This window comes from Oryctolagus cuniculus, chromosome 2 (genome assembly GCF_964237555.1).
Source record: "Oryctolagus cuniculus chromosome 2, mOryCun1.1, whole genome shotgun sequence".
Classification (NCBI taxonomy): domain Eukaryota; kingdom Metazoa; phylum Chordata; class Mammalia; order Lagomorpha; family Leporidae; genus Oryctolagus; species Oryctolagus cuniculus.
The window spans coordinates 139,084,245-139,228,423 of NC_091433.1; the positions used below are offsets into that span (position 1 = coordinate 139,084,245).

The window sequence follows — 144,179 nt, forward strand, 5'->3', positions numbered from 1 at the left end:
TTTTAAACCAGTAGATTTGTGGAAATTTGTAACAAAGAATAGAAAACTAATACAACTTTATGGAAATAAAAACCCACAAAGTACAGCTGCAGATATGAACATATATGAATCCTATAAACACAATGTTTATATGGGAAGCAAGTGATAAATAATATAGATGGTATGAGTTCACTGCTTGTTTTTTTTTGTCTTTCTCCTAATTTTTTTTTTATTTAATGAGCATAAATTTCCAAAGTACAGCTTATGGACCACAATAGCCTCCTCCCCTCCGTATCTACCCTCCCACCCACAACGCTCCCCTCTCCCACTCCCTCTCCCCTTCCCCTTCACATCATGATTAATTTTCAATTATCTTTATATACAGAAGATCAATTTAGCGTATGTTAAATAAAGATTACCACATTTTGCTCCCACACAGAAACACAAAGTGTAAAATACTATTTGAGTACTAGTTATAGCATTAATTAAACACCTAAGAGTAATTGTGTATTAATTACAGAGTTCAACCAATAGTTTTAAGTAGAATATAAAATGCATCTTTTGTATTGTTGTGGCTTCCCCCACGACCTCCCTCCCTCCCGTGGCCCTCCCCTCACCCACTTCCTCTCCCATCCAGCCCTTCATCACATTTCATTTTCAATTACCTTCATATAGTGAAGATCAACTTAGTATATACTAAGCAGGGATTTCAACAGGTTGCACTCACACAACTGAACCAGGTATAGGGTATTGTTCGACTAGTAGTGTTGTTTTTGAGTTTCATAGTTAAACATATTAAGGACAGAGATCCTGCGTGGGGAGCATGAACCCAGTGACTCCCGTTGTTGATTTAACAATTGGCACTCTTATTTATGATGTCAGCAATCACCCGAGACTCTTGCTATGAGCTGTCTAAGCTATGGAAGCCCCTTGAGTTCAGCAACTCTGAATTTTGTTTAGTCAAGGCAATATCACAGTGGAGGTTCCTTCCTCCCTTCAGAGAAAGGCGCCTCTCTCCTTGATGGCCTGATCCTTCTGCTGGGGTGTTGTTCACCAGGATCCTTTATTTAGATTTTTTTTTTTTTTGCCACCGTGTCATGGCTTTCTGTGCCTACAAGACTCTCATGGACCTTTTAGTCAGATCCGGAATGCTGTTTTGGGCATTTGCCATTCTATGAGTCTGCTGTGTGTTCTGCTTCCCCCGCAGGATCATTCTCTCCCTTTTGATTCTATCTTTCATTATTTGCTTACACTGGTCTTATTTGTGTAATCTCTTTGACACTTACCCTATCTTTTTGATCAGTTGTGTATTTATATTTGTCACTTTACCAAGTGTGCTGGCATTGGTACCTGCCTCCTTGGTAAGGTTGAGTTGAAATCCCCTGACACATTTCCGGTTCCACCATTGGATGTAGGTCTGAGTGAGTATGTGCCGTCCTATATATCTCCTCCCTCTCTTATTCCCACTCCCATGTTCCACAGAGATCAATTTTCTGTTAATTTTTAAATGCTTAAGAATAGTTGTGCATTGATTGCAGAGTTCAACCAGTGGTCTTGTGTAGAGCAAATCGAGCAACAACAACAACAAAAATACTAAAGGAACAAAATAGTAAGTTGTTCCTCAATAGTCTAGCCAAGGGCTGCTCATGTCATTGTCTCTCATAGTGTCCATTTCACTTCAATGAGTATCATTTTAGGTGCTCGTTTAGTTTCCATCGATCAGGGAGAACATGTGATATTTATCCCTTTTGGACTGGCTTATTTCACTCAGCATGATATTTTCCAGCTTCCTCCATTTTGTTGTAAGTGCCCAGATTTCATTGTTTTTTTAGTGCTGTATAGTGTTCCATAGAGTACATATCCCATAGTTTCTTTATCCAGTCATCTGTTGATGGACATTTAGGTTGATTCCATGTCTTAGCTATTGTGAATTGAGCTGCAACAAATATTGAGGTGCAAATGGCTTTTTTCACCCCTTTAATTCCATTTGGGTATATTCCAAGGAGTGGGATGGCTGGGTCCTGTGGTAGTGCTATATTCAGGTTTCTGAGGACTCTCCAGACTGTCTTCCATAGTGGCTTTAACAGTTTGCATTCCCACCAACAGTGGATTAGTGTCCCCTTTTCTCCACATCCTCGCCAGCATCTGTTGTTGGTTGATTTCTGTATGTAAGCCAATCTAACCGGAGTGAGGTGGTATCTCATTGTGGTTTTGATCTGCATTTCCCTGATGGCTAGGGATCCTGAGCATTTTTTCATGTGTCTGTTGGCCATTTGGATTTCCTCTTTTGAAAAATGTCTGTTAAGGTCCTTGGCCCATTTTTTTTATTGGGTTGTTTGTTTTGATTCTGTGGTGTTTTTTGATCATTGTGTAGATTCTAGTTGTTAATCCTTTATCTGTTGTGTGGTTTGCAAATAACGTCTCCCGTTCTGTTGGTTTCCTCTTCGCTTTCCTGACTGTTTCCTTTGCTGTAAAGAAACTCTTCAATTTGAGGTAATCCCATTTGTTTATTTTATCTTTGATTACCCGTGCCTCTGGGGTCTTCTCCAGGAATTCTTCGCCTATTCCAATATCTTGAAGGGTTTCCCCTATGATCTCAATTAGTTTCATGGTGTCGTGGTGCATCTCTAGTTCTTTGATCCATGTTGAGTGGATTTTTGTATAAGGTGTAAGGTAGGGGTCTTGCTTCATACTGCGACATGTGGACATCCAGTTTTCCCAGCACCATTTGTTGAGGCTGTCCTTGTTCCAGGGGTTGGTTTTAGGTCCTTTGTCGAATAAGAGTTGGTTATAGATGTTTGGATTGATCTCCGGTGTTTCTATTCTGTTCCATTGGTCTATCCATCTGTTTTTGTACCAGTACCAGGCTGTTTTGATTATAACTGCCCTGTAGTATGCCTTGAAGTCTGGAATTGTGATGCCTCCGGCCTTGTTTTTATTGTTAAGGATTGCTTTAGCTATTCTGGGTCTCCTGTTTCTCCATATGAATTTCAGCATCGTTTTTTCTAGGTCTTTGAAGAATGACTTTGGTATTTTGATTGGTATTGCATTGAACTTGTAAATTGCTTTTGGGAGAATGGACATTTTGATGATATTGATTCTTCCAATCCATGAACATGGCAGGTTTTTCCATTTTTTTGTGTTGTCTTCTATTTCTTTCTTTAGTGTTTTGTAATTTTCATCATAGAGGTCTTTGACCTCCTTGGTTAAATTTATTCCAAGGTACTTTATTTTTTCTGTGGCTATCGTGAATGGGATTGATATTAGTAGTTCTTCCTCGGCCCTGGCATTATCTGTGTATACAAAGGCTGTTGATTTCTGAGCGTTGATTTTGTATCCTGCTACTTTACCAAACTCTTCTATGAGTTCCAGTAGTCTCTTATATCTCTTATAGGAGTTTATTGGGTCCCCTATATATAGTATCATGTCATCTGCAAACAGGGATAGTTTAACTTCCTCCTTTCCCATTTGTATCCCTTTAATTTCTTTTTCTTGCCTGATGGCTCTGGCTAACACTTCTAGGACTATATTGAATAGCAATGGTGAGAGTGGGCATCCCTGTCTGGTGCCAGTTTTCAATGGAAATGCCTCCAACTTTTCCCCATTCAATATGATGCTGGCCTTTGGTTTATCATAGATTGCCTTAATTGTGTTGAGGAATGTTCCTTCTAACCCCAATTTGCTTAGGGTTTTCATCATGAAAGGGTGTTGTATTTTGTCAAATGCTTTCTCTGTGCTTGATGTTTAAAAACAGATAAAACTCAATATGTAATTTAGGGAGGCATGTATAAATGGTAGAGTTAGAAAGAAAAAAGTATTGTAAAAGATAAGGGAGTGGGTTACTTCTAGAATAGAGAACAGAGCCCACTCAGACCTTCTAAGACATTAAGAGATTCTAAGACACAAACATTGTTCTATTTCATGACCAAAGTTTATAATTATTCTATAATGTGTATTTGAGCAAGAAGTTAGATAAGTTGCTTTATGTATACTATATATTTCACAGTGAAGATAAAATTATAAATAACTTGATATATAAAATTTACAAAGAAGATTCCTATATTTAATGCCACCTTCTACTCCAACCCAGGCCCCATATGGTCCTTATGGTGGAGTGACTTGAGGTCAGATTAACCTGGATTTAAATGTTTATTCTAATATTTCACTGGATTTATAATCTTAGTCATAATGTAAAGCTATCAGATCAATATCCAAACTCTGTAGGTAAAAGGACTACAAATAAAACAGTAGTTGAAAATCATTACCTTGTCTAATAGAAAATAAATATACAGTCAACAATTATGAGTTCTAACCATGCACATAAGTAATATATATTTAAAATTTAAAAATGAGAGTAATCAACGGTATAGAGAAACAGTGTGGAGAAATTGGTGATCACATGCTCTATGATAACATATGGTAGAATTGCAAATTGGCTCAGGGTTATACTTTTGGAAATTTAAGGTTAAGAAAATAATTATTATAAGCTAGGATTGAGTCAATATATAAAATAATATTTAAGGGATAAATACTTATGAAAATAAAACTGAAATAATTCACATTCTTCATTCTTTATAAATTCTCAAAGTAGAGCACATTAATAATGAAAAAATGATAAATGTATACCTTATGTTGGTATATGGATATACTGAACCACCAGGACAAAATAACATTCCTAGATTGTTTCTCTGAATAAAAATATCTGCAGAAGCATTGACAATATCAGAGAAAGTTAAAGCTGTATAAATAGTTGTGTGAGGATAATGCTCAATGAAGTGATTGTGATTTTTGAAATAAGTGGGTGCCTATTTAATCTATAGGAATTTATTTAGTGATGGAATGTCAGGCAGTGTTATAGACAGATGATGAATCAGGAGGTGGGAGTAGGTAGGGGAAAGGGGTACCTCAAACCTTCGCCACATGGAAAATTTCCACCATCAGAGAGTATTCTTTGGGCTGTGCAGGCTGTGGAGCCAAAGGGGAGAACCACACAGAAGACTTCTCAAGGAGGGAAAAATCTGGAAGGGCAATAATTAGGAAGATGTGATTATAAATTAATTTCATTTTAGAATATAAGCTGATTTCTCTTTGTTTCTTTTGTTGATTTTTATAAAGCATAGCAACTTAATAATTCACTTTAATATATAAGAGAGGCTAATAGTTTTCCAGCGTGAGTCTGAGTTCTGGGCACTTTGGTCTGACCGGTTTGTTTGATTTCAACATCCAGAGAAGTGTGACAACTGTTCACAGTAGAAAACATTATCACTTATAGACTGATATGCAGTTACTTTGATGGCAGTGACATTAAAGTGGTTCTGTTCTCGGAGTCTTATCTCTCTGAAGCCCGAGATGCATCATTCTGAACCAAAGGCCTGCATAAAAGAAGGCCAGGGAGCAAGAGGAGAGGGCTGTATGGCTGTTGCAGCTTTCAGATTAGAACAGATTAAAAACAAGGAAGAAGGCACTACCTCGCTGTCTGAGTCTATAAAGTACCACATGTGTGCTTGCAGAGAAGCAGTGAAAATTGTGTCATGCCTTCAAGAACACCCAGGCCTCAACAGGTCACTTTATTTCAGTTTCTCCAGTTATAAAATAAAATAATAAATAAGTCCCTTCTTCCACCATTTCTTTGTACTGCTATCATTCATGCAGCTGAAACATGTTATGATTCTAGATAAGAGAAATTAGTAGTATTTTTTCAGAACATGATGCATGGAAGTTGCCTCTGTCACCAAGTGGCAGATTAAAGTGCCCTTTAATCAGGACTATCCTTTGTTCCTTACAATAAATTATATGATTTCTACCTACATATTTTTAAAGAGATTTTGAAATCACAGAATTATAAGCAGTGAATTAATTTTCTAGGGTATTAAAATGGTAAGAAATAGAAAAATATCACATAGACCACAATCAATTTTTACCTTTTGGCAGCTCCTGAATTTTTTTTTTAAGAAAAGCTTTTAGTATTATGAGATCTACAGTGTAATCTCAGTAATTAGTTCACTTGATATGAAGTTGCTCAACTGTGCACATGACCTTTCAAATAGAACTCCACCTCTTAATAGTGTAGACTGTCATGCCAGTATTCATTATGTGGGATTCAGTTTCATATACATTATCTGAGTACTCTACCTAATGCCAACAAAATAATTTTCTGAAAAAAATTATCTTGTGTCCAGATATATCTTGACATATTTTAAAAGCTATGGAATCAACAAGTTCTTTTAGAATCCATAAGGTACAAAACATATCACAAACTATTCAAAGGAATTAGTAAGTCTTTCCAGCAGCTGTTCTTCCATTTTCTCTGACAGCATCAGCTGACAAGGACAGGCAGTAACCAAAGCTGTCCAGTGTTAGGTGTGACTCTAAGATAACATTAATGACCTTCCCGCAAGAGTGAGGTCTGATGCTCTGTAGAATGATTAAATGTGGGAGTCACATAGCAGGCTGCACATACCATTGTGCCGCACCCATTTCTTATACAGTTTGAAACTTTGTTGGAATAACAACATGCAGGAAGGGAGAAGCGCGCAGGAAAAAAGGGCACAGGCATTAAATTAAATTTAACTCATCACTTACATCAACTCCTCAGTCCTGTTTACTTGTCTGCAACATGAAAATACAAACAAATCAACTCTGAGAGGTTATTGGGGGATCAAAAGAATGTCATCATCCTATTTAACATAAAAATAGAGGCTCAAAAATGTTAGTTCCCTTTCTCTTGTTTGCTTGGGTCATGTTGGCCCTTCTTATAAAAATTTTGAGTTCATTTTCAATAATAGCATCTTTAGACCCTTTACTGTTTAGTTAGCAAGATGCAGTTGATAACAATGGGCTCTGTGTTTTTGAGGCAAAGATAGGGTATGGAGTTTCCCTGGTGCTGCTTGGTATATTATGTGGCTGTACCACAAGGACATGGTCTGTGGCATTGTGCAGAGCATGCAGTAAATGATCCATTAACACACTAACACACTCATGTCATCTTGTGTCAGTCTGGTAGTTACTTCGGCTCTGGAGTTCTATGTTGATAATCTAAAGGTTATCTCATTAGAATTTTGTAGAAAATGAAAAATAAGTTTTATAGCTATTGTAGCCTACATAAAATAAATTGCAGAAGACTAGGCTTTTATTGTTACTTCTCTCATTAGTGAGGATATTGGTCAGTCAGGGCACCATAACCTCCAAAGTGACCATTCCACAGTGGGCCTTTGGACCTATTCCATGATGAAATAGGTAGGCCAAACTTTTATAACAAAAACACTAAATATCCCTAGAGAACTCAGTGAGTACCATCTACAAGTTACATAACATTTTAATTGAGGATCAGTAAAATGACAAACTGGAATATAAACGTTGAAATAGAAATTTTCTATATCCCTTCTTTCCTTCATTCCCTTCCTTGCTTCTTTCTTTCCATTTATCCTTTCACAAAAAGAATAATAGGCAACTGACAAAAACATACATACTGCAATAATTTGAACTCTTAGAAACTGAGGAGGCTGTGGCCGGCGCCGTGGCTCACTAGGCTAATCCTCTGCCTTGCGGCGCCAGCACACCGGGTTCTAGTCCCGGTCGGGGTGCCGGATTCTGTCCCGGTTGCCCCTCTTCCAGGCCAGCTCTCTGTTGTGGCCAGGGAGTGCAGTGGAGGATGGCCCAAGTGCTTGGGCCCTGCACCCCATGGGAGACCAGGAGAAGTACCTGGCTCCTGGCCAGCGCGGTGCGCCGGCCATAGCGCGCCGGCTGCGGCGGCCATTGGAGGGTGAACCAATGGCAAAGGAAGACCTTTCTCTCTCTCTCTCTCACTGTCCACTCTGCCTGTCAGAAAAAATGTTAAAAAAAAAAAAAAAGAAAGAAACTGAGTAGGCTAACATTGCTGGACGTGCAACCGAGAAAGTCCTCTAAAGTTAGAAATCAGGACTGAATCAAGCCAAACTATACATGATGGAAATCTCTAAAATATGCCTGAAATATGATAAGACATTTATCTAAAGCTATTCCATATCATTAACTTTTTCTTTTGTTAAATTAAAATTAAGTCCAATAGTTTTTATTAACCACCAGCTGTTGCATGATTCACCTGAAATAATATTATCTATTTATCTTCCTTTCTTTTTGTCTAGCCATCTGTAAACAGGGATAAAAATGTCTGGAATAGGAGTTGACATTGTGATATACTGGGTAGAGCTGCCATCCACAATGCCAGCATCCCATATGGGCATCAGGTTCATGTTCTGGCTGCTCCACTTCCTAACCAACTCCCTGCTAATGGCATTGGAAAAGCAGCAGAGGATGGCTTAAATGTTTGGGCCTCTGCTATCCACATGGGAGACCTGGATGAAGTTCCTGGCTTCACCGTGGCCCAGCCCTGGCCATTGCAGCATTTGTGGGGATAAACCAGTGGGTGGAAGATCTTTGTGCCTCTCTGCCTCTCTCTGTAACTCTGACTTCCAAAATAAAACTAAATCTAAATAAATAAATAAATAAATAAAAAGATGTCTGGAATAATAGCCACTTAAAGTTAGCAACTGTTATTTTCTGAATGGTAAATTTTTACTTTATTTGTTGAACTTTTCTTAATTGCTTGAATTCTTAAACCATTTTTAAAAATTTATTTATTTGAAAGTGATATATATATATATATATAAAGAGAGAGAATCTTCCATCCGCTTGTTCATTCCCCAGATGGCCACAACAGAGGCTGAATCAGGCTGAATGAAGTCAGGAACCTAGAACTCCAACCAGGTCTCCCATGTGGGTGACAGGGGCCCAAGTGCTTGGGCCATCGTTTGCTGCCTCATGGGAGCATCAGCAGGAATCAGAAACATGGAATAGCTGGGACTTGAGTCAGATACTCTGATATGGGATACAGGCATCCCAAGCAGCAACTTTATCTACTGTGCCACAACAGCCATCTCTTAACATTCTTTTTAAGATCAAAGTTGTTTGTTTGTTTTTTAAATCACCCAAAACAATGATTTTTCACTTACCAGTTTCTGGTTAAAAATGACAAATATGTAGTGAAAAATTATAGTGTTAAGCCATTAAGAGACAAATGGAAATTTGTAATTATCCAAGTAAATCAATATAATTTAAGATGCAATATATCAAAACCAGAAATTATTCAAAGTAGACAGGCAAAGAAAATTAAAAACATTAAGCAAATTAAATAGAAAAAAAAGACTTCAATTCTGCTAAGGCCATTTCCCTGAACAATTAAACAATTGAGCAAAATGTTTATTTATAACACCTGGTTACCATGGATGCCCAGAGTGCTAACTTTGTGAAAGTGAATGTATAAAGCAGATAAGTGAGTCTGAGAAACCCAGGAGCTGGCTCCCTGGCTTGCCCTTGGTGACACCACATAATGTATCCTTGTTAAATGCCTTGTGTCACTATTTTTTTTATAAAATGCCCTTCTTTTTCCTCTTCTTTTTAAAATTATTGTTATTATTATTTATTTGAGAGGTAGAGTTACAGACGGAGAGAGGGAGAGACAAGAGAAAGATCTTTTACCCACTGGTTCACTCCCGAGATGGCTGCAACAGCTGGAGCTGAGATGATCCGAAGTCAGAAACCAGGAGCTTCTTTCGGGTCTCTCACATGGGTGCAGGGATCCAAGGACTTGGGCCATCTTCCACTGCTTTCCCAGGCCATAGCAAAGAGCTGGATTGAAGGGGAGCATCCGGGGCTAGAACTGGTGCCCATATGGGATGCTGGCACTGCAGGGGGAGGATTAACCTACTGGGCCACAGTGCCGTCCCTTTGAAGGAACATCATAAGCAAAGTAAGAGAGGTTATATGATATCAGAAACTTGTTATTGTTCATCAGAGTCAACATTGGCCAGAAATACAACTTTCTTTCCTTTGGACAGACATTAGCCAGAAACTTCTAACTTACTAGATTTTCCAAGAATATAAAACTCAGCAATAGCTTTCCAAATACCAAAATTGTATCTGACACTCACCAGGACAGAATTTTACACAACAGATGTGCTAGGAATATACAGACAGAAGGAATCAGAAATAAAGCAATTATATATCTCTCACAAATGGAAGAAGGAACTATTTGCTTAGACCAAAAGAAAGAGCTTCTGATGTGTTTGGCATAGCTTGGGGTGGTAAGAACTAACTAGCAAGAGGAGGTGTACAAAATACTTTATTGTCCTGTAAGACCAGAGTGATGTCTTGGACTTCTTACTGCAACATGGAAAATGTTTTAAAGAAAAGTGTCACCTGTTGAGTTAATACAAACAGCTGCCAGTTATCAAATGCCAAGTAATGTTGGTCACAAATTTAAATCACAGCCATAAACACAGAGATTAACCATATCTTTCCGTACAGAATATACTTTGTGGCTTAAAAACAAACAGTTGATCCATGGCAGGAGGGAAATAGCGAATTCACAGACTGTTTTTTGCAAATTTGTTGTGGTACACAGTCATTTATCTTTAAGTTTTTAAATTATTTTATTTGAAAGACAGAGACAGAGATCTCCCATTTGTTGCTCCACTCTCCAAATGTCTGCCAAAACCAAAGCTAGGCAAGCCAAAGCGAGGAGCTAGGAACTTAATCTAAGACTCCCATGTATATGGCAGGGATCCAAGTATTTGAGCTGTCATCACCTATGTGGGAGACCCAGAGGAAACTAGGCTCCTGGCTTTGGTCTGGCCCAGCCCTATCTGTTTAGGGAGTGAACAAGCATATAGATTTCTCTCTTTCTGTGTCTCTTTATCTTTCACATAAAATGAAAATAAATAAATAAGAATTTTTTTTAAAAAGAAAGAATTATGCCTTGTTTGCTTGAAAGTTATAGAAGTTGTGTAGTGAACTTAAAGAGATATATGAAAATCAGATGAAGAACACTGATAACTTAGATTGAGGCAGGCCTATTTTTCTTCAATGTGTGAAATCCAAAGTGTTGGTGTCAATGTGAAGAAACTGAACTTTCAGAAAGAGTATAAATGGTTGCAACTACTTTGGAAAACTTCTTGACAACATTTCCTAAAGCAGAATATATACAGACCCAATGACCCAGCTATCCTACTCCTAGGTGCAAAATATATATACACGTATAATATATTTATAATATATAATATATTTATGCATATATACATGTATGTACATATGTGTACAGAAAAGACAGATATGGAAATGTTTATAGCAGCACTTTTTCACAATAGTCCCAAAATGTAGCAATTCAAGTGCCCATAAAAAATAGAACTGATATATTGTAGTATAATTACAATGGAATACTATAAAGCACTGAAAAGAAATAAATTAGAACCATATACAATAATGTGAAACTGGTAAGCATAATGTTGATCAATAGAAGCCAAACACCTCAGAGTACATTCTGTGTGAATCTGTTTGTATAAATTACAACTACAGGCAAAATTGATCGATAATGTTAGATGTGTACTGATATTTGAAAGCAGCATGGGGGACATTTCTGGGAACTGATGATGTTCTGTTTATTGCTCTTGGTGCTAGTTCCCAGAATGTGTTCAGTTAGTGAAAACTTAATACATTTATGATACATGTATTATTCTGTTTATCTGGTATACTTCAATAAAAAATTTAAAAAATAGTTCTGGCATCTCATATGTGTGCTGGTTGGAGTCTCAGCTGCTCCACTTCTGATCCAGCTCTCTGCTATGACCTGGGAAGGCAGTAGAAGAAGGCCCAAGTCCTTGGGTCCCTGCACCAGTGTGGGAGATCCAGAAGAAATTCTTAGCTCCTGGCTCTTGGATTCGGATCAGTGCAGCTCCAGCCATTGCAGCCATCAAGGAGTAAACCAGCTGATGGAAGACCTCTCTCTCTCTTTCTCTCTGCCTCTGCCTCTCTGTAACTCTGCCTTTCAGATAAATAAATAAATCTTAAAAAAAAAAAAACATAGGCACACAAGGACAGGCATTGTGGTGTGGTCCAGTGAATTAAACCATTGCTTGTTTTAATTCATATTGGAATATCTGAGATGAGTCCCACTTCCACTTTCTATCCAACTTTTCTGTTAATGCACCCAGGAGGCAGCAGATGATGGCCCAAGTACTTGGGTTCTTGTCACCCACATGGGAGATCCAGATAGAGTTCCTGGCTTCTGGTTTCACCCTGGCACAGCCCTGGCTCTTGCAGGCATTTGAGGAGTAAACTGGTAGATGGATGATCTCTCTCTTTCTGTGTGTGTGTGTGTCTCTCTCTCTGCCTCTCAAGTAAATAAAAATAAACAAATAGACTTTTTTTAAAAAGATAAGAAGAACCAGTTTTGATAGTACCCAGAATAAGAACTAAAAATATAATAAAAATACAAGTTACTGAACATTTTGTTGTGAGACAATAGGTAAATGAAGTATTACAGGTCAAATAAAGTGGAGAATACAGTTGTCCCCATAAATTTGGTTATAAATAGACATCAGAAACATTGAGACTTGCAGAACTTCCAAACTCAAAGGCCAGGTAGTCAATATAAATGATTAAAGCAGACCAGATGAAATACTGTGAAGACTGGTATTGGAGAACCTAAGCAGTGATTTTCTGTATGTCTGTCAATCAGCTGCATCAGGAACTAGATAGAAATGCAAATTATCTGGCCTCCAACTCAGATCTTAGTAGAAACTGGGAGTGGCATCTAACAATCAGAGTTATAAGTTAGATTTGAATGCATACTCAAGTATGAGAACCACTGATCATAATATATACTAATTCAGTTTTTTAAAACTCATATATGGGGCTGGTATTATGGTGTAGTGGGTGAGGCTGCAGCCTGTCATGCTGGCATCACATATGGGCCCCTGTTCAAGATCTGGCTGCTCCACTTCCTATCCAACTCCCTGGTAATGTGCCTGGGAAAACAGTAGAAGATGGTGCAAGTGCTTGGGCCCTGCACCCACTGTGGGAGACCCAGAAGAGGTTCCTAGCTTCAGGCCTGGCCCAACCCAGCTGTTTCAGCCATTTAGGGAGTGAACCAGCAGATGAAAGATTTCTCTCTCTCCCTCCCTCCTTCTCTCTCTCTCTCCCTCTCTCCTTTATCTCTCTCTCCCTCTCTCCTTCTCCCCCTCTCCTCTTCTTCCCCTCTACCCCTCTCCCTTCCTTTCTGCTTCCCTCCTTCCCTCCTTCTTGTCTCCATGTAGCTCTTTCTAACAAATAAATAAATCTTAAAAAAAAAAAAAGACTCATGTAGGCTTAAAAAAATTATCGGGCTAGATTTGGACTATAGGCTGCCAATCTATGACTTCTGATGAGAATCAAAGGACAAATAGAAACTTGAATTATTTATATAGCTATGTCAATCCCGTATTCCCTTTTCTAAGATGAAGTAAGATAGTATGTGGTTAAAGGTTGGGCTTAAGTTTCATCATCCCTAGGAGTCAGGCATATCTGAACATGCTTGGTATCTGCTGGGGTGGACCTTCTGGAATTCTGTTTATAAGACAACCCAAATAGCTTCCAGAAAAGAACTAACCCCAGTGGAAGAAGGAACCAAGGTACAGAGTTTTTATTTAGGACAGAAGAGGTTGAACACGTCAGGGTATATCATGATGTCTGACACTCAGTTTCCAGCCTAGTCCAGAGGACTAATTCCTTCTTTCAGCAAACAGGTATTGAACACCAAGCTAGTCTCTCCTGAGTCCTGTGACCCTAGGATGACTGTAATATAAAACCTAGCAGAAGCTAAAGGAGATTTTTTTGCTGTCTTCTTAGGATGTGGATGTGCTTCTTGTCAGGGGTGTGGATATTAGCATTGGGAGAGCAGCCTTGACTTCAAGACCATAAACATCTTGGAGGTACACTCTGGGCCTTGGAGGCCTCCTTTGCACATATCAGCAGCTACAATAATGGAAGCAGTGCTGGTGGGTAGTGGTAACATGGCATAGAGCACTGGCAACAATCAGGCAAGCAGAACTGTGAACCATGTGGCAGCCAGGATTCTCAGATCATACCTGGGATACCTCTGGACATTTCTAGGCTGCAGTGTAGACGTGAGAGCCGCCCGGGAGAGGTAGAGAAATGATATTTTAGTGCTGTGGTTGTTTTTAATCTGTAACTTGAGTTAAACCTACAATTTTTTTTAAAGGTAGAAGAACAAGAAGTTCTTGAATTTGAATCCCTCAGACAATCTATGGCTTTTTTTTTTTTTTGGCCTTAGCAACATTCAAATAAACTACATGTTGCTTCTTGTAATAAAGTAATTTAATATGCCTGCAGTGACTCAAAGATCATCAGAAACATTTGATTTTTTTTAGTAAAAAGCAGCAAGATTATTATAGGCATTGGGACATGAGAGTTAAAAAATTACAGCATGCATTCGTAATTTCTCTCTCTCCAAACATCTTTATAAAATGAAACAACATTGCTGATGAGCTGTTTTTTGGCACCAAAAAGCAGCTTATTGCAAAGGAAAAAGAACTTTGGAAACAGCTACTCCTTTCCTGCCAGAATTTTGAGAGATTGATGCCCTTTTCCTTCATTTCTGCAGTGCCTACATTCTGCAAGTTTTACTTGCTTCCTGAAATCCTAAATTGAATTCTATTGAAAACATATTTGTTGTTCTCAGTAAAAGAGTTTGGGAGTTTGGAAACCACAAGTTTCTGGAAGACCTAAGGAATTCCCCTAAGTAACCAGAATTTTCCACAAGGAGTCAAGTTGTTGTTACACTGTGTTTAACTCAGTGTTTTATGATACCTAATGAGCAAAGCATGCAGCATGCGAGTATTCCATCCAAACAGGGATACCTTGAAGATTTCCAGCTTTCTGGTGGAGACATATTATTCTTCTTGATTGCTATTTATTTGAAACAAACTTTTTAAGCTTGAGCAAACTAAAAGGGTCACTTTATTTAGATAACTCAGCTCTAATCAACTTGTAGTATCCACAGAGGAATGTAAGCTGGGGAGATGGTGAGAAAGATCAAGACTGAATTCTAACCCATCATGCTTTCCTGGACAAATCAGTTCCTCTACAGTGCTCAGTTTCATTATTGATAAAGTTGGGTGAGGGGCAAATTGGCCCAGAGCTCTGTGACTTGAGTATGGCATTTCTTAACCCCTAGATTATGAGAACTACCCAAGAAGAATCCTAATGATTAAGTGTTTGAAAGGGAAAATTCACCTTGAGAGAACTCTTTCACACGGTTGATTTCATAATGTTTTTTAGGGAGAACCGGCATAATTCTCTGTGTATCTTTGGGTGCAGGTAACTCATATTGTCACCAGTCAAAAGCTTGTTTCTATATTAAGGTAATAGAATTTAGGTTCCTGGAATATGAGTTAATAACAGGAACGTGAAATATTTGTTCAGTTCTGTTTTCCTAATATTTCTTTCATCCATGTCCTTCTTCTGACCCTGTCTCTCTCCAGGAGCATTGTAATAGCCTCTTAACTATTTTTCCATTCCTGTTTTTCCCCCAGCTCTTTTATTATTTATTTTTTAAAGATGTATTTTAGGGGCCAGCGCTGTGGTGTAGCGGGTAAAGCCTCCGCCTGCGGTGCTGGTCTTCCATATGGGTGCAGGTTCGAGTCCTGGCTGCTCCACTTCCGATCCAACTCTCTGCTATGGCCTGGGAGAGCAGTGGAAGACAGTCCAAGTCCTTGGGCTCCTGCACCCATGTGGGAGACCCGGAGGAAGCTCCTGGCTCCTGGCTTTGGATTGGCTCAGCTCCAGTCATTGTAGCCATCTGGGGAATGAACCAGTAGATGGAAGACTTTCTCTCTCTCTCTCCACCTCTCTGTAACTTTGCCTTTCAAATAAATAAAATAAATCTTAAAAAAAGATTTATTTGAAAGGCTGAGTTAAAGAAAGAGAGATCTTCTAACCACTTGTTCACTCCTCAAATGGCTGTAATGGCCAAGGCTGGGCCAGGCCGAAGCCAGGACCCAAGAATTTTATCTGGGTCTCCCATGTGGGTGCAGGGGCCCAAGCACTTGGGTCATCTTCTGCTGCTTTCCCAGGCACATCAACATGGAGCTGGATCAGAAGCGGAGCAGCTGGGACTTGAACTGGTGCCCATATGGGATGCTGGCTTTGCAGGTGGTGGTGGCTTACCCCACCAAACCACAATGCTGACTCCTCCCCCAACTCTTTTTACAGATGATTTTATACTGGAATTATCAAATTAATCTTTCCCAGGTATAGTGATTTTCACATTACTTTGCTACTCAGAAACCTTAGTAGCCCCTCTGTTGACCACAGTATAAAATATAAATTCCTTTTCATAGCAAGCAAGGCCCTGTAGTATCCGATCCAACTCAGCTTTCTAGTCTCGGGGACCATTACTCCTTTTACTATAAACTTCCAAGCTTCCTTCTCTTCCTTTACATATCTAGAAATGATCTGACTCTGTGCCATTGTACCAGTTGTTCTTGCTGTGTTTCTACTTGTTATGATTCTATCTAGTCTTGACGTTTAGTCCAGGTTTATCACCCCCACCCAATTTTTCTCTCTTAACAGTGGATGATTCATTTTTCTGAACTCCTGTGGCAATTTACCTATTTCTATTTTGTAGCAGTTACCACTTACTACTCTAAATTATAGATATTTATGTTCATGTCTTGTGCTCCTCGACAGATAATCAGTTTCACCAGATCAGAAGCAATATCATTCCATAATTGTACCCCTCAAGGCACCTGGCACAAAGTAGTTCCTCCACAGATGTTTGTTAAGTGAATAAATGACATCAGAATTGCTGTGCAAATCTGCATTTACCCAAACTCCTTCAAAAAATTTGGAGACGTACAAGACGCTTTTTCAAAATGAGAAATTCTCCCTTCTGTATCTCTCTGGCTGGATACCTACATATGTATCTTTCTATAACAGATTTTTTCAGCCTATGTCTGGTTTCAGTGAGGCAAGTTAGCAAAGAAATGTGAGAAATTCACAGTAACTTAAACTGCGTATTGAGTAAGTAATTGATATCCAATTCCTTTCATTTAAACATTGTGCTGCAGGAAGCCTTCCACAGTGGTTTAAGTTCACATTTGTTTGTGTACTGTGGTGTTCAAATGTTTGTTAAAGCTGATGCAACTGTGTGAGAAAGATCAACATTAACTCTGTAGAGGGAACATACAAGTATTAATCCAGTAAAGTAAATAATCACTTCACATGAAAAAAGTTATTGCCTTTGTTTTTGTTTTTCTCTTTTGTTTTAACAAAGAGTAGACTTTCTTTTTTTTTTAAATTTTATTAAGTTGTACAAGTTTGATGTGTTTCATATATACAGATATAGGAACATAGTGATACTTCCTACCCTACCCTCCCTCCCACCCATGCTCCAAACCTTCCTCCTCCCTTTCCCATTCTTACTCTTAATTTTTACAAAGACCTACTTTGAGTTTACTTAATGGCCATAAACTTAACTATACACTAAATAAAAGAGTTCAATAAATAGCATGAAGAAAAAAACACTGTTCCTCAACAGAAGAGACAAGGGCTCTAAGCAGTCATTGAATCTCAAGGATGGACTTTCAATGGAAAATGTACATTTAAATGGAAACAGTGAGATGTACATAAGTGGCCATAAGATAGGGCTCATTTTAAATATAAAAATAGAAATTTCAAAAAAAATTTTGCACCAAAATAAATGTATCTTTTTTTTTTTTTGACAGGCAAAGTGGACAGTGAGAGAGAGACAGCGAGAAAGGTCTTCCTTTACTGTTGGTTCACCCCCCAGTGGCTGCCGTGGCCAGCACGCTGAGGCCGGCGCACCACGCTGATCCGAAGGCAGGAGCCAGGTGCTTCTCCTGGTCTCCCATGCGGGTGCAGGGCCCAAGGACATGGGCCATCCTCCACTGCACTTCCAGGCCACAGCAGAGAGCTGGCCTGGAAGAGGAGCAACTGGGACCAGAACCCGGTGTGCCAGCGCCACAGGTGGAGGATTAGCCTATTGAGCTGCAGCGCCGGCCAATAAATGTAGCTTTTTTCCATGCTCCATGAACTTCTTGAAGTACATATATATACATATATATATACCTACATAAATATATATAAAGTAGTTATAGTTTTAAATATATAATAAAACTATTCATTTCCATACCTTTTGTGATATTTGCCAATTTTTATATAAATTGTTTATCTTAAAATTAATCTTAAGAACCTCACATTACTCACTTGGAATATATCTATGTTAATGTGAAACAATTTTCAAACTTGAAAAGAAGTAAATAAAACAAAATAATAATTGGAAATTTCCATCAACCTATGAATGGATAAACAAAGTGTGATCTGTCTATACAATGGGATCTTGTTTGGCCATAAAAAAATGAAGTACTGATACATAGTACAATATAAATGAACCTTGGAAACAAAAGTCACATCTAATATAATTACATTCATATGGAATTTCTAGAATAGGCATATTCACAGAGATAGAAAGATTCCTGGCTGAAAAGAAAGGGGAATCAGAGTGACTACTAATGGGTATAGTTTGTTTTGAAAGTTGCGTTAGAGAGTGGTGATGGTTGCATAATTATGTGAATATACAAAAAGATACTGAATTGCAGATTTTAAAGAGATGAATATTCTGGTTTGTTAATTGTATTTCAATTTGTGAAAATACCAATTGAAGGGACCAGCACTGTGGCTTAGTAGGTTAAGCCTTGGCCTGCATCACCGGCATCCCATATGGGTAGATTCATGTCCCGGGTGCTCCTCTTCTGATCCAGCTCCAGCTTATGGCTTGGGAAATCAGTGGAAGATGGCCCAAGTGCTTGGGTTTCTGCACCCATGTGGGAGACCTGGAGGAAACTTATGGTCACTGGTTTCAGACAGGCCCAGCTATGGCCATTGCGGACATTTGGAGAGTGAACCAGTAGATGGAAGACCTTTGTCTCTCCCTCTATTTGTCTGGACTCTACCTCTCAAATAAATACACTTTTAAAAAAAATTTTAAAAAAGAAAATACCAATTGAAGATTTTGTACAACAAAGAGGTTCTTTTTTTTCCAGACAGCACTGAAGTTTGAGAAGGTTATCATCATTGAGAAGCCCCCACTGACTGCTATGTTTTATGGGAACTGAGCAGAGCCAGTTAAATGCTTGTTTCCTCTCTGGGCTTGAGAAAGCCCATGACTGCTATGCTTCAGTTAAGTAAAGCCTTTTCTTTGTCTAACGGCCAATACTTTTTTAATATATGTAATGCCGAAGTGAGCACAGGCCAATACGTTTTAAAGCAATTTCATCTCCATTAACTCATTTGGTTTTCGTATGTTTTATTTCAAATATACTTATATTTTACATCTATTTATAACTGTCCATCCATCATGAAAACAGAAAAATTCCATTGATCATAAATTCAGTTTTTATGCTCATATATGCCCAGTTCTCCTGACTTCTTACATATCTACAGTTCTTCATATTTTTGCTTTCTGAGTCTATTTTCATGATGGTGATTTGTTCATCTTTCTTTCTTTCTGTAAATAAGACCTGTAAGCTCTTTCTTTAGAACTATGATTCACTTCTTTCCCTTAATTTTGATTAGTCACTGCAAAACACTTATTCACAACCCACGCAATGGTAGTTGCTTCCATATTCTGAACATCTTCATTACAGAATCATTATTTGTTAAACAAAACATTTTAAGATACTTATAGCTTGCATTATATTAATATAAACTAGTTGTGTTTATTCTTTTATTTCCTGTAGGCTCTTAAAGACTATTTCAATATTCAGGTTCATTATTTTATATTTATTATATATATATATATTAAAGATTTATTTATTTATTTGAAAGGCAGAATTACAGAGAGGCAGAGGCAAAGAGAGAGAGAGAGAGTCTTCCATCCTCTGGTTCATTCCTCAAGTGGCCACAACAGCTGGAACTGTGCAGATCTGACGCCAGGAGCCAGGAGCTTCCCCTGGGCCTCTCATGTGGGTGCAGGGGCCCAAGGACTTGGGCCATCTTCCACTGCTTTCCCAGGCTACAGCAGAGAGCTGGACCAGAAGTAGAACAGCTGGAACTTGAACTGGCACCCACATGGGATGCTGGCACTGCAGGCAGCAGCCCCACTGGCTATGCCACAGCACCGGCCGTGTATATATATATTCCTTTAAGAATTCTATGATAATTACATGTTATAATTTTTAGGCCTTCAAATGTTAACATTTATTTGATAATTTTTCTTTTTTAAGATTTATTTTATTTATTTGAAAGGTGAAGTTAGAGTTAGAGGTAGAGGGAGAGATAGAGAGATATTCCATCTACTGGTTTACTCCCCAAATGGCCGCAATGGCCAGAGCTGGTCTGGTCCAAAGCCAGGAACTAGCAGCTTCTTCCGGGTCTCCCATGTGGGTGCAGGGGCCCAAGCACTTGGGCCATCTTCCGCCGTGTTCCCAGGTTCATTAGCAGGAAACTAGATTGGTAGAGAAGCAGCTGGGAATCAAACCAACACCCATATGGGATGCTGGCACTGCAGGAGGCAGCTTTACCCCCTGTGCCACAATGCCGGCTCCCAATAATCTTTTTTTATGGTGAAAAAAACATACACTTAGAATTAGCCAGCAGGGCATTCAAAGAATCCTAATCAGGAGCCAGTAGAACTTAGGCCGCCTTCTCTCTGTCAGGCCTGATCAGGGTGTTGACTTTGGCCACATCAAGGTCACATTTCTTCACAGCCTGTTTGAACCGGTGCTTGTTGACCTTGACATCCACAATGAGCATGAGTGTGTTGTTGTCTTCTATCTTTTTCATGACTGACTCAGTGGTCAGGAGAAACTTGATGATGGCATAGTGGTCAAGCTTGTTTCTCCTGGGGGTACTCTGCTAAGGAGATTTGGGCTGCCGAAGTGTAGCATTTTGGATGGCTAGAATGTGGATGATATGCAGATTTCTTTATTTTTATTTTTTGTGGCAGTGGATGCCCTTCAGCACTGCCTTCCTGGTCTTTAAAGCCTTTGCCTCGGCTTGAGCTTTGGTAGGGGCAGGAGCTTCCTTCTTTGCCTTCAGTGCCATCTTGGTGAAAAGCTGATAACCTTCATCTAACTCTCTGGAAAGATATCTCTTCTATATTTACAAATCAACTATTTTTTAAAAAAAGATTTTTATATATTTATTTGAGAGGTAGAGTTACAGACAGTGAGAGGGAGAGACAGAAAGGTCTTCCTTCCGCTGGTTCATCCCCCAATGGCCGCAATGGCTGGAGATGGCACTGATCCAAAGCCAAGAGCCAGGTGCTTCTTCCCGGTCTCCCATGCAGGTGCAGGGACCCAAGCACTTAGACCATCTTCTACTGCTCTCCCAGGCCACAGCAGAGAGCTGGATTGGAAGAGGAGGGGCTGGGACTAGAACCAGCGCCCGTATGGGATGCCAGCGCCACAGACGGAGGATTAATCTACTGTGCCAGCCCCAAATCACGTTTCTTTAGCATGATTTGTTTTATCTTGGAGAGGTGGAATATGAAGCTTAATCTGCAGCTGTTACATTTTCTTCCCTTTCATAATGTATGCCTTTTCTATACATCGTATCTTCAGTGATGTTATACTGTTCTTTATGTCCCATTCTTATTTTATTGGTATCCATACCAACTTATCTTGCTCATTCTCTATATGCTTTTATTAAATGTAAGTAATTGATTAATTTGAAAGGCAGAGAGAAAGAGAGAGACAAATGGCTTCCATCTGCTGGTTCATTCTTCAGATGCCCATAACAAGCAAGGTCAAAGCCATCCAAAAACATGACCCGTACCATCCAGGTGAATGAGAGGAACCTGATTACTTGATTCACCATAGCTGCTTCCCAGGGACTGCAGTAGCACAAAGCTGGAGTTAGTGCTAGAGCTGGGAACTGAACCCGCGCACTTTCATATGGGATGTGGATGTATTAACTGTAGACCAAGTGCCTACACCGTCTTTAAACTTTTTTTTTTTTTTTGGACAGGCAGAGTGGATAGTGTGAGAGAGAGAGAGACAGAGAGAAAGGTCTTCCTTTGCCGTTGGTTCACCCTCCAATGGCTGCTGCGGCCGGCGTACCGCGCTGATCCAAAGGCAGGAGCCAGGTGCTTCTCCTGGTCTCCCATGGGGTGCAGGGCCCAAGCACCTGGGCCATCCTCCACTGTACTCCCTGGCCACAGCAGAGAGCTGGCCTGGAAGAGGGGCAACCGGGACAGAATCCGGCGCCCCGACCGGGACTAGAACCCAGTGTGCCGGCGCCGCAAGGCGGAGGATTAGCCTAGTGAGCCGCGGCGCCGGCCCCGTCTTTAAACTTTTTAAATGCTCACATTCCTTCTGTAGCTGAATGATGCTATTAAGCTTTAATAAAATAACTCCTCCTTTTTATACATTACCCTTGTGTCTCTTGGATTTGGCCTATACTGTTTTGTGAGAAAATCTGCATACCATAGCACAACAAAGACCTGTAGTAACATGAAACTTGAACTATCTCATTATTCACTCCTGGAGAGTGGGGATTCAGTTCATGGGCTCATGTAACATCCTCATCTATTTCAGCAGTTTATCTGGCTCCTCTTCATAGACTGAAAGGGCAAATCATCATTGGTCCAAGCACAAGACTTCTTGATCTAAACAACAAATAGATTTCCTGTCACCTTCTTTTGGTATCTTATCCCTTTTTCCTCTACACTCTTTTCTTTTGTTTGCTTTGTACCATTTTCTGACATCTCAATTCTTCATTAGATTGCAAGCTCCTGTAAAGACAAAAACCAGATTGTATTAATTTTTGCTACCTTCCACATCTTGGCCATACCACCACCGTATCCAATATTCAGCACAAGTACTTTTAAACTTTTTTTTTTAAAGATTTATTTATCTATTTGAAAGAGTTACACAGAGAGAGAAGGAGAGGCAGAGAGAGAGAGATAGGTCTTCCATCTGATGGTTTACTCCCCAATTGACCGCATTGACTAGAGCTGTGCCCATCAGAAGCCAGGATCCAGGAGCTTCTTCCAGGTCTCCCACACAGGTCCAGAGGCCCAAGGAGTTGGGCCATCTTCTACTGCTTTCCCAGGCCATAGCAGAGAGCTGGATCAAAAGTGGAGCAGCCAGGTCTTGAACTTGTATGGGATGCCGGCACTGCAGGCGGTGGCTTTACCCACTACGCCACATTGCCAGCCATTATAATCTTTTAACAAAATATTTGTTAATAAGATTTTTTTAAAAATATTTATTTATTTGAGGTAGAGTTATAGATAGAGGGAGAGACAGAGAGAAAGGTCTTTCCATCTGCTGATTCACTCCTCAAATGGCTGCAACAGCTTGAACTGGGCCAATCTGAAGCCAGGAGCCAAGAGGTTCTTCCAGGTCTCCTACTTGGTTGCAGGCTGCTTTCCCGGGACATAAACAGAGAGCTGAATCAGAAGAGGAGCAGCCAGGACATGAACCAGTGCCCATACGGGATGTTAGTGTCGCAGGTAGAGGCATAGCCTACTACACCACAGCACTGGCCCCTGTTAATAAGATTTTAAAAACATTTTGTTTCTCTTAAGTTCATGAATTAGTGACTTACAACTGCTAGCCATATCACTGGAAGTTTTTAATCTCTCATTCTTCTGTTTTTCTGGACTTACTAAGAGTATTTCTCCAGCACTGCATTAGTAGGGGTGTAGGATTGTCTTTTGGTGTTATGAAAGCTAATCTTGGAACTAGTGATGATAACTGTACAATATTATGGTAACTGTACAGTATAATGAATGCCATTGAACTGTTGATTTTAAAATGGTTCATTTGTGGCAGATATTGTGATGCAGTAGTTTAAGCCACCACTTGTGATGCCTGATTACTAAATTAGAGTGCCAATTTGATTTCCAGCTACTTTGCACTTCCAATCCAGCTTTCATTCCCTCCCTCCCTCCCTCTCTCTTTTTTTCTTTCTCTCTCTCTCTCTTTTTTTTTTTAATTTGACAGGTAGAGTTATAGACAGTGAGAGAGAGAGAGAGAGAGAGACAGAAAGAAAGGTCTTCCTTCTGTTGGTTCACTCCCCAAATGGCCGCTATGGCCGGTGCTGTGCCAATCTGAAGCCAGGAACCAGGGGCTTCTTCGTGGTCTCCCATGTGGGTGCAGGGGCCCAAGCACTTGGGCCATCCTCCACTGCCCTCCCAGGCCACAGCAGAGAGCTGGACTGGAAGAGGAGCAACTGGGCCTAGAACCCAGCGCCCATATGGATGCCAGCGCCGCGGGCAGAGGATTAACCAAGTGAGCCATGGCGCTGGCCCCCCTCTTTCTTTTTAAAAAGATTTATTTATTTATTTGAAAGACAGATCTACAGTGAGAGAAGGAGAGAGAGAGAGATCTTCCACCTGCTGGTTCACTCTCCAGGGGCCCAGGTACTTTAGCCATCTTCTGCTGCTCTCCCAGGCCTAATAGCAGGGAGCTGGATTGGAAATGGAACAATCGGGTCTTGAACCAGTGCCCACATGGGATGCTGGTGCTGCAACCCCCAGCCAATCCAGCTTTTTTCTAATGTACCTGGAAGGCAGCAGATGATGGAACAGGTACCTGGATTCCTGCTGCCCACTTGGGAGACCCATGTGAAGTTACTGGCTCCTGGTCTTGACCTGGCCTATCCTTGGTTGTTGCAGGCATTTGGGGAGTGAACCAGCAAATGGAAGATATCTCTCTCTCTCCCTTTCTCTCTTTCACTTTTTTTTTCCACAGGCAGAGTGGATAATGAGAGAGAGAGAGAGAGAGAGAGAGAGAGAAAGGTCTTCCTTTGCCGTTGGTTCACCCTTCAATGGCTGCTGTGGCCGGCGTACCGCGCCGATCCGAAGGCAGGAGCCAGGTGCTTCTCCTGGTCTCCCATGCGGATGCAGGGCCCAAGCACTTGGGCCATCCTCCACTGCACTCCCTGGCCACAGCAGAGAGCTGGCCTGGAAGAGGGGCAACCAGGACAGAATCTGGCGCCCCGACAGGGATTAGAATCCAGTGTGCTGGCGCTGCAGGTGGAGGATTAGCCTAGTGAGCCGCGGCGCCGGCCTCTTTCACTCTACTTTTAAAATAAATGATAAGAATAAAATAAAATAATGAAATTCTAAAGTGGTTAATAGTTAATTTATGTTAGGTGAATTGTACCTTGAACAAAAAATATTACATTACTATTGAACTAGTTATACAAAGAACCCTCAGTATGTAAAGTCTAATTTATAATGTATGTCTTAAAATGCTAATACTTTTCCTTTTGTGGACATTTTTTTTTTTTTTACAATTTATGCCATTGGAAATAACAGTTAAAGGTGGATCTAGAAAACTATCGGAAGGTTTTGTGGAACTCAGCAATGAGGCCATCAACATTTCATCACAATTTATTTTGTAGCTATTATTCCTACTAGTAAATAATTTTTTCTTTACCATTTTCATGATAATTGTTCTGTTAGTGTCCATTCTTTATCTTGCCTTTGCGTGGTACCTTTTCTTGCTCTTGAACTGAAATTTGCCTTCCAGCTGTGGTCACCTGTCTTGTGGAGGCTTTATGAAGACAGTATTTCTAGGGGACTTTAGTCATCATGGGATTATTTGTCCTTGATACAGACTTGACAATTCCTATTCCATTCTATTTTGATGGGGTAAAGTAGCAAAAGAACTTTCAGAAACAGAAGGGAGCAATTTTTTCTTCCTGTGGGTTTTTGGAGTTAGACAGCCTCAGTTCAGATTCTGGTTTTTGACATGTACTAGCTTTGTGATCTCAGTTCAGTCATTTGGCAAGTCATTTTCTGCATGTGAAAAATGGGAATAAGAAAAGTGCCTACCTCCCAAGGTCCTTGTGAAGATTGAATGACATAACGTACTAGGGCATTTCAAAAAGTTCATGAAGGGGTGGGTGTCTGGTACAGCAGAAGAGTCGCCACTTTGCTACTTGGAATGCCCACATCTCACATCAGCATGCCTGGTCCAAGTTCCACTACTCCACTCTGATCCAACTTCCTCCTAATGCACACCCTGGGAGACAGCAAATGATGGCTCAAGTACATGGATCTCTGACACACTTGTAGGAACTCAGATGGAGGTCCTGGCTTTTTTTCTCTCTCTCTTTCAATCTTTCTGTCTTAAAAATAAAATTAAAAGTAAGCTTATTTTGGTGCAAAGCACTTTTGAAATCCATCCTTACTTTTCCACCTGGTGCAACTTTGATGAATATCAGCATTGTGAGAAAAAAATACAGGAGGAGATATCAGACCAAGAAGAAAAAGTAACCTTAATGTGACAAAATCCCTAAGTCCTTTTTGTGATTTTTATGTTTCCACAGGAATTTTTTTTCACTGTACAAAGTAGCATAGGATACCCAACAATTACAGAGAAATGTGATTAAAGCTGCTGTATCTTTTTAATCTGGGGAAGGGAGAAGATTTGAATTGTAGATGAAAGTTATTCCACGTGTTTACTAAGAAAATAAAAATTGAATTGTGCAATATTTTTGACTTGTTTTCAGCATAAAGGTGAGATCACCTGATAACATTATCAGAAAGCAGCAGGGTTCAGGGATAGTGCTCTGAACTGGGGATCAGGAGATACAGGTCCTGTATCTGGTCATGACAGGCCACTTCTAGTTGGGTCACTTTGCTTACCTGAAAAAATCCAAATGCAGAACATACATTTCCTTCCCCCTTTTTCTTAAATTGAAAACCTCTTTTTCACAGAATTAATTCCACTCTCCAGGGATTTAAAAAAATTTTTTTTTATCATTTTGTGTTTCAAAAACCTTTTAGGTCAGTATTTTAATTAAACAAAAAAGATAATCTTAAAAAAACATTACTATGTAACCAAAATCTTATATTTCCTTTTGTGGCAAAACTTAGTTGGAAAACAATGAATTGTATTATCTCCAAATCAGTGTTTTATTTTGAACACGTTTTTCCACAGAAAATTTTTGTTTATTAAAATATGGCCCTATGATGGGCTGATTTTTATTTGGACCCTATGTTGAAGAGAATATAATACATTTGGATGACATGGAACAGACTCTGAGAGGTGTAATTAAGTCTTGTTCAAAAGCCACATGAAACATGTCAGTGTATGTTTTTACAAATGATGAGTTAAGAAATATTTTTGTTAGAAAGGTGTAATTGTTGGTGCAGATTGTTAATAGAGATTGGATGAATACTTAGGTGGAGAATAAGTTCATTGTAACTTCCAGAGTATTTTAGTTTGTGTTCATGAACCTGTATGCTGAACATTTCCATGGTGCCTAGTGGAGGACATCACTTTAGGATTTGACGAGAAGCTGTACGTGAGTGGCATAACAGCTAAGCACTGAGTGGAAGGATGCCAGTGCTAAAGGGAGGAGGCCTATGTTCATGTCTTGATACCCTATTTACTAATGGAATAACAGGACAAGTCATTAATTTTTTAGCCTCAGTTTCCCTGTCTGTAAAATTAAGGTGATTATGAATCTATTTCCTAGGGTTGTTGTAGACTTGAATAAGTACCACATGTTGTCCCACCCCCAGAAGGATGAGCTGAGTGAGGTGCCAGCTGAAGGCTCAGGACTTAAGGAGGCACTCACTCTCAGGGTCATGGAAGTGTAGGGCAGCCCTGAGAGTGGGTACCTCCTTAAATTCTGAACCAGTCTCCTCCTCACTCCTCTCATACTAGCTGCTCTGGAGTTTGGCCAACCAGCTCCTGTGAATGGGTGCCCTGCAGCTCCAAATGTGGTCTAGTTTCTGAAAGACTATCCTTTGTTCACATACACCTAAGGTAGGTCAGGAGTAACATTTTCTGCTAGTTTCAAGAAACCATAAAGCCACTAGGAGGATGAAATAGTTTTTCTCTACGGTTTCCTCAGCACCGCTACCCCATTTCCTCATTATGCTACTTGAAATTTCTGTGGGTAGCTAGATATTACAGGTACATGTATTTATCTAAATTCTTCTGGAGGTAGTGTTTCATTATGATGCATTGCTAAAGAATACTGTGTCTGCTGTTATTTTCCAGAATTTGCAGTACTAAGGAGAGGGTCTTTTAACTTTAGCTTCTTTAAAGTGCTTGCTTTCTGGGTAGAAGTCACTTATTAGCCAAATAGAAAGATGTCAAAATGTTATTAACAAAAAATGTTGAAGTTCCAAAGGAGAATAGGTCTGAAAGCTGTTCTTCCAGGCAGAGAGCCAGAGTTCTAGAACAAAAAAAGAGTTGTTCCTCTGCATAAACAGACTTTTCAAGAGCTGTTCATGTGCCCATGTGTGTCTGACTGAGGTGGGTTTTTCAGGGTAGCCGTACTGTGACAAACCTTTCATTGAGCTCTTCAAATAAGAGCTTTATGGAAACTTTTTACTGTTAGTATTTTAGAATTTGCTGCTTACTTTTCCATTTGGGCTTCCTCATGGTGCTGTTAAGAGTTTTGACTAATTCTTAAATTTTACTCCATACTTTTCTCCTAAATCTTTACAGATACTCAGGCTTTATTTTGCTGAATTTTTTTATTTGTTTCCCCTACAACTATATGCATTAATATTAACTTACTTAATGACATTTTGAAGCTAAATTTGTCAGAGAGGAATTGTGATTTTTTAAAAAAAATTTTAAAATTTATTTGACAGGTAGAGATATAGATAGTGAGAGAGAGAGAGAGAAAGGTCTTCCTTCTGTTAGTTCACCCCCCAAATGGCCACTGCAGCTGGCGCTGTGCCGATCGGAAGCCAGGAGCCAGGTGTTTCCTCCTGGTCTCCCACACGGGTGCAGGGCCCAAGCACTTGGGCCATCCTCCACTGCCCTCCCGGGCCACAGCAGAGAGCTGGACTGGAAGAGGAGCAGCCGGGCCTAGAACCCGGTGCCCATATGGGATGCCAGAGCTGTAGGCAGAGGATTAACCAAGTGAGCCACAGCACCGGCCACAGGAATTGTGATTTTTTTTTTTAAAAAAAAGGGTTGAAAAAATATAATCAGGTTTAGGTTCAATGACTAATAAAATGTGTATAGGCAAAAGAACTGGCAAAGAGATTCCTCAAGAAAAGTGATTCACAGGAGGAGGCAAGATGGCGGAATAGGAAGGGAGCACACTGATAGTCCGGGGAGAGACAGTTTAATAAAAGTGGAGATACTGCAGATTCAAGGAAGAGTAGGGGAGGAAACAGCAGAAGAAACTTCTGGAACGTGTGATTCACAGTGGACCTGCGTGGAGAGCGTGGGAGCCCACAGTTCGGGACACCAGTGGCAGACTCAACACACCAGCGCTGGAACGCGAGGTGAGCCGAACCTCAATAGCCCGAGACACTGGCAGGCAAGCGGAGAGAGGAGACTAGAGGGAACGACCCCCGGGGGGGAAAAGTTCACCAGGCTAACTGGAAGAGAGAGAGAGAGAGAAAAAAAAAAGGTGACTGGTACGGACACGGGTTTCTCTCTCTCCGCTCACCTCTCAAGGGCGAGCAAGACAAAGAGCAGGTGCCATCTTGGACATACGTCATAAGCAGAGCGACCTCAGGTCTGCACCGGCCCTGAGCCTAGCAGAAAAACCTGACTCTGGGCGGGGCGAATTAACAGGAGATTAGGACCTAGTAAATTTGTGGTGCTACTGAACTGAGACTGTGAAAAAAGAGACGGTGGGGGAGAGAACTCACAGAATTCACGTGAGTACTCTCCAGAGATGCTACAATTCTGTAACTTTGGCAACCCAGTGGGAGACTGAAGGAGAATCTGAGCCCACCCTGAGGGCAGAACAGATTCCCTGTGTGGTCCTTGGGAAAGAGCTTCCGATCTCTGGCTCCTGTGGGTGTATCATTTGCCTGCTAACTACCTCAAACTTCATTCAGCTGTGTGGAATTACTTCCCTTTTGAATCAAAAAAAGAAAGAGAGAGAGAGAGAGATCTACCACCTTTGGCACACCAAACAGAGCTCTCAGGCCACACCCATCTCAAGCCTCTAAGGCTCCATCAAAAACAGGCAGTCCACTTAATCTAGAGTCTTAGTATAACAAGAAAAAGCACCACAGTGAAGAAACCAAATATCTCCAATATGCCAAATAACAAACACAAAAACAGAGGTAATAAAAGCAAGGAAGTCACCATGATGCCCCCAAATGAAAATGACACCCCAATTCAAGATTATGAAGATGATGAGATAGAAGAAATACAAAAAGCAGATCTCAAAAAATTGATAAGAACATTAAGAAGTTCTCAAAAACAAATTCTTGAACTACAGAAATCCTTAATGGACAAGATAGAAAATCTCTCTCGTGAAAATGAAATATTAAGGAGGAATCAAAATGAAACGAAACAACTAGTACAACAGGAAACTGTGATAGTGACGAGAAATCATAATGAAGTGAAGAATTCCATAGATCAAATGAAAAATACAATAGAGAGCCTTACAAACAGAATGGGTGAAGCAGAAGAGAGAATTTCGGACTTAGAAGACAGAGAACAGGAAAGGATACAGTCAGACCAAAGAAAAGAAGAGGAAATTAGAAATCTAAAACATATTGTCAGGAATCTGCAGGATACTATTAAAAAAACCAACATTCGGGTTCTAGGAGTTCCTGAAGGCATGGAGAGGGAGAAAGGATTAGAAGGCCTTTTTAGTGAGATACTAGCAGAGAAATTCCAGGGTTTGGAGAAGGACAGAGACATCCTAGTACAGGAAACCCATAGAACCCCTAGTAAACATGACCAAAAGAGATCCTCACCAAAACACGTTGTAATCAAACTCACCACAGTGAAACATAAAGAAAAGATCCTAAAATGTGCAAGAGAGAAATGTCAGATTACTCTCAGAGGATCTCCAATCAGACTCACAGCAGACTTCTCATCAGAAACCCTACAAGCTAGGAGGGAATGGCGAGATATAGCCCAGGTACTAAGAGAGAAAAACTGCCAGCCCAGAATATTATATCCTGCAAAGCTCTCATTTGTGGATGAAGGTGAAATAAAGACTTTTCATAGCAAACAGAAATTGAAAGAATTTGTCGCCACTTGTCCAGCCCTGCAAAATATGCTTAAAGATGTGTTACACACGGAAACACAGAAACAACGGTCATCAATATGAAAGAAGGTAAAGGAAGGAAACCTCATAGCAAAAGATCACAGGGAATTCAAAGCATATATTAGAACTTATCTTTGGCAAATGGCAGGGCAAAGTTACCACTTATCATTAGTCACATTGAACATTAATGGCCTGAACTGTCCAGGTAAAAGACACCGATTGGCTGATTGGCTTAAGGAACAAAACCCATCTATTTACTGCTTACAAGAAACACATCTTTCCAATAAAGATCCATACAGACTGAAAGTGAAAGGCTGGGAAAAGATATACCATGCCAACAGAAATGAAAAAAGAGCAGGCGTAGCCATCTTAATATAGGACAAAATAAACTTTACCACAAAAACTGTTAAGAGAGACAAAGAGGGGCACTACATAATGATTAAGGGATCAAAAACAAGAAGATATAACAATTATCAATGTATATGCACCTAACTACAGAGCACCGGTTTATCTAAAAGATTTGTTAACGGACTTAAAGGGAGACTTAGACCCCAATACAATAGTACTGGGGGACTTCAATACTCCACTCTCAGAAATAGACAGATCAACAGGACAGAAGATGAACAAGGAAACAGTAGATTTAAACGACACTATAGCCCAAATGGATCTAACAGATATATACAGAACTTTCAATCCTACAGCTAATGATTATACATTCTTCTCAGCAGTACATGGAACCTTCTCTAGGATTGACCACATACTAGGCCATAAAGCAAGTCTCAGCAAATTCAAAAGAATTAGAATCATACCATGCAGCTTCTCAGACCATAAAGGAATAAAGTTGGAAATTAGCAACTCAGGAATCCCTAGAGCATACACAAAGACATGGAGATTGAACAACATGCTCCTGAATGAACAATGGGTCATCGAAGAAATTAAAAGAGAAATCAAAAATTTTCTGGAAGTAAATGAGGATAACAGCACAACATACCAAAACTTATGAGACGCAGCAAAAGCAGTGTTAAGAGGAAAGTTTATAGCAATAGGTGCCTACATCAAGAAATTGGAAAGGCACCAAATAAATGAGCTTTCAATGCATCTCAAGGATCTAGAAAAACTGCAGCAAACCAGACCCAAATCTAGTAGGAGAAGAGAAATAATTAAAATCAGAGAAGAAATCAACAGGATTGAATCCAAAAAAACATTACAAAAAATCAGCCAAGCGAAGAGCTGGTTTTTTGAAAAAAAAAAAAAATAAACAAAATTGACACCCCATTGGTCCAACTAACTAAAAACAGAAAAGACCCAAATCAATAAAATCAGAGATGAAACAGGAAACGTAACAACAGACACCACAGAAATAAAAAGAATCACCAGAAATTACTACAAGGACTTGTATGCCAGCAAACAGGGAAACCTATCAGAAATGGATAGATTCCTGGACACATGCAACCTACCTAAATTGAACCAGGAAGACATAGAAAACCTAAACAGAACCATAACTGAGACAGAAATTGAAACAGTAATAAAGGCCCTCTGAACAAAGAAAAACCCAGGACCAGATGGATTCACTGCTGAATTCTACCAGACATATAAAGAAGAACTAACTCCAATTCTTCTCAAACTATTTAGAACAATTGAAGAAGAGGGAATCCTCCCAAATTCTTTCTATGAAGCCAGCATCAGCTTAATTCCTAAGCCGGAAAAAGATGCAGCATTGAAAGAGAATTACAGACCAATATCCCTGATGAACATAGATGCAAAATTCCTCAATAAAATCCTGGCCAATAGAATGCAACAACACATCAGAAAGATCATCCACCCAGACCAAGTAGGATTTATCCCTGGTATACAGGGATGGTTCAACATTCACAAATCAATCAATGTGATACACCACATTAACAGATTGCAGAAGAAAAACCATATGATTATCTCAATAGATGCCGAGAAAGCATTTGATAAAATACAACACCCGTTCATGATGAAAACTCTAAGCAAATGTGGTTTGGAAGGAACATTCCTCAATACAATCAAAGCAGTCTATGAAAAACCCACAGCCAACATCCTATTGAATGGGGAAAAGCTGGAAGCATTTCCACTGAGATCTGGTACCAGACAGGGATGCCCACTCTCACCACTGCTATTTAATATTGTTCTGGAGGTTCTAGCCAGAGCTATTAGGCAAGAAAAAGAAATTGAAGGGATGCAAATTGGGAAGGAAGAAGTCAAACTATCCCTCTTGGCAGATTATATGATTCTTTACTTAGGGGACCCAAAGAACTCTACTAAGAGACTATTGGAACTCATAGAAGATTTTTGCAAAGTAGCAGGATATAAAATCAATGCACAAAAATCAACAGCTTTGTATACACAGACAATGCCATGGCTGAGGAAGAACTTCTAAGATCAATCCCATTCACAATAGCTACAAAAACAATCAAATACCTTGGAATAAACTTAACCAAGGACGTTAAAGATCTCTATGATGAAAATTACAAAACCTTAAAGAAAGAAATAGAAGAGGATACCAAAAAATGGAAAAATCTTCCATGCTCATGGATTGGAAGAAGCAATATCTTCAAAATGTCCATTCTCCCAAAAGCAATTTACAGATTCAATGCAATACCAATCAAGATACCAAAGATATTCTTCTCAGATCTAGAAAAAATGATGCTGAAATTTATATGGAGATGCAGGAGACCTCGAATAGCTAAAGCAATCTTGTACAACAAAAACGAAGCTGGAGGCATCACAATACCAGATTTCAGGACATACTACAGGGCAGTTGTAATCAAAGCAGCATGGTACTGGTACAGAAACAGATGGATAGACCAATGGAACAGAATAGAAACACCAGAAATCAACCCAAACATCTACAGCCAACTCATATTTGATCAAGGGTCCAAAACCAATCCCTGGAGAAAGGACAGTCTATTCAATAAATGGTGCTGGGAAAATTGGATTTCCACATGCAGAATCATGAAGCAAGACCCCTACCTTTCACCTTACACAAAAATCCACTCAACATGGATTAAAGACTTAAATCTACAACCTGACACCACCAAGTTACTAGAGAGCATTGGAAAAACCCTGCAAGATATAGGTACCGGCAATGACTTCTTGGAAACCACCCCAGAAGCATAGGCAGTCAAAGCCAAAATTAACATTTGGAATTGCATAAAATTGAGAAGTTTCTGTACTGCAAAAGAAACAGTCAGGAAAGTGAAGAGACAACCGACAGAATGGGAAAATATATTTGCAAACTATGCAACTGATAAAGGGTTGATAACCAGAACCTACAAAGAAATCAAGAAACTCCACAAGATCAAAACCAACAACCCACTTAAGAGATGGGCCAAGGACCTCAATACACATTTTCAAAAGAGGAAATCCAAATGGCGAACAGGCACATGAAAAAATGTTCAAGATCACTAGCAATCAGGGAAATGCAAATCAAAACCACAATGAGGTTCCACCTCACCCCAGTTAGAATGGCTCATGTTCAGAAATCTACCAACAACAGATGCTGGAGAGGATGTGGGGAAAAAGGGACACTAACCCACTGTTGGTGGGAATGCAAACTGGTTAAGCCACTATGGAAGTCAGTCTGGAGATTCCTCAGAAACCTGAAGATAACCCTACCATTCAACCCAGCCATTGCACTCCTTGGAATTTACCCAAAGGAAATTAAATTGGCAAACAAAAAAGCAGTCTGCACATTAATGTTTATTGCAGCTCAATTCACAATAGCTAATACCTGGAACCAACCCAAATGCCCATCAACAGTAGACTGGATAAAGAAATTATGGGACATATACTCTATAGAATACTATACAGCAGTCAAAAACAACAAAACCCAGTCATTTGCAACAGGATGGAGGAATTTGGAAAACATCATGCTGAGTGAATTAAGCCAGTCCCAAAGGGACAAATATCATATGTTCTCCCTGATTGGCGACAACTAACCAGCACCAAAGGGGAAACTTGTTGAAGTGAAATGGACACTGTGAGAAACAATGACTTGATCAGCTCTTGTCCTGACGGTTGATGTACAATGTAATACTTTATCCATTTTAGTAGTTTTTTTTATTCTAGTACCATTGGTTGAACTCTGTAATTAATGCACAATTATTCTTAGGTGTTTAAATTTTAACTGAAAAGTGATCCCTGTTAGGAATTTGGAAAACATTATGTTGAGTGAAATAAGCCAATCCCAATGGGACAAATACCACTTGTTCTCCTTGATAGGTGACAACTAACTGAGCACCAAAAAGGAAACCTGTTAAAGTGAAATGAACACTATGAGAAACGGTGACTTGATCAGCCCTCACCCTGACTGTTGATGAGCAGCTTAATATGTTATCCCTCTTAGTATTTTTTTTGTTTGTTCTACTTAATACTTTTGGTTGAATACTGTAATCAATACACAATTCTTCTTAAGTGCTGAAACTTAACTGAAAAGTGATCACTGTTAAATATAAGAGTGGGAATAAGAGAGGGAAGAGATGTGCAATTCGGGACATGCTCAAGCTGACTTACCTCAAACAGTAGAGTTAGAAACATACCAGGGGATTCGAATTCAGTCCCATAGAGGTGGCATGTACCAATGCCATCTCACTAGTCCCAGTGATCAATTTCTGTTCACAATTGATCGTAATGATAGGACTAAGAACCAAAGGGATCACATAAACAAGAATAGTGTCTGCAAATACTAGCTGATAGAATAAAAAAGGGAGAGAATGGTCCAACATGGGAAGTGAGATACACAGCAGACCCATAGAATGGCAAATGTCCTAACAGCACTCTGGCCTCATAATCAGCCCTTAAGGCATGCGGATCCGGCTGAAAAGCCCATGAGAGTATTTCAGGCATGGAAAGCCAAGACACTCTGGGGGAAAAAAAAAACCTAAATGAAAGATCTCCACGAGTGAGATCCCAGTGGAAAGAATGGGTCATCAAAGAAGGAGGTACCTTTCTCTGAAGGGAGGAGAGAACTTCCACTTTGACCATGGCCTTGTCTAAATATGATCAGAGTCAGTGAACCCAGGGGGCTTCCATAGCCTTGGCAGCTCATGACAAGAGCCTCGGGTGATTACTGATGCCATAAACAAGTGTGTCAATTTGTTAAGTCAACAACAGGAGTCACTGTGCACTTACTCCTCATGTAGGATCTCTGTCCTTAGTGTGCTGTACATTGAGATTTATTGCTATAACTAGTACTCAAACAGTATTTTTCACTTTATGTTTCTGTGTGGGAGCAAACTGTTGAAATCTTTACTTAATGTATGCTAAACTGATCTTCTGTATATAAAGAGAATCGAAAATGAATCTTGACATGAATGGAAGGGGAGAGGGAGTGGATAAGGGGAGGGTTGCAGGTTGGAGGGACGTTATGGGGTGGAAGTCATTGTAATCAATATTCTGTACTTTGGAAATTTATATTCATTAAATAAAAGTTAAAAAAAAAATAAAAGAAAAAAAAGAAAAGTGATTCACAGTGTGAGTTACAAAAAGTGTTTTAAAATTCTTTAGCAATTAATAATAAAAAGGCTTAAAACTTGAGTTTTTTTTTTTTTTTGACAGGCAGAGTGGACAGTGAGAGAGAGAGACAGAAAGGTCTTCCTTTGCCGTTGGTTCACCCTCCAATGGCCGCCGCACCGCGCTGATCCGATGGCAGGAGCCAGGTACTTCTCCTGGTCTCCCATGGGGTGCAGGGCCCAAGCACTTGGGCCATCCTCCACTGCACTCCCTGGCCACAGCAGAGAGCTGGCCTGGAAGAGGGGCAACCAGGACAGAATCCAGTGCCCCGACCGGGACTAGAACCTCGTGTGCCGGCGCTGCAGGCGGAGGATTAGCCTAGTGAGCCGCGGCGCCGGCCAAGACTTGAGTTTTTTAAATGAAAAGTTGAGAGTGTAGGTGAAATATATTTTTAGCTTTTTTTTCTATTGTAAAATGTAGATTCACTTATGGGCAAGATTTGCAGTATAGCAATGAACAACTATAGTAATCTAAATGCATCATTCAGTTACTTTTCCTCTATTACTTAGTTCTATAATTTATCTCTCATAGAAGTTCCTCAAACTGGGCAAGATACAATCAGATATGAACTTGCTTGTATGAAAGTTGTAAGTTAAAGATGAAGAAATCTGGGGCCAGCACTGTGGCGTAGTGGATAAAGCCACCACCTGCAGCATGTCAACTTCAAGAAACTGAAAGGCCATTGTGACCAGAGCCAGGAGATTGAGGGAGCTAGTAGTTGTGTGAGATTTTTTTTATTTTATTTTATTTTTTTATTTTTTTTATTTATTTATTTTTTTATGTTATTCTTTTTTTTTTTTGATTTTTTTAAAACTTTTATTTAATGCATATAAATTTCCAAAGTACGACTTATGGATTACAATGGCTTCCCCCCCATACCATCCCTCCCACCCACAACCCTCCCCTTTCCCACTCCCTCTCCCCTTCCATTCACATCAAGATTCATTTTCGATTATCTTAATATACAGAAGATCAGCTTAGTATACATTAAGTATGGATTTCAACAGTTTGCTCCCACACAGAAACATAAAGTGAAAAATAATAGATGATTTTTTTAAATGATGATGAAATCAGAGCAGACCTGTTGTCATGTTTAATCCCAGTGAGAGTCAAGTTGGGAATTGATAATTTCTTTTTTTTTTTTTTTACAGAGGATCAGTTTAGTATGCATTAAGTAAGGATTTCAACAGTTTGCACCCCCATAGAAACACAAAGTGAAATATATTGTTTGAGTACTCGTTATAGCATTAAATCTCAATGTACAGCACATTAAGGATAGAGATCCTACATGAGGAGTAAGTGCACAGTGACTCCTGTTGTTGACTTTACCAATTGACACTCCTGTCTATGGCATCAGTAATCTCCCTATGCTCCAGTCATGAGTTTCCAAGGCTATGGAAGCCCTCTGAGTTCTCCGACTCTTATCTTGTTTAGACAAGGTCATAGTCAAAGTGGAGGTTCTCTCCTCCCTTCAGAGAAAGGTACCTCCTTCTTTGATGACCTGTTCTTTCCACTGGGATCTCACTCGCAGAGATCTTTTGCCAGAGTGTCTTGGCTTTCCATGCCTGAAATACTCTCATGAGCTTTTCAGCCAGCTCCGAATGCCTTTAGGGCTGATTCTGAGGCCAGAGTGCTATTTAGGACATCTGCCATTCTATGAGTCTGCTGAGTATCTCACTTCTCATGTTGGATCACTCTCCCCTTTATTTACTCCATCAGTTAGCGTTAGCAGGTACTAGACTTGTCTATGTGCTCCCTTTGACTCCCAGTCCCTTCACCATGACCAACTGTGAACTGAAACTGATCACCTGGAACAGTGAGATGGCATTGGTACATGCCACCTCGATGGGATTGAATTGGAATCCCCTGGTATGCTTCCAACTCCACCACTTGGGGCAAGTCAGCCTGAGCATGTCCCAAATTATACATCTCTTCCCTCTCCCATTCTCACCACCATGTTCAACAGGGATCACATTTCAGTTAATTTTCAACACTTAAGAATAACTGTGCATCAATTACAGATCTAAACCAGTCATATTAAGTAGAACAGATAAAAAAACTACTAAGAGGGATAATGTATTTAGTTGTTCATTAACAGTCAAGGCTATGCTGATCAAGCCACCATTTCCCATAGTGTCCACCTCACTCCAACAGGTTTCCCTCTTGGTGTTCAGTCAGTCGTCACCGATCAGGGAGAACATATGGTATTTGTCCCTTTGGGACTGGCTTATTTCACTCAGCATGATGTGTTCCAGATTCCTCCATTTTGTTGCAAATGACTGGATTTCGTTGTTTCTTACTGCGGTATAGTATTCTAAAGAGTACATATCCCATAATTTCTTTATCCAGTCTATCGTTGATGGGCATTTAGGTTGGTTCCAGGTCTTAGCTATTGTGAATTGAGCTGCAATAAACATTAGAGTGCAGACTGCTTTTTTGTTTGCCAATTTAAATTCCTTTGGGTAAATTCCAAGGAGTGGGATGGCTGGGTCGAACGGTAGGGTTATCTTCAGGTTTCTGAGGCATCTCCAGACTGACTTCCATAGTGGCTTGACCAGTTTGCATTCCCACCAACAGTGGGTTAGTGTCCCTTTTTCCCCACATCCTCGCCAGCATCTGTTGTTGGTAGATTTCTGCATGTGAGCCATTCTAACCGGGGTGAGGTGAAACCTCATTGTGGTTTTGATTTGCATTTCCCTGATTGCTAATGACCTTGAACATTTTTTCATGTGCCTGTTGGCCATTTGGATTTCCTCTTTTGAAAAATGTCTATTGAGGTCCTTGGCCCATCTCTTAAGTGGGTTGTTGGTTTTGTTTTTGTGGAGTTTCTTGATCTCTTTGTAGATTCTGGTTATTAACCCTTTGTCTGTTGCATAGTTTGCAAATATTTTTTCCCATTCTGTCGGTTGTCTCTTCACTCTCCTGACTGTTTCTTTTGCAGTACAGAAAAGATTTACATTTTTCACCAGTGCTGTGGTGTAGCCGCCACCTGCAGCACCACCATCTCATATGAGCACTGGTTCAAGTCCGGCTGCTCCACTTCCAATCCAGCTTGCTGCTGTGGCCAGGGAAAGCAGTGGAAGATGTCTCAAGTCCTTGGGCCTCTACACCAGCATGGGAGACCTGGAGGAAGCTCCTGGCTTCTGTCTTTGGATCAGCTTAGCTCTGGCCATTGCCATTTGGGGAATGAACCGGCAGATGGAGGACCTCTCTCCCTCTCTCTCTCTCTGCCTCTGCCTCTCTGTAACTCTGCCTTTCAAATAAATAAATAAATACTTTTTATTTTATTTTATTTTATTTAACTTTTATTTAGTAAATATAAATTTCCAAAGTACAGTTTATGGATTACAATGGCTTCCCCCCATAAATTCCCTCCCACTCGCACCCCTCCCATCTCCCACTCCCTCTCCCATTCCATTCACATCAAGATTCATTTTCAATTATCTTTATATACAGAAGATCAATTTAGTATATATTAAGTAAAGATTTCATTAGTTTGCACCCACACAGAAACACAAAGTGTAAAATACTGTTTCAGTACTAGTTATAGCATTACTTCACATTGGACAACACATTAGGACAGATCCCACATGAGGAGTAAGTACACAGTGACTCCTGTTGTTGACTTAACAATTTGACACTCTTGTTTATGGCATAGTAATCTCCCTAGGCTCTAGTCATGAGTTGCCAAGGCTACCGAAGCCTTTTGAGTTCGCTGACTTCGATCTTATTCCGACAGGGTCATAGTCAAAGCACTAAAGGGGAAACCTGTTGAAGTGCAATGGACACTATGAGAAACAGTGACTTGATCAGCCCTTGTCCTGACTGTTGATATACAATTTAATACTTTATCCCTTTTAGTATTTTTTTTTGTTCTTGTACTATTGGTTGAACTCTGTAATTAACACACAATTATTCTTAGGTGTTGAAATTTAACTGAAAAGTGATCCCTGTTAAATATAAGAGTGGGAATAAGAGAGGGAGGAGATGTACAATTTGGGACATGCTCAATCGGGCTTGCCCCAAATGGTGGAGTTAGAAATGTGCCAGGGGATTCCAATACAATCCCATCAAGGTTGTATGTACCAATGCCATCTCACTAGTCCAAGTGATCAATTTCTGTTCACAATTGATCATACTGATAGGTCTAAGAGTCAAAGGGATCACATAAACAAGACTAGTGTCTGAAAATACTAACTGATAGAATAAAAAAGGGAGAGAATGATCCAACATGGGAAGCAGGATACACAGCAGACTCATAGAATGGCAGATGTCCTAAATAGCACTCTGGCCTCAGAGTCAGCCCTTAAGGCATTCGGCTCTGGCTGAAGAGCCCATGAGAGTATTTTAGGCATGGAAAGCCAAGAAACTCTGGCAAAAAAAGAAAGAAAAAAAAGAAGACCTAAATGAAAGATCCCTGCGAGTGAGATCCCAGTGGAAAGAATGGGCCATCAAAGAAGAAGGTACCTTTCTCTGAAGGGAGGTGAGAACTTACACTTTGTCTATGACCCTGTCTGAATAAATACTTTTTAAAAAAATTACATTTTTCTTTCTTTTTTATAATGATTATATTTATTTATTTTGAAAGGTAGAGTTACAGACAGAGGGAGAGACAGAGAGAAAGGTCTTCCTTCCACTAGTTCACTCACCAAATGGCCACAATTACCAGAGCTGGGTTTATTAGAAGCCAGGAACCAGGAGCTTCTTGGGTCTCCCATGTGGGTACAGGAGCCAAGGACTTGGGCCATCTTCTACTGCTTTCCCAGACCATTGCTGAGAGCTGTATCAGAAGAGGAGCAGCCAGGGCACAAATCAGTGCTGCTTATAGTGACTGTTTCAAGTCCTGGCTACTCTATGCTTCTGATCTAGCTTCCTGCTAATGTTCTTGAGAACACTGATGACCCAAGTACTTTAGTTCCTGCTAACCACATGGGAGACCCTGATGTAGTTCCTGGCTCTTAGCTTCCAACTGGCCTAACCGTGGCTGATGTAGGCATTTGAGGAGAGAACCAATAGATGAATGATTCTCTCTCTCTCTCTCTCTCTCTCTCTCTCTCTCTCTCTCCATCTCTCTGTCATTCTGCCTTTCAAATAAATACATAAGTCTTTAAAGAAAAAGAAAATAATCAAGGAATTAAGTGGCAGCTCCATTTTTTGCAATCATGCCAGTTCTCTTTGATAAATTTGAATCAGTGTTTGAATTATGCAAAGAGTGATTCTCAATGTAGATTGCTGCCTGTATGAGGAAGTGTGTAAAGAACTGTTGTTTACTGCAGGGTTTTCTATTCAAATGCTCTTATTAGCACTTGAAATGTCAGATGAGATATTATTTTACTATTGACATTTAAAGCTCCAAGTTAAGGACTGTCAGGTATGGTAACATATTCAGGGAATTTTAACTATTTCTGACCAAGGAGAATTCAGCTTAAAAATATGATAAGATTGTATTACATATATATATATATATATATATATATATATATATATATAAAAGATAATTTAGATGTTTCATTCTGGATAACCATTTCAGTGGGTAGTATTGATATTTAGTTTCTTTTTCTGAGAACTTTATTTGCCCTCTGGGTTCTTTATGTTTACTTGCTCTATAAATGACTGCCATTCCTAGCAAGAATCTCAAAGAACAGCAAAACATGTATATTCAAAAGTCCTAAGAATGTTGTTTATATTCAAGGGCTGAGCTTTTATTTTTTTCAGAGATCACCCACCTTAGGGGGTCAAAGGAAAGAGACACATTGGAATCATAATATTGTTTTCTATGTAGGAAAAATATCAGGGAGGAGAGTAAGTGGAAATTTGGCATAGCATCAGGTAAGCCATGGTAGCTGTTTCATCTTGTTTAAAATTTTTACAATCTGCCTTGATAATAGACTAAAAACACAGAGGATAGTATATCTCAATTTCAGTCAACACTTTTTAAAAAAGAGTTTCTTGTTGTTGTTGCTGTTGTATTTTAGGAATGCTAAAAATAGTATAAATTTCAGAATACCCCAGGCACAAAAAGATGTTACACTTTCACCCCAGAGATAACCACTGTTGATAGTTTTTTGAGTATATAGATAATTTCTGAGAAAGATTATTTTATACAAATATTAGCAGAATATAAATTACATTCCACCCCTGTTCTTTCCACTTAGAAAATATATTTTGAGGATCATTTTATGTAAATGAATCAGTACATGCAAGTCCATCTTGTAATGCTAATTTCTAATTGAATTACCATGTGCTTTATGACTATCATGTCTTTAGCACTTGATCCTCTTGTGACCTAGTACTTGTATATAGTAAACTTTTATAAATATCCCATTGTAAATATATATGCTCAGAAGTAATGTATATTCTCTCTCTGTTGAGGGCAGGCTCTCTTTCCATCTTTCTGTACACACAAATACCCAACATCCATCAAATTAAACTTGTATTGCAAAAGTCTACTGAACTATCTGACTAATTTTTGGTCACTTGACCTATAAGTTTCCTTTTTTTTTAAGATTGATTTATTTATTTGAAAGTCAGAGTAACACAGAGAGAGAGAGGAGAGGCAGAGAGAGAGAGGTCTTCCATCCAATGATTCACTCTCCAATTGGCCGCAACCACCAGAGCTATGCCGGTCTGAAGCCAGGAGCCAGGAGCTTCTTCCAGGTCTCCCAACTTAGCCAACCTGTCTTGTTCCTTTGACCCTGTACACGCCTCTGAAAACAGCCTGTTCATTAAATTCTCTCTGCTAAAACTTGTATGCATATGTTTCTTTGTCAAGACTGACTAAATTTCTATTTCTTCTTATAATCCAGTCTGGTTTTGTTTTTTAATTTTCAAGGCTGTATTGTCAAGTGCACACAAGCTTATGTTGATGTAGCTTCTTGGATAATTATTCCTTTTGCATATTAATGGATTTTTAAAATATTATTTTGTCTAATAATAAATAATAAACAAATATTCTTTTGGGTTACAGTTACCTGGCACAAATTTTTCTTTCCATCTCTTGTTTCAACCTTTTTATGTTGTTTTATTCTGAAGTGCACAACTTTTGGAAATATTACAATTTAATTTTCAAATAAAAACAACAAGTGAATTGTCTAATCACATTTATTATGATACTGTTATGTTTGAACCTATTTCTGTCATCTTAGTTTTTTTAATTAACTAATTTATTTTTATTTTCATCTACTTGGAGGCAAGAAAGAGAAAGAGAGAAAGAAATCTTTCATCTGCTGCTTCACTCCCCAAATGGCTGCAATAGCTTGGGCTGAACTAAGCAGAAGTCGGGAGCCCAGAACTCCATCCCAGTCTCCCCTGTGGGTGGCAAGAACCCAAGCACTTGAGCCATCATGTGCTTCCTCCCAGAATGCATTACCAGGAAGCTGGATCAGAAGCAGAGGAGCCAGGAATTGAACCAGAACCTTGCTATGGGATGTGGGCATTGCAAGCAGGAGCTTAATATTCTGTGCCACAACAGCTGCCCCACAGCCATTTTACTGTAACTTCAGTTTACTCCCTCTTTTAGTTTGGACATAGATTATGTTACAGAAAGAAGTAGATGCACTGCATGTTGATTCTCATCACACTCTATGATGCTGGTGTTTTGAGAGGAGAAAGATTTAATAATGGCCAAGAGGGGGCAAAAGAGATGACTCAAAATTGCGCCTCTGACCTTGGGGTTTGGAGAAAGGTTTATGGATTAAGTTGAGGGACCTGGTATGCAGAACCACTGGCAAGGCAGATTCTGATTGAAGGGGCTTGGAATCAATCAGACCAGTATAGTTACCATGTTTAGTAATTTTCCTGAGGCAGCAGGAACTTAAATGGGTAGTCAATATAAATTATATATCTAACCTTTAGGTTATAATATGCTAACTATGATTTTCTGTAAGGCATGAAATTATGTAATATCCCTGTCATTCTCCCTCACAAGAAATGGACTTTAGCACATTTTAATTCACTATTTTCTTTTGACAGGCAGAGTGGACAGTGAGAGAGAGAGAGACAGAGAGAAAGGTCTTCCCTTGCCGTTGGTTCACCTTCCAATGGCCACCGCGGCCGGCGCACTGCGGCCGGCGAACCGCGCTGATCCGATGGCAGGAGCCAGGTAGTTATCCTGGTCTCCCATGGGGTGCAGGGCCCAAGCACTTGGGCCATCCTCCACTGCACTCCCTGGCCACAGCAGAGAGCTGGCCTGGAAGAGGGGCAACCGGGACAGAATCCGGCGCCCCGACCAGGACTAGAACCCAGTGTGCCGGCGCCGCAAGGCAGAGGATTAGCCTAGTGAGCCGCGGCGCCGGCCTTAATTCACTATTAAATACACATCCCTTTATTCCATATGATTATAGAGGATTTTTTTTTAAAAATTTATTTATTTATTTAGAAGTCAAAGTTACAGAGACAGACAGAGACAGAGAGATCTTCCATCCATTGGTTCACTCCCCAAATGGCCACTGTCGCTCCCCCTCTTCATGGAGGAACGACACAGGACCCTGCGCTGTTCTTTCGTCTGCTCGGCCCTCCCCGGGTTTGCTGCTGGTTCTTCCCAGGTTGGCTACTGACCCTTCCACCTCCGTGGAAGGGCAGTTCCCCCTGGCCACATTCCCCACTTCCGCAGGGGAGCGGCACACCGCCGGCCGGCTCTCTCGGGGGCTGCACAGGTGTTCCCCTTAGGTGTTCCCCTTAGATGTTCCTGGTGCATGCCGTCTCTCTCCTCCTTTATAGTCCTCCTCCGCCAATCCCAACTCAGCTGCCCACACGCCGAGTACGCTGCTCTCCTCCAATCAGGAGCAAGTCCTACAGTTTATTGGCTGAACTGGAAGCAGCTGTGTAGAAGCTGTTTTCTTCTCTCCCAGCGCCATATTGTGGGAGAGCAGATGCATAGAATAAGTCTTAATTCCAGTAACTCAGTCCAGTCCGGGTTGCTCCCCACAGCCACAATGGCTGGGGCTGGGCCAGGCTGAAGCCAAGAGTCAGGAGCCTTTCCTAGGTCTTCCATGTGAGTGCAAGGGCCCAAGCACTTGGACTATCTGCTGCTTTTCCTAGGAGCATTATCAGGGAGATGGATCAGAAGTAGAGCAGCAGGAACATGAACCAGCACCCATAAGGGATGCCAACATCAAAGGCAGAGGCTTAACCTACTATATCAAAGCACCAGCCCCCTAGGGAGAATTTTCTAAAAGATTTATTCATTATTTGAAAGGCAGAGAGAGAGAGAGAGAGAGAGAGAGAGAGAATGAATCACTCCCCAAATGGCCACAGTTGCTGGGGTTGGCTAAGCCAGAGCCAGGAACTCCATTGGGGTCTCTCATGTGGCTGGCAGGAACATAAGTACTTGACTCAAGTACTTGAGCCATCATTTGTTACTTCCTAGAAGCATTAGCAGGGAGCTGGATTGGAAGCAGAGTAGCTGAAACTTGAACATGCACTCCAGTGTGGAATGTGGATATCCCAAGATGCAGCTTTATCCACTTAAGTCACACACCTGCCCCCATTTAAAAAAAAAAAAAGTTTTATTTTATTTATTTGAAAGTCAGAGTTACACACAGAGAGATGGAAGGGCAGAGAGAAAGAGAGAGGTCTTCCATCCGCTGGTTCACTCCCCAGTTGGCTGCAATGGCTGGAGCTGTGCCTATCCAAAGCCAGGAGCCAGGAGCTTCTTCACAGTTTCCCTTGTGGGTGCATGGGCCCAAGGACTTGGGCCATCTTCTACTGCTTTCCCAGGCAATAGCAGAGAGCTGGATTGAAAGTAGAGCAGCCAGGTCTCAAACTGGCGCCCATATGGGATGTCAGCACTACAGGTGATGGCTTTACCCACTATGCTACAGCACCGGCCCCACCTCCCCCCATTGTAGAGAATTTTGATTCTACCTCTTCTGGCATATCTGAGAGTAACACACTCTGTTTCTCTTACTCTTACACAGAACACATGTAATACCACATTGCAGATTTTCCCCATGCCAAACAATTCTGCAATTCTTTGGACACCTGTTGGGTATTCTGCAATTTAATTCTACTTGGAGTTAGTGTCAGATCCCACAGAGTTAAGGGCTTATTTTACAAGATTCTCCTCACTTCAGATACCAATCAAAAGTCTAGGACTCTGATATTTCTGACAGACCAGTTATAAATTTTGGTCCCCACGATCACATCAGATTTGATAATTTGCTTCAGTAACTAATGGAACTCAGAGGAAATTTTCATTTACATTTACTGGTTTATTATAAAGTATACAGATACAGGGGCCGGTGCTGTGGAGCAGCGGGTTAACACCCTGGCCTGAAGTGCCGGCTTCCCATATAGTCACCTGTTCGAGTCCTAGTTGCTCCACTTCCAATCCAGCTCTCTGCTATGGCCTGGGAAAGCAGTAGAGGATGGCCCAAGTCTTTGGGCCCCTGCACCCACGTGGGAGACTTGGAGGAAGCTCCTGGTTCCTGGCTTTGGATCGGCGCAGCTCTGGCCTTTGCAGCCAATTGGGGAGTGAACCATAGGATGGAAGATCTCTCTTTCTTTCTCTCTCTCTCCCTCTGCCTCTCCTCTCTCTGTAACTCTTTCAAATAAATAAATAAATCTTAAAAAATAAAGTATGCAGATAAGCAGCCAGATGAAGAAGAGGTGCATAATGCAAGGTGTGGGGGAAGGGATGCAGAGCTTCCCTACCTCTCTGGGTGTGCCAACCTCCAGGCACTTCCGCATGTTCAGTAACCAGGAAGCTCATCAAATCTGGTTCAAGCATTTCTGTGAAGCTTTATCTCGACAAAAAGTGAACTGGCCAAATAGAGATGCCCAGCATTTTCCTTCTCCTCTGCAGAGAAGACCCAAAGCAGCAGATAAATAGCCTGAGGTGAGTGCCTGAGGAAGGGCGCTCAGTAAGGGAATAGGAGGAACCCGGGAGGACCGAGAGACCAAGAATGCAGCGTCGAGAGATCAGTGAATTCAGCAAAGTTGCAGGATACAAAAATCAATGCACAAAAATCTTCAACCTTTTTATTACACCAAAAACAAATTCACTGAGAAAGAAATTTTAAGAGCAATCCCATTCACAATGGCAACAAAAAAGATTAAATACTATGGGATAAATTTAACCAAGGATGTGAAAGACCTCTACTATGAGTATTATAAAACATTAATGAAAGAAACCGAAGAAGATAGCAAAAAAAGGAAAGATATTTGTTGCCAACAACACCCCAAACTAGTTGGAATTATTGCTATGAAACCCCAAAACTGAGTCCACTTGCCCAATATGCAGAAAGCAATCACTGACATTGGAGTGGTGGAACAAAGTAGGTATTTATTGCAAAGTACAGAGCAAGAAACCAGGCAGCTATTGCTTAATCCTAGGCTCTCCAAGAAGTTAGGGGTGAAGATTCTTATAGATTGAAATTAGGACTGAGAGGTGTATGTTCAGCTGTGTCCAGGTCCCTGGTTGGTGAGTGGTGCTCATGACCTTCCTTCGATTGGTCAGTGATAATGTGCCCTTTAGGAAATTTTTGATGACCAGGGGGCTGCAATTCATCTGGGGGTTACTTGAAGGTGGCAGTTACATTGTGCTCAGATCTGGAATTCCCCTAAACAAACTCTTCTGGACAATACTGACCATCAAGGTTCTTATCTATTGGAGAAGCAAATGTCTCCTTGAATCCAGTGATTAGAACCTTGTAAGGCCAACTGCATCACTCCATAGAGTCAGTGAATTCCTTTTGATAAAGAACAGGCAAGGATGTCTTGTGCTAAGGAAAACAGACATGAGGCTGTCTGTTCCTACATTATAGGGTTTTAGTATCATGTTCATGGGTTGTGATAATTTGCATTATTAGATTATCCATACTACCCAAAGTGCAATCTCCAGCAAAATACCGATGACATTCTTCACAGAATTAAAAAAAGAAACTATTTTAAAATGCAAATAGAAACACAAAATACCCTGAATAGCCAAAGCAATCTTGAACAGTAAGAACAAAGCTGGCAGTATCACAAACCAGATTTCAAGCATACTGCAGGGCTATTGTAACCAAAACAGCATGGTGCTGGCATAAAAATAGGCATATAGACCAATGGAATAGAATAGAAGCTTCAGAAATAAATCCATACATCTACTCCCAACTTACCTTTGACAAAGGAGTGAAAAATACTCCCTAGAGAAAGGATAGCCTCTTCAGTAAATGATTCTAGGACAACCTGTTTCCACATGCAGAAGTTTCAACCAAGACCCTATCTCTTTCACTTTTTACAAAATTCAACCCAAAATGGATCAGAGATCTAAATATGAGTTCTGAAACTACTAGAAGAAAACAGAGGAAACACTTCAAGACATTGGCATAAGCAATGGTTTTTCAGGATAAGACTCCAAAATCCAGGTTAAAATAGACAAATATGCATTTATCAAACTAAAACACTTCCTTTTTAAAATATTTATTTATTTGAAAGTTAGAAAAAGAGAGAAAGAGACAGAGATCTATCCACTAGTTCACTCCCCAGATGGCTGCAATGGCCAGCACTGGGTCAGGCTGAAGCCAGGAGCCAGGAGCTTCTTTTGGGTTTCTCACATGGCCAAAGCACTTGGGCCATCTTCTGCTGCTTGTCACAGGCATTAGCAGGGAGCTGGATCAGAAGTTGAGCAGCCAGGACATGAACTGGTGCTCTTAAGGGATACTGGCGTTGCAAGTAGTGACTTTATCCGCTGCGCTATAATGCCAGCCTCCCAAACTAAGACCCTACAGCACAGCAAAGGAAACAATGAATAGTTAAGAGACAACCGACAGAATGGGAGAAAATATTGGCAAGCTATGCATCTGATAAAGAATTGATATCCAGAATATATAAGGAACTCAAAAAATCAACAGCAAAATAGTTAAGAAATGGGAAAACAAGTTAAATAGAGCTTTTCAAAAGAAGAAATACAAATAACCAACAAACACATGGAAAAGTGCTCAATATCACTAGCCATCAGGGAAATACCAACAAACAATATAATGAGGTATCAAAATCTCTCCAGTTAGAATGGCTATTATCAAAAAGACAAAAATGCTGCCAAGATTGTGGTGGAAAGGGAATCCTAACTGTTGGAGGGAATGTAAATTAATACAATCACTTTAGAGAATGGTATGAATGTTCCTCAAAAATTTAAAAATAGATCTACCATATGACCCAGTTATCCCATTTCTGGGTACATATCCAAAAAAAAATGAAATCAGTATATGAAAGGGATACATGAACTCCCATGTTTATTAGAGCAATATTCACAATAATCAAAATATGTAGTCAGCTAGATATCCATGAGTGGGTGAATGAATAAGGAAAATGGTATATACACACAGTGGATTATTACTCTGCCATACAAAAAGAGTTACTGTGTACTTACTTCTCATGTGGGATCTGTCCTTAATGTGTAGTCCAATGTGAAATAATGCTATAACTAGTACTGAAACAGAATTTTACACTTTGTGTTTCTGTGTGGGTGCAAACTGATGAAATCCTTACTTAATATATACTAAGTCTGGCCGAAGCCGCGGCTCACTAGGCTAATCCTCCACCTTGCGGCGCCGGCACACTGGGTTCTAGTCCCGGTCGGGGCACCGGATTCTGTCCCGGTTGCCCCTCTTCCAGGCCAGCTCTCTGCTGTGGCCCAGGAGTGCAGTGGAGGATGGCCCAGGTGCTTGGGCCCTGCACCCCATGGGAGACCAGGAAAAGCACCTGGCTCCTGGCTCCTGCCATCGGATCAGCGCGGTGCGCCATCCACAGCGCGCCGGCCGCGGCGGCCATTGGAGGGTGAACCAATGGCAAAGGAAAACCTTTCTCTCTGTCTCTCTCTCTCACTGTCCACTCTGCCTGTCAAAAAAAAAAAAGTGGAGAAAAAATATATATACTGCCGGCGCCGTGGCTCAATAGGCTAATCCTCCACCTTGCGGCGCCGGCACACTGGGTTCTAGTCTCGGTCGGGGCGCCGGATTCTGTCCCGGTTGCCCCTCTTCCAGGCCAGCTCTCTGCTATGGCCAGGGAGTGCAGTGGAGGATGGCCCAGGTGCTTGGGCCCTGCACCCCATGGGAGACCAGGAAAAGCACGTGGCTCCTGGCTCCTGCCATCGGATCAGCGCGGTGCGCCAGCTGCAGCGGCAGCCATTGGAGGGTGAACCAATGGCAAAGGAAGACCTTTCTCTCTCTGTCTCTCTCTCTCACTGTCCACTCTGCCTGTCAAAAAAAAAAATAAAAAAATAAAAAATATATATACTAAATCGATCTTCTGTATATAAAGATAATTGAAAATAAATCTTGATGTGAATGGAATGGGAGAGGGAGCGGGAGATGGGAGGGGTGCGAGTGGGAGGGAAGTTATGGGGGTGGGGAGAAGCCATTGTAATCCATAAACTGTACTTTGGAAATTTATATTTACTAAATAAAAAAATTAAAAAAAAAGAAATGCTAACATTTTCAACAAAATGAATGGAAATGAAGATCGTTATGATAAATGAAATGAAATTATATACAAAAAATCAAATACTGCATGTTTTTTCTCAATATTTGGAAGTTATAATAGTGATTTAGGTTTTACTGGGAAGGATGAAGGAGATCTAATAATGGATGCTGGAAACAGTCAGATGAAGCTCATGGGTTCTCATATTCCACAGAACAGAAGGGTAACTACAGTCTACGATAAAGGAAGTGGAAGGACTAACTGCCTGATGTGTGATTGGTTTATGCTGTATGTATCTATTGAAGTACTGCATGTGTCCCATTAAAATGTTTGTATATTTCATGCTAATCTATTTTTTGAAAAAAAGAAGCTTAATCTCTACACCTTCTCCTCTCCTTCCTTGAGGTTGGTGGTGGGCTGAAATTTCTAACTCTAGTCTACTGATCAGGGTCATTCACAGGTGACTGGTCCCAGGCTGAGGCTATCTAGGAGCTCCACTCTAAGTCATCTAATTTTTTTTAACATTTATTTAGTAAATATAAATTTCCAAAGTACAGCTTATGGATTACAATGGCTTCTCCCCCCCCCCCAATAACTTCCCTCCCACTCACACCCCTCACATCTCCCGCTCCCTCTCCCATTCCATTCACATAAAGATTCATTTTAAATTATCTTTATATACAGAAGATTGATTTAGTATATATTAAGTAAAGATTTCATCAGTTTGCATCCACACGGAACATAAAGTGTAAAATACTGTTTCAGGACTAATTATAGCATTAATTCACATTGAACAACACATTAAGGGCAGAGATCCTACATGAGGAGTAAGTACACAGTGACTCCTGTTGTTGACTTAACAATTTGACACTTTTGTTTATGGCATCAGTAATCTCCCTAGGCTCTAGTCATGAGTTACCAAGGCTATGGAAGCCTTTTGAGTTCGCCGACTTCGATCTTATTCAGACAGGGTCATAGCCAAAGTGTAAGTTCTCTCCTCCCATCAGAGAAAGGTACCTCCTTCTTTGATGGCCCCATTCTTTCCACTGGGATCTTACTTGCAGGGATCTTTCATTTAAGTTGTTTTTTTTTTTTTTTTTTTTTTTTTTTTTTTTTTTTTTGCCAGAGTGTCTTGGTTTTCCATGCCTAAAATACTCTCGTGGGCTCTTCAGCCAGATCCGAATGCCTTAAGGGCTGATTCTGAGGCCAGAGTGCTGTTTAGGACATCTGCCATTCTATGAGTCTGCTGTGTATCCTGCTTCCCATGTTGGATCATTCTCTCCTTTTTTTATTCTATCAGTTAGTATTAGCAGACACTAGTCTTGTTTGTGTGATCCCTTTGACTCTTAGACCTATCAGTATGATCAATTGTGAACAGAAATTGATCACTTGGACTAGTGAGATGGCATTGGTACATGCCACCTTGATGGGATTGTATTGGAATCCCCTGGCACATTTTGAACTCCACCATTTGGGGCAAGTCTGATTGAGCATGTCCCAAATTGTACATCTCCTCCCTCTCTTATTCCCACTCTTATATTTAACAGTGATCACTTTTCAGTTAAATTTCAACACCTAAGAATAATTGTGTGTTAATTACAAAGTTCAACCAATAGTACAAGAACAAAAAAAAATACTAAAAGGGATAAAGTATTAAATTGTACATCAACAGTCAGGACAAGGGCTGATCAAGTCACTGTTTCTCATAGTGTCCATTGCACTTCAACAGGTTTCCTTTTAGGTCTCGTTAGTTGTCACCAGTCAGGGAGAACATATGATATTTGTCCCTTTGGGACTGGTTTAATTCACTCAGCATGGTGTGTTCCAGATTCCTCCATTTTGTTGCAAATGACCAGATTTCATTTTTTTTTACTGCTGTATAGTATTCTATAGAGTACATGTCCCATAATTTCTTTATCCAGTCTACTGTTGATGGGCATTTGGGTTGGTTCCAGGTCTTAGCTATTGTGAATTGAGCTGCAATATACATTAATGTGCAGAAAGCTTTTTTGTTTGCCAATTTAATTTCCTTTGGGTAAATTCCAAGGAGTGCGATGGCTGGGTTGAATGGTAGGGTTATCTTCAGGTTTCTGAGGAATCTCCAGACTGACTTCCATAGTGGCTTAACCAGTTTGCATTCCCACCAACAGTGGGTTAGTGTCCCTTTTTCCCCACATCCACGCCAGCATCTGTTGTTGGTAGATTTCTGAATGTGAGCCATTCTAACCGTGGTGAGGTGAAACCTCATTGTGGTTTTGATTTGCATTTCCCTGATTGCTAGTGATGCTGAGCATTTTTTCATGTGTCTGTTGGCCATTTGGATTTCCTCTTTTGAAAAACGTCTATTGAGGTCCTTGGCACATCTCTTAAGTGGGCTGTTTGTTTTGATGTTGTGGAGTTTATTGATCTCTTTGTAGATTCTGGTTATTAATCCTTTATCTGTAGCATAGTTTGCAAATATTTTTTTCCCATTCTGTAGGTTGCCTCTTCACTTTCTTGACTGTTTCTTTTGCAGTACAGAAACTTCTCAATTTGATGCAATCCCAAATGTTAATTTTGGCTTTGACTGCCTGTGCTTCCAGGGTCTTTTCCAAGAAGTTTTTGCCGGTACCTATATCTTGCAGGGTTTCTCCAATGTTCTCTAATAGTTTCATGGTGTCAGGTCGTAAATTTAGGTCTTTAATCCATGTTGAGTGGATTTTTGTGTGAGGTGAAAGGTAGGGGTCTTGCTTCATGATTCTGCACGTGGAAATCCAGTTTTCCTAGCACCATTTATTGAATAGACTGTCCTTGCTCCAGGAATTGGTTTTAGTTCCTTGATCAAATGTAAGTTGGCTGTAGATGTTTGGATTGATTTCTGGTGTTTCTATTCTGTTCCATTGGTCTATCCATCTGTTTCTGTACCAGTACCGTGCTGTTTTGATTACAACTGCCCTGTAGTATGTCCTGAAACCTGGTATTGTGATGCCTCCGGCTTTGATTTTGTTGTACAAGATTGCTTTAGCTATTTGAGGTCTCCTGTGTCTCTATATGAATTTCAGCATCATTTTTTCCAGATGTGAGAAGAAGGTCTTTGGTATCTTGATTGGTATCACATTGAATCTATCAATTGCTTTTGGGAGAATGGACATTTTGATGATGTTGATTCTTCCAATCCATGAGCATGGAAGATTTTTCCATTTTTTGGTATCCTCTTCTATTTCTACTTTAAGATTTTGTAATTCTCATTGTAGAGATCTTTAACGTCCTTGGTTAAGTTTATTCCAAGGTATTTGATTGTTTTTGTAGCTATTGTGAATGGGATTGATCTTAGAAGTTCTTTCTCAGCCTTGGGATTGCCTGTGTATACAAAGGCTGTTGATTTTTGTGCATTGATTTTATATCCTGCTACTTTGCCAAACTCTTCTATGAGTTCCAATAGTCTCTTAGTAGAGTTCTTTGGGTCCCCTAAGTAAAGAATCATATCATCTGCAAAGAGGCATAGTTTGAGTTCTTCCTTCCCAATTTGTATCCCTTTAATTTCTTTTTCTTGCCTAATAGCTCTGGCTAGAACTTCCAGAACAATATTAAATAGCAGTGGTGAGAGTGGGCATCCCTGTCTGGTACCAGATCTCAGTGGAAATGCTTCCAACTTTTCCCCATTCATTAGGATGCTGGCCATGGGTTCTTAATAAATTGCTTTGATTGTATTGAGGAATGTTCTTTCCAAACCAAGTTTGCTTAGAGTTTTCATCATGAATGAGTGTTGTATTTTATCAAATGCTTTCTCTGCATCTATTGAGATAATCATATGGTTTTTCTTCTGCAGTCTGTTAATGTGGTGAATCACATTGATTGATTTGCGCACATTAAACCATCCCTGTATACCAGGGATAAATCCCACTTGGTCTGGGTGGATGATCTTTCTGATGTGTTGTTGCATTCTATTGGCGAGAATTTTATTGAGGATTTTTGCATCTGTGTTCATCAGGGATATTGATCTGTAATTCTCTTTCAATGCTGCATCTTTTTCCGGCTTAGGAATTAAGCTGATGCTGGCTTCATAGAAAGAATTTGGGAGGATTCCCTCTTCTTCGATTGTTCTAAATAGTTTGAGAAGAATTGGAGTTAGTTCTTCTTTAAATGTCTGGTAGAATTCAGCAGTGAATCCATCTGGTCCTGGGCTTTTCTTTGTTCGGAGGGCCTTTATTACTGTTTCAATTTCTGTCTCAGTTATGGGTCTGTGTAAGTTTTCTATGTCTTCCTGGTTCAATTTAGGTAGGTTGCATGTGTCCAGGAATCTATCCATTTCTGATAGGTTTCCCTGTTTGCTGGCATACAAGTCCTTGTAGTAATTTCTGGTGATTCTTTTTATTTCTGTGGTGTCTGTTGTTACGTTTCCTTTTTCATCTCTGATTTTATTGATTTGGGTCTTTTCTGTTTTTAGTTAGTTGGACCAATTGGGTGTCAATTTTGTTTATTTTTTCAAAAAAGCAGCTCTTCGCTTGGCTGATTTTTTGTACTTTTTTTTTATTCAATCCTGTTGATTTCTTCTCTGATTTTAATTATTTCTCTGCTACTACTAGATTTGTGTCTGGTTTGCTGCAGTTTTTCTAGATCCTTGAGATCCATTGAAAGCTCATCTATTTGGTGCCTTTCCAATTTCTTGATGTAGGCACCTATTGCTATAAACTTTCCTCTTAACACTGCTTTTGCTGCGTCTCATAAGTTTTGGTATGTTGTGCTGTTATTCTCACTTACTTCCAGAAAATTTTTGATTTCTCTTTTGATTTCTTCTGTGACCCAGTGTTCATTCGGGAGCATGTTGTTCAATCTCCATGCGTTTGCATATGCTATAGGGATTCCTGAGTTGCTAATTTCCAACTTTATTTCCCTATGGTCTGAGAAGCTTCATGGTATGATTCTAATTCTTTTAAATTTGCTGAGACTTGCTTTATGGCCTAGTATGTGGTCAATCCTAGAGAAGTTTCCATGCACTGCTGAGAAGAATGTGTATTCTTTCTGTGTAGGATGAAAAGTTCTGTATATATCTGTTAGATCCATTTGGGCTATAGTGTCATTTAAATCTACTGTATCCTTGTTGATCTTCTGTCCTGTTGATCTGTCTATTTCTGAGAGTGGATTATTGAAGTTCCCCAGTACTATTGTATTGGAGTCTAAGTCTCCCTTTAAGTCCCTTAACGTATCTTTTAAATAAACCGGTGCCCTGTAATTAGGTGCATATACATTGATAATCGTTATATCTTCCTGTTGAATTGAACCCTTAATCATTATATAGTGCCCCTCTTTGTCTCTCTTAACAATTTTTGTGTTAAAGTTTATTTTGTCTGATATTAATATGGCTACACTTGCTTTTTTCATTTCTGTTGGCATGGTATATCTTTTCCCAGCCTTTCACTTTCAGTCTGCATGCATCTTTATTGGAAAGATGTGTTTCTTGTAAGCAACAAATAGATGGGTTTTGTTCCTTAAGCCTATCAGCCAATCGGTGTCTTTTAACTGGACAGTTCAGGCCATTAACGTTCAATGTGACTAGTGATAAGTAGTAACTTTGTCCTGCCATTTGCCAAAGATATTTTCTAATATATACTTTGAACTTCCTGTGATCTTTTGCTTTGAGGTTTCCTTCCTTTACCTTTTTTCATATCGATGACCGTGTTTCTGTGTTTCTGTGTGTAACACATCTTTAAGCATCTTTTGCAGGGCTGGACAAGTGGTGACAAATTCTTTCAATTTCTGTTTGCTATGAAAGGTCTTTATTTCACCTTCATTCACAAATGAGAGCTTTGCAGGATATAATATTCTGGGCTGGCAGTTGTTCTCGCTTAGTACCTGGGCTATATCTCGCCATTCCCTCCTAGCTTGTAGGGTTTCTGATGAGAAGTCTGCTGTGAGTCTAATTGGAGATCCTCTGAGAGTAATCTGACATTTCTCTCTTGCACATTTTAGAATCTTTTCCTTATGTTCCACTGTGGTGAGTTTGATTACAACGTGTTGTGGTGAGGATCTCTTTTGGTCATGTTTACTAGGGGTTCTATGAGTTTCCTGTACTAGGATGTCTCTGTCCTTCTCCAAACCCTGGAATTTCTCTGCTAGTATCTCACTAAAAAGGCCTTCTAATCCTTTCTCCCTCTCCATGCCTTCAGGAACTCCTAGAACCCAAATGTTGGTTTTTTTAATAGTATCCTGTAGATTCCCAACAATATCTTTTAGATTTCTCATTTCCTCTTCTTTTCTTTGGTTTGACTGTATGTTTTCCTGTGCTCTGTCTTCTAAGTCCGATGTTCTCTCTTCTGCTTCACTGACTCTGTTTTTAAGGCTCTCTAATGTGTTTGTCATTTCATCTATTGAGTTCTTCATTTCATTTTGATTTCTCTTCACTATCACACTTTCCTGTTCTACTAGTTTCTGCATTTCATTTTGATTCCTCCTTAAGATGTCATTTTCACAAGAGAGATTTTCTATCCTGTCCAGTCAGGATTTCTGTAGTTCAAGAATTTGTTCTTGAGAACTTCTAAATGTTCTTATCATAAATTTTTTGAAATCCATATCTTGTATTTTTTCTATCTCATCATCCTCATAATCTTGTCTTGGGGTGTGTTGTTCATTTGGGGTGTCATAATGTCTTCCTTGTTCTTGTTTCCTCGGTTTCTGCGTTTGTTGCTTGGCATTGTGGAGATATTCTTTGGAGTCTTCCCTCGCTGTGGTGTTTTCTTCTTGTTATACTATGACTGTATTAAGTGGACTGTCTGCTTTTGATGGAGCCTTAGAGGCTTGAGATGGGTGTGGCTAGAGAGTTCTGTTTGGTTCTTCAGGGTTAAGGGTGTGCCAAAGATGACACACCCAGGTTAGGTGTGGTAAATCTCTCTCTCTCTCTCTCTTTGGTTTCAGAAGGGAAGTAATTCCACACAGCTGAGCAGAATTGAAGATAGTCAGCTTCTGATCTCTGGCTCCTATGGGTACAACATTCGCCTGCTCTTTCCCAAGAACCACACAAAGAATCTGTGCTGCCCTCAGTATGGGCTCAAATTCTCCTGCAATTTCCCACTGGGTTGCCAAGGTTACCGAACTGTAGTATCTCTGGAGAGTACTCACGTGAACTCTGTGAGTTCTCTCACCCACTGTCTCTTTTTTCACAGTCTCAGTTCATTAGCTCCACACATTCACTAGGTCCTTACCACCTGTTATTTCACCTCCCTAGAGTCAGGTTTTTTTGTTTGGTTCAGGGTGGGCACAGCCCTGAGGTCGGGCAGCTTTTACATATGTCCAAAATGGTGCCTGCTCTTTGTCTTGCTAGCCTTTGAGAGGTGAGTGGAGAGAAAGACTCATGTCTGTACCAGTCCCTTTTTTTTTCCCTCTCTCCTCTAGTTAGCCTGGAACCCATGGGGCTTCAAGCCTCGTTCCCTCTAGGCTCCTCCTACCGCTTTCCCATCGGTGTCTCGGGCTACTGAGGTTTGGCTCACCTTGTGTTCCAGTGCTGGTGCGTAGATTCCGCACTGGTGTCCCGAGCTGTGGGCTCCCGTGCCCTCCAACCAGGTCCACCATGAATCACTAGTTCCAGAAGAGTTTCCTCTGCTGTTTCTTCCCCAACTCTTCCTTGAACCTGCAATATCTCCACTTTTATTAAACTGTCTCTTCCTGGACTATCAGTGTGCTCCCTTCCTATTCCGCTATCTTGCCCTCAAATCTCTAAGTCACCTCATTAACATAATCCCAGATGTTATTGAAAGGGCTCATTTCAAATAACCAAAGATACTTCTATCACTCAGGGACTTCCAAGGATTTTAGGAGCTCATTGGCAGGAACTTGACATAGCATAAGGACCAAATATATTTCTTTTTATGCCCCAGCATAAAAAGAGATTCTTCCTTATAGCAGTTAAAATGCATTCACCAACATGTTTTATCAGTTCCATGGTGGTAGCATAGTTTCCTAATCCTGCAGTGATGTAGGGATACCACAGATCTAGTTCCTGACCAAGCTGTTAATCGACCAGGTCCTTGCTGCAGGATCTCTAGTTCCCAGTGTCTTAGATAGGCAGCTTCCTACAAGCTGTGACTGCAGATCACAACTGATATGTCAACTTCGTGAGTGGGAGAGCCTCATTCCCTAGCTCCTGCCCTGAATCCTGAACAACTCTGCCCTTGACAGACTTAGAATAATCGTTCTGTATTTCTAGCACATTTCTGGAAATCACTACTATATTTTGAAGTACAAGTATATATTCAAAATGTTCTTTAACCACTCTTCCTACAATAGCCGTAAGAGGTAAAGTTCACTCCTTCTTGGGGTACAGCAGATATTTGCTTGCCCCTGGCTAATGTTTCCTCAGTCATGGTTGTGCTAATTATGAAGCTAGGAATTAGATTATATGTGAGAGGTGCCTCAGGAAAACAACACCTGTGGAAAGGTATGTAGCAGCCTCAGAATCATGCCCTGGAAGCAGCTCAGTAATTTTATACTGCAAATCTGCACATACTCCAATAACTTCATAGGTGGTCCCACACTTTCCTCAAGGAAGACATCCTAGGAGAATCCTCTCTGCCTAGTGCCAAGTGGGTTACCCCCTGTGATACCACTGGGCAAATAAAACCTTGGGAGGCATTTTACCTGTTTCACACCCAGCAAATCCTTTGTCCAGGAGAAGCAGAGGTGGGGTTCAGGGTGGGAGCAGGAAGAGCCGGACCCCTCATAAGCTCCAGTGTGAATACAGACTGTGTGCTCACTCTTTCCTGAAACCCCTGCCTGGTCTATGAAGTATATTTCTCTCAAGGCAGCACTCAGTTCTTTCCTGAGATGTGTGCCATGGCCTGTCAGGTATACTTCAGCTCTCGGCTCGTGGTTCTTTGCTGATATCCATCTGGCCTGTCAGGTGTATTCTCTCCATGAAACTATGTAACCTTGCTTATCTCAGTCTGAATGGCTTGGTCTGTCTCTCAGAATCCCTCTGGAGAGGTGCCCATCTGATGGATACCCTACCCCATTAAACCTTGCTACCCTTACTCTTCTCATGCCTGAATTCATCCTTGCCCAAAGACAAGAACCTCTATTCCATCCAATTCTGCTAACAGTTCGAGTTCATTAAAAGGTCCGTTACCTGGGAACCAACAGCATCTTCACAGTGCAGAGAGTAAGCTGGCCGACTTGGCCTCTGTGGGGTTGAAATTTACAGTGTAGTATCAGACATGTGCTGAGTTCAATAAACACCCATCTCTTTGCTGCCGTTTGTCCTATTCTTTTGTGATGTCAACTCCAACAGCAAATTCACTGCTAAATCACTCTAGAATAGGCTTGTTCCTATTCTGCTTTCTGGTGGCCCACCCAGAAGTCTTTCACATAGTGTGGGCATACCCAGTTACCTGTGGAGAAATAGTCTTTGATACTGTCATAAACCAATGAGCTAGAATTAGAATGAATTACAAAGGGATTCCCATCAGAAAATACGAAGACTATTTAATTATGTCACTGATAGTTGCTTTTGAAGAAAAGGAGGAATGACTTACTATTTTCCTGGGTGAGACTTTATTTAGATATTTTTAAAATTGTATACTACACTGTTCCGTACTTTATCCCAACTATTCTTTTCAGCAAAGAAAACTGTCAGTGCTAATGGAAAAGAGAAGAGGTGGCTATAATTTGAAATGATAAATTACCCAGATGCAGTATCTTTTGACTTTGTAATGCAGATTTCACCCTTTTGTCACCAATAGCCTAGGCCTCAATGATCACAGCTTTTGGGGCTTCCTTGGGTAGCAGAAAGGAAAGGTAATGGACCAGGGACATAAGCCTCAAATATTTTAGGTTTCTTGTTACCCCTGTCTTCTTTCAAATCAGTATCGAGAAGCTCACCTCCGCCTACTGCTCCCCACACCCACCTCCAGCCCACCTAAGATATAAAAAGGCCCAGCCTGCTGGGGTCTGGGCCTCTGCCATGTGTTCGGTCTGAAGCATGATGGTGGTTGGTCAACAACTGCGAGTTTATTTCTTTGAATAAATTCAGTCTGGCTGCGAGTTCATACCCTGTCTTCTCCCTGTTCTGTGCCCTCTCTTTTCCTTACATTTTGGTGTCCCATCTGAGGAGGCACCATGTGTAAGGAGGCACCAATCTGCATTCGTTTCCTTACAAAAGGGGCATAGATATCTACTTAGTAGGTGAGGATTTAAAATGTTAGTAATACAGAAATATGTGTGCTTCATTCTAATAACGCTAATACTTTACATTGTGATTCTTAAATCGTGTTTGTTTATATAATAGAGATTTTTTCTTTCTTTAAATGAGACTCAATGTTTTTGAAATCATGCAACAAATATTGAGTACCTGTAATTGTAATCGGGATTGGCCCCCTAAAATATGGTACTGGAATGTGGCCTCCTTAAAGTTTCCCAAAAGTCCCATCTGGGGTGTCATATGAAACAGGAATTTTGGGTGCCATATGATATCACCGTGTGCTTATTAACAAATTCCTAGTATTAACAAGCCCATGTGGGTTATTGCCTAATACTCAGAGAAGAATTCTGAATACCGGCATAAATGAACGAAGCAGCATGGTACATTTTAAGCTTTTATTCAGTAAGAGAAGTGCATAACAGAGTGAAGCTTTATCTGTAGGAGAAGGATAAATCTGGGTTCATACCAAGTACCAGGAACAAGCCACGTGGAGGAGCATCTAGGCTAGGAAGCATGGGGCGGTTGGCAGGTGGCCAAAGGCCACGCGCCCTGGAGGCACAGGGCTGCAGCCAGCCCCATACTGGCAAAAGGCCAAGGAAAGGAAGGGCGGGCACACCATGTCCCAGACTTTTAATCCACTTCCAAAGGGGAGTGGTTAATTAACCTGGTTGGCCAGTGGGTGCACAAGTGTGGCCAGGTAGCAGCATGAGTTCACATAGGGGCGTGGTGAAGGCGTGGTCTTCCAGCTCACAAACCTAATCAATTTTAACCTGTATGTCTGCCTGCATCATAATGTGCCATGCACTGTTCCCTGGTGCTTGAGATATATCAGTGAACAAAACAGATTTCCTTCAGAGACCTTAAATTTCTAACTTTGGGGTAACCATGTAGTGGTACATCCAAAAGTAAACCCTGAAATTTTAGCACAATTCCAGATTACCACTTTTCATTCTCAATGGTACATCAAAAAGTAACACCTAAAATTTTAGCACGATTCCAAATTACCACTTTTCATTCTCAATAGTTCAATAGAGGAATACATGGCAGCAGTCTCAGGTTATAGAAAGGCTCCCTTTGGGATAATTTGAGCCTAGTCTTAAGAGATCTTGCCATCACTCCCAGAGATCTTTAAGTAAACAAGTTAGTGAGAAATGCGGCTTCAAATCATCATGGGGTGGGTGTTTGGTGCAGTGATTAAGATACTGCTGGAGATACCTACATCCCATAACAGAGTGCCTGGGTTTGAGTTCTGACTTCATTCTCAATTTTAGCTTCCTGGTGAATTTGCACCCTGGCTGAGTGTGCACCTTAGTGGTGATGGCCTAAGCAGGTGGGTCTCTGCCACCCATGTGGGAGACCCAGATTGAGTTCCTGGCTTTAGCTTATCCCAGCCCAGCTGTTGCAGGCATCTGGGAAGTGAACCAACAGATGGGAAATTTCTTGCTCTCTCTCCTCAAATAATAAATAAATCAATAACATTTAAAAATCTTATTATCAAGGACTCTAAAAATTCTACATGTCATGTTTTTGAAAAGTTTGATGCTTTAAACCATCCCACTTATTAAATAATAATGGATTTGTCTTCCCTTGTGTCTGTCATTTCTAGCACTCCTGTAGGTACCAGAAATACCCCAGTAACCAAGAATGATAAGCATTTCATGCTTAGAACCCTGATACCTGTGCCTGTTCTAACCTCATGAGCCTTTGTTTTGGGCTGTTGAAGTGAAGTGTAGTGAAATGTGTGTGTCTGTGTGTATGTTGAGATAGGGGCTTCAAAGATAAATGGTGGTTATTCAAAGTCACTCACACAAGGCTTTTAAAATACCCTTGCAATGAGAACTACCGTGTAATTGGTATGTTAGTTTCTTAGTGCTGCAGTCACAAATACCACAAGCTGGGTGTCATAAAACAACAGAAATTTAATCTCTCAAAACTTTGGAGACCAGAGGTTTGAAGTCAGATTTAAGCAGCACCATTCTCTCCAAAGCCTCGATGGGAGACTATCTCATTGCCTCTTGCAGTTCCTGGTGGCCCCAGATGTTCTTGGCTTATGGCTGCATCACTCTAGTCTCTGACTCCCACTTCACATGGCCTTCTCCTCCTTCCCCTCAATTTTTTTCTCTTCTTCCGTCTCTTATAAGGACACTTGTCATTGGATATAGGATCCATCTAGATAATCCTGGATGTTTTAGCTCAATGTTCTTAACCCAATCACATCTGCAAAGATGATTTTTCAAGATAAGTGCACATTTACAAGTTTTGGGGAGTTCTTATGTGAACATAGCTTGGGACAGTGGGGGACACAAGCTCTGCCCTTGGCTCTGTCACATGGTTCCAGATCTTAGTTCTCATCTGGACTTTATCCCAGGAATGACTCATGGTATCTCCCTGCATGAATGATTTCCAGTGACTTTGCAGCCCATTTCTGATGCCACCTTCCATGCTCAGCAGGACTTATTCTCCCTGTGCCTATTCTTGTTACCAAGAAGATATGCCCATAGTGTTTCATTAGGCCAAGTCATGATTACATAAGGGCATGAACTTGTGATATGCCAAGGGTCCTCCAAGGGCCTGGCAGGAGCTAGAGATCACTGCTTCCCCAGAGTTGTGCTTATACAAGTGTGTAACACCAGGATTAATGTGGTGCTGTACCCTTGCATTTTCCAGGTCCACCATATTCCATGGCTTCCTGAAATTCTGCCCCAAAGGAAGCTTGAGATTTATATTATCCTATAAAAATGGTATTTCAGATATGGTTTGAGATAAGCCTATCTTGTTCCTTTCTTGTATAAATTCTACATTTCAATTTTCTTGTCTAACTTTTGTTCTTTAGGCAATGAAATTTTTTCTCCCTTCAAATGACCCAATTCTAGTTTTCCATTTTTTATTTAAAATTAAATAAAACTATTCAAATTTGAATTTAAATAAATGTAATCAGATTTAAAAGTTTTGTTAGCAGCTTCAAAGTATGATCATTGTAATTTTTCTTAAAATTAAAAAGAATAGGATCCAGTGCTGTGGTATAGAAGGTGAAGCCTCCACCTACATTGTCAGCATCCCATATGGGCGCTGGTTCAAGTCCCAGCTGCTCCAATTCTGATCCAGCTCCCTGCTAATGTGCCTGGGAAAGCAACAGAAGATGGCCCAAGTTCTTGGGACCCTGCACTCATGTGGGAAAACCAGATGAAGCTCCTGGTTTCTGGCTTTGGCCTGGCCCAGGCTGGGCAGTTGTGGCCATTTGGGAAGTAAAGCAGCAGATGGAAGATCTCTCTCTCTCTCTCTCTCTCTCTCTCTCTCTCTTCTCTGCCTTTCAAATAAATAAATAAATAAATTTTTGAAAAGAAGTATAGGAACAAGTCTAGCCTTTGACTTGAGACTTGCAGACTAGAATCCTAAAAACTGAGTATGTCCTATGCTTTTGACAGATCTACATACTGACCTTTTCCCCCACAGAGGAAGTATCCAGAGACTTCGTATATCAACTACTACAATCCCAGAGCCTTACAGAAACAGAAAAGCAGTACATGTAAGTGTCACAAAAATTACCTGTTCTTTAAATATTCATTTGCAATCTTACTTTTGTATTGTTGCATTATTTTAAAAAGACATGTCATAACTAAGAAGATACAAAGGTGTCACTTAGATGAAACATTCAATTGCTACCAGAATGAGATTAGAAGATGTTTTTGCAGAGTGCTTGCATGAACAGTATCACAATATATTTATTTTATAATAACTTGACAGCCTAGTTTAATAGACAGAATAGACAGAATACAGTAAAGCACTCCTAAATTCTAACTTCAGTTTTGCTACCGATTGTCTGCATTTAGTAAGTAAACCATTTATTGTTTCTTTGCCTTAGTCAGCCCTCTGGCCTTAACATATAAAAATAGAACAACAATTCTACAGGTTAAATGAATCCTTAATATTACATGTGAGGAATTCCTCCCAGGGCCACTTTTTGTTTTGTAATTAAGGGGCCAGCATATCAAAACGTATCTCCACCTTGCTTTCTCCCCTCCCCTTGGTTTTACACTGCACACCCCAGCCTCTCGCAAACAAGGGGTTTTTTTGTGACCCATAGAGCACCAGTCATTCTCAGAGCCAAATATGTGGACAACTCAAATATTGTGTTTACACATTTATCCAGATGGCACACTTCTTTTTCTAGGGTTAGGATGCCCAATCATGCAGATGATTTCAGATAACAATTAAATAAAGGCTTTACAATAGTAATAATAATGCCAAAAAAGATGACCAAGTAGATTTGTGAGAAACAAAGTTAATAACTAAAATTATTTTACTTAGAGAATAGAAATTTGTCTGGGATGGGACTAAGCTTATTGCAATCAGCTTCAACTCTGAAAGATTATAGCAGATAATGGTTTTCATCTATATCACCACTAAGGTTAGGACAACAAGAAAGCTAATTATGGAGGAATTATATTAGACACTGGCAGGAAGGTCTAGCAAAATGCTTGGAAGGAACTGCCCACTATATCCAGATCTGACCTGATCCCAGAATCAAAGAAATGGACTTCAAGCTCATCAAATCCATCAGCTTTCTAGAGAAAAACTCACCTGAGTCTTAACTGTCTCCTGAAGAACTTTTGGAGCCTGCCTTTGTTAGGTGAACTATTCCAGACCTAACACCCTTGGTGTCTGATTTCAGTCTCCTAATTTTTGCAGCAAGAATACACTAAGACTGAATAGAAACCCTTCTGTGCTGGTAGCCCCAGTTCCTCTTTCCCTGGAGGGATCAGGGGAAGAGGGGAAGATAGATGATCACCACCTCTTGTGACATCCCTCAAGTACCACAGTACTAAATTCTCATACTACCGTCTTTTTTTTTCCCTCTAGCCGTCTCTGGAGTTATTTCTCAAAGCCTTACTCATGTTGTTGACTCTCTGATTTTCATAATGAATGCAATCCTGACACCCTCTAACCCTGAGCAATAAAGAAGTCTTGGCTTTGTCATTGCATTAAAATTTAAATGCAATGTAATGTATATATGGAGAAATGGGTCATCTTTCTTCCACAGATCACCAATTTCAGAGTCTCTTTTCATGAAATCTAGTATATCAATTTTCTGCTGAAAGTACATTTTTTGTGAAGCACAAAAGAAAGTTTAATCCAGAGCCCTATACCTGTCAGAGAAATGAATGGTTCTTCTATTTTGAAGTGGCTGCCAACAAATTAGAGGACTGGATATCATTTGTCTCCTTGGTGAACTGTCAGCCTTCCCTTTGTGAATCAGGCAGGTTACAGGTGGCTGAAGTAGCTCCTCACTGGCAGGGACTGATGCAAATAGTTGTTTCTGGACCTGTGGCTCGTGGTCCTACTGTCTAGGACTGAAGGATATTCTGATTCATGTAGTACTTAATGCAGGGAATTGAATAAAGTTTCACATTTATTTATTTTTTACATTTATGTTCAATTGTTATTGAAGTGAAATTCATATAACACTACTCATTTTATAGTGAACAGCTCAGCAGAGTTTACTATACTCACAATCACAAATCAAAATTTGAAATATTTTATCAGTCCATAAAGAAATGCCATAACAACCATAAGGCTCTAGCAATTACTAATCTGCTTTGTATCTCACAAATTTGCCTATTTTAGATATTTATGTAAATGGATTCCTATGATATGTGGCCTTCTATGTCTGACTTCTCTCACTTAGCTTTAGGTTGTCCAGGATCATCCACGCATATCAGTACATCATTCCCTTTTTCTGACTGGATGATATTCTATTGTATGTGAAAATCACAATTTGTTTACCAATTCATCCCATGTTTGACATCCAGGTTGTTTCAAACTTCTGGCCATTGAGAACACTGCTGCTATAAATATTTGTGCATTCGTAGCTGAATACATGTTTTCAATTCTTTTGGGCATATAAAATGAAATTACTGGGTCATATGATAATTTTATGTGCAACCTTTTGGTAAGCTGCCAAAGGGTTTACTCAAATTTATTTTTGAAAGAGAAACCCACAACATTAATGAAATGAACTTGTCTTACCAAAGAGAGCAGCCTTGGAAACCTGAGGAGAATTTTCTGAAGACTCAAGGGGCACATAACTGTTAGCAGCAAAAGTGTTTTAGCTGACTGACCTTGCAACACAGCAGACAGAACTAAGACACACTCTGAACCACATCCATGATATCCATAAAATACCAGGGAAAGAAATCTCAAATCGACCCTGAAGTCCCACTAACTTTTTGTCGTGTTGTTTCTTTGAGATGCTTCAGTCAGTGCCGATCTATTGTCCTTTGGCCATATGGATACTGTAATTAACCTCAAACCCAATTGAGAGAATTGCTTTAAATGAAGACATCAGTTCTGATGAGGTTTATTCATAGGAAAACCTGAAAAACAGTCTAAGGCTTCAGAAGCCATGTTTGTCCTTGTTTCCTTCTGTTGAAATAAGAATCCACACTTTGAAGGTTTGACTATTTTAGCAAATTAATTGCCATTTAATTATCATGTAGTAAGACATCTGTCTATTTTCCCAGAAACTGCTACCTTGTTTGGGCAAATTGGTTTAAAGATTAATTTGCCTATTGTAGAAGTAGACTGCAGTTGAAAAAATTCATGTCTTATGTTCAGTCTGAATGCCCCCATAGATATTGCCTTCTGTGACATTATTGCAGAGGTCATGGGACCCTACGTGAAACACAGCTCATGCTCATCCTGAAGTGCCAATAAAAGGCTATAGGAAACAATTTGTCATTCCTATAACTCCATGCCTTATCAAGTTAATGATAGCATGAGATGTAATACACTAGAAAAAACTCCTATTTTTTTCTTAGAGGTTTTATTCAAGTCAGTATAATTGAGATAATGTGCCCAAATTGTGCACCCAGAAAATGAGCTCATCTATTGTGGACCTTGCCATGTTGAAATTCAGAATTACAAAGCTATTACAGTCTGAGTGGCATGGTTGCCAGAGAATGACTCCTCAGAGAACCCGAGACAGTCCGTGTCAGAGGAACTGGTCCTTGGCTGCTAATCCACTGTGTCTATAAACATTCAGCCCTGATCCCTGACATTATGCTGCCTGAATCACATGCTCTGGGGAAGATGACTTCAGGTTTAAGTCAAAAGGTCAGAAGAGGACAGGAAAGCAGGACAGCCTGGTCTAGGCACATGTGCTGTTTGGTCAGATGGCATAGAAACAGATTAAAGAGAACAGATCATGTCGAATCTCATACTATTCTGGCAGATAAAGACTCCTTCTTGAGCAGAGCTCGGGAATTCAGGAGAAGAGAGTGATGATAATGCCTGCAGAGAAACAAAATGTCCCTGATAGAGCAATTTTGAATCCAGTTGTAGCCAAGAAAGAGCCTTACACTTCAGGATTAAAACATATTTAGAATTCTGGGGCCAGCACAGTGGTGTAGAGGGTAAAGCCACTGCCTGCAGTGCCAGCATCCCGTATGAATGTGGGTTCAAGTCCTGGCTGCTCCACTTCCGATTCCGCTCTCTTCTATGGCCTGAGAAAGCCATAGAGGATGGCCCAAGTCCTTGGGCCCCTGCACCTGCAGGGGAGACCCGGAAGAAGCTCCTGGCTCTTGGCTTCAGATCCACTAAGATCCAGCTGTTGCAGACATTTGGGGAGTGAACCAGTGGATGGAAGACTCTCTCTCCCTCCCTCTTTCTCTGCCTCTGCTTCTCTGTAACTCTGCTTTTTAAATAAAACAAATAAATCTTTAAAAACAAATATTCAGGAAGATTTGGTTTATAGAAAAAGTTATATTAAAACCTTAAGTTTCTGCTCTGCTTATCCCAGGTTATCATCTTGAGATACTAGGCTAGTTAGACTCCTAGAGTTTAATATTTTCTATGGAGAGGAGCAATTGTTCTTTGTATGAGAGTCAATATTTATTTCTCAGTAATTTATTTTCTTGAGCTGTTACAAAACACTTAATATATTATGCTACCTTTATATTTTCAAAAACTCTTGGGAAATGCATCAAATCCAGGTTAATAACTCACAGCAGTATTTTTGGATGATGCCTGGATTCACTGCGTATATAAACTTAAGCCAACGCTCTAAATTATATTAGAGATTGTCAGGTGATGTCCTCTCATCTGGCACACATGCTCTTCCATCTCTTGCCAGAGCAGAGGGCAAGTTCTTGGTAAACGTGCAAGGCTCATATGACAAATGACAGTTGATTTGGCCCCTACTGAGACTCTAAGTCCCATGAAACCAAAATAGGAATCACATCAGCTTTGTGAAAGTCCCAAGAATTATTCCTGCCTCTAAAACAAGGAAAACGAATTGCAAAGCCTCAATGAAAACAAAAATCCATAAATGTTACCCTACCTACATAATCTTATATTCTAACTCTAGTATCAGTACCAAGGTAGGTTTGTGGAAGGGAGCTCTGGTTTCTCCAGGATCATTCTTAAAAAGGTCTGAAATATGTTTCAGCTTCCATCGGTAAATTCCTATCAATTCACATAGGGTATATTTAACCTTTTAGAAGCTATTTCTGTGACACCGGTATGCTCAGCCCCCCAGTTTATGACTTCCATGGAAAACATTCTTCATTTTATACCAAAAATATCACAGCAGTCTCTCCTACCAACTGATTTCCTGGAAACTCACTTCTCTCAAGGTGCTCTCAACTATATCTGAAACTTTACCGGAAATACCTTAGATAAGGGATTTCAAAAACAACTGTGGTATAATGAGATTAAAAGATGAGTTTATTTAGGTGCAAAAATATTTTGAAACCCATGCATAGTTCTTTCATAATACATATTTCCATGGACTTGTTGAAAGCCCCTCACAGATACTCTAAAACAAAATTCCCTTATACTTTACCTCTGGCCTTCTCAAGTCAATTCTTTCACTTTTGGGAAAGCTCTGCTCAATTTTTCTCACTCCTGGTCACTATTGCCCCACTTCAGCGTCAGGAAAGGGGAACTTTTTCCTTTGGTCTCAGTACTGGTTTTCACTGTTTGGTGATGCTGGAATGCAGAGGCAATGCCCTTTGTGTCTAAGAATTCCTTATTTGGAGTTCCTTACCAAAATATGCTAGTTATCTCCTTCTCTGAACTGCTCTTGTCCCTGCTGCCATTCCTGATTAAGACAGAAGCTTGGTGTTGCTGCTACCCTGGAAACAACTGACGACCAGCATGAACCTGCTTCAGGGTGCCCTGTCCCTCAAAGCCCAGTACCAAAAAGTTTCCTAGTCCACACAGAGAACAAAGTCCCTCATTCTAAAGTCAAGTTTTAGTTTATTTACCATGTGGAGATTATCCACTTCCCAGTATGAATGATAGTGGGAGTATCCACTCTCTAATAATAAAAAGAAAGCCTACTACTAATATTTAGTCCAGGTAGGTGCTTCTTGCCTCCAACAACACAATCTTAAAATGGTGTATATTGATCTATTTCACAGAATCAAGGTTAGCTTCTTTTAATCCATGGTCACTTTTTACATCTGTGTTTTCGAACTTTACTATTTGTTATTTACAAGGCTCTCTAGATCCATTAGTGTGTCAGTCAGGGTTCAGCACTGGCCTGGAAATAGCTGGCAGACTCCATGTAGATAATTGGGAGAGAAGTTAGTAAAGTTATTATTTACAAAGCATGGGCATGGGTCAAAAAATAGTAAGAAATAGTGTCTGAGGTTAGCAACAACCAGGAGCTATTTCTGCCCACAAGTCTAAAATGGGAAGGGGCAGAAAGAATGTGGAGAGTGCTGCCTGAGAAGAGTACTGGCCTTCAGGAGATAGAAGCAGCCAATGCTAGGTGCCCTGGTAGGGAGGGAGCTGGGGATTAAGCACCCTAATCTCACTCTCCTCCACCTCCCGTCTCCTGCCACAGTGGCATTCACTTCTCCCCACTCACCAAACCCAACCTGAAACTAGGGGCCAAGGGATTTGCTGATGCAGTCCGTGAGGTCAGTCTCCTGGGGCCAGAGCAGGGAAGCAAAAGACCCAAAGTAGATCTGGAGGTGCAAATAAAGATATCTAGAAAAATTACCTCTTGAGAAGCACAACATTTTAAATTTGCTCTTTAAATCTATTTCTTAAAGCTTTCAAGGAATTCTTCAGCATTAGTGTAAAAGTATACCAGAAGATTCAACTCATCTGTACCTTTTGATCTTAAAAGTTTTAACGAAGTGCCCTCCAAGTCATGAGTTTCCCAAAATCAAGAGCCCTAATCATTTTTGTCAACAGCAACTCTCAGCCTTGGCCCTTTTTATTCAAAACCCTTGTTGCATTTATTTAAATTTATTAAGTTTTTAAAAATTTATTTGAAAGACAGGGGGAGAGAGAGAAAGAAAGAGAAAAACTTTCCATCCACTGGTTCACTCTCCAAATGCCCGCAATAGCCAGGGCTGGGCCAGGCCAAAGCGAGGAGCCTGAAGCTTCATCTGGTCTCCAACATGAGTGCCAGGGATTCAAGAACTTGAGCCATATCGTGCTGCCTCCCAGGATGCAGATGAGCAGAAAGCTGAAATTGGAAGCAATATGTGCTGCAGGTGTCCCAAGTGGTGCTGTAACCACTGTCCCAAATGTCTGGCCCAGATTCCTCTAACATTTTGTTATACCTCCCTGCTCCTCCTGAATATCTTTCCTGATTTCCTTAATTAAGGTGCAGCAGCTAAAACTGCAAACTTTATTCTAAGTAAGAATAGACGATATGCTAATCCAACCACAAGAATTTTAAGAATAAAGTTAAAATAGAATGTGGGGAAATAGAAATTACAGCACCATTGAAAATGGAAACAATTTCAGTTTAGATAGTTAGGAATTATTAGCAATTAGCACAACATGGACTGTAAACAAATTCATAGCAAGACTTGAAATGCAAGTTTCTGTAACTTTTAATCTATTTTTGATGTCTTTATACTGATTGTATTTATTGGGTGTTTTTTGCATAGCAAAATAGTACCCATGATTGGATATAAAATATATATGAATTTAGCTTCCAAATAAAATTCCAAATGTGACAGTAACACCAAAGCCTGAATGACATGGGGTAAGGATGAAGATGGGGAAGAAGGTAACTAAGTCTTTTGTTTAGAATGGGTGACTTTAATTACTGATGTTAATGTTAAAACATAGGCTTAAATATGTATGGGCCACCATTAGCAATGTAAGATAAAAGTCAAACCTTTTAAAACACAAGATAAAGGAGAAAAGGAACAATAAAAACTCTACCATCTAAAAAAATCAAGGAAGTAAAAAGTATGCAACAAGAAAATATTAAGTAGGAAACATAAATTCCAGTGACAAACATACCACATTCTTCCTCATCATCTATCTGGAATTCATCATGGACTCCTCTCTCACTCACCGTGTCTGTGTGCTTGACTTGAGGCCGGGAGCTTCAAAAGGGAAAGTTAAGGGCCCTCCCAGATCAAAAGGAAAGTTAAGGACTCTCCCTGAACGAAGAGCAATGTCGCCTAACTAGTATGTACACCTGCACAACTTTACAATTTCCTAATAGCAATCCTCTACCCTTAAAGCAGCCAATCAGAATATATGTAACCATATAAGGGAGACAAAGGACCTGAGATTGTATATAAGGCAATTCGGGGCTCAGATTTGTTTTGGATATGAATCCACTGGGCCTCTACCTGCTAAAGCTTCCGTGTTGCATCTCTCTGAGTAACCTGCAACAGGCTCACTTGATCGTTTCCATTCCCACTACCACTCCTGCAGTTCTCTTGTGCCTGTCCTAATGCAGAGGCTCTAGCTCAGCCTAGCCTGTCTCAGCCTTCCCCACAGTAAGTAGAGTCATTTTCACAAGGCATAGCATGACACTGTTGTTCAAAAGCCTTCAGAGACTTCCTATTTCTTACCATCTATCCTTAGCTAGCTTTTGAAATTTATAGTACTAGCCCAGCTAATTTTGTCTCCTCAGGGCTGTTGCTGTGATGTAGCAGATAAAGCCATTGCCTGCAATGTTGGCATCCCATATGGGCATGGGTTCAAGTCCTGCTGCTCCACTTCCAATTCAGCTCTTTGCAATGGCCTGGGAAAGCGGTGGAAGATGGCCCAAGTGCTTGGGCCCCTGAACCCATGTGGGAGATCCAGAAGAAGCTCCTGGCTTCAGATCAGCCCAGCACCAACCATTTGGGTAGTGAACTAGCAGATGGAAGACCTCTCTCTTTCTCAGTCTATGCCTCTGTAACTCTGCCTTTCAAATAAATCAATCAATCTTTTTTTTTTTTTTTTTTTGACAGGCAGAGAGAGAGAGAGAGAGAGAGAGAGAGAAAGGTCTTCCTTTCCTCTTGGTTTACCCCCCAAAATGGCCGCTATGGCTGGTGCACTGCGCCGATCCGAAACCAGAAGCCAGGTGCTTTCTCCTGGTCTCCCATGCGGGTTCAGAGCCCAAGCACTTGGGCCTTCCTGGGCCACAGCAGAGAGCTGGACTGGAAGAGGAGCAACCAGGACAGAATCCAGCACCCCAACCGGGACTTGAACCCGGGGTGCCAGTGCTGCAGACGGAGGATTAGCTTAGTGAGCCACAGTGCCAGCCTAAATCAATCTTTTTTTAAAAAAAATTATGTTCCTCAGTTATTCTAAGACACACTTTTTTTTTTTTTTTTTTGGACAGGCAGAGTGGATAGTGAGAGAGAGAGACAGAGAGAAAGCAGAGAGAAAGATCTTCCTTTTGCCGTTGGTTCACCCTCCAATGGCCGCCACAGCTGGCGTGCTGTGGCCGGCGCACCGCGCTGATCCGAAGGCAGGAGCCACGTGCTTCTCCTGGTCTCCCATGGCGTGCAGGGCCCAGGCACTTGGGCCACCCTCCACTGCCTTCCCTGGCCACAGCAGAGAGCTGGCCTGGAAGAGGGGCAACCGGGACACAATCCGGCTCCCCGACCGGGACTAGAACCCGGTGTGACGGCGCCACTAGGTGGAGGATTAGCCTATTGAGCCGCGGCGCCAGCCCTAAGACACACTTTTTAAAAGGCATTTGAAATGTTTCTGAAATCAGAGTGCATTTTACAATTGATAGCAATCACAGCATCTTGGATTTGATGGTTCTTTTCCTAGTTTACCTTGACTACAGGATAATTCTATTCTGGAAAATGGGGCTTCTCACTTTGCAGTTCTGTGACTAATTCATTCACAACTCCAGACTTTTGTTTTAACATTATCCTATCTGGGTTTTCCTCTCTGCCTCCATTCCTATTTATCTGCCTGTAGAAATCAGCCCAGATTTAAGGCTCAGCTAAAAGGCCACCACCACAAGCAATGCCTTATTCACCACCTCACTGGAACAACATCCCTTTGAATCCTCCTGGTTCTTTTTTTGCAACTCTAGCAGCTTTTATCACATAGTTCCTTTTGTTTTAAATATTTGTGTACATATTTGATCTATGCTTCTGGAGTCCTGTAAATCGCTTCAAAAGTCAGTTCAAATCATGATATTCTGTGAAAGAACAGAGGTTTGTTTCTCCAATGCAAATTCAGTGATACGGAATAGACAGGCAGCTAGCTAAGTCTGCTGAGCAGGAAGTCACAAATCCCCACGTAACTCTATACTCCTACTTGTCAATCAACATACCCCCTTTCCTGGAATGCATTCTGCTTCATCTGGTACCTAAAGGACACCATGAAAATATGGATATTGAACTCCACATGGCCTGGAGGTAACCTTATTAAAAAGAATAACCATTGGGAGGGGCTGTCTCTTCTAATGCAGATCAAGGCTAGAGGGGCTGCCAGGTGCTCCCTCTGTCTCCCTTCTCTCACCCTTTCTTCTTTCAGGGAAATCTTCTGGCCCACAGCCTACTTATGATGAGTATTTCTCTATGTGGGACAACCCATGCGGCGTGTGTTTGTGTGTGTGTGTGTGTGTGTGTGTGTATGTGTGTGACTGTTCACTTTCTCACCTTTTAAATAAATTTTATTACTCTATGCACCTTATTCATGTCAGCATTTTATGTTTGTCTTTGCACATGACATGATCCTGTAGTAAAAAAAATTAATACCCCTCTTGCCCACATCATCAGGACATTGAAAAAAGTTTGTTGAAAGTTTATGAAGTACAGTACTACCATTTCACAACTTCAGGAAGAGCCTGGCTTTGAACTAACTAGAGGTAGCACATCATCAGTGAGACAGGAGATAAGTAAAGCCACGGGATGGATGAGAGATGCTGGAGGTGCCCAGCTGGGAGAAAGAGTTACTGAGACTGGCTGCTCCATTCTGAGGGCTCACTGATTGGCCCTGTTCAGGGAGTAGCCATTGGAAAGATCAAGTCTGGGAAGCAGTTTTGCTTAAAGATCTCCAGCCCTCTTCACTATCCTCACATGAATCACTGTGATGTCTCAAGAGGGTGGGGCCCAACTAAGTAATAGGTTCCCTGAGGAAATCCAGGCTGAGCTAGATGTCCAAGAATTCTGGGTCACCTCCACAGACACATTACAAGGAGACATGGAGTGTAACCCAGCCCTGCTGGAGGGTGTGGCCCAGGAAAAGAGTATGACATGTCCGTTTCATCATCTGCAGCAGATTTTTCTCCCTCACTCTTCCAAGTCATATGCACAAATCTTTACTGGAATACCTTCACAGAGCCTTCCTTCCTTTTTTTCCCTCAGTAAACTTCTATGGCCACAAGAAGATAAAAGCCACTCAAGTGCCCTTTAGTTGTTGCTCTGGTATTCTGTGACTAAAATTAACATGACTTGTGAGATTTCTTGCTGAGTTCTGTATCCTAGGGCTCATGTCATTTTCTATGAGGGTCTGCCAGTTACCCAACTTAACTTCATATGTAACCCCTCCAGCTTCAATCTCTACCAACTGAGGAGTTGAGTTTGAGAAGTTTAAGGTTTCTGGCAAGATTAAAAAAAAGATTTATTTATTTATTTACTTGAAAGAGCTACAAGGCAGAGAGAGAGGGAGGGGGGAGGGAGAAGGAGAGAGAGAGAGAAAGAGAGAGAGAGGTTTTCCATCCTCTGGTTCACTCCCCAAATGGCTGCAATGTCTGGAGCTGGGCAGATCCAAAGCCAGGAGCCTGGAACTTCTTCCAGGTCTTCCACGTGGGTACAGGGGCCCAAGGACTTGGGCCATCTTCTACTGTTTTCCCAGGGGATAGCAGAGAGCTAGATCAGAAGTGAAATAGCCAGGACTGACCCCGAAGCCTATAGGGGATGCTGCCACTGCTGGTGGTGGCTTTACCCACTACACCACAGCACTGGCCCTGAAATTCAGCATCCTAATATTTGTTTTGCATGCCACATAGCTCACCTACTGAGTTTGTGCAGTAATGAGTTTGAAGCAAAATAATTGGTGTGGTGTGAGCTGAGCATGTCTCTTGAGGGTTCTTCCAAGATGTGATTTCTGTCAGTGGCTTCATACTAGAAAATTTTGAATAAAGATCGCAGTTATTAAGCTGATTCTGCCAAAGGAAACCATTCTGTTTCAGGAATTTTTTTTATTATTAAAAAGATCATAATGTTTATTATAGAAAATGTAGACAACATGGAAAATTATAAAGGATATAATAATCACTTAAAGATGACCTCTTGAGATAGTATTGTTAATATTATGCCATGTTTCCTTAAACTAATTTCTCTTTGTGTGTCATTATATGATTTTTAAGTGTTTGTTATAGAATTGTAATCACATGTTTCAAAAATTAATTATTTAGTTCATTTGAAAAACAGAGACAGAGAGTGGTGATTCACTGAATCATTCCCCAGATGGGCACAACATTCAGGACTGGACTGGGCCATCAGGAGATGGGAACTCAATCAAGGTCTCCCATGGTGGGGCAAGGACTCAAGCCATCACCTGCTGCTTCTCAAGGTGTGCATTAAGAGGAAGCTGGAGTCAGCAGCAGAGCCAGATGTTGTATCCAGACACTCTGACACAGGATGCAGGTGACCAATGGTAACCCAACTACACCAACAAACAGCCACCTCTAGTGACCACACTTTTCAAACTGTGGCAAGAGCAGCTATAATCTGTTCATGGAGCAAAAACCAGGAGAATCATTGCACCATAATTAGTCCTTAGGTTGTACATCTTTCCACTTGTTTATCCTGTGTGTTTACTACTTTATATCCTGTTGCCTACCTCTTTATTTTTCATTATCCCCAACCTGACCATCATAATGACTTTTATTCTCTACCTCTATTCCCTACTTCTTTTAAATTTTTTTAAGATTCCACTTATAAGTGAGGTCATACAGTATTTTTATTTCTCAACATGGCTTACTTCACTTAGTATTTTGTTCTCTAGGTTCATCCATGTTGTGGCAAAAGGTAGGAGCTTTTCTAAGACACATATATATATATATATATATATATATATATATATGTATCCATTCTCCCATTGGTGGATAGCTCAGTTGATTCCACATACTGGCTATTGTGAAGAATGCTATACGGGCGGGGCGGTGCTGTGGCTCACTTGGTTAATCCTCTGCCGGTGGTGCTGGCATCCTATATGGGCTCCGGGTTCTAGTCCCGGCTGCTCCTCTTCCAGTCCAGCTCTTTGCTGTGGCCCTGGAGGGCAGTGGAGGATGGCCCAAGTGCTTGGGCCCCTGCACCTGCATGGGAGACCAGGAGGAAGGGCCTGGCTCCTGGCTTCCTATTGGCATAGCGTGGGTCGTAGCAGCCATTTGGGGAGTGAACCAACAGTAGGAAGACCTTTCTCTCTGTCTCTCTCTCTCACTGTCTAACTCTACCTGTCAAATTAAAAAAAAAAAAAAAAAAAAAGAGTGCTGTACAGGCATGGAAATACCTTAATGCTTCCCTTGCCTTTTAACAGGCCAAAATAGGCACTGAGTAAGGAGGAACACAATGATGGGAGTAGAACCATGTTTACCTTCTTTGTTTTGAGCTTGGTTGGAGAGGCAGGGAGGATGTTGGTAACTCACTCTTAACTGGGAGATTACTTTTCAGAAAATACTCAGGCTACCTGGCACTATCTAGTCAAATATCCTTTCTAAATTGAACTACCAGTAATGCTGTCACCAGAGAGGACTCGTGCAGGATTCTTGTCTTCGCACAAGAAATTATTCAGGCATGAGACAGAGAGCAAAGTAGCAAGGTTTTATTGAGCATAGGGCATCCGGCTGGCGCCACGGCTCAATAGGCTAATCCTCTGCATGCAGCGCTGGCACACCAGGTTCTAGTCCTGGTCAGGGCGCCGGATTCTGTCCTGGTTGCTCCTCTTCCAGGCCAGCTCTCTGCTGTGGCCCGGGAGTGCTGTGGAGGATGGCCCAAGTGCTTGGGCCCTGTACCCCATGGGAGACCAGGATGAGCACCTGGCTCCTGCCATCGGATCAGCACGCCAGCTGCGGCGGCCATTGGAGGGTGAACCAACGGCAAAAGGAAGACCTTTCTCTCTGTCTCTAAGAGAATAGGGCATCCTTCAGAATGGAAGGGACAAAGTGAGAGTCATTCAGACTGGGGGAAATCGAAGTAACATGGTTAAAAGGAGAGAATATGCCTGGTGGGCCAGGCGGTCTGCTCCCAGAAGGCTGAGAGAGCTGAGCGCTGTCTGTTCAGACCCCCAGTTTTTAAGGGAGTCTCCTGCAGTCTTTCTTTCCCAACTCCCCCTTCTCCTCAAGGACAAAGGGTTTGCTGAGTGTAAATTAGGAAATTCCAGGTTTCCTGGCACTGGGCTGTGAAATTTTATTGTTCCATGTTATCAGGCCAGGTAATGCATTTGGTACTGAGAAGAGAGAATTAGGGGAAAGGCTGGGACCACCTGGAAGTTATCAGGGTCTGGGCAGGACTTTGAAGTGTAGATGGTGGGTTGCTTCCTAAGTGAGCTTCTCCACTTGCATTTCTCTCAGGCTCCTCTCACACACATAGGCTAATTTCTATCTTCCTACCTAACAATATTATTGTTATATTCTGGTCAGAGAGGGATCTATGGCCAGCCATATCATATACTTTTGGTTCTTCATTCAGTAGCTGCCATGGAATGACTCCCTCCTGGGAGCTTGGATCCAGGGAAGCATTTGTAGATACTCAGTGACTGGTGGTAAGTCCTTGGAGCCTCCATCTTTCCAGGCTGGTTGGGAGGAAGATTCTGCTGGAGGTGCTCTTTTTTCTCTTAGGGCTCTAATTCTGTGGCCATTCCCCCCACCACTACCCATGAGAAGAGAAAGGTGCCTTCCTCTGGATTCTGATCCTTTATCTTTTATCCTGAGTAATGATTATAATGCATTTGTGTAGAATGGGAATGGTAACCTACGTACAAATTGAGAGTTATAGACTTATTGGTATTGTATGGCTTTGTGGAACAACCTTAAGCAACAAAGCCAGTTCTGATTACCATCAATGGGCAACTCTCCCTGGGGGAATGGTGACTCATGAAGTCACCTTCATGCAATCTACAAGGAACTGTGTGTCAAATACCTAGTTCTTACTCTGTTAAATTGTTACTAAGCAAACCATCAGCTTGGTCCTCCACCTCTTCTGGCCAAAGTTCAACACTTGACCATATCCTAGAAGATTCACAACTATGCTTCTGCCTTTATTACATGTTAGGTTCCCCAGAATGTTTTGCCCAGTACTGCCCACTGTGGGTTTCTGGTCAAGTACTCTGTCTAAAGAATCCACATACAACATGGAGGCAAGAGTACCACATCCATTTCCAGTTAACTGGTGCCAGGGGTCTGTTTCTGCCAAGTAGATGGCAACCTTTTTAGAACACATGCATAAGGCTACTTATCCTTAAACAAAAATGATGATAAAATCAGCAGACCTAGTCTGTCCTGTCAGAAGTCCTGCAATACTTCCAATGGTAGACTTTGGTGGGTTGAAAGGGATCCAGGGAAGACTTCTAAGGAGTTGATAATGTTCTGGATTTTGACCTGTGTGCTAGCCACGTGAATATGTTCAGTTTGTGAAAGTTCAATGAACTGTACACTCATGATAAGTATATTTTTGAATGTGTATTGTACTTCAATAAAAATTTTCCATTGGAGGATGTTGATAAACCCAATTAAACTCCTAAAACAAAGAGAGCAGGGAATTACATTTCTGTTAAGACTAATGGCTCTTTCTTGGTACTATGCCATTTAGCAAATAAAAATACAATATAGACAGTTAAAATTAAATTTATATTGGGGTACTGCATTGTAGTACAGCAGGTTGGGCTGTCACCTATGACACCAGCATCTCATATGAGCACTGGTACAGTCCTGACTATGGCACTTCTGATCCAGCTCCCCGCTCATGCACCTGGAAAAGAAGCAGAGGATGACTCAAGTACTTGGGCCCCTGCTACTGATGGGGGAGACCAAGATATATTCCAGGCTCCTGGTTTTGGCATGGTCCAGCCCAGTCCATTGTGGTCATTCGTGGAATGACCCAGTGGAGGAAAGATTTTTCTCTCTGTAACTCTGCCTTTCTAATAAAATAAACAAATCTTTAAAAATAAATAAGTTTTCTTTATATGCCTCACCTTCAAGATAAGAAACTGAAAAAATATATATACTGAATGATATTAAGAATATATATAGTCAGGGCCGGCACTGTGGTGTAGCAGGTTAAGCCACCATCTGCAGTGCTGATGTTCCATTTGGGCATTGGCTCAAGTCCCGGCTGCTTCACTTTCCTACTAATGCACTTGGGAAAGTAGCAGAAGATGGCCCAAGTGCTTGGGCCCCTGCACCCACGTGGGAGACTTAGAAGAAGCTCCTGGCTCCTGGCTTCTAATTGGCCCAGCTCCAGCCGTTGCGTCCATTTGGGGAGTTATACAGCGGATAGAAGTTCTCTTGCTTGTCTCTCTGTAACTCTGCCTTTCAAATAAATAATATAATAAAAAGAATATATATAGTCTTCAAAGGGAATATGCAAATGTGTAAATGAAGCACAGGGGACAGAGAAATGAGGAAATAAATGCTCTAGTTTCCATTTTCTCCCTTCCTAATTCATTTCATGCTTTTGTTGTTTCTTGGTTCCTCATTTCCCATTCATAGGAGGAAAAATTAGTAAAATAAAAAAGGTAGTGCCAAAATACTCTACGCTTTTGGTTAGTGAGTTGGGATCTACAGCTCTGTTAGTTGGTGTTTCTGGAACTGTTGCTTCTGTGTCTAAGTTCATATTTCTTATTTTTCACTATTTCCTCTCTGTTTCATTCTTTTTCAGAACTTGAACTGTAACCTTTGACCAGATGGAAGTTGAACCCTTTTCAATATAATCAGTGTTTTTCCTGCTTTTTCTTATCTTTAGATTTCATAGCCTAAACTTGAAAAATCTATTTGCTATTGATCTTATAAAGGTCACTTTTCCCTTTTCTCTAACAATGTTAACTAATATGTACCTGGTACATTTCAACTATATTTCTTATGCAATTGGTAGGTTAGGACCACAGCTGGGTGGCGCCGCGGCTCAACAGGCTAATCCTCCGCCTAGCGGCACCGGCACACCGGGTTCTAGTCCCGGTCGGGGCACCGGATTCTGTCCCGGTTGCCCCTCTTCCAGGCCAGCTCTCTGCTATGGCCCCGGAGTGCACTGGAGGATGGCCCAGGTACTTGGGCCCTGCACCTGCATGGGAGACCAGGAGAAGCACCTGGCTCCTGGCTTCGGATCAGCACGGTGCACCGGCCGTGGCGGCCATTGGAGGGTGAACCAATGGCAAAAGGAATACCTTTCTCTCTCTCTCTCTCTCTAAGTCCATTCTGCCTGTCAAAAAAATAAAAATAAAAATAAATTTAAAAATTTAAAAAAAGGACCACAGCTGCAGAATTCTCTCTTCCTTTTCTATGATTCCCACCCAAAAAGGTGAAGAAATTCTGATACCAATTATTTAGTAAAACTAGGCTGTGTCAGTACATGGAACCAATACCCCAGGTTTTATGCTTTGACAAATTTTCTGTACATAGAAGAGGGTGTCAATAAAATGAAATTACTTTTTGCTTTCCCAAAGTCTTTGAAGTCATGATTTTGGGACCAAGAGTGCCATCTGATTTACTTAGAGTAAGATTCTCAAGTCAAGAGTGATTTTTTAAATATTCTTTCATTTAAACAACACTTGAGGAGAGGAGGAAGGGAAAAGAAAGAAGTTACATCCACACAAAAGAAAGATCATAACATCTCTCAACAACCCACATTTGGAATTACCTCTTTACAGGACGACCAATATCATCTTTTCAAAAGCAGTGTTGTCAGCTAATGTGTATTTCTAATTGAGTCACTTTATCAATCTTTGATCTACTCTACATAACAGCAGACAATACTTTTCACTAGTAATCTTTCATACAATTGATGAATTACTTTTTATCTTATTGTCATAAGCATAACTTTTTAATCATAAAAGATATATATATAAAACTTTAATCCCCATGTTAATAAGTTTTACTGTATTCAAAGAGAAGGAGGGGGAAAGAGAAAGAGAAGAACTCACAATGTAAAGGATTAATGTGTGCAGAGAAGAATTTTAAAATACAAAAAGACAAATTAATATGAAAGTATTGCAAATAAAGCAGAAAACAGCATTAATTTTTATGAAACAGGATTAGCACAGACATAAATCAAATAGCTTTGGACTTTTCGGGACACTTCATAAGCATTAGTGAAAGGCTCATTAATCAATAAATTATTTGTACAGTTGCAAACCGTTAATAATGCTGATAGTATTTCAGCTCTAATGGTTTCCCTACAAGTGCTATAGTGACAATGCTTTAGCAGCTCAACAGTTGATTTGTCAGCAGTTATTTGCCCTTGAAGTCCCTACACTCCTAGCATTCAAAGATCAATTCACATCTCTTTTTCCAACCTTATTCCCCACAGCTTGCCTTGGAGTCAGTTCTGGTCAGATTTCTGTTGACTGTTTCCTAAGTCTCTGTGGTCCTAGGTCAGCTATAGTTTCACCTTTCCTACTTCCTCCTTGCCCCTCCCCTAACCTCCCCACTTTCAGCATGTCCATGAAAGCCTATCTGCCTATGCTAGTAATCTTTTTTTAGGAGGAGAGGAGGCTGGCTATATTATTATTAAATTACTGTTTTTACCATTCATGTAGGTTGTTAAAATATTTTATTTGAAGTATTTTTTATATTTTTAAAGCTTATTTTTTAAAAAATTAGTTATTTGAAAGGCAGGGCAAGAGAGAGAGAGAGAGAGAGAGAGAGAGATTGATCTTTCATGCATTGCTTCACTTCCCAAATATCCAAAACAGCCAGATCTGGGCAAGGCTGAAGCCAGGAGTGAGGAACTCATGGGTGGCAGGGACCCAAGTACTTGATCCATTATCTGCTGATTCCCAGGATGGACATTAGCATGATGTTGGATTGGAAGTGGAGGCAGACTCAATCTCAGGCACTCCAGTACGGAATGTGTGCATCTCAAGTGACAGTTTAACCTGCTACACTAGAACACCCTCCCCCATTTTATATGTTGGAGGGGCAGAGAGAGACAGAGAAAGCTCTTATCTGCTGATTAACTCCCCCAAATGCCTGCAACAGCCTGTTGTGGGCCAGACTGAAGCCTTCAGCTAGGAATTAAATACAGGTCTTCCACGTGGGTAGCAGGGACCCAGCCACTTGTGCTAGCACCTGTTGCTTCCAGGGTCTGCACTGGGAGGAGAATGGAGTCAGGAGCCAGAGCCAAGAGTCTAACCCAGGATGAGACATGCACATCTTTTTTTTTTTTTCTTTTTTTGGATAGTGAGAGAGAGACAGAGAGAAAGGTCTTCCTTTTTGCCGTTGGTTCACCCTCCAATGGCCGCCGCGCTGTGGCCGGCGCACCGCGCTGATCCGATGGCAGGAGCCAGGTACTCATCCTGGTCTCCCATGGGGTGCAGGGCTCAAGCACTTGGGCCATCCTCCACTGCACTCCCAGGCCACAGCAGAGAGCTGGCCTGGAAGAGGGGCAACCAGGACAGAATCTGGCACCCCGACCGGGACTAGAACCCGGTGTGCCGGCGCCGCAAGGCGGAGGATTAGCCTAGTGAGTCGCGGAGCCGGCCTAAGACATGCACATCTTAACTATTGTCTTAACCACTAGGCCCAAAGCCCACCCCTGCACTGTTTTCTTTTTTTTTTTTTTTTTTTTTTTTTTTTAGTGTTACAGGGCACTGCCCATTTTTTTTTTAATCTTTTTTTTTTTTTCAGGTATGTATATTTTTTTTTAAAACTTTTATTTAATGCATATAATTTTCCAAAGTACGACTTATGGATTACAATGGCTTCCCCCCCATACCGTCCCTCCCACCCACAATCCTCCCCTTTCCCACTCCCTCTCCCCTTCCATTCACATAAAGATTCATTTTCGATTATCTTAATATACAGAAGATCAGCTTAGTATACCTTAAGTAAGGATTTCAACAGTTTGCTCCCACACAGAAACATAAAGTGAAAAATAATAGATGATTTTTTTTAAATGATGATGAAATCAGATCAGACCTATTGTCATGTTTAATCCCAGTGAGAGTCAAGTTGGGAATTGATAATTTCTTTTTCTTTTTTTTTTTTTTTTTACAGAGGATCAGTTTAGTATGCATTAAGTAAGGATTTCAACAGTTTGCACCCCCATAGAAACACAAAGTGAAATATATTGTTTGAGTACTCGTTATAGCATTAAATCTCAATGTACAGCACATTAAGGATAGAGATCCTACATGAGGAGTAAGTGCACAGTGACTCCTGTTGTTGACTTTACCAATTGACACTCCTGTCTATGGCATCAGTAATCTCCCTATGCTCCAGTCATGATTTTCCAAGGCTATGGAAGCCCTCTGAGTTCTCCGACTCTTATCTTGTTTAGACAAGGTCATAGTCAAAGTGGAGGTTCTCTCCTCCCTTCAGAGAAAGGTACCTCCTTCTTTGATGACCTGTTCTTTCCACTGGGATCTCACTCGCAGAGATCTTTTGCCAGAGTGTCTTGGCTTTCCATGCCTGAAATACTCTCATGAGCTTTTCAGCCAGCTCCGAATGCCTTTAGGGCTGATTCTGAGGCCAGAGTGCTATTTAGGACATCTGCCATTCTATGAGTCTGCTGAGTATCTCACTTCCCATGTTGGATCACTCTCCCCTTTATTTACTCCATCAGTTAGCTTTAGCAGGTACTAGACTTGTCTATGTGCTCCCTTTGACTCCCAGTCCCTTCACCATGACCAACTGTGAACTGAAACTGATCACCTGGAACAGTGAGATGGCATTGGTACATGCCACCTCGATGGGATTGAATTGGAATCCCCTGGTATGCTTCCAACTCCACCACTTGGGGCAAGTCAGCCTGAGCATGTCCCAAATTATACATCTCTTCCCTCTCCCATTCCCACCACCATGTTCAACAGGGATCACATTTCAGTTAATTTTCAACACTTAAGAATAACTGTGCATCAATTACAGATCTAAACCAGTCATATTAAGTAGAACAGATAAAAAAACTACTAAGAGGGATAATGTATTAAGTTGTTCATTAACAGTCAGGGCTATGCTGATCAAACCACCATTTCCCATAGTGTCCACCTCACTCCAACAGGTTTCCCTCTTGGTGTTCAGTCAGTCGTCACCGATCAAGGAGAACATATGGTATTTGTCCCTTTGGGACTGGCTTATTTCACTCAGCATGATGTGTTCCAGATTCCTCCATTTTGTTGCAAATGACTGGATTTCGTTGTTTCTGACTGCTGTATAGTATTCTAAAGAGTACATATCCCATAATTTCTTTATCCAGTCTATCGTTGATGGGCATTTAGGTTGGTTCCAGGTCTTAGCTATTGTGAATTGAGCTGCAATAAACATTAGGCTGCAGACCGCTTTTTTGTTTGCCAATTTAAATTCCTTTGGGTAAATTCCAAGGAGTGGGATGGCTGGGTCGAACGGTAGGGTTATCTTCAGGTTTCTGAGGAATCTCCAGACTGACTTCCATAGTGGCTTGACCAGCTTGCATTCCCACCAACAGTGGGTTAGTGTCCCTTTTTCCCCACATCCTCGCCAGCATCTGTTGTTGGTAGATTTCTGCATGTGAGCCATTCTAACCGGGGTGAGGTGAAACCTCATTGTGGTTTTGATTTGCATTTCCCTGATTGCTAATGACCTTGAACATTTTTTCATGTGTCTGTTGGCCATTTGGATTTCCTCTTTTGAAAAATGTCTATTGAGGTCCTTGGCCCATCTCTTAAGTGGGTTGTTGGTTTTGTTTTTGTGGAGTTTCTTGATCTCTTTGTAGATTCTGGTTATTAACCCTTTATCTGTTGCATAGTTTGCAAATATTTTTTCCCATTCTGTCGGTTGTCTCTTCACTCTCCTCACTGTTTCTTTTGCAGTACAGAACCTTCTCAATTTGATGCAATCCCAATAGTTGATTTTGGCTTTGACTGCCTGTGCCTCCCGGGTCTTTTCCAGAAATTCTTTGCCTGTGCCAATATCTTGAAGGGTTTCTCCAATGTTCTCTAGTAACTTGATGGTGTCAGGTCGTAGATTTAGGTCTTTAATCCATGTTGAGTGGATTTTTGTGTAAGGTGTAAGGTAGGGGTCTTGCTTCATGATTCTGCACGTGGAAATCCAATTTTCCCAGCACCATTTATTGAATATACTGTCCTTGCTCCAGGAATTAGTTTTAGATCCTTGATCAAATATAAGTTGGCTGTAGATGTTTGGGTTGATTTCTGGTGTTTCTATTCTGTTCCATTGGTCTATCCATCTGTTTCTGTACCAGTACCATGCTGTTTTAATTACAACTGCCCTGTAGTATGTCCTGAAATCTGGTATTGTGATGCCTCCGGCTTTGTTTTTGTTGTACAAGATTGCTTTAGCTATTCGAGGTCTCTTGTGCCTCCATATAAATTTCAGCATTTTTTTATCTTTTATTTAATGAATATAAATTTCCAAAGTACGACTCATGGGTTACAATGGCTTTCCCCCCCATACCGTCCCTCCCACCCACAACCCTCCCCTTTCCCACTCCCTCTCCCCTTCCATTCACATCAAGATTCATTTTCGATTATCTTAATATACAGAAGATCAGCTTAGTATACCTTAAGTAAGGATTTCAACAGTTTGCTCCCACACAGAAACATAAAGTGAAAAATAATAGATGATTTTTTTTAAATGATGATGAAATCAGATCAGACCTCTTGTCATGTTTAATCCCAGTGAGAGTCAAGTTGGGAATTGATAATTTCTTTTTTTTTTTTTTTTTTTTTTTACAGAAGATCAGTTTAGTGTACATTAAGTAAAGATTTCAATCGTTTGCACCCCCATAGAAACACAAAGTGAAATATACTGTTTGAGTACTCATTATAGCATTAAGTCTCAATGTACAGCACATTAAGGACAGAGATCCTACATGAGGAGTAAGTGCACAGTGACTCCTGTTGTTGACTTTACCAATTGACACTCCTGTTTATGGCATCAGTAATCTCCCTATGCACCAGTCATGAGTTTCCAAGGCTATGGAAGCCCTCTGAGTTCTCCGACTCTTATCTTGTTTAGACAAGGTCATAGTCAAAGTGGAGGTTCTCTCCTCCCTTCAGAGGAAGGCACCTCCCTCTTTGAAGACCTGTTCTTTCCACTGGGATCTCACTCACAGAGATCTTTTTGCCAGAGTGCCTTGGCTTTCCATGCCTGAAATACTCTCATGGGCTTTTCAGCCAGATCTGAGTGCCTTTAGGGCTGATTCTGAGGCCAGAGCCTGCACTGTTTTCTCCATGAATTATTTAATGTTTGTGGGTCTATGAACTTTGCTTTTGTAAGCCATTAAAAATCCTATATTATTGTCTTCGTTAACCAGATGACAGACCCCCTGAGGTGAGGATTGTGCACACATTTTAATATGACATCTAGGAAAGCTGTGTGTATTCTATGGTCCCTCAACAAACATTTTCTAATGAATAAATACATGGAACACCACCAAAATTAGAGCTAAACCACTAGTGTTTGCATATGCTAATTGTTAACTCTCTGATTTTCAACTATGGCTCAGTTGTCTTATCTGTAGAATGGGGATAATAAGGATACCTCTTTTATAGGTTGTTTTGAGAAAGAATTTACACACATAAAGTGCCTGAAACTATGCACATGGCTGGGGAACAATAAATGTCAGTCATTCAGATGAATAAATGAGACAAGATGGGTTGCAACTAAAATGTGGAGAAAATAGTGTTGACATTCTGTTATCTCTGGAACTGTGACTATAAAATAACATGAAATACATAAGAACATTAAGAGAAATTAGCATGTACCTTTTTAAAATATAAGCCATTATTTGTATATTTATTCCTAGAGATAGTTTTCAAGATGAAGATTATATTCTGTATTACCCAATGTATATTTTTAAAATTAAAAATCATATAAGGCTTGTCTAGAAGAGATTATAGTATGCTCATCTTTCTGGACATAACATTACTTTTAGATCTTAATAACAATCTCTAAATATTCTTGACTTTGGTTTACATTGTTGAGAAGATGGTACTTAAAAGCAGCAATTAATTCCAGATATGTTGCTTGTGATATCTATGTTGAACTGCTTTTGTATGTATTTGGGTAAATTTTAAAGTAGAATTAGAGAATAACAACATAATGATGTACTTGAAAAGTGTTTGCTTCTAAACTTTTATCAAAACATTTAGCTTGCCTAAGTTAAGTTAACAAGTTAAATGTTTTATACTATTCACATTTTTTATGATTATAAAAAAATCCTCCCCACCCTCCCACCCCCTCCATATGCATAGTGTAAAAAACATTTCTAGAACTAATTACACATGTATCAGCCTTTAGTCATTCCACTGATTTTTTTATTGCTCTATAGAGCCATCTGCTGGTCAATGCCGTGTTCTCCATATATAGATGTTTTTCTGTGAATGTGTAGTCAGGCTCAAACATCAGGTTCTCCTCATGAGGGTATAGTTAGGGATTTGTGGTCCAAACAAAATCTGCATAAAATGTCCTTCCAGAAATAAATAATTAGACTGATTTTGTAATAGTGTAATGTAGAAATTAATTGTATTACTTTCCAGAAAATGAGTAGATCCTGTAATTTGATAAGTTTCTGTAGACTGCTTTCTGCTTATAGGATAGAAACACACACAGATACACAGACAAACACATACACACCAAGGGGATTTCAAAAATTTTTAGAAAATTGAATTAAAGATTAAAAATATATTAGTTATAAAGTTAAAAACTAAAAATGAGAAATATTTCTCATCATAAGCTTCATCAAGTTAGAGACACCTCTGTAAGTGATGATAACTATTTAGTGCATCCCCAAAGAACTGATGATCCTGGAAATGTAGCTGTGTCAATGCAGTCTTTTTTAGATTACTAACTGAAGAAAAATGGTGCTTGTTAAAGGCTTCTTAGGATTAGGAAGCAAAAAGAACTCAGAAGGAGCCAAATCAGGACTGTAAGGTGGATGCCGAATGATGGTGACAGGAATGAGCAGGAGTTTGTCATGGTGGAGAAGGAAGAATTGTCTGATGAAGCCTCCCTGGTCATTTTCCTACTAAAGCTTTGCTATCTTTCTTAAAATGCTCTCTTTCTAAACAGATGTTTTTGTTCTTTGGTAGCCCAAAAAGTCAACAAGCAAAATGCTTTGAACATCCCAAAAAACTTGCCACGACCTTTTCTCTCGGCCAATGTACTTGTGTTTTTACTGGACCGTTGCCACCTGTGAGTAGCCATGGCTTGGACTGTGTTTCATCCTTAGGCTTGTTTTGGAAAAGCCATGTTTCATCTCCTGTTAGAATTCTTTAAAGAAATGCTGCACTTCTTTCAAAGTTTCCATTGAAAGCTCTGCTCTTGTTTGCAACTGATCTGGATGCAACACTTTGACTTTCATCAAGCAGAAAATTTACTCATTAAATTTTTCAATCAGAATTGTGTGAGCTGAAAATAATTCTGTGATGTTGGTCATTGTTCTGCTGTTAACCATCAATCTTTAATTTAGGCATTAGCAACATTTTTTTTCTCACAAATTGAAAAAGATAGTCTTCTGCTGTGGATGTCATCTTCAACATTGTCTAGTTCCTTCCTAAAATGAATTACCTGTTTGTAAATTGCTGATTGTTTTCTTTTTTAAAAAAATATTTATTTATGTACTTGCAAGAGTTACACAGAAAGAAGGAGAGGCAGAGAGAGGTCTTCCATCTGCTGGTTTACTCCCAACTGGACACAACAGCTGGAGCTGCGCCGACCTGAAGCCAGGAGACAGAAGCTTCTTCCAGGTCTCCCATGTGGGTGCAGGGGCCCAAGGACTTGGGCCATCCTCCACTGCTTTCCCAGGCCAAAGCAGAGAGCGGGATCGGATGTGGAACAGTCAGGACCAGAAATGGCACCCATATGGGATGCCAGCACTGCAGGCGGCAGCTTTACCAGCTATGCCACAGTGCAGGCCCCAGATTGCTGATTTCTTTGAAGCATTGTCCCTGTCAGTTTTCGTGAAACATCTATGATTTTACCATTCTTCCACACAAGCTTCACTTTCAATTTAACATGTGTTACTTTTTAAAAGACTTATTTATTTACTTGAAAGGCAGAGTTACAGAAAGAGAGAAGGAGAGACACAGAGAAAGAGAGATCTTCCATCCACCGGTTCACTCCCCAGATGGCCACAACAACCAGGGCTGGGCCAGGGCAAACCAGGAGCCAGGAGCCCCTACCTGGTCTCAAACATGGGTGCGAAGACTCAAGCACTTGTGCCATTCTCTGCTGCTCTCCTAGGCACATCAGCAGGGAGCTGGATCGGAAGTGGAACAGCTGGGACTCAACTGGCGCCCATATGGACTGTCAGCACTGCAGTCTGCAGCTTAATCTGCTGCACCACAGCACCTGCCCCTTAACGTTTGTTCTTGGCTTCAACTTTAGCATAATTCAAGTTGCTCTGATAAAGGCTGTTCTCAAACTGATGCCTTAGCCTTTTCAGTATTTCAAACTAGATCTTGACATAATTATAATAAGTTAGTATGAGTTTATTTTGGTGCAAAAAATTGAAATTCATGAATAGTTTTTTCTTTTTAAAAATATTTATTTATTTTTATTTGAAAATCAAAGTTACACAGAGAGAGGAGAGGCAGAGAGAGAGAGAGAGAGAGAGAGAGAGAGAGGTCTTCTATCCTATGGTTCACTCCCCAATTGGCTGCAACGGCCAGAGCAGTGCTGATCCAAAGCCAGGAGCCAGGAGCTCCTTCCAGGTCTCCCACGTGGGTACAGGGGCCCAAAGGCTTGGGCCACTTTCTACTGCTTTCCCAGGCCATAGCAGGGAGCTGGATTGCAAGTAGAGCAGCCAGGTCTCGAACCATTGCCCATTTGGGATGCCAGAGCTTCAGGCCAGGGCATTAGCCTGCTGCACCGAAGTGCCAGCCCCCATTAATAGTTTTTTTCATAGTATACATTTTCCATTAGCTTATTGAAGATCTAATGTGCATGCATGTGCACATACACACAGTTTAAGAAGTATGCAATTTAAAAAAAAATCTATATAGATCATTCATTCTGCTTATTAAAATTAATAACAAAGTACATTGAAACCATATATTCATCCTTCTTTTGTATGGTAGTTATATTTTAAAATAAATTTTTATTTTTTTATTTTTATTTTTTTTAACTTTTATTTAATGAATATAAATTTCCAAAGTACAGCTTATGGATTACAATGACTTCCCCCCAATAACGTCCCTCCCACCCCCAACCCACCCCTTTCCCTCTGCCTCCCCCCTTCCATTCACATCAAGATTCATTTTCAATTCTCTTTATATACAGAAGATCAGTTTAGCATATATTAAGTAAAGATTTCAACAGTTTGTACCCACATAGAAACACAAAGTGAAAAATACTGCTTGAGTACTAGTTATAGCATTAAATCACAATGTACAGCACATTAAGGACAGAGATCCTACATGAGGAGTAAGTGCACAGTGACTCCTGTTGTTGACTTAACAAATTGACACACTTGTTTATGGCATCAGTAATCACCCTAGGCTCTTGTCATGAGCTGCCAAGGCTATGGAAGCCTTTTGAGTTCACCAACTCTGATCATATTTAGACAAGGTCGTAGTCAAAGTGGAAGTTGTCTCCTCCCTTCAGAGAAAGGTACCTCCTTCTTTGATGACCTGCTCTTTTCACTGGGATCTCACGGAGACCTTTCATGTAGGGTTTTTTTTGTTTTTTTTTTTTTTGTTTTTTGTTTTTTGTTTTGTATTACAGGCTTTCCATGCCTGTAATACTCTCATGGGCTTTTCAGCAGGATCCGCATGCCTTAAGGGCTGATTATGAGGCCAGAGTGCTGTTTAGGACATCTGCCATTCTATGAGTCTGCTGTGTATCTCACTTCCCATGTTGGATCATTCTCTCCCTTTTTTATTCTATCAGCTAGTATTTGCAGACACTAGTCTTGTTTATGTGCTCCCTTTGGCTCTTAGTCCTATCATTATGATCAATTGTGAACAGAAATTGATCACCGGGACTAGTGAGATGGCATTGGTACATGCCACCTTGATGGGATTCAATTGGAATCCCCTGGTATGTTTCTAACTCTACCATTTGAGGTAAGTCAGCTTTAGCATGTCCCAAATTGCACATCTCTTCCCTCTCTTACTCCCACTCTTATATTTAACAGCAATCACTTTTCAGTTAAGTTTCAACACTTGAGAATAACTGTGTATTGATTACAGTATTCAACCAAAAGTATTAAGTAGAACAAATAAACAAAAAAATACTAAGAGGGATAACGTATTAAGTTGTTCATCAACAGTCAGGGCAAAGCTGATCAAGTCACTGTTTCTCATAGTGTTCATTTCACTTTAACAGGTTTCCTTTTTGGTGCTCAGTTAGTAGTCACTGATCAGGGAGAACATATGGTATTTGTCCCTTTGGGACTGGCTTATTTCACTCAGCATAATGCTTTCCAGATTCCTAACAGGGATCACTATTCAGTTAAAATTTAAACACCTAAAAATAATTGTGTGTTAATTACAGAGTTCAACCAATGGTACTAGAACAAAAAAAATACTAAAATGGATAAAGTATTACATTGTACATCAACGGTCAGGTCAAGAGCTGATCAGGTCACTGTTTGTCACAGTGTCAATTTCACTTCAACAAGTTTCCCCTTTGGTGCTCAGCTAGTTGTCGCTGATCAGCGAGAACATATGATATTTGTCCCTTTGGGACTGGCTTAATTCACTCAGCATGATGTTTTCCAAATTCCTCCATCTTGTTGCAAATGACCGGGTTTCATTGTTTTTGACTGCTGTATAGTATTCTATAGAGTATATGTCCCATAATTTCTTTATCCAGTCTATCGTTGATGGGCATTTAGGTTGGTTCCAGGTCTTAGCTATTGTGAATTGAGCTGCAATAAACATTAAGGTACAGACCGCTTTTTTGCTTGCCAATTTAATTTCCTTTGGGTAAATTCCAAGGAGTGGGATGGCTGGGTCGAACGGTAGGGTTATCTTCAGGTTTCTGAGGAATCTCCAGACTGACTTCCATAGTGGCTTGACCAGTTTGCATTCCCACCAACAGTGGGTTAGTGTCCCTTTTTCCCCACATCCTCTCCAGCATCTGTTGTTGGTAGATTTCTGAATGTGAGCCATTCTAACCGTGGTGAGGTGAAACCTCATTGTGGTTTTGATTTGCATTTCCCTGATTGCTAGTGATCTTGAACATTTTTTCATGTGTCTGTTGGCCATTTGGATTTCCTCTTTTGAAAAATGTCTATTGAGGTCCTTGGCCCATCTCTTAAGTGGGTTGTTTGTTTTGTTTTTTGTGGAGTTTCTTGATTTCTTTGTAGATTCTGGTTATCATCCCATTATCTGTTACATAGTTTGCAAATATTTTTTCCCATTCTGTCGGTTGTGTCTTCACTTTCCTGACTGTTTCTTTTGAAGTACAGAAACTTCTCAATTTGATGCAATTCCAAATGTTAATTTTGGTTTTGACTGCCTGTGCTTCTTGGGTATTTTCTAAGAAGTCTTTGCCCATACCTATATCTTGCAGGGTTTTTCCAATGCTCTCTAGTAATTTGATGGTGTCAGGTCATAGATTTAAGTCTTTAATCCATGTTTTTGAATTTTTGTGTAAGCTGAAAGGTAGGGGTCTTGCTTCATGATTCTGCATGTGGAAATGCAGTTTTCCCAGCACCATTTATTGAATAGAGTGTTCTTGCTCCAAGGATTGGTTTTGGATCCTTGATCAAATATAAGTTGGCTGTAGATGTTTGGGTTGATTTCTGGTGTTTCAATTCTGTTCCATTGGTCTATCCATCTGTTTCTGTACCAGTACCGTGCTGTTTTGATTACAACTGCCCTGTAGTATGTCCTGAAATCTGGTATTGTGATGCCTCCGGCTTTGTTTTTGTTGTACCAGATTGCTTTAGCTATTCGAGGTCTCTTGTGTCCCCATATGAATTTCAGCATCATTTTTTCTAGATCTGAGAAGAAGGTCTTCGGTATCCTGATTGGTATCATATTGAATCTGTAAATTGTTTTTGGAAGAATGGACATTTTGATGATATTGATTCTTCCAATCCATGAGCATGGAAGATTTTTCCATTTTTTGGTATCCTCTTCTATTTCTTTCTTTAAGATTTTGTAATTCTCATTGTAGAGATCTTTAACGTCCTTGGTTAAGTTTATTCCAAGGTATTTGATTTTTTTGTGGCTATTGTGAATGGGATTGATCTTAGAAGTTCTTCCTCAGCCTTGGCATTGCTTGTGTATACAAAGGCTGTTGATTTTTGTGCATTGATTTTATATCCTGCTACTTTGCCAAACTCTTCTATGAGTTCCAATAGTCTCTTAGTAGAGTTCTTTGGGTCCCCTAAATAAAGAATCATATCATCTGCAAAGAGGGATAGTTTGAGTTCTTCCTTCCCAATTTGTATCCCTTTAATTTCTTTTTCTTGCCTAATAGCTCTGGCTAGAACTTCCAGAACTATGTTAAATAGAAGTGGTGAGAGTGGGCATCCCTGTCTGGTACCAGATCTCAGTGGAAATGCATCCAACTTTTCCCCATTCAAATTGATGTGGGTTTTTCATAAATTGCTTTGATTATATTGAGGAATGTTCCTTCTATACCCAGTTTGCTTAGAGTTTTCATCATGAAAGGGTGTTGTATTTTATCAAATGCTTTCTCTGCATCTATGGAGATAATCATATGGTTTTTCTTCTGCAGTCTGTTAATGTGGTGTATCACATTGAATTGTTTTGTGCACATTGAATCATCCCTGCATACCAGGGATAAATCCCACTTGGTCTGGCTGGATGATCTTTCTGATGTGTTGTTGCATTCTATTGGCGAGAATTTTATTGAGGATTTTTGCATCTATGTTCATCAGGGATATTGGTCTGTAATTCTCTTTCAATGCTGCATCTTTTTCCGGCTCAGGAATTAAGGTGATGCTGGCCTCATAGAAAGAATTTGGGAGGATTCCCTCTTTTTCGATTGTTCTGAATAGTTTGAGAAGAATTGGAGTTAGTTCTTCTTTATATGTCTGGTAGAATTCAGCAGTGAATCCATCTGGTCCTGGGCTTTTCTTTGTTGGAAGGGCCTTTATTACTGTATCAATTTCTGTCTCAGTTATGGGTCTGTTTAGGTTCTCTATGTCTTCCTGGTTCAATTTAGGTAGGTTGCATGTGTCCAGGAATCTATCCATTTCTGATAGGTTTCCCTGTTTGCTGGCATACAGGTCCTTGTAGTAATTTCTGATGATTCTTTTTATTTCTGTGGTGTCTGTTGGTATGTTTCCTTTTTTGTCTCTGATTTTATTGATTTGGGTCTTTTCTCTTCTTTTTTTAGTTAGTTGGGCCAATGGGGTGTCAAATTTTCTTATTTTTTCAAAAAACCAGCTCCTCGTTTGGCTGATTTTTTGTAATTTTTTTTTTTTTTGGATTCAATCCTGTTGATTTCTTCTCTGATTTTAATTATTTTTCTTCTCCTACTAGATTTGGGTCTGGTTTGCTGCAGATATTCTAGATCCTTGAGATGCAGTGAAAGCTCATCTATTCAGTGCCTTTCCAATTTCTTGATGTAGGCACCTATTGCTATAAACTTTCCTCTTAACACTGCTTTCCATGTATCCCATAAGTTTTGGTATGTTGTGCTGTTATCCTCATTTACTTCCAGAAAATTTTTGATTTCTCTTTTAGTTTCTTCTATGACCCATTTTTCATTCAGGAGCATGTTGTTCAATCTCCATGCGTTTGCATATGCTATAGGGATTCCTGAGTTGCTAATTTCCAACTTCATTCCTTTATGGTCTGAGAAGCTGCATGGTATGATTCTAATTTTTTTAAATTTGCTGAGACTTGCTTTATGGCCTAGTATGTGGTCAATCCTAGAGAAGGTTCCATGTACTGCTGAGAAGAATGTAAATGCTTTCTGTGTAGGATGAAAAGTTCTGTAGATATCTGTTAGATTCATTTAGGCTATAGTGTCATTTAAATCTACTGTCTCCTTGTTGATCTTCTGTCCTGTTGATCTGTCTATTTCTGAGAGTGGAGTATTGAAGTCCCCCAGTACTATTGTATTGGGGTCTAAGTCTCCCTTTAAGTCCCTTAACAAATCTTTTAAATAAACTGGTGCCCTGTAATTAGGTGCATATACATTGAAAATCATTATATCTTCCTGTTGAATTGATTCCTTAATCATTATATAGTGTCCCTCTTTGTCTCTCCTAAGCGTTTTTGTGGTAAACTTTATGTTGTCCGATATTAAGATGGCTACGCCTGCTCTTTTTTCATTTCTGTTGGCATGGTATATCTTTTTCCAGCCTTTCACTTTCAGTCTGCATGCATCTTTATTGGAAAGATGTGTTTCTTGTAAGCAGCAAATAGATGGGTTTTGTTCCTTAAGCCAATCAGCAAATCGGTGTCTTTTAACTGGACAGTTCAGGCCATTAATGTTCAATGTGACTATTGATAAGTAGTAGCTTTGCCCTGCAATTTGCCAAAGATATTTTCTGATATATGTTTTGAACTTCCTGTGATCTTTTGGTGTGATATTTGCTTCATTTACCTTCTTTCATATTTATGACCGTGTTTCTGTGTGTAACACATCTTTAAGCATCTTTTGCAGGGCTGAATAAGTGGTGACAAATTCTTTCTATTTCTGTTTGTCGTGAAAGGTCTTTATTTCACCTTCATTCACAAATGAGAGCTTTGCAGGATATAATATTCTGGGCTGGCAGTTTTTCTCTCTTAGTACCTGGGCTATATCTCGCCATTCCCTTCTAGCTTGTGGGGTTTCTGATGAGAAGTCAGCTGTGAGTCTGATTGGAGATTCTCTGAGAGTAATCTGACGTTTCTCTCTTGCACATTTTAGGATCTTTTCTTTATGTTTCACTGTGGTGAGTTTAATTACAACGTGTTGTGGTGAGGATCTCTTTTGGTCATGTTTACTGGGGGTTCTGTGAGCTTCCTGTACTAGGATGTCTCTATCCTTCTCCAAACCCGGGAAGTTTTCTGCTAATATCTCACTAAAAATGTCTTCTAATCCTTTCTCCATCTCCATGCCTTCAGGAACTCCTAGAACCCGAATGTTGTTTTTTTTTTTTTCTTTCAAACTTTTATTTAATGAATATAAATTTCCAAAGTATAGCTTATGGATTACAATGACTTCCCCCTATAACATCCCTCCCACCCACAATCCTCCCCTTTCCCACACCCTCTCCCCTTCCATTCACATCAAGATTCATTTTAAATTCTCTTTATATACAGAAGATCAGTTTAGCATACATTAAGTAAAGATTTCAACAGTTTGCTCCCACACAGAAACATAAAGTGAAAAATACAATTGAGTACTAGTTATAGCATTAAATCTCAATGTACAGCACACTACGGACAAAGATCCTACATGAGGAGTAAGTGCACAGTGACTCCTGTTGTTGACTTAACAAATTGACACTCTTGTTTATGGCCTCAGTAATCACCCTAGCTCTTTTTTTTCTTTTCTTTTTTTTTAACTTTTATTTAATGAATATAAATTTCCAAAGTACAGCTTATGGATTACAATGGCTTTCCCCGACATAACTTCCACCCGCAACCCTCCCCTTTCCCACACCCTCTCCCCTTCCATTCACATCAAGATTCATTTTCAATTCTCTATATATATACAGAAGATCAGTTAAGCATACAATAAGTAAAGATTTCAACAGTTTGCTCCCACACAGAAACATAAAGTGAAAAATACAATTGAGTACTAGTTATAGCATTAAATCTCAATGTACAGCACACTACGGACAAAGATCCTACATGAGGAGTAAGTGCACAGTGACTCCTGTTGTTGACTTAACAAATTGACACTCTTGTTTATGGCCTCAGTAATCACCCTAGGCTCTTTTTTTTTTTCTTTTCTTTTTTTTAACTTTTATTTAATGAATATAAATTTCCAAAGTACAGCTTATGGATTACAATGGCTTTCCCCGACATAACTTCCCTCCCACCCGCAACCCTCCCCTCTTGCACTCCCTCTCCCCTTCCATTCACATCAAGATTCATTTTCGATTCTCTTTATATACAGACGATCAGTTTAGCATACATTAAGTAAAGATTTCAACAGTTTGCTCCCACACAGAAACATAAAGTGAAAAATAATAGATGATTTTTTAAATGATGATGAAATCAGATCAGACCTATTGTCATGGTTAATCCCAGTGAGAGTCAAGTTGGGAATTGATAATTTCTTCTTCTTTTTTTTTTTACAGAATATCAGTTTAGTATACATTAAGTAAAGCTTTCAACAGTTTGCACCCACATAGAAACACAAAGTGAAATATACTGTTTGAGTACTTGTTATAGCATTAAGTCTCAATGTACAGCACATTAAGGACAGAGATCCTACATGAGGAGTAAGTGCACAGTGACTCCTGTTGTTGACTTTACAAATTGACACTCCTGTTTATGGCCTCAGTAATCTCCCCATGCTCCAGTCATGAGTTTCCAAGGCTATGGAAGCCCTCTGAGTTCTCCGATTCTTATCTTGTTTAGACAAGGTCATAGTCAAAGTGGAGGTTCTCTTCTCCCTTCAGAGAAAGGTACCTCCTTCTTTGAAGACCTGTTCTTTCCACTGGGATCTCACTCACAGAGATCTTTCATTTAGGTTTTTTTTTTTTCCAGAGTGTCTTGGCTTTCCATGCCTGAAATACTCTCATGGGCTTTTCAGCCAGATCCGAATGCCTTTAGGGCTGATTCTGAGGCCAGAGTGCTGTTTAGGACATCCGCCATTCTATGAGTCTGCTGAGTATCTTGCTTCCCATGTTGGATTCCTCTCCCCTTTATAAATTCTATTGGTTAGTATTATCAGACACTAGTCTTGTTTATGTGCTCCCTTTTACGCTTAGTCCTTTCATTATGATCAATTGTGAACTGAAATTGATCACCGGGACTAGTGAGATGGCATTGGTACATGCCACCTTGATGGGATTCAATTGGAATCCCCTGGTATGTTTCTAACTCTACCATTTGGGACAAGTCAGCTTGAGCATGTCCCAAATTGTACATCTTTTCCCTCTCTTATTCCCACTTTTATTTTTAACAGGGATCACATTTCAGTTAAATTTCAACACTTAAGAATAACTGTGTATTAATTACAGAATTAAACCAGTCATATTAAGTAGAACAGACAAAAAAAACTACTAAGAGGGATAATGTATTAAGTTGTTCATTAACAGTCAGGGCTATGCTGATCAAGTCACCATTTCTCATAGTGTCCATTTCACTTCAACAAGTTTCCTTTTTGGTGTTCAGTTAGTTGTCACCAATCAGGAGTACATATGGTATTTTTCCCATTGGGACTGGCTTATTTCACTCAGCATGATGTGTTCCAGATTCCTCCATTTTGTTGCAAATGACTGGATTTCGTTGTTTTTGACTGCTGTATAGTATTCTAAAGAGTACATATCCCATAATTTCTTTATCCAGTCTACCATTGATGGGCATTTAGGTTGGTTCCAGGTCTTGGCTATTGTGAACTGTGCTGCAATAAACATTAAGTTACAGACCGCTTTTTTGCTTGCCAATTTAATTTCCTTTGGGTAAATTCCAAGGAGTGGGATGGCTGGGTCGAACGGTAGGGTTATATTCAGGTTTCTGAGGAATCTCCAGACTGACTTCCATAGTGGCTTGACCAGTTTGCATTCCCACCAACAGTGGGTTAGTGTCCCTTTTTCCCCACATCCTCTCCAGCATCTGTTGTTGGTAGATTTCTGTATGTGAGCCATTCTAACCGGGGTGAGGTGAAACCTCATTGTGGTTTTGATTTGCATTTCCCTGATTGCTAGTGATCTTGAACATTTTTTCATGTGCCTGTTGGCCATTTGGATTTCCTCTTTTGAAAAATGTCTATTGAGGTCCTTGGCCCATCTCTTAAGTGGGTTGTTTTTTTTTTTTTTTTTTTGTGGAGTTTCTTGATCTCTTTGAGGATTCTGGATATTAACCCTTTATCTGTTACATAGTTTGCAAATATTTTTTCCCATTCTGTCGGTTGTGTCTTCACTCTCCAGACTGTTTCTTTTGAAGTACAGAAACTTCTCAATTTGATGCAATTCCAATAGTTGATTTTGGCTTTGACTGCCTTTGCCTCCCGGGTCTTTTCCAGAAATTCTTTGCCTGTGCCAATATCTTGAAGGGTTTCTCCAATGTTCTCTAATAACTTGATGGTGTCAGGTCATAGATTTAGGTCTTTAATCCACGTTGAGTGCATTTTTGTGTAAGGTGTAAGGTAGGGGTCTTGCTTCATGCTTCTGCACGTGGAAATCCAGTTTTCCCAGCACCATTTATTGAATAGACTGTCCTTGCTCCAGGAATTGGTTTTAGATCCTTGATCAAATATAAGTTGGCTGTAGATGTTTGGGTTGATTTCTGGTGTTTCAATTCTGTTCCATTGGTCTATCCATCTGTTTCTGTACCAGTACCATGCTGTTTTGATTACAACTGCCCTGTAGTATGTCCTGAAATCTGGTATTGTGATGCCTCCGGCTTTGTTTTTGTTGTACCAGATTGCTTTAGCTATTCGAGGTCTCTTGTGTCCCCATATGAATTTCAGCATCATTTTTTCTAGATCTGAGAAGAAGGTCTTTGGTATTTTGATTGGTATCACATTGAATCTATCAATTGCTTTTGGGAGAATGGACATTTTGATGATGTTGATTCTTCCAATCCATGAGCATGGAAGATTTTTCCATTTTTTGGTATCCTCTTCTATTTCTTTCTTTAAGATTTTGTAATTCTCATCGTAGAGATCTTTAACGTCCTTGGTTAAGTTTATTCCAAGGTATTTGATTGTTTTTGTGGCTATTGTGAATGGGATTGATCTTAGAAGTTCTTCCTCAGCCTTGGCATTGCTTGTGTATACAAAGGCTGTTGATTTTTGTGCATTGATTTTATATCCTGCCACTTTGCCAAACTCCTCTATGAGTTCCAATAGTCTCTTAGTAGAGTTCTTTGGGTCCCCTAAATAAAGAATCATATCGTCTGCCAAGTGGGATAGTTTGAGTTCTTCCTTCCCATTTTGTATCCCTTTATTTTCTTTTTCTTGCCTAATAGCTCTGGCTAGAACTTCCAGAACTATGTTAAATAGAAGTGGTGAGAGTGGGCATCCCTGTCTGGTGCCAGATCTCAGTGGAAATGCGTCCAACTTTTCCCCATTCAAATTGATGCTGGCTGTGGGTTTTTCATAAATTGCTTTGATTATATTGAGGAATGTTCCTTCTATACCCAATTTGCTTAGAGTTTTCATCATGAAAGGGTTTTGAATCTTATTGAATGTTTTCTCTGCATCTATGGAGATAATCATATGGTTTTTCTTCTGCAGTCTGTTAATGTGGTGAATCACATTGATTTATTTGCAAATGTTTAACCATCCCTGCATACCAGGGATAAATCCCACTTGGTCTGGCTGGATGATTTTCCTGATGTGTTGTTGTATTCTATTGGCGAGAATATTATTGAGGATTTTTGTGTCTATGTTCACCAGGGATATTGGTCTATAATTTTCTTTCAGTGCTGCATCTTTCTCTGGCTTCGGGATTAAGGTGATGCTGGCTTCATAGAAAGAATTTGGGAGGATTCCATCTTTTTCGATTGTTCTGAATAGTTTGAGAAGAAATGGAATTAGTTCTTCTTTAAATGTCTGGTAGAATTCAGCAGTGAATCCATCTGGTCCTGGGCTTTTCTTTGTTGGGAGGGCCTTTATTACGGTTTCAATTTCTGTTTCAGTTATGGGTCTATTTAGGTTTTCTATGTCTAGGTAGGTTGCATGTTCCAGGAATCTATACATTTCTGATAGATTTTCTTGTTTGCTGGCATACAAGTCCTTGTAGTAATTTCTGATGATTCTTTTTATTTCTGTGGTGTCTGTTGTTATGTTTCCTTTTTAATCTCTGATTTTATTTATTTGGGTCTTTTCTCTTCTTTTTTTAGTTAGTCGGGCCAATGGGGTGTCAATTTTGTTTATTTTTTCAAAAAACCAGCTCTTCGCTTGGCTGATTTTTTGTAATGTTTTTTTGGATTCAATCCTGTTAATTTCTTCTCTGATTTTAATTATTTCTCTTCTCCTGCTAGATTTGGGTCTGGTTTGCTGCAAAATTTCTAGGTCCTTGAGATGCGCTGAAAGCTCATTTATTTGGTGCCTTTTCAATTTCTTGATATAGGCTCCTATTGCTATAAACTTGCCTCTCAATACTGCTTTTGCCATATCCCATAAGTTTTGATATGTTGTGTTGTTATCCTCATTTACTTCCAGAAAGTTTCTGATTTCTCTTTTGATTTCTTGAATGACCCAGTGTTCATTCAGGAGCATGTTGTTCAATCTCCATGTGTTTGCATACTCTCTCGGGATTCCTGAGTTGCTAATTTCCAACTTTATTCCAGGAATACTGTGGTCTGAGAAGCTGCATGGTATGATTCTAATTTTTTTAAATTTGCTGAGACTTGCTTTATGACCTAATATGTGATCAATCCTGGAGAAGGTTCCATGCACTGCTGAGAAGAATGTAAAGTCTTTAGATGTAGGATTGAAAGTTCTGTAGATATCTGTTAGATCCATTTGGGCAATAGTGTCGATTAAATCTGCTGTTTCCTTGTTGATCTTCTGTCTGGATGTCTGAGAGTGGAGTATTGAAGTCCCCCAGTACTATTGTATTGGAATCTAAGTCTCCCTTTAAGTCCCATAACATATCTTTTAAATAGACCGGTGCCCTGTAATTAGGTGCATATACATTTATAATAGTTACATCTTCCTGTTGAATTGAACCCTTAATCATTATATAGTGCCCCTCTTTGTCTCTCTTAACAGTTTTTGTATTAAAGTTTATTTTGTCTGATATTAATATGGCTACACCTGCCTTTTTTTGGTTTTTGTTGGCATGGAATATCTTTTTCCAACCTTTCACTTTCAGTCTGCATGCATCTTTGTTAGCGAGATGTGTTTCTTGTAGGCAACAAATAGTTGGGTGTTGTTCCTTAAGCCAGTCAGCCAGTCTGTGTCTTTTAACTGGATAGTTCAGGCCATTCACGTTTAATGTGACTATTGATACATAGTGACTTTGCCCTGCCATTTTCCCGGAGATATTTTCTAGTATATGCTTTGAGCTTCCCATGCTCTTTTACTGGTAGGTGTTCTTCCTTTCCATTCTTTCATATTGATGGCCGTGTTTCTGTGTTTCTGAGTGTAGCACATCTTTAAGTATCTTTTGCAGAGCCGGACGAGTGGCCACAAAGTCTTTCAATTTCTGTTTGCTATGAAAGGTCTTTATTTCACCTTCATTCACAAATGAGAGCTTAGCAGGATATAATATTCTGGGCTGGCAATTTTTCTCTCTTAGCACCTGTGCTATGTCTCGCCATTCCCTCCTAGCGTGTAGTGTTTCTGATGAGAAGTCTGCTGTGAGTCTGATTGGAGATCCTCTGAGAGTAATCTGACGTTTCTCTCTTGCACATTTTAGGATCTTTTCTTTATGTTTCACTGTGGTGAGTTTAATTACAACGTGTCGTGGTGAGGATCTCTTTTGGTCATGTTTACTGGGGGTTCTATGAGCTTCCTGTACTAGGATGTCTCTGTCCTTCTCCAGACCCAGAAAGTTCTCTGCAAGTATCTCACTAAAAAGGCCTTCTAATCCTTTCTCCGTCTCCATGCCTTCAGGAACTCCTAGAACCCGAATGTTGGGCTTTTTAATGGTATCCTGTAGATTCCCAACAATATTTTTTAGATTTCTAATTTCCTCTTCTTTTCTTTGGTTTGACTGTATCCTTTCCTGTTCTCTGTCTTCTAAGTCCGATATTCTCTCTTCTGCTTCACCCATTCTGTTTTTAAGGCTCTCTAATGTGTTTGTCATTTGATCTATTGAGCTCTTCATTTCATTTTGATTTCTCTTCACTATCACACTTTCCTGCTCTACTAGTTTCTGTGTTTCATTTTGATTCTTCCTTAAAATTTCATTTTCACGAGAGAGATTTTCAATCCTGTCCAATAAGGATTTTTGTAGTTCAAGGATTTGCTTTTGAAAACTTCTAAATGTTCTTATCATAAATTTTTTGAAATCCGTATCTTGCATTTCTTCTATCTCATCATCTTCTTAATCTTGGCTTGGGGTGTTTTGTTTATTTGGAGGCAGCATAATGTCATCGTTGATCTTGTTCCCTCGATTTCTGTGTTTATTGCTTGGCATGGTTAATTCTATTTCCCTCACTGTGAGTTTTTTTTTTATTATTATTATACTATATCCATGTTAAGTGGACTGCCTGCTGTTGGAGGAGCCTTGGAGGCTTGAGATGGGTGTGGCCTGAGAGCTCTGCTTGGTTCTTCAGGGTTACAGGTGTGCAAAGGTGACACCCTCAGGTTATGCGTGGTAAATCTCTATTTATTTATTTATTTATTTATTCATTTATTTTATTTTATTTTATTTTTTGTTCAGGAGGTAAGTAATACTGCAAGGCTGAGCGGAATGGATGGTATTTAGCTTCCGCTGGCTTCTACCCAAAGAATCTGTGCAGGCTGGGTTTCTCCTGCGGACTCCCACTGGAATGCCTCGGCTACTGAATTGTAGCCTTAACTCTCCCCTTTTATTATGTATATCCCAGCTCTTTGTCTCTTGCTGGCCTTTGCAAGGTTGGCAGAGAGTGGACCTTGTCTGTACCAGTATGCCCCCACCTATTTATTTATTTATTTATTTATTTTTCCTTCTCTCCTGTCGTCAGTCTGTTGGACTTTCCCGCTTCAAAACCCGCGTCCCTTTAAAATTCTGTCTGCCGTTTCCCCGCCAATGTCTCCGGTTACTGAGCTCACCTCCACTTCCAGCGCCGATGTGTGGACTCGGAGCCCTGGACGTCCCTCCTCTCCCCGCTGGTGTCTTTGTCACATAGACTCCCCTTCCCGCACTGGCGCTCAGACTCTGCGGCTCCCACAGTTCGGCTTCCGCGTGGTGGGTGACCCTGCTCTCCCAGTGGGTCCTTTGAGTCACAGCGAATAGCTCTGGAAGAGTTTCCTCTGCAATTTTTTTCCTGATCCTTTTTCTGAGGCTACCATAACTCCACTTTTATTAAACTAAATTTTCCCGGACTATCGGTGCGCACCCTCACTATTCCACCATCTTGGCTCCGCCGAATGTTGGGTTTTTTTAATAGTATCCTGAAGATTCCTGACAATATTTTTTAGATTTCTAATTTCCTCTTCTTTTCTTTTGTTTGATTGTATATTTTCCTGTGCTCTGTCTTCTAAGTCTGATATTCTCTCTTCTGCTTCACTGACTCTTTTTAAGGCTCTCTAATGTGTTTGTCATTTGATCTATTGAATTCTTCACTTCATTATGATTTCTCTTCACTATCACACTTTCCTGTTCTACTAGTTTCTGCATTTCATTTTGATTCCTCCTTAAGATTTCATTTTCACAAGGGAGATTTTCTATCTTGTCCATTAAGGATTTCTATAGTTCGAGAATTTGTCTTTGAGAACGTCTTAATGTTCTTATCAATTTTTTGAGATCCGCTTCTTGCATTTCTTCTATCTCATCATCTTCATAATCTTGAATTGGGGTGTCTATTTCATTTGGGGGCGTCATAGTGTCTTCTTTGTTCTTGTTACCTGCGTTTGTCATATTAGAGATATTCTTTGTTTTTTTCTCATTATACTGTGATTCTAGGTTAAGAGGACTGTCTGCTTTTGATGGATCCTTAGAGGCTGTGATGGTTGTGGCCAGAGAGCTCTGGTTCTACAGGGTTAAGGGTGTGCCAAAGGTGATTCGCCCTGATTGTTCTCTTGCTCACTCGCTCTCTCTCTCTCTCTCTTTTTTTTTTTTTTTTTTGACTCAGTTGGGAAGTAATTCCACACAGCTGAGTGGAATTGAGAGTACTTGATGTATGAAATCTGGCCCCTGTGGGTATTCATTTGCTTACCAGAGTCAGGTTTTTCTGCTTGGCTAATGAGAGACACCCACTTTACATATGCAAAATGGCGCGCACCGCTTTACTTATGTAAAATGGCACCTGCCCTTTGTCTTGCTGGGCTTTGTGAGGTGAGTGGAGAGAGAGACTAAATGTCCGTGCAGGTTCCCCTTATTTATTCGATTTTTTCTCTCCTCCAGCCAGCCTGGTGAACTTTCCCCAATGGGGTTTCAGGCCTCGTTCTCTGCAGGCTTTTTCTGCCTTTCCCCGCCAATGTCTTGGGTTACCAAGAGGTTTTTAGCTCACCTCCCCTTCCAGCGCTGGCGCGCAGACTCTGCGACTCTGGCAGGTCCAGCTGCTCTGGAGTGTCCGGCAGGTCCGGCAGGTCTGGTGGCCCTGGCGGCTCCCGCGGCTCAGCTTCCATGTGGTGGGCGACCTTGCTCTCCCCTTAGGTCCTCTGAGTCACAGCCACTAGATCCGGAAGAGTTTCCTCTGCAGTTTTTCCCTGATCCTTTTCCTGAGGCTACCATAACTCTACTTTTATTAAATTATCTTTTCCCGGACTGTTGGTGTGCGCCCTCACTATTCTGCCGTCTTGGCTCCGCCCCCCCTAACATAAATTTTTAATTAGCATTTCTCCTTCATCATGAATGTGAATTTATAGATTTTTACTGTCTCAACTTGTTCCAATAATCCATTGTTATTATTATTACTACCGTTTATTTTTTAGGATTTATTTATTTATTTGAAAGTCAGAATGACACAGAGGAGAGAGAGAGAGAGAGAGGTCTTCCATCCTATGGTTCACTCCCCAATTGGCTGCAATGGCCAGAGCTGCGTTGATCCAAAGCTAGGAGCCAGGAGCTTTTTCCAGGTCTCCCATGTGGGTGCAGGAGCCCAAGGACTTGGGCCATCTTCTACTGCTTTCCCAGGCCATAGCAGAGAGCTGGATTGGAAGAGGAGCAGCTGGGACTAGAAACGGCACCCACCTCGGATGCCAGCACTGCAGGCAGCAGCCTTACTCATTATGCCATTGTGCCAACCCCTACCATTTATTTTTTGATGTTCAAAACTTGCTCAGGAAATGCTCCCTTATAAAAGTGACTTTTGTTCCCTAAGCATGTCCTTTCCTTTCTCCTTACTTTCCGGCAACAGTCTGATGTTTTGGACCCAACATTTCTTTGTGACCCCAGATTCTGGAGTCAACTCTCCTCCAAGGATTTTGGCTAATTTTAGTGGATAATAGCATTAGGGTCTAAAAGCTGGGTGCTAAGAGTGCTTACATGAGGTTTAGTTGTGGGCAAAAATGCTCTTGTTAATGTTACTCTTGCTTATAACAGCTAAATAAATCAGGATTTTGCATGTACATTGATTTTTCCCAATTAGATATACAGTATTGCATTCAGATCTCTGTATCTGCAGACTCCATGAATTCAACCAATTGTTCACTGAAAATATTTGAAAAAAGATTTACATTTATATGTGTTTATTGTCATTATTCCCTAAATAATAACTAGAATGACTATTTATGTGGCATCTCCATCATTTTAGATATTATAAGTAACCAAGGGATAATTTAAAGTATACAGGAAGATGTGCCCAGGTTATATGCAAATCCTAAACTGTTTTATGTAAGGTAGAATCTGTGGATTTTAGTACCTACTGGGGTTCTGGAACCAATCACCCATGAATACCGAGAGAAGAATATACATTTATATACTCTACTTTTCTTGAATTATGTGGGTTTTTCTCCTATTACCATGGCATTCCTCCCTGTAATTTACCATCTTTGGCAGATATTTGTATTGATCCCATTCTTTTGTTTTCAACAACTCTGCAATGGAATCAGTACAGATAAATTTTACACACATCTATAAGTTTTACCTTAGTGCAATCAAAAACTTGGAAGTTTTCATTGTGTACTGATAAAATGCAAAAGGCCAGGGTATTTCTAGGAGTAAGTTATTGGGACAATGTGACAAAAAAATACAGAACCATGAGGTAAAAAGGAATTAAATTCCCAGCTCTGCATAAATAACTTGACCTTCTTGTGTTTCAGTTTCCTCAATTGTAAAAGAATGATGATAGCAATGATTAACCTTCACAGCTGGACTCAACGGTTGTAAATACACTTTTACAGTATTTTTCTCTAATGTACTTCACAGGACATTGTTTTAGGAGACAATTAAGATAACCTACTAGAAGTACTCTGAACAAGGTAGAACAAAATATACAAAGGGAAGGAACGGATGTGTCACTTCCTGACAGTCCTTTGTTCATGGATCTAGTCAGCAAAAGCTGCCTGATTTCTACTCCTGACCCATTCTTGACACCTTTAAGTATACATTCTGGTGTCTCCACCATTTTTGAATGCAAAGGTGATAGGTATGTTAGGATATTGCACACATCTACATTAGATCTTCTTTTAAAAATGTATGCTAGTTCAGCACCGCGGCTCACTAGGCTAATCCTCCACCTGCGGTGCCGGCAAACCGGGTTCTAGTCCGGTGGGGCACTGGATTCTGTCCCGGTTGCCCCTCTTCCAGGCCAGCTCTCTGCTGTGGCCCGGGAGTGCAGTGGAGGATGGCCCAAGTACTTGGGCCCTGCACCCCATGGGAGACCAGGAGAAGCACCTGGCTCCTGACTTCGGATCAGCATGGTGCTCCAGCCGCAGCGGCTATTGGAGGGTGAACCAACGGCAAAAGGAAGACCTTTCTCTCTGTCTCTCTCCCTCACTGTCCACTCTGCCTGTCAAAAAAAATTAAAAAAAAATTTATGCTAGTTCCTTGCAATGTTTTATGACTTTTTTTAAAAATCCCTGCTCCTATGCAGTATAGATGCTAACAACATTAAGTTGAACCCTTGGCAAGAAAGGTTGACTAGAACCTGGCAATTTCTGGAAGCTTTTATTTTGGATTACATTCAGCAGTTGTGTTAATAATTCTGAACAAGCAAGAAATAAGAAGAAAATTATGAGAACAGTTAGAGTCAGATTTTACATACTTTAAGAAATGCTTTTCAATGGCAAAAATGACATCATTGATTCTGATACTATCCATCTTATCAATGCCAAGATTACTCCAAAATAACCTAGCCAGCTATTGTTAGCAATAGATAGAACTCTTCTGAATAACATTTAAATAAAAATAAGGGGACTTACTGCTCCACTTCTGATCCACCTCCCTATGTTAGTGATCTAGAGAACAGCAGAAGATGGCCCAAGTATGTGGGCCTCTGCCACCCACGTGGCAGATCCAGAAGAAACTCAAGGCTCCTGGCTGCAGCCTGACCCAACCCCAGTTGTTGTGGCCATTTGGGGAGTGAACCAGTAGATAGAAGACCTCTTTCTCTTTCTTTCTCTCTGTCTCTCCCTCTCTCTGTGTAACTCTTTCAAATATATATATATATGTGTGTGTGTGTGTATATATATATATATATATATATATAATACTAGGCCTGGAGAAAATGTTCAGACCAAAAGGAAGGCAATAATAAGCCATAGGGAAAAAATTGATCATAGAATATCTGGCAATATTTGCTGTAACTGAATCATAAATTGTATTAGACAGTGTTCTGGTTATTAAATTATGGTGTCATTCATTTTATCACTCTACTACATTTAAAATAAACAACATTGTTTTGTATGTTTCTCCTTCAAAAAGAAGATGGCTATCTCCTAAGATTTAAAAAATATTAAATGAATTTTTTAAAAAGATATATTTATTTACTTGAAAGTCAGAGTTACACAGAGAGAAGAGAAGCAAAGAGAAAGAGAGAGGTCTTCCATCCGCTGGTTCACTCCCCAATTGGCTGCAACAGCCAGAACTGCGCCGATCCGAAGCCAAGAACTTCTTCCAGTTCTCCCACCCTGGTGCAGGGGCCCAAGGACTTGTGCCACCTTCCACTGTTTTCCCAGGCCATAGCAGAGAGCTGAATCGGAAGTGGAACAGCCGAGTCTTGAATCAGTTCCCACATGGGATGCCGGCACTTCAGGCCAGGGCGTTAACCTGCTGCGCCACAGCGCTGGCCTCAGTAAATTAATTTTTAAACAGATGGTAGAAACAATGGCAGAAATCTTTTTATTTGCAAGATTCAGTTTTTGTTAAATGAGAATAAGATTTTCCTATAATTCTATACTAGATTTATTTAAAAAAATTTAAGTTTATTTTTATTTATTTGAAAGGCAGAGAGACTGAGATAAATGGAAAGAGATTTTTCCATCTGCTGTTTAACTCCCCAAATGCTCAAAATAGCCAGGACCAGGCCAGGTTGAAGCCAGGAGCTAAGAAATCAATCTGGGCTTCTCTTGTGCATAACAGAGACCCAACTACTTGAATAATCACTTGCTGCCACTTGGGCTTAACTACTATATCAAACACCTGTCCCCCACACTAATTCAGAAAGCAAATGCCAATTATGGAGAACTAAGCATAATTTATGCTAAAATATTATGATAGACAAGAGTGCATGATGGTATATAATAGCTATTTTTCTGTCCTTACCATTTTCCCTACCACCTCCTCCCAGAAGGGAAAGAGTTTGGACTGTGGTTAGAGAGGATATTTTGAAGAGAACTAAATAAAGTATAGACTCTTTACTATAGAACCATCCCCCTGACCTGCTTCACCATATGTATGCTGCCTACTGGAGGTTAAGGCCCAGGTGACAAGAGTGTGAAAGAAAATCCTAGAAAACTTGGAAGGAATACCAGCTGAGACTGCAGAACTCATAGAGAAGCTCTGGTTCAGCAAGTTCAGCCAGGACCCTGGGAGATTCTCCCTGGATGGCAGACGAGTCCCTCTGAGGGAGGTGTGTGGCAGAGAGGTCTACGAGGAGCCAGAGCCTCACAATCCAGTGGTTCATAAGGCACTGAAAATTCCTGCTCTCCCAATGGAGGTTAAAAAAAAAAGTGTTGTGAAAGCTAGAGGACAGCAGGAAACATGAGGAGTTCAAAAGGATCCCCAAGACCAGGGAAGGTGAGAACCAGCCTTTCATTTAGACAGAGGCTGCCACGTGAACAAGAAGCTCCTGACCCATGCAGGGACATCGTGGCAGAACATCTGGTAAGTCCCCAGAGTAAGTTAGATTGCACACACACCTGTCAAGAAGGTGGGTAGCCTCAGATCTGAATCAAATATTTACCCAAAAGTAACTGCCTTTTAAACCAAAATGACTAAGTTATAATGAACAGGCAAATAAGAATTCAAGAGCCATATTAAATTCAGTGGTAGCACACCTGTTCTGTACATTTTCAACCACTGAAGTGTTCTACCTTCCATCCCTTCCCTTCCCTTTCCCTTTTTCCCTTTCTCTTCCTTTCCCCTTTTTCTTTCCTGTGGACACTTAACATAAGATCTACCCTCTGAATAGATTTTTAGGTGTAAGATATAGTATGTTAACTGTAGGTACAAAACTGTATAGCAGATCTCCAGTACTTATTCATCATGCATAACTGAAACTTTGTACCTGTTGAACAAACACCCATTCTGCCTGACCTCGACCCTGCAAACTACCCTTCTACTGCTCTATGCTTCTGATGAGTTTGTTTTAAATACCTCACATAAATAGAATTATGCAGTATTTGTCCTTCTGTGACTGGCTTATTTCACTCAGCACACCATCATTTATTGTTACATATGACAGAATTCCTTTATTTTTTAAAGCTTAATAATATTACACTATATATGTGCCATATTTTATTTATCCATGATGGAGCATTCTTTGCCATAAATCTTTTAGGGAAATACCCTTTGGTAGCTTTTCTTTTTCAGAAATGTTTTTGCTCTTCTGTATTTTTGGTTCCACCTGATACTTTGAGCCACTTTGTCAAATTTCCCAAAACCTCCTGGGAAGTAGTAAATCTATAGAGCAATCTGGGGGAAATTAAAAAAAAATCTTTTTAATTTCTTAAAGTTGCAGCCAAAGGCAAAAGGAAATATATAAGGTCAACCATATTGTTATGTTTCAAATTTATTTTTACTTATCTATTTTTATTTATTAGAAAGGCAGAGAGCAAGAGTGAGAGGGTGAGAGAGAGAGAGAGAGAGAGAGAGAGAGATCTATTGGTTCACTCCTCAAATGCCTACAACAGCCCAGATTGGGCCAGGACAGGAGCCTGGAACTCAATTCAGATCTCTGACGTGGATGGCGGGGACCCAAGTACTTTGCCATCATCTGCGGCCTCCCTACGATTCACTTTATTCGTTTGGGTTTGGCCCGAGGCTCTGAGGTCATGAAACCTTACAGAGGAGCAAGGGCTGTATTCTGGGGAAAAGTCCCATCTGGGAAACAATAAGGCAGACCCAGCTTCACATCCAAGGAGAATGGGCAGAAAGGCAAATTTCCTTGCAATTGGAATTGGGTAAATGCAACAAATTCATGGGGCAATTAGAAGAAAATTTGGTAAGATTGCCCCTGGTGGTGATGCAGAATGCCAGGCCCTTAGTAAGTTTCATCCATGTTTGGAGAAGACGTTGTTATGAGACCTGTGAGAACCAAGTTGGATGAGACAGTCAGCAGTCAGGAAGACTTTCTCAAATACGGCTTTCTTTCAGAAGTAGAAAGTGTTGTTTTCTTTTCTTTTTTAAAGATTTATTTATTCATTTGAAAGTCAGAGTTACCGATAGGCAGAGGCAGAGAGAGAAGACTTCTCTCTGCTGGTTCACTCCCCAAATGGCCGCAACGGCTGGAGCTGCGCCGATCCAAAGCCAGGAGCTTCTTCCACGTCCCCACGTGGGTGCAGGGGCCCAAGGACTTGGGCCATCTTCTACTGCTTTCAGGCCATAGCAGAGAACTAGATCAGAAGTGGAGTAGGTGGGACTCGAACTGACACCCATATGGGATGCTGGCACTGCAGGTGGCAGCTTTACCCACTATGCCACAGTGCTGGCCCCGAGTATTTTCTTATGCTCACTGAAAATTCAGTCAATGAGTGAAGGGTTTTGATAGGCTCTTCTTGGGAGCGCATCATGGAGATGTGCTCTTCAGGTGTCCTGTTAAGAGTCTGTTGTGAGGCGGGTGCTGTGGTCAAGGACTTGGGCCCCTGCACCCATGTGGGAGACCTGGAAGAAGCAGCCAATTAGGGAGTGAACCAGCGATGGAAGACTCTCCCCCTCTCTCTCTCTGCCTCTCCTCTCTCTGTGTAACTCTGACTTTCAAATAAATAAATCTTTTGGAAAAAAAAAAGAGTCTGTTGTGAAGATCACAGTTGATTGATCACAGTCTCTGGCTGCTCTTACCCAGTGATCAGGCACAGTGCAGAATACTCAGGTCAGGCCATGCCTGCCTGATGGCTATTCCTTTAATGGGCAAATTTGATTCAGGGACTCCCCATTGGCCTGGCCAAAATTGCCTTAGAGCTGCACTGCGTTTGAATCTCTTCCTACCCAATTCTCTCCATGTCTATGTGTTAGACATACATTGTGATGTAAGGCACTTCCTACTTCCTCCCACTTCCTCCCACTTTGTCCTTCACAGGCATATCCCTAATATATTATTTTGCACATCTAATCACATATTGGCTTAGAGGACTCAACGTGATACAACTGTCCAAGTGAATTTAATGCCTTAAAATCTCCCCCGACCCTATGCCTACCCACACACATCTGCATGCATATACATTCATCAAGGATTTATCATGTACCAGGTGTGGTGCTAAATAATTCACGTTCATTATCTTATGAAATTCTCTCAAAGAAGTGTACTGTTTTGGTTAAAATAATAAATTTTAGATTATATATATAATCTAAATAATATTTAATATATATTATATATCTAAATAATAAATAACATTTATTTTTAAAAGATTTTTATTTATTTTACTTGAAAGTCAGAGTTACACAGAGGAGAGGAAGACAGAGACAGAGACAGAGAGAGAGAGAGAGAGAGAGAGGTCTTCCATCCAATGGTTCACTCCCCAAATAGCCACAACGTCCGGAGCTGCGCCAATCCGAAGCCAGGAGCCAGGAGCTTCTTCTGGGTCTCCCACGTGGGTGCAGGAGCCCAAGGACTTGGGCCATCTTCTACTGCTTTCCTAGGCCATAGCAGAGAGCTGAATCGGAAGTGGGGCAGCAGAGTCTTGAACCAGCGCCCATATGGAATGCTGGTGCTTCAGGCCAGGGCGGTAACCCACTGCACCACAGTACTGGCCCCTGATTATATATATTTTATGCAATAAAAAATAATTCAAAAATCTTGGTCTGTCAAAATAAGCCTTCTCATTTAATAAACTGCTTGAAGTGAGAGAAAAATACTATAATTTGCATGTTTCCTATGTCAAATATTCTTGTGATGGTATACTCAAATATGTGTTCACTGTAGTTCATATGCTCTGATTTATATAGAAATTACAAATGCGTTAAAGCAATGCTTCTCAGAAAAATAAAACAACACTGAGGACACAGACTTAGACTAAGCTCAGCTTTTGCTTTGTAGGTCCAAGTAGTCAGCTTTCTGATGGAACTAGGAAGAAAGCTCAAAATCTGCAAAAATGGTTGGACAAACAAGGCTCTCTGTTTCAGTCCTAACAGGCTTCTTCTCTTGGACTAGGCAGTTCAAGGGCAAGGCCTCTGTGACTCATTAGTGAGCAGGCACTCCACGTCTTGCTTAGGCTAGAGCCCCTATATTAGAGAAATCAATAAGTGGATGCTCTGGCTGACTTCTTTCCTAATGAAATTAAAGAGTAAAACAAAGCTTTTTGCCTGAAAAAATGGATATTCCATCCTGGTACAGAGAAGGACTGAGGAAGTGCCCACCGACAAAACCAGAACTTCTCCCCGGAAACCTAGATCCATCTAGACATGAGAGTGACTACTGAGGTGGCCAATGTTTTTATATCATACCCAGAGTATGGTGAAGGTTCTCTCAGTATAACTGAACAAGCATCTATTTAGGGCATTGCAAGGCGTGTGATGAGCCCAAAGTCTGGAGATTTGCTGTTTCTGCTGGTGCTTAGAGGTTATGTTAGTCTGTGAAGCAGACGCCAATTTAGGATTAAAAATGCAATGATTCTATTAGGAAAGCCCATCTGTGAAAGAAAACGACAAGACTACAGAGCTGTCTGTTCATAAAGTCTGACTCTGGTAAAGGAGAGAGGGAAAGAAGGTTGCATGGGTCCTAGATGTCCAGATGTCCAGAGTCTAAAAGGGTTCAGCTAGGCTGTTGAGGAGTTGTGAAGCTGAAGGAGCCATCAGAAGATTCCCATGTTTCCCAGAAATGGAACTGCCTTGGTGTTCCTGCTGCACTTGATCACTGCCTGGAAGCAGCCTATGGAAAACTCAGCCTCAGGAAAAATGCAATGATGGATAGCAGAGCACAGGAGCTGGAGGTTTGGTCAATCACACTCCCTATCGTCGGACATCTGGCAGCCACATTCTCATAGCGGTAGCATGCACAGGAGACAATTATGCCAGCAGAAGGAAGAGGTTCCTAACTGCCCTCCTGGACATCTGGGCAGTACTTCTATCTCTTTTAAAAATTTTTTTAATATTTATTTATTTATTTGAAAGTCAGAGTTACACACACAGAGAGAGAGAGATTCTCCATCCACTGGTTCACTCCCCAGATGTTTACTTTGGCCAGAGCTGGGCCAGGCCGAAATCAGGAGCCAGGAGCTTCTTCCAGGTCTCCCACATGGGTTGCAGGGGCCCAGGCATTTGGGCCATCCTCCTCTTCTTTCCCAGGCCATTTGTGGGAGCTGCACTGGAAGTGGAACAGTGCCCATATGGGATGCTGGCATCACAAGTGGTGGCTTTACCTGATGCACCACAATTCCAGCCCCCCTCTTAAAATCTTAAAACTGACACTAAATGAAGACAGAATTAAGGGACCAGGCTGTGCAAAGGGTTTCACCTCTTTTACTTCCTTTTCTGCACAATAGTTTAGATGTAGCTGTGGCAACCATGTTCATTGCTAGTTTTCCAAGAGCTGTAACTTTTTTTAGCCTTTTTCTCAAGTGGTTTTTTTTTTTTTTACATCTTTTTTTTCCTTCTCTATTTCACAGTGAGCTTAGGTTTGCTCCCATCACCTCAGGTAATAACAGATTATTGAGTGTTGTTAACAGTTAACTCAGTCCAAAGGCAAGCATAACTAATAGCCTCAGACACTATTTCTGACTAGGTTTCAGACCTAGTTTCAGACAGTGGCTGGGCACATGGTCTCCAGCAGCTGTGCCCTCTCATCACTTCTTTTCTCTAGCTCACATCCTCTCTCCTTCACTGTTTTTTATAGCACCTCCTTTCCAGGTTGCCCCCTTCCTTCACCCTTGGCCAATCACATTCCTATAATCCTTCCTTCCCACTTCATTGCTGTTTTGTTGCCTCTGTAGCTTCTCCCTGTGGAACCAGAACTGACATGCAAGATGAGAGGGAAAAAAACCAGGAGCCACTTTCCATTTGACTTGGTCCTGGTACTTGTAGCTGTCTCCACTAGGTCCCAGTATTCCACTCTCCCTATGTCTTAACTCTGTTCAAAGTTCATGTAAATTCTCTACAATGGGCAGTCATTGGGGTGGGAGGGCAAAAGTAAATAGGCCAAGTGGCTGGAGCCAAGGCAGGCCAGACAGCATTTGGTTTGTGGCAATGGCAGGTCTGCCGCTGAACTGGGTGGAGGCTCCAGGGACATAAAGCCTAGCACCCTGAAAGAGCTTCTTGGGAGTCAAGGTTCATAAAATTACATCAAGGTAGAGCCTTTAAAAACCTATGCTCCTGCAGGTGATAAAAACTGGTTCTTTCCTGGTGCAAATACTTCATTTACCACTATTCCAGAGTGAGCTCTCTGAGATCTCAGAGATGTGACAATTTAAAGCATCAGAACTTTTGTACCCATTTGATATTTTTTATCAATAATTCCTAACAATTTTATTACCATGTCCTAATTATTTTGTTTAATTCTCACAGCAACCCTCTGGGGTGGATACTGTTATCATCCCCTTTTACAGATGAGGATTATAAGGCCTAGGGAAGAAAAAAAGCTTGCTGAGTTCACACAGCTAGTAAGTAGCAGACCAGAGTTCAAACCAGGAGCTCCTTGTCCTGTCATCAAGCTGAGCACTGGACAACTCCTGGAGTAGCTCTCTATTCATGGGCCGTGATGCAATTAGTGCTGTGTTGTATAGTGCAATGGCCCAAACAAAGCCAAAAGTGCTTAAGCATACCTCTGGGTTTTTTAGTTAATGTATATATTAAGAAAAGAGCTATTAAATGTGTGTAACAAGATAATATATTCTTTAAATTAAAAATTGAATATTGTAGAAGAATTGGATTGCTTAGATTGCATTGAAGCATGTGTCAAAGTTGCATTTACACTACATATACTGTGCGCAGTTTAGGGCTTAGCTGCTGTTTAGATTCTGCCAGATTTCATAGTTTTGTCTACTGTAGTTCCAAAGGGTACAAGTGGAGTTCAGAGAAGCTAATGGAGACTCTTTTCCCCCACATGTTTTGCCTGAGTGTGTGTCTTGGGACATTGTTACCTACATCATACCAGAAAAGAATGACAGCATCACTGACTTCTGCATCCTGGACAGGTTTACCTAGAATCTTCCAAACTTGGACCTGTTTGGATCTCAAGGAGCTGTTGCCCAGGGTTTAGTTAAAAAAATGCTGGCAGCAGTTTCCAAAGCCTTCCCTGCTAGAAAAGGAGGGCCATTATAGAAAGCTACTAATATCTTTAAGTTATAACAGTATTAATTTATGGTTGATGTGCCAAAATCAGATTCAGATCTACTCTCTGGCTATTAGAATCTGCCACAAACTAAGTAAAAATATGAGCTTTGGAAAGAGACAGGAATGTGTTGAAAGGAGGAGGGGTGTTAAGAAGGAAGAGGTGAGAAAGAGAGGAGGAAAGAATGAGCCAAACTCCTCAGTTTGCCCAGGGAAGGGTTGTGTGTGTAGGGTGTGTGATAAACAACCTTCTTCCATCCCATCTGTGGGACTGCCAGCAGAGGAGGGAAACACAGGTGCCTGTATCTTGAGTCCTGCCCATGGATGTCTATTTTTAGCATGTATAAAAAGTGTCATGTCACAGTTGTTATCAGTGCTCTGTTTTTCTGCAACTACAGATCTGAATTTTCTTTTGGATTAGATGGTTGCTCTTTTGGGTGTTGGGTGGGAGTATTTTGAATGGCACTTATTTGGTGTCAAAACCAAATCCAGAAAGGCCAGGTACAGAGTGAGTCAAAATTTTTTTGCCAATTTTATAAAAGGATTGATTTCTTCTGTGGATACTGTTTTCATTCTAATACTTTCCAGATTTCCTGGGGTTGCTGGAATTGCAATTTGGAGGCTCAGGAATGGGAAAGGGTCTAAGATAGAGTGAGAAATATCCCTACGTAGGGAGACATGGCCAGGAACTGCCAGGTGCTCTTGTAAATTGTGGGTAGCCAGTGGAATCTGTAGACAGAGTCTGACAACTTACTTTGTGACCTGTTCTGCTGCTTTGTACTCCACCAAAATCCTTTTTTTTTAATAAAAAAGAAACTTATTTATGTATTTATTTGAAAAGCTTATAGTGAAAAAGATCTTCTATCCACTGGTTCACTCATCCAATGACTGCAACAGTCAGCTCTGGGCCAGGCCAAAGCCAGGAGCCTGGAACTCTATCCTGGTCTCCATGTGGGTGATAGAGGCCCAAGCACTTGAGACATCTTCCACTGCCTTCCCAGCACACTGTCAGGAATGCAGGTTGGAAGCAGAACAGCCAGGATCCAAAGTGGCACTCTGATACGGGATGCTGGTGTCACAGGTGGTGGCTTAACCCTCTGTGCTATGATGCTGGCCCCATCAAAATCCTTTAAAAAACGTTTGTTGGAATGGATATTGTGATGCAGTATGTTAACCCACTACTTAGGATGCCTGGCTACTCCATGCTTGTGTTCCAGCTTCCTGCTAATGGACCTGGGAAGCAGCAGATGATGGCCCAAGTGCTTGGGACCCTGCCACCCATATGGGAGACCAGGATGGAGTTCCAGGCTTCTGGCTTCAGTCTGGCCCAATCTCAGCTATTGTGGGCATTTGGGGAGTGAGCCAGCAAATGGTAATTCTCTCTCTCTCTCTCTCTCTCTCTATCTTTCCCTCTCTCTTTGTAGTTCTGCCTCTTGAATAAATAAATATTAAAAAAGAAAAATATTTGTTAATTATCATGATTTTGTCTTAGTCTTGGATTAGCACTCCCTGCCTTTAGGAATCTAGGTTTTGGAACAAAAAGAAGCAAAATGAGGGTCCAGCATCTTAGAGAAGGACTAATCAGATAGAGAAAAGTGGGACATAGGAGGAGTGCAGAGTCTCAACATCCCCTGGAAGTCCTAAGAAATAGCCAGAAGGGAATGAAGCATGAGGCTCAAGTTAATTTCTTTGAATATTAAGGGAAAGAAATCTGGTGAACTTGAAAACAACTTGATTTCACCAGCTAGAATCCAGAGGGTGGAGCAAATAGGAATTGAAGCTAGTAGCTCTTCTCCATGGGCTATCATAGGATGGTGTGCCTCTACGTTTTCCTGTTCCTTCCACTCTCCACCTTACCCTGCAAAAGACATCCATGGAGAGAAAATTAATTTAATGTAGCTCTAAAAGAAAATAGCTTCTGAACTGCTTTTGGATGTGTATAATCAAACTATCCTTGAAAGTAGCCAAAAACATGGAAAGCCAAGACACTCTGGCAAAAAAAAAAAAAAAAAAAAAAAAAAAAAAAAAAGACTTAAATGAAAGATCTCCAGGAGTGAGATCCCAGTGGAAAGAACAGATCTTCAAAGAAGGAGGTACCTTTCTCTGAAGGGAGGAGAGAACCTCCACTTTGACTACGACCTTGTCTAAATATGATAAGAGTCAGTGAACTCAAAAGGCTTCCATAGCCTTGGAAACTCATGACTGGAGCATAGGGAGATTACTGATGCCATAAACAGGAGTGTCAATTTGTAAAGTCAACAACAGGAGTCACTGTGCACTTACTCCTCATGTAGGATCTCTGTCCTTAATGTGCTGTACATTGTGATTTAATGCTATAACTAGTACTCAAACAGTATTTTTCACTTTGTGTTTTTATGTGGGTGCAAACTGTTGAAACCTTTACTTAATGTATACTAAACTGATCTTCTGTATATAAAGAGAATTGAAAATGAATCTTGGGCCGGCGCCGCAGCCCAATAGGCTAATCCTCCGCCTTGTGGCGCTGGCACACCAGGTTCTAGTCCCGGTCGGGGCGCTGGATTCTGTCCTGGTTGCCCCTCTTCCAGGCCAGCTCTCTGCTATGGCCCGGGAGTGCAGTGGAGGATGGCCCAAGTGCTTGGGCCCTGCACCCACATGGGAGACCAGGATAAGTACCTGGCTCCTGGCTTCGGATCAGCGTGATGCGCCGGCTGCAGCGCGCCAGCCGCGGCGGCCATTGGAGGGTGAACCAACGGCAAAAGGAAGACCTTTCTCTCTGTCTCTCTCTCTCACTGTCCACTCTGTCTGTCAAAAAAAAAAAAAAAGAAAAGAAAGAAAGAAAAAAGAAAATGAATCTTGATATGAATGGAAGGGGAAAGAGAGCGGGAAAGGGGAGGGTTGCGGGTGGGAGGGAAGTTATGGGAGGGGAAGCCATTGTAATCCATAAGCTGTAGTTTGGAAATTTATATTCACTAAATAAAAGTTAAAAAAAAAAGTCGCCAAAAAATGAAAAGAAAAACAGTAACAATAAAATAACTAGACCTAAACCTAAAAACAATAAGCTACAATGTTCAAGTGTTAGAAAAACATCATTTTAGGGGCAGTGGTTTAAGCCTTAGCTTAGGATGCCCACATACTCTGTCAGAGTGCCAGTTTGAGTCCCTGCTTCCACTTCTGATCCAGCATTCCTGCTGATGTGCACCCTCGGAGGCAGTGGGATATGACACTCAAGCACTGGGGGCCTGGCTACCCACATGGGAAACCTGGATGGAGTTCCAGGCTCCTGGCTTTGGCCTGGTCCAGCTCTGGCTGTTGTGTGTATCTGGGGAGTGAACAAGCAGATTAAGGATCTCTTGTTCTCTCTGCCTCTGCTTTCAAGTAGATGAAAAAAAATAATAAATAAACATTAAAAACATAATTTTAGGCTGGCGCTGCGACTCACTAGGCTAATCCTCCACCTGCGGCACCAGCACCCCGGGGTTCTAGTCCAGTTGGGGCGCTGGATTCTGTCCCGGTTGCTCCTCTTCCAGGCCAGCTCTCTGCTGTGACCTGGGAAGACAGTGGAGGATGGCCCAAGTGCTTGGGCCCTACACCCGCATTAGAGACCAGGAGGAAGCACCTGGTTCCTGGCTTTGGATCAGCGCAGTGCGCCTGCCATAGCGGCCATTTGCGGAGTGAACCAATGGAAGGAAGACCTTTCTGTTTCTCTCTCTCTCTCACTGTCTAACTCTGCCTGTCAAAAAATAATAAAAAAGAAGACTGACTATTATCCCAGTCTGTAAAACCTGTTAAAAAAAAACATAATTTTAGAGTTCTATCTAGAAGTCACTGGGCTTTGTTCAGGTCTTTCCCATGACTGGGAAGTGTGTGACCATGTCCATCCCCAGCAGCACTTCCGGTTCTGTCCTGATCTAGAGGACAAGTCCATAGCAGCCTCACCCCATGGTGAATAAGTAGACATGGGTGTGTGGACACCACTGGCCAAATTCTGAGATATAGGCATGTCAGCGAGAGACCACACAGCAAAAACAAACATGTTTGCTCAAGGGCCCACACATTTTCCTAACAGCTTTCTTGACATATACTTGATGTAAACTGCACTTATTAAAAATACGTAATTTGTTAAGTTTGAACATATATATCCCTGCAACCATCACCACAATCGAGAGAGGCTTACTATTTCAATAAACATCTGTGGATGCTTTCAGTGGACTTTTTTTTTTAAGGTCAAACATCTCATCAAATGAAATAAACTTCTTAAATTTTTAAGAAGCATCTGCATTGTGACTATCTAAGCTCCTTTTTTGTGGATTTGTTAGGTTCTATCAGTGGAAAATTTGACAAGATGCCAATATTGATTTCCTTGATTTTCCATCAGAGCATGTTTGTGAAGTTGAAAATGTGGACATATTCATTACAGATAGGATTCGTGGTAAGATTCCAACAAGCTCAGCACAGGCTCTCATGGTGTTCAGCAGATGAAAGTGGTGGGGTAGAAACAGAAGGGAGTGAAAAATGCCCAGCGCTGAGCAAGCTTGGCTATAGCAGGAACTTCAAAAGCCCCTAGCAGCCAGGTGGTCGCGCTCTGGGAGAATCAGTCATTAACACACAGGACTAACCATTCCCAGCCTGTAGCCAGGAGCACAAAATTCAGTCCTGCAGGATCATGTGAGAAATGAATTCACCAAAACAGTAGGGAATGCTTTATTTCTTTTCAAACTGGGGTTTTAAACATACTTAGGAAACCAATTCCATGTCTCAGTCATGCATCTTTGCTTTCAGAGCTTCTCTGTTTATGAAATACAGAAACTGGCCCCGGCAAAGAGAAATGAAAACACACAGCAGGCACTGAACTCAGCCTTCTAAATCCCAGCTCCTTCCTGCTGTACAGCTCAAAAACTCTATTTGAATTTGCAATTATTTGAGCTCTTGCATTTTAGAAAAGGAACTCCAGACAGAACAGATATTTCATTTTCAGGAAATGAAAAGCATTTCATTCTCAAGGAATGAATAAGTGTCTGAAGTGTTCCATTACTCATTTGAATAACATTAACATTCAGAAGGGAGGTATGTAAAGGTCTTCAGTATCTAAAATTATGTCCGCATTTTAGAACACAGAAGCGTCAGTATAAATATCCCACCCTGAATTTCTTAGAGTAACAATCACTATGGCAACACTACCACATGTTGTGCAGATGTCTACCCAAAGCCAGTTGCTGACTTTAAATCAAATTTCTAAAGATTTGATTTCACATATAGGAAATAACACCACTAAACCACAAAAATTCTGTTTACACCATCAGGGACCTTGGTAAAGGAGTTTGCCTTCCTCTGTAGGGAGAGCTCTTCCTTTCCTATCACACCAAACTTACATAGAGAATTGTCGGCTTACTCATTCTATGTCCTCCGTTAAGCCCCTTCTTCATGTCAACTTCTATCGTTATGTCTACTGGCATCATGCTATTGGAATTGTTCTTGTCCAATAGCTAGTAACCTCCTAAAAGACAAATCTGGTAGCTTATTTGCGGGCTGTGTCCTCTTGACCTCTCTGTCTCAATCATATAGTTGATTACTGCTATGAATTGTGTCCCCCGAAATTTATATGCTGAAGTCCTAATTCCCCAAATCTAAGCATGTGAGCTTATTGGGTCCTTACAGGCATAATTGGTTAAGTTAGGAAGAAGTCATATTGGGATAAGATGAGCCCCTAACTCAATTTGATTGGCGCCCTTATGAAAAAGGGCAGTTTAGGGGCAGGCATGTGGTACAGCAGGTTAAGCTGCTGCTTGGTACACGCACATCCCATATCTGAGGATCAGTGTAAGTCTTGGCTAATCTTCTTCCAATCCAGCTTTCTGCTAATGCATCCTGGGAAGCAGTACATGATCACTCAATGCTTGAGCCTCTGCCACCTGTGTGGGAGACCTGGATTATTGAGTTTCAGGCTTTTGGCTTCGGCTTGACCTAGTTCTGACGATTGTGGGCATTTGGGGAGTGAACAAGTAGATAGAAGTACTATTTCTCTCTCTCTCTCTCTCTCTCTCTCTCTCTCTCTGAACATTGCAAAACCTCCTTCCCTACATTAAGAGCCCCAGCCTTCTATTGTAGAAACCAGATTAGTTTCTATTAGTTTCCAGACTCCCTGTAGCTAAAACGCAGGCATTTTTTCAGTTGTACCCATACCAGACTGAGTTGGAAGGTCCTGAAGGAAGGAACCCTTCAACCAAGGACATCCAGTGGCGGCAGCAGCAGAGATCACAGTGGCACCCCATGCCACGTATTAGCAGTGTTGATGATACCAGCTGCAGAGGTAGAGCCCAGCCCTGCAATGTAATTTGGGAGTTGTTTCCTGCCAGATTGTCTTCACTCTTGGTTCTCTTATCTTCCTAGGGATTCTGTGAGCTACCCATTACCTCTAACAAATTATTTTCCTGCTTAAACCAATCAGGATTGGTTTCTGTTGTTTGAAACGAAGAACTTTGATGGTTACTACTTTTATCTCAATGACTGCTTATATACTGATGGTTCCCAAATTTGTTCTTCAGCCCCTACCTCTCATGTGGATTCCAACTGGACATCTCCACATGCATACTCTAAAAATGACTTGAGACAAGCATAATCAAATGTAATGATTTAATGACCTCAAACCTTCCTAAACTGTATTTTCTCAATTTCATGGAACTATCAGATGCTCAAGTGCCCTTCATTACAGCTTGGATTAAAGGTGGGGTGGATGTTGATATATGGGGGAAATGTCCTACCAACTTCCCCAACTAAGGGGAAAATTGTTTCTATTGAAAACATGAAAAAAAATCAGCAAATGCATGAAATCAATGTCATTAGCAAATTTAAAAATTCCAGTTCTAGTGGTTACAAAATAGCATAAGGGTGACAGATATTTTACTAAAATCCCATGATTACAACATATAATTAATCTATAACCTCTTTCTAAAAGTTGTAATCATACCACATCCAACTTAGAAATCTTAAGTCACCCTGAACTCCACCCTCTTTGTCAAACTGTATTTAGTCACCAAGTCTTACACATCCCACCTAAAAAAAACTTAAAATCTCCCAAGTTCACTCCTGCAACTTTCTCCATTTCTTTTCTTTTTTATTTGACAGATAGAATTATAGACAGTGTGAGAGAGAGACAGAGAGAAAGGTCTTCCTTCCATTGGTTCACTCCCCAAATGGCCGCTATGGTCAGTGCTGTGCCGATCTGAAGCCAGGAGCCAGGCGCTTCCTCCTGGTCTCCCATGCGGGTGCAGGGCCCAAGGACCTGGGCCATCCTCCACTGCCCTCCTGGGCCACAACAGATAGCTGGACTGGAAGAGGAGCAACCAGTACTAGAACCGGCGCCCATATGGGATGAGCCATGGCACCGGCCAACTTTGTCCATTTCTGTTGCCATGGTCCACTCACCTCTCGTCTGTAATCTGCAGTTGCCACTTTAAAGGAGATTCTGTGTGTATTTCTGTTTCCTCTCCATGTGCTCAGTCTGAACCAGGCTGGGAGCCAAGCTACACCAGCATTCACTTTTGCTGTCTTCTCTCCCTTTCCTTTCCAGGTATCTGGATTGGGTCCTAGGATAGGCAAGAGGTACGTCACGGAACTGGTTTTATAAGATCATGTAGTTTCCAAATACATGTTTCAAGTCCAAACCAGAGCTGCTATTGAAGAACTTGGCATCTCTGTTCTCTGATAATACAGTTTCTCAAAATAATAATGAAGCCATGTGGAGCTGCCAAGTTTGGGGGAAGGCAGTTAAAATTTTTATCCCACTACACATAATATACTTTCCAGAATCTTCCATCTGCAAAAATTATATGTGGAAGAAGGCAAGAGAGCATCCAACAGATTGTTGAGTTCTAATCCAGGAAATGACCAAAGGAAAGCCTTTACGCTGTGATGCAATCAGTGTAATAGTGGGGCTATTCACCTTGGCCACTAGTGACCGGTAAGCCTTTGGTTTGTCAACAACAGTGGCATCTGAGGGGAAAGGTTTGAAAGTAAAGAGTACTATTATTCAACTCATAAAAGGACTCAATTCCTGGGTACTTCCTGTTGGTTTGCAATTATCCATTAATATTTTCACATTTCTGCACTATATGGACTTTTTAGATTTTTAATTGATTCATTTTTATTTGTTTGATAGGCAGAGAAAGACAGACAAAGAAACATAATTTATCCACTGGTTCACGCCACAAATGCCCACAACAGACAGGGCTTGGTCAGGCAGAAAACAGGATCCCACAGGTCTATCCAGGTCTCCATGAAGGACTCAAGTACTTGAGACATTATCTGCTGCCTCTCCAGGTGCACATCAGCAGGAATCTGGAATTGGAAGCAGAACCATGACTCAAACCCAGGCACTTTGATAAGGGATATAGGTACCCCACCAGTGTCTTAACTGCTACACCAAATACCACTACTATCTGAGCATTTTGAACAGAGCACTGACAGATTTGGTTCAAGAATGACTGAGTGAGAAACAGACCTAGAAAACTGGGGGTGGAGTACTGCTCTGGAGCTATTTACCTGGGGGCATTTGCTCATCTCCCTCTGAGGCATTTACTTACATTCCAGAGTAAAGTCTCCTCATCTCCTCTTTCTCTCTGAGAGGATGAGCAAATGAAGCCTTAAATAAACTCCAAGTCTCAAAATTTTGGCATTCTTCTTCTGTGATACAATTCCGTTGCATGTGAAATGTAGTATCAGGCCCTTACCATGTTGCCTTGTGGGGCTTGAGACTTGGGAAATCAGTGCTAAAATGCTCTGTGAGTAATAAATGATTTGTTCTCTGGTTCAGAGATGCCTGTTTTCAGAACACACACACACAAACACTATATACATACATATGCATATATACGCACATACATGTGTGTATATATATATATATATTTCAAAAAGTTTGTGGGAAAATGCATAATATGAAAGAACTACACATGAATTTCAAAATTGTTGCATTCAAATAATGTTTTAATTTAATTTCCATGAATTTTTTAAAAAAGATTTATTTACTTATTTGGAAAGCAGAGTTACAGAGACAGGGAGAGATACATACATTGGATTCCATACATTGGTTCACTCCCCAGATGTCCGCAACATCCAACTCTGGGCCAGGCCAAAGCCAAGAGCCCCGAGCTTCATTCAAGTCTCCCACAAGGGTGAGAGCAGGGACCCAAACACTCAGGCTATTTTCCAGTGCCTTTCCTAGGTCATTAGCAGGCAGCTGGATTGGAAGTGGAGTAACTGGGACATGTGGCTCCCATAAAGAATACCAGTATTTCAGGCAGTAGTTTTACCTGCTACAACACAATGCTGGCCCTCCATGAATTTTTGAAGTACCCTACACACACACACACACACACACACACGCACACACACACACAGATTGTGTAGAACAAACCTAATACCAGCTAATTTAATTATCAAAGAAACCTCAAGTAGTATAGACTTAGCACCATTTTACAGACGAGAAAACTGATGTTAAGAGTTGTTGTTCTCTGACTGATGCTGCCATTTGGGGAATGAACCAGTGGATATAAGATCTGTTGATCTCTCTCCTGCTTACTTGCTCTCTCTCTCTCTTTTTCCCTCCCTATATATAACTCTACCTTTCAAATAAATAAAGTAAATATTTTTTTTAAAAAAAGATGTTGTTATTTACCTAAGGTCAATCTCATAGATGGCAGAGATGGTTCTCAAATCCAGTATTTAACACCAAAGTATATGTTGTTTGTACTCTGATACTTCCTACTCTGCTGTTGACTTGTGGCACATAGGGCAGGTCATCTGATCTCTTTATGCCCTCAGCTGCCTCATATTTAACATGAAATGATTTGATTTTATGACCATGAAGATCCATACCAATTCCATCATTTTTAAGATTCTGTGCCTCCCCTACTTTGTCTCAAGTTCTCCCTAGAGCACTCCTTTCTTTCGGCAGTTGCTCAACTATGGATCCCTGTGCATAGAATATACAATTTTGTTTTCAGGTCTTGTCTATGGTGCTGGCATTGGGGTGCAGTGGGTTAAGCTGCTGCTTGAGATACTGGCATCCCATAGCAATGCCAGTTCAAGTCCCAGCTGCTCTGCTTCAGATCCAGTTTCCTGCTCATGTGCCAGGAAAGATATTGAAGATGGCCCAGTACTTGGACCCCTGCATACATACATACATAGGACCAGCATGGAGTTCCTGTCTCCTGGCTTCAGCCTGGCCCAACTCTGGCTGTTGCTGGCATTTGGGGTATGAACCAGTAGATGGAAGATCTTGATCTCTCTCTTTCTCTCCATCTCTCTCTGTCATTTGAATAAATACATAAATCTTTTAAAAAATAATCCTTGTCTGGGTGTTTTTTCCTCCTGGAAGCTCTCCATGACTTCCACTCATGCAGGTCCTGCTCATCTATCAAGACAGGATTTGTTAAGAGAGCATTGGTGTTGGCTCTCCCCCACCCTAGCATCAGTGTCTGCAAAGTTCCTTTTCCCTATGTAGTACTTGACATCTATCATTTCACCTGTAATTTTGTTTGTTTCATAGATAGCTCCAAAATACAACATCAGTGTGTAGCTTTGTATCTCTGTGGCATCTTGCATTTCAGTAAGACTTAGGATGACAACAAAAAGATGTAATAGAAAAAAAATAGTGTGTTTGTGTATAATACAGATGATTCAAACAATACATTCTGTAAACAATAATAGAAATATCCTTTATTTTATTTAGCCATTAGTATTTATAGTTAGTAAACATATTTATTCTGATTTTGGTATTAAGTCCTAATTTCTCTGTATGTTGTACTAGGTGCTAGGAAAATAGTCGTGAACAAATAAGTGTAATCCTGCCATTCAAAAAGTTTACAGTAAAGTGAAGAGGCGGGAGGATAGGCACTAACTTGTGGTAGGCAGGTTTTGGGGATTGCTGAGATAGCACCATGATTGCAACCTGTGAGATACCCTGTTTTAGAAGACCCAGCTAAGCTGTACTCACAGAACCCATGGAAAATGACCCCTAGAAACTGGAATAATATTTGGGGATATGTGTTTCATAGTAAAAGATACCTCAGATACTCACACAAATGAATATATAACTATAGATAGTGTTAGGTGCTATGAAATAAAATGAAAGACGGAATAAGATACTATAACAGGATTTTCTTTTAAAAAAATTTTTAATATTTTGTTTATTTACTTGAAAGTTGGAGTTACAGAGAGGCAGAAGCAGAGAGAGGGGTAGAGAGGTCTTCCATCCACTGGTTCACTCCCCAAACGGCCAGAACTGAGCTGATCTGAAACCAGGAGCCAAAAGCTTCCTCTGGGTCTCCGACAGGGGAACAGGGGCCCAAGGACTTGGGCCATCTTCCACTGCTTTCCCAGGCCATAGCAGAGAGATGGATCAGAAGTGGAACAGCCGGGACTTGAACTGGTACCCATATGGGATGCTGGCACAGCAGGCTGCAAGCTTCACAGGCTACGCCACAGCGCTAGTCCTAAAAATTTATTTTAATTTTGATTTTAATTAGTTATTAACAGATTTAATGTGATTTCTGGATACGATTCTAAGAATGTGATGATATTCCCTTCCTTCCTCCCTCTCATCCTCACTCTTCCCACCCTCTTTCCTTCTCCCTTCCTTTTTTTTTTTTCAGTTTTTGAGATAACATGTTAAAATTACATTCCACTAAAAATAATTAATACTTCAGTAAATAAGAGCTTAAGAAGTCAAAAGCAAAAAGACCTTAGTTTAGTGGGATTATAGACAACAGCTATAAACAGTAATTGAATGGAAAAATGACCATTTCACCCATATACAGTAAATTTTGGTATAACAATCTTAACCGTCGGTTTCACAAAGATATAAAACAAAGCTTTACAAAACTATATTTGCAGCAATACTGATACACAGACATTTATTTCCTTTTGTTTGTTTTTTAAATTTTAGCTCCTGCATATAAGGGAGACCATGAGGTATTTGCCTCCTGGGTCCAGCTTATTTCACTCAACATGCTGTCCTCCAGTTGCATCCATTTTGCTGCAAATAACGGAATTTCATCCTTTTTTATTGCTGAATGATACTCCTTACTCTTTTTTATAGCTGAGTGATACCACATTTTCCTTATCCATTCATCTGATGAGGGACACCTTGGTTGATTGCAAATTTTGGCTATTGTGAACAGTGCTGCTATAAACATGGTGGTGCAGGAATCTCTTTGATAAATTGTGTTCAAGTCTTTTGGCTATATACTCAGCAGTGGGATTACTGGATCATATGGGAAGTCTATTTCTAGTTTTTTAAGAAATCACCACACTGTTTTCCACAGTGCTGCACTAAATTACATTCCCACCAATAGAGTGTAAGTGTTCCCCTTTGTCCATATCTTCACCAGCATTTGATACTTTCTGTCTTTTTGATAATAGCCATTCTGACAGGAATGAGGTGATATCTCACTGTGGTATTGATTTGCATTTTCCTGATAGCTAGTGATGTTGAGCATTTTTCATATATTTGTTAGCCATTTGTATTTCTTCTTTGGAGAACCCTCTGTCTAAGTCCTTTGCCTGTTGCTTAAATGAACTGTTTTTTTGTTTGTTTGTTTTTTGGGTTTTTTTTTTTTTTTTGGTGTTGAGTTTTTTGAGTTGTGGATATGTTGTAGACATTATTCCTTTGTTGTATAAGTAGCTTGAAATATTTTATGCCATTCAGTCAGATGTCTCTTCACTCTATTGATTGTTTTCTTTGCTGTGCAAAAGCTTCTGATTTTGATATAATCCCATTTGTCTAGTTTTGCTTTTCATTTTTCTTTAAAGATTTATTTATTTTACTTGAAAGTCACAGTTACAGAGAGAGAGGAGAGGGAGAGGGAGAGAGAGAGAGAGAGAGAGAGAGAGGTCTTCCATCAATTGTTCACTCCCCAGATGGCCGCAACGGGCTGGAGCTGTGCTGATCCAAAGCCAGGAGCCAGGAGTTCTTCCAGGTCTCCCACGTAGGTGCAGGGGCTCAAGGACTTGGGCCATCTTGCACTGCTTTCCCAGGTCATAGCAGAGAGCTGGATCAGAAGTGGAGCAGCCAGGTTTCAAACCGGCACCCATATGGAATGTTGGCACCGCAGGCGGCGGCTTTACCCGCTACGCCACAGCGTCAGCCCCGCTTTTTTTTTTTTTTAAGATTTATTTATTTATTTGAAAGTCAGAGTTACACAGAGAGAAGGAGAGGCGGAGAGAGAGGTCTTCCATCTGCTGGTTCGCTCCCCAACTGGCCGCAATGGCCGGAGCTGTGCTGATCTGAAGCCAGGAGTCAGGAGCTTCCTCCAGGTCTTCCCATGCAGGAGCACTTGGGCCATCTTCTCTGCTTTCGCAGGCCGTATTAGAGAGCTGGATCAGAAGTGGAGCAGGCAGGACTTGAACCGGCACCCATATGGGATGCTGGCACCACAGGCAACGGCTTTACCTGCTACACCACAGCACTGGCCCCTAGGTTTGCTTTTGTTCCCTGTGCTTTTGGGGGTCTTTTCCAAGAACTCATCACCTGGCTTTGGGTTTTCTGAAGTTGAAAAATTGCATTTGAGAGATTATAAATTGTCCTTTATCTTTTAGGATGGAAACTAGAGTTTGTGTTTGGCACAGGCATTTAGGAAAGCAATATGGTGGGCCCTGATAATGAAATAGTTTGTGCTCTACAAACTTTGAGGTGCCTGAGTGAGGAGTGAACAGGTATCTTTTTAAAATGATTGATTTATTTATTTAAGAGGCAGAGTCACAGAGAGGGAGAGAGAGAAAAAGAAAAAGATACCTTCTATTCACTCCCCAAATGACCACAACAGTTGTGCCTGGGGCAAGCTGAAGCTAGGAGCCTGGAACTCCTTCTGGCTCCCAGACATGAATAAAGGTACCCAAGTACTTGGCCCATATTCCACTGGTTTCTCTGGCACATTAACAGGATGCTGGATCAGAAGTGGAGCCTTGAGACTCCAACAGGTGCCTGTATAGGATATTGGCATCACAGGTGGTTGCTTAACTTGCTGTGCCACAGGGCTGGCCCCAGAGTGACTTTTTAAAAATATAACTCAGGACCTGTATCAGCCTTTCTCAAATCTCCCCTCCTCTACCCTCTGAGTAATTCCCAACCACTCTTAAAATAGAGTAGCTCTGGCCGGCGCCGCGGCTCACTAGGCTAATCCTCTACCTGTGGCACCGGCACACCGGGTTCTAGTCCTGGTCGGGGCGCCAGATTCTGTCCCAGTTGCCCCTCTTCCAGGCCAGCTCTCTGCTGTGGCCAGGGAGTGCAGTGGAGGATGGCCCAAGTGCTTGGGCCCTGCACCCCATGCGAGACCAGGAGAAGCACCTGGCTCCTGGCTTCATATCAGCGCAGTGCGCCGGCCGCAGCGCGCCGGCCGCGGCGGCCATTGAAGGGTGAACCAACAGAAAAGGAAGACCTTCTCTCTCTCTCTCTCTCTCGCTCACTGTCCACTCTGCCTGTCAAAAAAAAAAAAAATAGAGTAGCTCTTACTGTAGCTCAAAAGTCCTCAGATAACCTAGCTGCTGCCCACCTCTCCAGCTTCAGCTTCAGCACCCTATCAATAACTCCACTCCAGCCATCCTGACCTCCCAGCTTTTTCTTTAACCTCAGTTCTTTGGTGCTTTCTTGAAATTCCCTTCTCCAGGTAGTTTCATGGTTGTTTCCTTCGTTCAGTTCATCAACTGCCATCTTCTCATACAAGCCTTCCCTCTCCACTCTACTTTAAATAGGAATCACCTTTTGTTGTTCTATCCCCTTAGCCTACTTTGCCTTCTTTTATCAAACTGATACTACCTGGCAGTCTTGTCTTATTGTCTGTCTCCACCTTGAGGGAGAGCAGTAACACAGTCTGTTTTGTTTGTTGCTCTATCTTTGGCACCTGCAAAAGTGCTTGGCACATGGTGGATACTTGGAAAATTGTTCCTGATATTGTTATTGTTGGTCAGGATAGATTTTGATTTTGACTTTATTTTCTCAGTCTTCATTCTAGGTCTGGTCTCTGGCTTCTAAGTCATTTCTGGCCAGCTGTTCTTGGCTCTTGAAATGCATCTCAGTGTTTATGTATGCCCTTGGCTTTGGACCATTTCTGGCTTCCAGTCAGATTCTTCTCAGTCCTCTGATATCCCAGGAATTTAACCTTGGACTTCTAGTAATACCTATTTTCCATGAATGTCAATTATTTTGTATTCTATGGTTGCCCAGCCCTAGACCCAGCCTGAACCTTTGGGGCTAACCAAGCCCAGTCCAGTGGAGGGTTCCAGATCTAGGGGAGGGAGACTTGCAGTTCAATACCTCACCCCTCACTGGAGTAGAGGAAATAAACAAGTTGTTAAAGCAAGAGCTTAGCCCAGCAAGGTAGCACTTGGGATCTTCCTGTTTTCCCAGAACTGGCAATTGGTACTCAAAGTTGAGAACAAAAAGTACCAAGGACCTACACTTTAAGTTCAGAGAAATAGGAGCTATGGTGCCAGCCAATTCCCTACAGGTTTTCTAAGTGATTCTTTTTAGCAGAACCTGCACAATAATCCCTTGTCCTCTATGAAACTAATTTGTGTAAAAGGGTGGGAAGTACCAATTCTGGGAAAACACCCTAAAGTTGCTTCTACTCATGTGACTTGATGTATGTACAGGGTTAGACATTGAGTTCATTAGAAATTGGGTAAAATTTCACAACATATATAAATGGAATATTGTCTGTGTAAAAAATGAGAAAGCCATTCATGTATCAGAAGGGAAATATCTTTAAGATATACCATTAAATATTTAGGACATCTGCCATTCTATGAGTCTGCTGAGTATCTCACTTCCCATGTTGGATCACTCTCCCCTTTATTTATTCCATCGGTTAGTGTTAGCAGGTACTAGACTTGTTTATGTGCTCCCTTTGACTCTTAGTGCTTTCATTATGATCAATTGTGAACTGAAATTGATCACTTGGAATAGTGAGATGGCATTGGTACATGCCACCTTGATGGGATTGAATTGGAATCCCCTGCTATGTTTCTAACTCTACCATTTGGGGCAAGTCAGCTTGAGCATGTCCCAAATTATACATCTCTTCCCTCTCTCATTCCCACTCTTATGTTTAACAGGGATCACATTTCAGTTAATTTTTAACACTTAAGAATAACTGTGTATTAATTACAGAATTCAACCAGTCATATTAAGTAGAACAGACAAAAAAAACTACTAAGAGGGATAATGTATTAAGTTGTTCATTAACAGTCAGGGCTATGCTGATCAAGTCACCGTTTCTCATAGTGTCCATTTCACTTCAGGAGGTTTCCTTTTTGGTGTTCAGTCAGTTGTCACCGATCAGGGAGAACATATGGTATTTCTCTGCGAGTGAGATCCCAGTGGAAAGAACAGGTCTTCAAAGAAGGAGGTACCTTTCTCTGAAGGGAGGAGAGAACCTCCACTTTGACTATGACCTTGTCTAAACAAGATAAGAATCGGAGAACTCAGAGGGCTTCCATAGCCTTGGAAACTCATGACTGGAGCATAGGGAGACTACTGATGCCATAGACAGGAGTGTCAATTGGTAAAGTCAACAACAGGAGTCACTGTGCACTTACTCCTCATGTAGGATCTCTGTCCTTAATGTGCTGTATATTGAGATTTAATGCTATAACGAGTACTCAAACAGTATATTTCACTTTGTGTTTCTATGGGGGTGCAAACTGTTGAAATCTTTACTTAATGTATACTAAACTGATCCTCTGTAAAAAAAAAAAAAAAAAAAAAAAGAAATTATCAACTCCCAACTTGACTCTCACTGGGATTAAACATGACAATAGGTCTGATCTGATTTCATCATCATTTAAAAAAATCATCTATTATTTTTCACTTTATGTTTCTGTGTGGGAGCAAACTGTTGAAATCCTTACTTAATGTATACTAAGCTGATCTTCTGTATATTAAGATAATCGAAGATGAATCTTGATGTGAATGGAAGGGGAGAGGGAGTGGGAAAGGGGAGGGTAGTGGGTGGGAGGGACGGTATGTGGGGGAAGCCATTGTAATCCATAAATCGTACTTTGGAAATTTATATTCATTAAATAAAAGTTAAAAAAAAAGATATACCATTAAATAAACAAACAAAAAGTCCAGAATAGCACATGTAGTGTGATCTTTTTTCTGCAAAAATTAAAAAGAAGAAGATACATAAATTTTGCATTTTGTGTGCATTAAGAATCTCTTGGGGGGCCGACGCTGTGGCACAGCAGGTTAACGCCCTGGCCTGAAGTGCCAGCATCCCATATAGGCGCCAGTTCTAGTCCTGGCTGCTCCTCTTCCAATCCAGCTCTCTGCTATGGTCTGGGATAGCAGTGGGAGACCCACTGCACCCACGTGGGAAACCCAGAAGAAGCTCCTGGCTCCTGGCTTCGGATCGGTGCAGCTCCGGCTGATGGCGGCCATCTGGGGAGTGAGCCAGCGATGTAAGACCTCTCTCTCTGTCTCTGTCTCTCTCTGTAACGCTGCCTGTCAAATAAATAAAATAAATCTTTAAAAAAAAAGAATCTCTGGAAGGATGAACAAAAACTAAAAACAATGCTTACTTGAGAGTGAGGTGTGTGAGCAGTCAGAGGACAGAGATCCAGGAGACTTCTCCCTGCACACTTAGTCTTATTTTAATTTTTAGTTACTTGAAAGACAGAGACAGATTTCCAGAGATCTTCACTCCTCAAATATCCACAACAGTCAAGGCTGAGCCAGGCCAAAGCAAGGAGCCTAGAATTCTAGGTCTCTCACTTGGGTGGTAGGAACTGAAGTAGTCAATCTCTCTCTCATTCTTGCTCTTTCAAGTAGATGAAAATAAATAAATATTTTCAAAAATAGCTTTAAAAATTAGATGTTCCTTACTGTGGAAAGTCTTTCCTTTTAGACTAAGCTCCTCCTCTGAAAGAATAGACATGACAGAATAAGGAGGGAAGAAGGCACCTATGTATCTAGCAACATGAAAATGTCAGTCGATCCACTGACCAGTGGATACCTCAGCTTGATTGTCTATTTAGATGCACAGTCATTTTCAAATGGAAAGAATGACACTATTCTTGCCAAAGGACCTATGTTCTGCCACTGCTTGTATTTTTTTAAAGATTTATTTATTTGAGAGGCAGAGTTAATGACAGAGAGGGGGAGAGACAGAGAGAGAGGTCTTCCATCCACTGACTTACTCTCCAAATGGCAGCAACGGCCAGAGCTGGGCCACTCTGAAGCCAGGAGCCAGGAGCTTCTTTCAGGTCTCCCATGTGGATGCAGGGGCCCAAGCACTTGGGCCATCTTCCACTGCTTTCCCAGGCCATTAGTAATGAGCTAGATAAGAAATGAAGAAACCAGAACTTGAACCAGTGCCCATATGGGATGCCAGCACCACAGGCAGAGGCTTCACCTACTATGTAATAGCACCAGCACCTGCTTGTACTCTTACAGTCTAGTTGCTTTTCTCTTTGTGATTTTTTTGATAGTATCTATTGCCTTCTTTTCAGGTTTACTGATTCTGTGTTTGCTAGTGTTTAACCTGCTGTTTTTTCTGTCCAATGAAATTTTCACTTCAAATATTATAAAGATTTTAAAAAATTATTTATTTGAAAATCTGGGAGAAGAGACAGAGACAGAGACAGAGACAGAGAGAGTGATCTCCCATGTGTTGATTCACTCCCTGTGTCAGGTCAAAAGGAGGAGCCCAGAACTAATGTGTCTTTTTCTGTGAGGATGGCAGGAACCTGCCTCCCAGGATGTGCATTAAATGCAAGAAGCTGGAATGGAGAGCACAACAATGGAGAGCAGAGGAAACTCTATGCAGTTTAGAGGGACACCGTGGACTTACGTGGAGGGCATGGACACCCACAACTCAGGACTCCAGCAGCCCAAGCCACTGGCAATAAAGCTACAGGAAGAGCCTAGAGAGAATTCAGCTTAGAGCCCCATGGGATAGTGTACCTACCAAACTAGAGGAGAGAAAAAAAAAGAAAAGGAGGGACACATTTCTCTCTCTCTTGTCACCTTGCAACTGTTTCCAGTAACAAGCCGATAGAGAGCAGATGCCATTTTGGACATATGTAAGAGCTGTGCCAACTCATGTTGGCACCCAGCAACCAGCTGAGTGGAGACTCCTGAGTCTGGTGGGGAGAACTGATAGGGGGCTGGGTGCTCATGACTATGGGAGGCTTGTGTGCTGGGACTGTGAAAAAACTGAGGCAGTGTGGGAGGGCTCACTGTGTGGCTGGGACTTTGGGCAGTCACTGTGGGAGCTCCACATGCTCAGGGCTCCCTGGTTAGAGACATTATTGGGGAATCTGAGATTACACTAAGGACTGCACAGATCCTTTGTGTGGCCTTGGGGCAAAGCAGAAGGATATTATACCCACTGGGGCTAGCACTCAGGCACTGACCTCCTTTGAGGAGAGGAGATCAGCTTATCAGACAGGAGATTTATTCTGCTCCATTCATCTGAAAGCAATTTACAAATTCAATGAGATACCAATCAAAATACCAAAGACATTCTTCTCAGATCTGGAAAAAATGCTGCTGAAATGCATATGGAAACACAGGAGACCTTGAACAGCTAAAGCAATCTTATACAACAAAAATAAAGCCAGAGGCATCACAATACCAGATTTCAAGACATACTACAAGGCAGTTATAATCAAAACAGCCTGATACTGGTACAAAAACAGATGGGTAGACCAATGGAACAGAATAGAAATGCCAGAAAACAGTCCATGCATCTACAGTAACTTATATTTGACCAAGAATGCTAAAACCAATCCCTGGAGCAAGGACAGTCTCTTCAGCAAACGGTGCTGGAAAAAGGAATTTCCATATGCAGAAGTATGAAACAAGGCCCCTACCTTGTACCTTATACAAAAATCCATTCAAAATGGACTAAAGACCTAAAACAATGACCTGACAGCATCAAATTATTAGAAAACATTGGGGAATCACTGCAAGACATTAGAAAAGGCAAAGACTTCTTGGAAAAGACCACAGAGGCATGGGCAAACAAAGCCAAATTAACACATTAATTACATCAAATTGAGAAGCTTCTGTAATGCAAAAGAAATGCTCAGCAAAGTGAAGAGGCAACCGACAGAATGAGAGAAATTACTTGCAAACTATACAACTGATAAAGGATTAAGAATCAGAATATGTAAAGAGATCAAGAAACTCTACAACAACAAAACAAACAACCCCATTAAGAAATAGGCAAAGCACTTAAACAGACATTTTTCAAAAGATGAAATCCAAATGGCTGACAGACACATGAAAGAATGTTCAGGATCACTAGCCATCACAGAAATGCAAATCAAAACTACAATGAGGTTTCACCTCACCACTGTCAGAATGGCTTTCCTACAGAAATCAACAAACAATAAATGCTGGAGAAGATGTGGGGAAAAAGGTACCCTAATCCACTATTGGTGGGAATGTAAACTGGTAAAGCCACTGTGGAAGACAGTATGGAAATACCTCAGAAATCTGAATATAGACCTACCATATGACCCAGCCAACCCTCTCCTGGGAATTTACCCAAAGGAAATTAAATCAGTAAATAAAAGAGTTATCTGCACCCCCATGTTTATTGCAGCTCAATTCACAATAGCTAAGATGTGGAATCAACCTGAATGCCCATCAACTGAAGACTGGGTAAAGAAATTATGGGATATGTACTCTGTGGAATACTACACAGTGGTAAAAAAAAATGAAATCCAGGCATTTGCAACAAAATGGATGAATCTGGAAAGCATCATACTTAGTGAAATAAGCCAGTCCCAAAGAGACAAATACCATATGGTCTTTTGGTCTGTGATAACTAATGGAGCACCTAAAAGGAAATCTGTAGAAGTGAAATTGACACTTCGAGAAGCAATGACTTGAATAGCACTGTCTTAACTGTTGAGGAACAGGTTTTTTTTTTCTTCAAATTATCTGTTGAGCTCTTTACTTAACATAGAGTTAATCAAATGTGTATAAAGCCAATTGAGGATGCATCTCAGTAAAAAATAAGAGAGAGAGGAGGAAGTTTTAAATATAAAGCATATAGTTCTGCATATATTCCTACAGACTTACTTCTAAGGGTACAGTTTAAAACCTTGCCAGGGGACTCCAAAACCCATTAAGCTGGGTGGTAAAATGCCATCTTAATTATTAAAGTAATCATATTAAGTGCTAAAGTGAACATATAGATAGAATTAAGTGTTAAAGTGATCATATAAATAGGATCAAGTGTGTGGTAATAATAATAGATAGCATTAAAAAGGATAGAATGTTCCAACATGGGAAGTGGTCCACATAGGAGACTCATAGAATGATAATAGCTTTAAATAGCACTCTGACCTCAGAATCAGCCCTTAAGGCTTCCTGGTCTGGTGGAAAGGCCCATGAGAGCATTTCCTGAATGGGAAGCCAAAACACTGAGGCAAAAAATGTTCTACATGAATGATCTCTGTGAGTGAGACCCCAGCTGAAAGAAGCGGCCATCAAAGAAGGATGTACTTTTCTCTGAATAGAGGAGAGAATTTCCACTTTGCTTACAGCCTTGTCTAAATACTGACAGAGTTTGTGGATTCAAAAGGCTTCCACTGATGTCATACATAAAAGTTAATTTAACATAATTGTTAAGTTAACAACACGAGTCACTGTGCACTAATTTCCCATGCAGGACTTCTGTGCTCAGTGAGCTGTATTAAGAGTTAATTGTAAAACTTGATCTCAAACAGTTTTGTTATGTGTGTGTGTGGACATTGTTAAAATCTTTACTTAGTATAGAGTTGGTCTTCTGTGTATAAAGTTAATTGAAAATGAATCTTAATGGAGCATGGGACTGGGAATGGGAGAGGGAGAAGGAGAAGGAGTAGAAGGACAGGTATGGTGGGAGAATCACTATATTCTTAAAGTTCTACTTATGAAGTTTGTATTCCTTGAATAAAAGATTTCTTTGGGAAAAAATAAATCCTTGAACATATTTATATTATTTCTGATATGTCCTTGAAAGTTCTTGTCTAATTAATGCCATCACCTGTCATTTCTGAATCTTGTTCTACCAACCAATTGTTTTTTTCCTGTATGTTATGGGTCACATTTTCATATGTGTTTGCATGTTTTCTAGTGAATTTTATCAAATGTTGAACTTATATTTCACATTACTAAGTGCTGGATATTGTTGTATTTCCTTAAAAATTGCTTGATTTTGTTCTACCAGGAAGTTATCTGCAAGTGTAATCTTTTCTGAGCGTTCTTTTCAAGTTTTTTTTTAGTGTGTCAAAGCTTTACTCTAGGTATAGTTTAGCCTCACTAATAAGGTTTGACCCATCTGGGGTCTTTGCTGAATTTCCTATGTATTCAGCAACGTCTTTCTGCTCTGATGGGTAGGAACCTGATTCAGTCCCATTCCTGTGTGAGCCCTGGGAACTACTGGGCTTACACTGTCCCAGTAGCTGTTCTTTCCCAGTTCTCTTTCTGGCATCCTGGAGTTTCATTCTTTGCATGCACATATTGATTGCCAAAGTCTCAAAAAGACCTCTGTGCAGATATCTGGATCATTTCATCTGTAAAACTTCCTCCTTCTCATTATTTATAATCCCTGTCTCCACTCAGCAAGACCACCAGCCTCTATTTGGGTTCTTCTTTCCTGAGCCACTGCCAGGAAATTGCATCCAGGAGGAAAGAGAAAATGTAGGGTACATCTTGCTTTATCCCCTTCTCTTATACATTATAGTGCTGAGTTGCCTATTATGCAATATTTTAAAACGGTAGTCTCATTTTTGTCTAGACATCTAGTTTTTTCTAAATTTTGTTTATTTGCAAAGAGTAGAGAGAGAGAGAGACTGACAGAGAGTTCTCATTCACAGATTCACTCCCCAAATGTCTGCAACAGCCAGGGCCAAAATCAGGAGGCAGGAATGCATTTCAGATCTCTCATGTGGATGGCAGAAAGCCAATTAACTTGAGCCATCATTGCTGCCTCTCAATATTTTCATTGTCAAGAAGCTGGAGTCAGGAGCCAGAACTGGGAATCAAACCCAGGTACTCCATCATGGATATTGGTGTCTTAACTATTAGGCTAAATGACTGCTCCTCATTTAAGTTTTTTTTTTTTTTTGTGGAGGAAGGGGTGCAGGAGAATGCAAACTGTAGTGGTTACTCTTTTAACAGCCATAGTCTTTCATTCAAACCACTTTAACAGTGATTATTCCTCTGTATTCTCTACACTTTAGTAGATAATAAACAGGACCAAGATCAATGGTGCATTCTGAACTGGACTTAAGTGTTCTAGTGAGGTAGTAAGAATAGTTTAGATTGTAGTGAATCTGGCAAAGTTTATCTTCAGAGCCAACAGCATTTCACTTCTCAATTCTTTTATCTTCATGTTCTCACAAGCTCTATTCTTTCTCTTGATCAAAATCTTTTTTTCTCAGAAAGTCTAAAGCATTTAAAAAGTGATCAAGCTTTAACGGAAGGAAATGAAGTCTCAGTGCTGATAAATTGAAGCAGATGGTGGAGACTTTGAGGCAGGCAGGGGAGCCATCTGGTGGGATCCTTCCATATAGCTGCCTACTTTTAGACCCAGAGACAGTCTTGATTTCCAGCATATTAATTCCTTCGTTCTCTTCTCAAATGAAACCACAACTTTGCTTGATTTAAGTCTACTTAACCTTAGGGTTTCATTGTTTCTCGGAAGAACTAAGTACTTGAATTTCACAAGTATTTGTGAATTGCCTAAGTTTTTTGCTCCACCTTCACCCAGAGTTTGTGCTTTCCAAGTTGCTGGATATCACATGCAAAGCACTGGAGTTAACTGGATGTTGTGTGTGTGTGTGGGTTGGAGGAGGAGCGAGGGAGACAGGGGAACTTCTACTGGGCTAATTTTCTTTCACAGAAGCAACTCAACAAATGTAATGCAAGTGTCTGTGTGTGTACAGGGCCACAGGAGCCACTTGTGCCATTCGGTGTTGCATTATCTGAACAAATGGCCCTTCAGAGTTGCAGCATTTCACTAACTGATTGAACCAGACTGAGTTTAAATTATTTCTTTCTCCATATGGAGCCGAGGCTTAAATTAGACAGTTTAGATCTATGAAGAAAGTTACAGCTTCAGGAACACATGCCCAGATAATAAGTGTGTGAAAATCAGCCTGATGTAAGCCATGTGCTTATTGAAATCTTATCCATTTTTCAAGGTTGAGCTTAAATTTCACTTCCTGTGAGAAGTTGTGATGGTTAGTTTTACATATCAACTGAGCTAGGCTATAGTACTGAGTTATTTAATCAAGCAGGAATCTAGAAGTCTTTTGCAGATGTGGTTAATATCTTCGAGCACTTGACTTAATAGTTTATCCACAATAATGTTGTAGGCCTCATCAAATCAGTGGAAGGCCGTAAGAGCAAACACTGAGGTTTACTGGAGAAGAATTTCTGTCTCAAGCTTGCAACAGTAACTCCTGCCTGAGTTTCCAGCCAGCCAGTCTGCCTGCCCTATGGATTCAGACTTGCCAGCCTCCACATTGCACATCACTCGAGCCAACTCCTTAAAATAAGTCTCTGGGAAGAAGAAAAAATAAAAATGTGTATGTAGTAGGTTTGGTTTCTCTAGAGGATGCTGACTGAAACAGAAGGCTATTCCCTAGCTCACAGGGCTTCCTCCTTCCTCTGACTTAGCACTTACCATTTACTACCTTTACTTTCATCATTTCATTGCTTCCACCCCCAAATATTTATGATATGTATTTATAACATACCCATATTTATTAAAGGAAAGTCTAAGTTGCTATAATTAAGAGACTCGAAAGTACAGTGGCCTGAAAAAAAAAGGAATTTGTGTCTCTTAATATTCAGGAAGGTGAGTGGTCCTAGCTATTGTTCTGTTACCTCCACAAATGTTGCCTTTATCTGAAGATGATTTCAAGTTTGTCCCTGGTATTGGAGGGAGATACATTTCAAAAGCCCTTTAAGTCCAAGTTCACTGGGCTACTTCCAGTTCCCTGTAGTACATCTTTCAGCCCACTTGGCAAGGCATCTGGCAAGATATTTGAAAAGTTCTTAGGTTGCTTCACCGCCTACTAACAATACCACAATTGTAATCATGTATCATTCCACCACAGAATTTGCCAATCCCAATGCATTGCATCCCTCATTGCATGTGAATTGTGGTTCCTATTCTTTTCCTACCCTTAAGCAACAGAGAGAGCATTACAACTGATCAGTCATTAAGAAAACTGATTGATGGTTACCAGGAAGGACTGCCAGAAACCCTCAACTGGGCCAAGGGTCAGCATAGGAAATAAAAACATCAATTCAGTATTCTTTTCATATCACATACTTTCCTCCTATTTTGATTCACAGTTGCATCAGTCTAATTGAGACCTTATCCTATTCCCTTTATCCTAATTATCTTTCTAAATGTCAAGTAAGATGAACATGAGGTCATTTAAGGAAATAAGCCATGTCAAACTCCAGCATTAAATTCAACAGGAAGAGAAAGTCCTGAAGAATTAAAGGAAATTCCTCCTCCATTCAAAATGCTTTGCAATAGAATAATGTCATTCACTGAGTCAGAGGTTGTCAAAAGTGTATGTGGTCTCTGGACCATCAGCATAAGCATCAGAGAGAACTTGTTTAGAAATGCAAATTTTCAGGGCCAGCACTGTGGTGCAGAGGATTAAAACCCAGGCCTGTAGCGCCCTGCATTCCATATGGGACTCCATTTCCCATCCAGCTCCCTGATAATGTGCCTGGGAAAGCAGTGGAAGATGGCCCAAGTCCTGAGAAACAGCTTCTGGCTCCTGGCTTTGGAACAGCTTAGCTCCGGCTGTTGCAGCCATTTGGGGAGTGAACCAGTGGATGGAAGACCTCTCTCTCTCTCTGCCTCTGCCTCTCAGTAACTCTGCCTTTCAAATAAATAAATAAACAAACAAAAAAAGAAAAATAAATGCAAATTCTCAAACCTACTGAATCAGAAACTCAGGAAGCGGGGCTGAGCATCTGTGTTTTAAGAGGCCCTCCATCCTGAGCAAGTCTAAGGGAATTGTATCCCCATTTCACCTTGACCAAAGGTCTTAGAGGTACCATCCTGAGTGGTTACCCCAATTCGTCACTCCAGACCCATAGAAGAAGCTACAGCCTCTGCTGGAGTATTGGCTGTACATGTCTGTTTCTCAGGAAATCTCTCTGGATCACCCCTACTGGAGTCCCTACCTTACTGTCCTCACTTCTCATTCCTGACCCCAGTCAGAGTCTCTCTGTCTCAGACTTGGTTTGAAATCACTGGTAGCCATTTCACATTCCCACTGGCAGTGTGTGGGTGATCTAGTTTCTC

The 144,179-nt window shown here is 40.7% G+C and overlaps 1 long non-coding RNA gene across 2 annotated transcripts; it reads right to left on the reverse strand.

Annotated features, from left to right (window-relative positions):
• Window positions 1–20,072: 20,072 nt before the first annotated feature.
• Window positions 20,073–72,347, reverse strand: LOC127488514 (uncharacterized). Of its 2 annotated transcripts, none has more exons than XR_007916253.2 (3): window positions 72,264–72,347; window positions 25,664–25,853; window positions 20,073–22,609 (listed from the first exon to the last, which is right to left on the reverse strand). It is a non-coding gene; the product is annotated as an uncharacterized lncRNA (long non-coding RNA). The 2 variants fall into 2 exon arrangements; XR_007916252.2 differs by having other exon boundaries at window positions 72,209–72,347.
• Window positions 72,348–144,179: the final 71,832 nt, after the last annotated feature.